Below are 121,103 nucleotides of genomic sequence, written 5' to 3'. Positions count from 1 at the left end.
ATATGTGTGTGTGTGTGTGTGTGTGTGTAGTCCAGCACTGTAGGCTCTCTGTGTTGCACTGACAGACACAAACCAGCTGCCTGCATTCCTCTCTCTCTCTCTCTCTCTCCCCCTCTCCTTACTTCTTAAGGTCGATCTCCCCTCCCCCCATTCAGATGAGTGTCCCACACACACTTCTGTATTGCTATATATACACCAACCCATAACACAGACACATACACACACACATGCACACACACACAGACACACACACATACACAAGGAAAGCATAATGTAGCAACTTATTGTTGAAGAATTATTGTTTTTATTTGTATGTTATACCTTTTACAGATGGCTTTAAAGCTGCAGAATTAAACAGATGCTACTCATCCTGATCTACTGTCATCTATCTTGTGTCTAACTGACATCCTTAAATCCTCCAGAGTCATTTAGAGGCCTTTCCCCACCATGTTTCACAACATTAGCTTCAAGCTGCCAGTATGCTTTATCAGAAGTACTTGTCGGATGGTTGAAGGGCTTGGGAAACTACCTCTCCCCACATCTGTCTGACGTTGGAATTGTGGGGGCTGCGTCCAAAAAATATTACATTTAGGGACTTTGGAGGCTCTGTACTTTTTTCATTTGTTACGTAACTATTTCTGGCGCTTGTACAAAGGAGCGCAACACTGTGAATGCCTGTGAGTGTAGCCACTCGGATTAACACTTCTACTTTCCAAAGTGGTTGGACAACACATCCACAACCCAGACCTCATTCATCTTTTTTTCCCTGCTTTTCTCCATTATTGTTAGCATGACTACCTTCTCTGATGGCGCTAATGTCACCTTGATAGTAAGCCCAGGTCGTAGCCAACTTCTCAAAACCCACTTATATTAGCTTGCTTTTTTAAACAGATGTTTTTTTTTAAATGATATTCCTGTTTTGTAAATTCTATCTTGTCATTTCTATGTTGCATATGTGATATTTAATGATTTTAATGTGAAGCACTCTGTAAATTTTGTTTTGATAAGTGCTATATAATTAAATGTCTACTTACTTACTTTTGGCTAGCAGCATAAAGTGGTCCAAAGTCTTCTGTAGTGTGTTCAAGAGCTGTCTTCTTCGAGCTGTCTTCTTCGAGCAGAAATGCTCAAAGGATTCAACATTGTGTTTATTGGAACATTGTGCAGCAGACTCAGTGGTTTCATATGGTGGGGACAAGGCCTCAAAATCCTCTTAAAAATGCCTTTGTAGTAAACTATCAGCACCACAATCACAGACTTTTCATGTCAATCCACACTTACAGTCTTGTTAACAGACAAGAAAAACCTACCTTTACTAGAAATAAAACTAGACATGGTGTTCATTGTGATGTTTTCTATCTCTAAGTTGTTTTTTAAGTACGTTATGGTCTGTTATTTGATAGTCGACAGTAAAAGGCTGACATGAGATGAGAGGTGATGAGGGATGACTCTGGACCCTGCAATTAAATTAAATTAAATTTAAGATTCATATAATTTATGCAATAATCGCATGATTTACATAATCTCACTTATACATGGATTAAAGCATAAATATACACCAGCAAGGTGCATTCAACTTTCTAGTGCACTCCTTCAAAACACTTAACATGCTGTTCAGACCAACCTGGTCAGCTAACATGTCCTGTAAGCCGTCCTCAAATTGGAAAACCTCCTCTGACCAAACTAAAAGGCTTGTGTTTTTCCACCTCAAGGCCATATCTAAATAGTTGCTCAGTATTGGTTTTCACACGGTAGCTCAAATGCTTCGCATGGTGGTCACGCGTCTGGCAAACCTTGAACTGAGCAAGCACAGTCTGAACCAGCAAAATCTGTTTTGTTTTGTTTATTTCACCTTGGTCTACTGTAAATCTAGTTGTTTGTGTAACACTTTTTTCTCTCCAGCAGATGTCCAGCTGCAGTGGACCGCAGTCCAAACAGTGACTGACTGTCTGGAAACCTGCTGGACGGCCTCCATCTGTTTGACCACCGCAGACACTATCCACATACATATGCAAACACAAACAAACAGCCACAGTTACATGAGCCAAAGTGCATCCATTTGACCCGGTGTGGCTACTAAATGCTGTGTTTTACACCACACAGAGAAACCAGGAGTGTGAGTGAGTGACTGAGTGAGTGAGAGGCAGGGAGAGAAATCAGAGTCATTTCAGTACTGAAATCTTTGCAACAACTACTTGTAAATTTGTACAAAGTGCATGTTTTTGCATTTGTGTGTCTATGTGTGTATGCTGGTGACAGTTTTAGAATATTCAAAGCAACTATGGTCAGTTTGGTTTAAGAGGTTTAACCATCAAACTCCAACAAAGTGCCTGTATGACAGATTCAAATTATCATCACTTGTCCTCCTTACCTTTACTGCAGTCTTCTTTATAAGAACTTGATACCCTGAAGAAGACTCGTTGAGTCGCAACGCACTGGTATATCCATATATTAATAAAGGATTTTTAACTCACTATCAAGAGTGCCTCAGATGCTTTTCTGACTGACCCTCTACACCATTGACTTCCATTATAAGTAAGCTGGAGAGTCATTGTTTTTTTATTATTATAAGAACTTGTATTTATTCCACCTTTAGGTGATTATGGAAGCAAAAGTATCATATTGTTTGTAGCGCTCTGATTTATAAGTGCAACACCAGTACTGTACTCAGATTAGCATGTACAAAAAACTGTAATAACTGTATGTGCTTTGCCCTGAATTGTGTCCCATTTATAAAATACAGAATACAGAAAGTGTTGCAAAGTAGGAAACTGATGAAATACGTTTCTCAAGCAATGATAGTAATTGATAATGACACTAGGTTCATTATTCTGTGATTGTTTAATGGTTTGTTGGGCAGTTAATTCATCAGAATCTGGCAGCTCCAAACCCCCTATCAATATATCCAACCATTCATCCATCTATCAACCCTTGCTTCAGTCCATCCACATGTCTGACATCACTGGTTCAGTGAGCTGTGACGCTCAGATGGTGATTTATCCAACAGCCGACTCTCCTGGGAAATCACGGTGTACTAACAACATTCTTAATCAATAGCTTTAATAGCTGGTGTCTTTAAATGTTACACAGCTGTTCATCAACACAACCAGTGAAATCAATCTTCTAATCAGAAGTTGACAGAATTTTAGTTAATTGATCCCTCAGACTGTCTGAGGCTCCCAGTAATAGCCTCAGTGTTTGTTTCTTTCAGCTGATGTTCTGTCACCAGCATTTGGTTTCTGTTGCTAGTAGCAACCACCACTGGACATCTTTTAAATTCCCTTGTTAGAGCATTATCTTTCATTACAGCTGTTTTGTGATTGTGGATTTGTGAGTTTGTAGACTTTTTCTGATTTTCTATGATCAGCTTACTGCTAACCAGGCTAGCCAGTTTAACGCTACCAGTTCTCTCGAGCTGTTGAATTACTGTTGGGCTAACAGTTGAGTTTTTTACTCTTTTTACTTTCACTCTTATGGACTATGTGTATGTTCACTAGAGCAATCACAGTGCTGTGCTTCCTATGAGGGCTTAATATTGATCTTTACAGATGATACTGTGTTTCTTCCCTGCATGAACAGTACAACTCATTTGACAGCTAGCTTATACTTTTGTGAATCCAGTTTTCTTTTTACTGCACTCATTAATATTTAAAATAACTTTGATCTGACTGTTTTTATGGCTTTTTCTGATTTGAATCACCATCATTAAATTTGTTGTCCAAAACTGTTTTCACAGTTTCACAATTGCTTCCAGTAAAAACCTCAAAGGCAACCCGCTGTCTTCAACCTTTATTGGAAGTGTGTTTGCTTTAATGCAGAGGTTACAGATGTGACCCTCATGGCGTCTGCATGTCTCTGAACAACTCCAAACCCAGATGAGGTCATTTCATTTATGCGCAAAAGAAGAAGCCTCCTGGAAAAGCTTACTGTCTGGAAAATGAACAAACTGTTAATAACCAGACGCCACATTAAATATATTTCAGCTGGACCAACTTCCTCCTCCTCTTTTGCTCATCAATGCAATCTGGTTTGCAGTAATAAATGTATTGATGGGTGAGATGTGATTGAGGTTAGAGCGCATTGATCATATTAGAAACACAGGTTGGATAGATAGATGGAAAAACAACACAGCTACCAATGAGGTCATCCTGCTGCACTTTGCCAACAAGGTTTTAGATGGATTTCATCTACAATATGACTCAGTAAAAAGAAAAGCCTGTATCAAATTCTTCGGTCTGTCTACATTTTTAAACTGTGAAAAAATAACTTGGCAACACTAAGCTGACTAACTGGAAGAATCGTCTTTACATATTTCGGCACTGGGCCTTCATCAGGCCTTCATTGATTTTATGATGTGTTTTTTGATGTTTTTTTAAACTGTGTGCTTGAATATAACAAGAGGTTGTTATATTCAGTCTTACTGAACACAGCTCCAGGTGACATACTTGTTAATTAATGTATTTTTTAAATTTGTACATTATTGTTTAGGCATTTTTCCTTTTTATTCGATTGTATACAGTAGAAACAGATGGAAAATATGATGATAGTAAATTATAAATGCAGCATGAGTAAAAGTATAGAAAGAGAACGTTTTTTTATTGTAAAAATCAGATAAATAAATAGAAGAGAATTGCATATAAGTGCAAGGTAGATAATGCTGAGCACTTCAGCCAAAAGCAGTGGAGAATAAAAGTCTTTAACCCTATTTTAAAGGTAAAGTTTGGGCAAAGCTAATATTTGCTGTAAGTTTGTACAAGCTACATGGAGCACTATACCTAAACCCTGCTTCTCCAGGGAACGGTTAGCAGACTGCTGCAAGATTACCTGAGAGGGTTCATATACTGTAATAAAACACAGTCAGAGATGTTTTTGTGTAAAATGATCCAGGGATTTAAAGATAAGCAGCGCCATTTTAAACTCTTTTGTGAAAGTATGTGCCAGTGCAGAGACCTAAGATTTGGTGAGGTGTGTTCGGTCGCCTTTGTTACGACCCTGACAGCAGCACTCTGAATGAGCTGACGCTGAGAATTGATACAACAGTCCAACCTGCTGGGGGAAAAAACATGGACACATTTATCAAAATCAATCCTGGACATGAACCATCTGATCATCGCTGTTTATAATAGTAATAGTCCATGACTAAAACATGAGAGATAAAAGTCTTTGTGTTTAACTAAAGGTCGTTTAAGCACATGCAGTCACTTATTTACAACTACAGAGACAAGTAGTAGCTGCTTGGTGACAAAGCTACACTTTCGTAATTTTGTGATTTATTATGTTTGGCCTAATGGAAGCTTGTAAATGTTGTATATAAAAGAGGCCCAGGGATAGAGCCTTGGGGAAATCTGTATGTCATGATGCATTATTGCTGAATGACACAAAGTAGTTCCTTTCTTGGAGAGAGGACTTGAACCAAGATTGTATCAGAAAGTCCTTCTAGTACTATTGTGGTCAGCTGTGTCAGCTCAGTGGCACAGATACCCAGGACATTTGTAAATCAATCTGTGGTGGGTCACAAATTGACCAGCTGGCTTATTTTAATCTAACTCTGCTTGTTATTCAGAGGCCAGCTGACAGCGTGTAACTCTACTGACTTTTCCTTTAGGTTCAACTTCCCTTCCTGCCCTTTCTCGCTCTCTTTCTCCCCCCTGCCCTCTTCGACCCTCTCTCTTCTTCCTGTCCCTTCCCCCACCCCCCTTTCATCCCACTGAGGGTAGAAACACACCAAATGCAGAAGGGCCACCAGGAACTGCCTACACCTCCCACAGTTGGTCGCCTGTGGGCAGATGATTCGTGCTGTAAATTCACTTTACTGCTGCTTTGACCGTCGCCGTTGCTGTTTGTTCTCCCAATGATACAGATCGGTTGAGGTGCTGCGTCTAATTGATTGCAGTGAACCTCTTTCGGCAGTAAACACCAACAGGTACTCGCTGTGGTCGAGTGGTTAAGATGTCTGAATCCATTGGGGTTTCATGTGCTTGTTTTCGTGGTGTGTTTGCTGTGCTGAAGTGTGTTTACATGCCCTACAGTGACTGGCTGTGTGTGTAGAGATTCTGTGAGGAAATGGATCCAACTCAACCTCACAGCTGCACACTGAGATAGTGTAGACGGTAGAAAGGTTACATATAAACCGACGTGAACGACACAGTGAAATGATCATTTTCTGTTGTGAGCATATATCAGAATGCCATTTATCCTACAGGAAGTTCTAATATTAAGTATGATTACTGATGTGCAAAATGTATCATGTTAAAATAAAGATATGTTAAAAGAGCATTCATATGGTAACAGTGCCACATTTATATTTTGGAGAGTTTGGTCTACAGGTAGTGCTCCAGTTTTAACTGTATATACATTATATATATACACATATAAGATACTGCTGATTGGAGATTGAGAAAACAAAGGGAAACGATTGCAAGAATGATCCCCTTTGAGCACTTCCAGTGTTTGTCTGCACCTCAACAAAAGGAAGTTATAATGCTGATCACTCCACAGTTGCTGGCAGTGTTCCACTTTATTCCATTTGAAATCACCATCCATTACAGCAAAGAGATTTTGCTTGTGCACATAAATGCAAAATTGTCTATTTAGACCGTGAATATCGGTAATCTAACTTCACTGTGTTTGTAGCCTGATAATGAGACTGATTTGCTAGTTAATTTTAATTAACATTAACTCTTTGAATCGCTGAAAAATCTGTAAGACAAAAGATCTGAAAAATCTGAAAAAAAACAGGAGTTCAGAGGTCTGAAACCAGGCTGCTGTGTTTATGCACTTTATATATAAGTTCCAATGTTTTCAGTTATAAGAAGCTCTGACATCTTCTATTTACTAACTTTCAGTGAATATGCTGATTTTTAATTTAAATATATTTTAACACTGTACTGTCAGCTGTATTAAAAAAAGTGCAGGCTGTATATACTGTACACAACCACCTACTGTATGTATGTAAAGTAACTTATCAGTTTTTTACCCATTCAATATTTATTCCAGCACTCTTTGCACTCTTCACACCTTTGCACTATTTGTATCCACTATTATACACTATTGTATGCACTATTATGTTGTTGTCCACTTTTCTGTATTTATGTATCTATGTTTTCAACAATTTGCTCATGAATAATAGTGATATTCTTATGTTTAATTGTCTTTGTTTGGCTTTGTTGTCCTTGTGTATCTTTCTGAAGATTGTTGTGTGTATGCACTAAAAATCACTGGGTTCAAATTTTACCCAGTTTGGGTTAATACAGCACCAATACAACACTGGATTAACTTTACCCAGTAGCAATCTGTTATTTCGACCCAGTGTCTCCACACAACAAGCTTTAGCTAAAAACAGTCACAAATTAATTATTTCTTATACAAAATGATGTGCATATGACAGTCAACAGATACACAAGTTGTTAACAATCATTAACAGACTGTGATATAAGTTTAAAAAGAGTAGAGTAAGTTATAACAAGCTTAAAGTAAAGTAAAAAATAACACTAAAACTGGGTCAAACAACCCCTTGTCTTGAGTGGCTTTCTGGGTAACATTAACCCAGCATTGTGTTGGTGCTATATTGACCCAAACTGTGTAAATTTTTAACCCAGTGACTTTTAGTGTGTAAAGCACCATGAGAGACACTAGAAACCAGTCAAATTCTTTGTATGTGTAAACATACTTGGCCAATAATGCTGGTTCTGATGTCTAATTAAAGTTCAAATTAAGTTGTTCAGTAGTATAAAACATTACGTAAACTATTGCGTAAACTTACCCAGAATAGTGAATAATGAGTATTCTTGTAAAATCTCTTGTGTAATGTAATTACTATAACATATTTTCCTTCGATGGTGAGTGAAAGGCCAATCAGGAACGAGTCCTGTAGGAAAACAAATGCTGGGATTGGCTGAGACGCAGCATCGGTTTCCAGGCGCCCTGCGTTGTGTCGGGGGGGGTCCATGAATGGAGGGGGCGCCTGGAAACCGGTGGCATCCGCACAGAGGGAGGAGAGAGAGGCGAGGGACTCCCGACCGCCTGCGAACCGACGCTCTGCGAGAAGTCAAGGCGAAAAACGATGGGAATATAACCTTTTTTTAAAAGTTTCATCTTTCGCGTTTTGCCTCAAAGTAATAACGCTAAATTGTTAAACGTGCTGGAAGAGTTTTTTTTCGCGTTACTGTTATTTTTTTCCTTTAGAAAAAGGGGGACTATTTTTCACTGGAGCAGAAGTGGAGAGTGGACTGCATGGAGTCACTTACAAAGACCATCAAGAAGTCATGACACGACGGACGTTTCATTTGGATTTATCTGCGTAAAACTGCGCGTAAAAAGTCGACTGCGGCAACCTCGACTCGATTTACTCGGACTACAAGCTAAATGTTGGGACATTTAATGTAGATTTGCTTCGCTTTTCAGCCGTTTTCAAGTCGCCCTACTTGGTTCAAAGTTTTTCCTTCCCTCCTCCCCCCCCCCCTCCTCTTTCTCAACTATGGCGGCGGCGGCCAGGTCCACCGCTGGCTCCGTGCTGCTGCGGATCATGTGGCTGGCGTGCGGGCTCTCCTTCTCACCCACTTCTGCTCAACACTACAGCAGTGACACTGGGATATCCGTCCCAGAGCACGGTTTTTGCCAGCCCATCTCCATCCCGCTGTGCACCGACATCGCCTACAACCAGACCATCATGCCGAACCTCCTGGGCCACACCAACCAGGAGGACGCCGGGCTTGAGGTGCACCAGTTTTACCCGCTGGTGAAGGTCCAGTGCTCTGCGGATCTAAAGTTCTTCCTCTGCTCCATGTATGCACCGGTCTGCACCGTGCTGGAGCAGGCTATCCCCCCGTGTCGGTCCCTGTGTGAGCGGGCACGGCAGGGATGCGAAGCCCTGATGAACAAGTTCGGCTTCCAGTGGCCGGAGCGGCTCCGCTGCGAAGCTTTCCCGGTCCACGGAGCCGGAGAGATATGCGTGGGTCAGAACACATCCGAGCCCAGCAGCCCGGCCTCCTCATCATCCCCCTTTTCACCCGACCTTGTGACCCTTCCCCCAAACATGGGCCGACCCAACCAGCGCACGCCCCAGCACAACCAGCACCAAGACTTCTCCTGTCCGCTGCAGCTGGAGGTGCCTTCCTACCTGGGCTACCGATTCATGGGGGTGAAGGACTGCGGGGCTCCGTGTGAGCCCAACAAGCCCACTGGCATCATGTATTTCCGGGAGGATGAGGTGAAATTCGGCCGGCTTTGGGTCGGCATCTGGTCCATCCTGTGCTGTGTGAGCACCTTGTTCACAGTGCTCACATATCTGGTGGACATGCGGCGGTTCAGATACCCGGAGCGACCCATCATCTTCTTATCCGGGTGTTATTTCATGGTGGCGTTGGCCTACGCTGCGGGGTTTTTCCTGGAGGACAAAGTTGTTTGTGTGGATAAATTCAAGGAAGACGGCTACCGGACTGTGGCTCAAGGCACCAAGAAGGAGGGCTGCACCATCCTGTTCATGGTGCTGTACTTCTTCGGGATGGCCAGCTCCATCTGGTGGGTGATTTTGTCCCTGACGTGGTTCCTCTCGGCTGGGATGAAATGGGGCCACGAAGCTATTGAAGCCAACTCCCAGTACTTCCATTTAGCGGCCTGGGCCGTGCCAGCCGTCAAAACCATCACCATCCTCGCCATGGGCCAGGTGGACGGCGACGTGCTGACCGGGGTGTGTTTCGTCGGGATCTTTAACGTGGACGCCCTGCGGGGCTTCGTCCTGGCGCCGCTGTTCGTCTACCTGTTCATCGGCACGTCCTTCCTCCTGGCCGGCTTCGTGTCCCTGTTCCGGATCCGAACCATCATGAAGCACGACGGTACCAAGACGGAGAAGCTGGAGAAGCTGATGGTACGGATCGGTGTGTTCAGCGTCCTCTACACGGTACCGGCCACCATCGTTATCGCCTGTTACTTCTACGAGCAGGCCTTCAGGGAGCACTGGCAGCGGACCTGGCACATGCACACCTGTAAGCGCTTCGCCGTGCCCTGCCCGGCTCACAACTTCGCCCCCATGACCCCTGACTTCACCGTGTTCATGATCAAATACCTGATGACCATGATAGTCGGGATCACCTCGGGTTTCTGGGTCTGGTCCGGGAAAACCCTTCAATCATGGCGGAGGTTCTACTACAACGGCCTTAACAACGGTAACCATGGAGAGACAACGGTGTAAAGTTTTTTTTTTTTTTTTTTTAGGATTGAAAAAGCCACAAAACCGCAAAGTTTTGGATATAATTACCATGAAAATGAGGTCAAATAGCTTTCAATGTTTTTAAATACTATTTTGGACATTTTTTTGTCTTTTTTTTTCTATTTGTCTTTGAACACACAACCAAACTTTTATCTTAAATGTATTTGATAGAAGGTGGAAGAATCTGCATATTCTTTTTTTGTTTGTTTTTTTTTTTTTTGGTCATCAGACAGCAGCTTTTTGCATCTTCGGATTACGAACTGGTGTAAATGGCCATACTGGTCCCTGGACTGTAAAGCCGGACTTGTGAAGTTACTTTTGATATGACTCCCTACCTATTACTGGTTACATCCTTTATATTACAGGTTGAATGTACTTTCTGTCTACTCTGAGTTTCTCAGTGGGAAAACTTCATGCCAGAAAAGACTGGTCAAGCAGTGTGTGGCCTTCTGTCCATACTGCAGCAAAAAAAAAAAAAAAAAAAGGTCAAAGGTTTGATCCCTACAGCAGCCGCACCCTCTGACTGTGAATGCATGAATTAGGCATGCCTGGATTATACATGTCGAATTTAATTTACTCTGCCTTTAGCTGAAGACTGAAATGCTTTAATTTGTGTGTTAGATGTTGCAGAGTACAATCTCACCTGTTTTTAATCTGAAGCATAATGCAACAACTCATGACTCAACCATTATGTGCTAAGTGGCTGCCCGGAAATCTTGCAGAAAACTTTTTATTATTTTTTAATTTTTTTTTTTTTTCTCTCCACACTGTTGGATAATTTGCTCTTGCGTTGAATGTTCACTCCGAAGGTGAATGAAGTTACTGTATGTATTGGTTTGCACAGCTATTTCTAAAAGGTTGAAAGTGTTAAAGAAATGACTGAAACACCACAGGACGACCTGGATCTAACAGTTACAGGGACCACACACACACACACACACACACACACACACACACACATACAGAGAGGCCTCTATTCTCTGTAATGGAGAGGCAACAGCTCTTTGTTTGTCTCTGTGTGTGGTCTCTGAACTGTTGGATCCTTCATCAAAAAAGACTAAAGCTTTTAAGACATCCAAAGCACCATTTCAAGGATCCTGATTTAATCTGTGGGCAGTAGAAATGGTTGTTTAGGATTTTTAATGTTATTTTATCCTGGATTAAGATGACGGTACAATCTGTAACGGAAGTCTGCCATACTCCCTTATAATTTCAGTTGAAGTGTTAAATGGTTTTTTTTCTAAACCTGTTGTTTGTTTTTTTGAAGATCCTACAAGGGTTTTCACACAAGCAGACTGAATTTTTTTTTTAGAGTTTTTAAAGAATTGTTGTTTTTAGTGTCTGGGCTACTTTAAACACAGAGAAACTGCATTTATTTTCTGTGCTTCTGGAAACAGGAGCTACTTGTGCTACAGAAACCGATGTTTCTGTTCTTGTGCCTGATGTTTTAAGTAATGGAAACACCAGTAAGAAGGTCAAAGGTCGCAACCTTTTTATTTGTGCAGTGGAGACAGATGGCGGTGCTCAGCGGAGGTGGAGTGTTTTGGTTGGGACTCAATCACTTGAGATAATATGGCAGGTTAATATAAGAAAATGAATGATGTTTGTTAGTGGAATTTAGCATTTACATGGCCTCAACAGGTTCAACAGTTCATAACAAATATGAAAACAATTAGCATCCTTTTTAAAGCAGTAGAAGGGAAACTGTCAACCAAATACTCTTCATCATTAAAACAAATTCAGGATGGAGAACGGTTAATTTATTTTATGAAACCTGAGTAGCTTTTGAAATTTAAGTGGACACTTTGAATTCAAGTGAGAAAACACTCATTTTAGAATAATTTCTTCACTTAACTGTGTTGAATATTATGGCATCAATAGCAAAAAAAAGTGACCAGCAGTGATATAATTGATAATCCACTGTTGAACTGGTCATGAATTCTCAGAGCAATTTAGGAAATGGTGGCACCATGTGGAGAAATCAGAGCAGAAAAACATGTTTTGATCCCAACTGAGTCATCTATAAGGCAGGATATGATTGTCAGAAGCTTTAGTTTCTTGTCATACAGCACATTTCTCTACATGTCTCAAGTGTAATCCATGAATGAAAAAAACACCCTGGAACAAGGAGAGAAAGCTTAAGATCTGGGGATTCTGTTTCACTAAAGCTGCGTCCCAAATCCAAACATACTAATACCAGAAAAAACACACAAATCTTCACAGAGTACCATTTAAGAATTTTATAGACCAGAAATGTCCTTTCTTTTTCCTCATGTGAATGTACTGCATACCTCAAAACGCTGGTTAAAGTTAGTATGTAGGAATGAGTCAGGAGACAGCTCAACACTCCACCACACCAGACTCATCTGTCATCCATCATGTTTTTACCTAACAAGGCAAAAGTATTCTGTGTAGTTGTCTTCAGGCAGCTGCAATCTGCCAGAGTAAATGAAACAAGACTCATCTGTTTGTTTTGTATCAATCTGTTTTCAGAAGGAATATGCGTGTGTGTGTGTGTATTTTTATTGGAACATATGCAAACCACCAAGTAAACACAGACTCTGTTTTTTTTAAAGTCATATTGTATTTATGGGGTTACTCATTTTTGTCTTTTTTTACTTGTTTTTTAAATGAGATAAGCCTGTTGTATCTGTACAGTTTAAATAAAAGCGATAAGGTTTGTAATGTGTGGTTTGTCGTACGCACGTTGACAATTCGCTCTTGACCTTGGAAAGAGGAGTTGGCAAAACAATCTTAATATCCGAGTAAGTGGACCTTGAGTTGAGATTGTTTTGTCAACATACACTATGTGTGGTAGTTTATTGTTAAATAACGCTGTAGTGCAAAAAAGCGTGAGCCAAGTCGGGCTCTTATTGTTTTCACTTGGCACCTAAACCTTGTGGCACGCCAGTGAAAATACTTGTCATGCATGGACGGGACACATGACTTTAGAGACATCAGCAGTGACACAAGGCAACATTGTCAAGCAGCTTAGCAGGAAATCTGGCCAGTAGGTGAACAAAAGTCCTACAACCTTAAGGCTGTGTCCGAAATCACTCCCTTCATTCACTCATTCACTACTCCCTATATAATAGACACTAAATAGTTTACTCAATAGTGGGCAGCAAATCAGGATTTCAGACACTAAGTAATCATCATTTTGTGTCATTACCATCAGCTCCAGAGTTGTGTGTTGGTAGTTTTCACATCTTTGAAATGTGCAAAGTAGTGTACATGCCATGGACGCCACTTTTTTCGTTCTATTGTGGCATTTTTTGAGGGCAATATATAGTGGATATATTTATACATTCAGCATTGGGACACTCAAATAAAATGGCGGAGGGTAAATGTAGTGCACTATATAGTAAATAGGGAGTGATTTCAGACGCAGCCTACATGTCATTGATACATAAAGGGCTGCAGTTTTTTCAGTGAGTGAAATACCCATCAAGACTTCACCAAGGTGGCGTCCTCAAATGTCTTGTTTTGTCTGACCAAAAGTCCAAAACATATTCAGTTTATGACAATCAGAAACTTGAGAATGTGTGGCATTTTTCACTGTTTTTGCTTGAAATGTAATGATTAATCAATTATGAGAATAGTTGCCAATCACCTCAGCTCTAGAGACATAATAATCTGATACCCTTCATTACCTGCTGTGTTTTATGTTGATACTGTGGAAAGTAGTTGGGGAAGAAGTATTCAGGTCTTTTACACTAGTAAAAGTGGCAATACCACAGTTGCAATTACCAGGTACAAATACTATGTTAAAAGTAAAAGTCCTGCATTATAAATGTGACTATGTACATAAGTATCAGAATCAAATTCTACTTTAAGTACCACGAGTAAAAGTAGTCATTATGTAGAATGGCCCATTTCAGAATAATAATTAATAATTTATCACTGGATTATAATTATTCATGTATTCATGTGTGAGCATCACTTATGTCACAGCTGGTGAAGGTATGGCTAGTTTGAACTTCTTTATATACTGTTGGGTAACTTTATCTATAAAACTATTATATTTTGTATTAATAAACTGAATCTGCAAAGTAACCAGTAACTAAAGCTGTCAAATGAATAGAGAGGTGTGAAAAGTACAATATTTGCCTCCAAAATGTAGCGGAGTAGTAGAGTAGTTGTACCAAGGAGAGTACCATAAAATCTTGAGCAAAGTACAAGGACAGTACTTGAGCAAAACTGTCTGACAACAGCTCTGAAATTTATCTGCAAGCAGATCCTAATAAGAGCTCACTGGGGATGCTGTACATTACTACATGTGTATAAATATCCTCCTACTGCTCAGAACATACTGTATTAGTTTGTGATACTGCAGTGTCCTCTACAGATAGACACACCGAAGTACACAAATGGTTAATTCTGAAGAGAAATTAGGCGAAATCTAGGCGAAAGGAGCAGGACTGAGAACCAAACTAAAATATTCCTCTTGGGTAGAAATGCTGCAGTTCTACTAACATTTTATTGAAGTAGAAGATCATTGACATACAAAACAACTGGAGTAGAAGCAGTTTTATTAAAACGCACTAATGGAGATAGAGTTATATTTTAAAATAGTATAAGTGGTTTTTAAATCAATCAGAAAAAAAATCTGAGCTGATTACACATCGCTAATACTTATAGTCTACTCCACAATCTGTCAATTTATTTGCAGTAGTAGTAACTAGTGATGTAGTAGTAAGATTTAGAAATCTATCTATTATAAATTGTCACTATGAGATCATGTGCAGGCTTTAAAGTTGTATTTCTCATAAACATCTCATATCAAGTTCAGTTTAACTCAGTTATGCATACCTAACCTCTTCAAATGATCAGGTTTTATTGAACTAAGATGCCTCAGGCTGTTAGTACTGTTGTAAAATAGAAGATCGTCTGTGTAATTAATACTACTCTTCTGTTTTGAATCGAATTGAGTCAATTCAAAACATTCATCTGCTGTAAATACACCCTGTCAGCATCACTGACCCGTAATTCTACTGTAACTAAACCACTGAAAGCTTCTAATTAAGAAAAGTGACATTCAATATCCACAAACAAATAAATAAAATACTTTCACATAGTCTCAGACACTTTTTTCTGATGTGAATATTCTTCTGGTTCCGCAGTGGGAGAAGGACTTAACTGTTCAGACTGAGTTCGACTTCATTTTGCTCTGAAACTCACTTCACACTGAAAAAGTTTGGAAACATTTATCGCTGGAAAGCCATCTGGGATCTTTGTGACCCTTGAAACAAAACTTTATGGATGAACAGAATTTACACACACACTCTCCGGTCTGATACTGACCTCTAGTGGTAACAGCTATAAATACATGCAGCAGTTTGTTACCTTGCTACAGATAAAAGTAGCCTGTTCTTCTGGCTTTATATTAGATGATGTAAACTTTATATCATCAGTCTGTTTATTACTCCTGTATATATAAAATCTGTAACGTTACTTTACATACAGTTTTTCTCCATTGCTACAAATGTATTCTTAGAAATGAAAAGTTTAGGACACAAATCCCTAAACTGTGTGTCAGTTTTCAAATGCAGATTTTTTTGTTTTCATTTGTGTGTGTGTGTGTGTTCTCAAATCAGCCAATCAAAATCACATCATGGTGTTTATGTAAGAAGAAAAAAAAAGATGTAGGCTAATGAAAAACTCCTCACTTAAGCAAGACAGTAAAGAAAACATATTTTTCAATGCAGTGCATCAGATCATAAGTTGACACTTGTAATCAGTTGGCGGTGATAAATAGAGCGAAAATAAATATATCATATCTTTTGCATCATTTACATCAGGACATATCATTTAATTCAGTTCACACCACTGGTTTTATTTTCCTTGACAAATCAAACTGTGGTGCAAACACCAGGTAAATATTTTACATGTGATTCAGAATTAGGAACAAGATGGAGAATACTGAGAGCAGAAGACTCTCAGGTGAAATCTGCACTCAGTGATGCTTGTGTAAATATTAAAAAAACCATAAGTCATTAAAGGTATCTGAAGTTATGATGAGGTAATCACAGCATTGGTGGTTTTTGAACACTATTGGCAGAGGTGCATCAAAACTGTGGAGAAAAACTGTAATAATGGAAACTCTCTGGCCTGATACTGACCTCTGGTGGTCTCTACATGCAATGCATGCAGTGGTCTATTTACCTGCCTGTTAACCACAGTAGCCTACTCTGACTTTATATTAGACCATACATTATACTAATCAGTCTGTTACATTCATGTTATCACTCCCTCTGTTAAAGTTGAGTTCTATGTTGTTGTGTGACGTGTCAAATTATTTTATCCTACAGTCATGAGAGTGTTTGTAGATAGACAGATATATCTGGGTGCATAATTAATCATAATAACTAATCATAACTGATTTTTCTAAAATTTGAGGTACCGTATCATGTCTCTAAATCAGCTTTTAGGTGTTTGGGGATCACTCCCCATTTTAAATGGATGGCCCAAAGTTCAGTGTGACGACCCCTGATGTTGTCTTTTGTTTGGCCTTGTGATTTACCTGTCTGCTCTGACGCCGCAGGTGATTGTTAGGCCAACTGGCGACACCTGAGGGCACACAGGGTTGCTGGGTTGTTAAAGCGTGGGTTGCAGCTGTGGCAGTCTCTCTCGTTCTCCTCTGACTGCTTGCGGCTGATGCTGCTGCTGTTGGCAACTCTCTGCTCTCCCCTCCAGATACCCAAGCTGGTTCGGTTTAGTTATGTAGCCATAGTTATTTCTCTTGCTTTTATGCACCTTTCAACACCTATACACACACACCCGCGCGCTCCACTCATGCATCACGCACCTCGCATTTATCTTTTATTTTTTAGTTAATTTGCTAATTTGATTTAATCATTTGTCTTTTGTTAAACATACATGATGGTGTGTCTCCCTTTTGTTGTGGCCACTTGAGCCAGGTCATATCAGTTAGAATTGTGTGTGGTAATATCCTATTGACAATGTTAGTGTTTTGTCACCATATTGCTTATTGGTTAATGCTTTATTTTACAGGTCCCTTAGTTTTATACAAATGTGCAAGTATTTAACAATTAATCTTTAACACACTTTACAGAGAGGGTGGCTCAATTTGGTATAAATTACATAAAAAACAGAAGGAAATGTAAAGTTGGTTTAGTTGATAAATACCCACTCATACAGTATATATACAGAACACTTGATGGAAAAAAGCACATTTTAGCAAAAGTTTTGTCCCCTCCGTTATAATGACTTTAAATTGTACTGCTCATTAATCACAAGACCAGCTATGTATTAGTCTTTTTGTCTGCTTTTATGTAATTAATGTTTTATGTATATGTGTTTTTGTATGCAACTATCTATGTTCTGGAGGCATGTACGACACATAACGAAGGAACGAACTAACCACAGGGCCTTGCAGTCCTGTTCAATGCTCTTTCTGTACCAGGCAGTGATGTTCTCTCTCAGGACACTCTCGATGGTGTAGGAGAAGAAATTTCTCAGTATGCCTTGCCTTTCTCACCACTGAGTCAGTATGCAGCACCCAGGTCAGGCCGTTGGTGATGTGGACACCAAAGCACTTGAAGCTGTCCACTCTCTCCATCAAGCACCCGTTGATATTAAGGGGGGTGTAGATATTGACCTAGCCCTCTACTTACATCATATGCTTTTTCATTGTTATTTTTGATCAGGCTCACCACAGCTGTGTTGTTGGTCAAAAGTGGCTATACAATCGTTTGTGTACAGGGAGTTCAGCAGGGGGCTCAAAATGCAGCCCTGGGGTGCTCCGGTATTAAGGATGAGGATAGAAAAGTGTGTCCACCTACCCTCAACCCCTGTGGTCTGCCCGTCAGGAAGTCAAGGATCCACATGCAGAGTGAGGTGTTTAATCCCAGGTCAAGCTTTGTGACGAGCCTGGAGGGAACTATAGTGTTAAAGGCTGAACTGTTGTCAGTGAACAGTAATCTCACAGTAAACTCCCTTTCTTGTCCAGGTGAAATAGGGTGATGTGGAGGATGTGTGCTATTTCGTCTTCTGTTGATTGGTCGTGACGGTAGGCAAACTGTAGGGGTGGAGGGCTTGTAATCTGTCATAGTTCTTAGACCTTGCCACATGCTTCTGGGATTGCCCTCCACCTTCTTCCCGTAGTACCAATTTACCTCCTTTACTGCTCATCTTACATTGTAGGCTGCTGTTTTATAATTGTCCATGTTTCCAGACTTGTATGCTGGAGTGTGATTATGGCATCCCAGATGGTTCTGGTGATCCATGGTTTCTGGTTGTGGAAGGATTTAAGTGTATTTTGGGGTACAGTTGCTTCTGTTGTTTCACAAATTAAATCCACCACAGACTCAGGAAATCCATTGATATCATCAGAGACGTCAATGGTGGTGTCCTGGAACATGCTCCAGACTGTGTCATGTAGTGCAGACTGTAGGGAGGCCTCTGATTGACATAAACCATTTCCTGAACACTCTCACATCACTGGGGGCATGTGTCATAGTTTGTTAACATACTTTGACCTCAGCAAGATGGCTGCATGGTTGCTCTTCCCAAATGCATGGAGTGATTGACCTTTTCCTTGATGTTTACTACAATGTTTACATTTGATAATCTCGACCAGTCAGGTAGCGGAGTTGGCAGGAGGAGAGTTTACAAAGTGGTGAGTTGACCATTTCGCTATCCTGAGGAATGACTCATAGTTATACGTTATCATTGTCCAATATTATTCAAAAAAGTACAACTAATATTGTAAAAATAAAAGTAAAGAGCATACATTTGCATAAATTTAGCTGAGTTAACATAATCCCCTCATAAAATAGTGTCTATCCTAGTATTCTGGTGTGCACTGAAATACTTTTTTGATTTTCTGTAATTTGCCCTGCATCAGCTGGCACTCAGGAGAGAGGCATTATGATATGGTATTCTTATTTAAATGGCTCTCTGAGTTTGATGAGGAAAAATGACACTAGCCTGCATGTAGCATCAGGGCTCAACCCCATCCAACACCTTGAGGATGAACTAGAACATCTTCATAATCTATACTACACCTGGACTGTATACCAAGTACAGTATATATTATGTGTACTGTAAAACCTAAAATGAAGAGTAATCTGTAGAGGTAATGTAAAAATGACCAGTCACATATTTTGTAACTGAGCAAAAGTTTGTTGCTAAACTTCCTTTTAGCGTTGACATCTTCTCAGATCTCTGAAATTGTACTTGGTTATTTGGTCAGTACATTTTTATTATTATCATCAATAAGTGAAATGGTGGTTAAAGCTATGAAAATAAGACCCATATTGAAATAAACTGGAATTATCCTTTAAAGGGGCACTCTGCTTACAAGTCAAACTTGAAGCAGCAGAGGCTGACTGTCAAGCTCCGAAACTCTGGATCTTACACTTCCCACAATGCAATGTGATAGTGTCTTTCGTTGCTATCACAATGCATCTAAATAACATTATATCCACAGTTTTTAACAGGATTCTTGTTATGAATGTCTTATCTTTAAACTCAAATCAAAGTAACCCTGATGATGTCATCAGGGTTATTATAAAAAAAAAGTATTATAAAGTATGAGGATGACTGTTTACCTTCCTTGTGTGGATTTAGTTTTGCACAAATTTCAGTGTGACAAACCTGACTTAGATTTTTTAATAACTAAATACTACAGAATAAATAATGGAAAAGATATCATAACAAGTCACATTGTATGGATCCCTCTTTATTCAGTGCTGTGTTTATGGGACACTTTGATGAAAGTTTAACTTGGTTTCTTTGAGACAACCTGATGATTCTTGTTATTGATAAAATGGATGATTAGCTGATGTAATGCCTGTCCATTGTGATGCCATTTCACAGAGGATAAGACATACTCAGAGTAAACATGATGATTAAACCTGAGGGTCATCACTCCACTATATCACTGTATCCCCTGGACATCAATTTATTGTCGATGCTATGCTCTGGGACCAGCGGTCTCATTACAGAACAAACATGCAACTGTGTGCAAGGTCCCTCTACACTAATATTAGATACTGGATGACAAAGGCCCAGAAAAACAGGCTGCCTATGCTCTCTGTGGGGTTGATGATTAACTGTAACATTTGATACATTTGGTGAAATCTTACTCTTCTCAGCAACTTTTTATTCACCTGTGAAGAAATATCAAAACATAGATGTCAGTAATTAAAAAACAACATTAAGCGTACAGTATTTGGACATAAATTAACACAAACATTTTACACTATGACCACAGATATCTCAGGGAAGTGAAAGTCTCTCGATGGCGGCTGCTGCCCTCCCCCAAATTAAACCAGACAGATGCCTTTTCTGAACTTTATATACAGTTGGGCTACTTGACAACCCCAAGGAAATACAAGACAAAAACAGTTTTAAAAAACGACATTAAGACTGTCTTCTTGACTTTTCAGTCTCTCTGACTTCTCCTTTGCATTATCCAGGCCATTGTTTCAGAACTTTTCAGGTTACCTTTGTTTAACAGTGCTTTTTGTTAGTATGCAGAGGTGAGTCTGAGCACAATAGAATTGGGGAGTTGGAGTTCAAAGATGCAGAAGAGTTTAAACTTTGCTTTTAAGTTTAAGGATGGGATTGATCAAGCTAAACACTCTCTCAAGCCATCTGAAGAGTTCAAAGACAGAGAAGTGTCAAAGTCCTTCTGAATGGAAATCTGAACCACAGAGAACAAAGTTGCTTCCCCTGCAGAACAGATCCATTGAGTTTTTCATTCCTTGTCAAGCCCAATGTGTAAAGTAAGGAAAATGTATTAGCCCCGAGCTACTTTGAAAATGCCACTGTGATTGTGGGGGATATGGCTTTATTCAAGGATTGTGAACATCACGTAATGGCAGCACAAAACCAGGCCCATCACATGTGTTTGTGTGTCATTGTATGTCTGCGACTCATGTCCAGTTAATTGGTAGAGCTTAGTTATAGGGCCAAAAAACAAACAAACAAACAAAAACATGTATATTTTTAAACAACAATTAAATACCCTAGATTTTTCTAAGCAATAATTTATATTATACATATTTTTATATTTAAACATATTCATATAAACATTATTTCACTGGACATAATTATGCATTTTTCAGTCTGTAAAGGCTGGAGCTGGTTGCAGCAGCTGTTTGTAAGTTCAAACTTAGCCTAGTTATAACGTAGTCCATGTATTTTCTAAGTAGAGATTCATGTATCACTAAATTAAAACCAGTTGCACCACACAAAGTATTTCTTACGTACAGATGAGATGATACTAAATATTTACACATACTACCCTACCTATCTGACCCATTTAGATTGAAGAGTAGAATAAATAATATGGTATATGGTCGACATACAGTATCTGACCTGAGACTTGACATTCCACAGTCAAAACACACTTAACCCCCAATTACAAAAATGGTATGGCATTAAATCATTAGACCAAATTACCACTATCTACTATACTGCTATCTGTTAGGTTAGCATAGTCAGATATTTCCCTCTTAGTGTAACTGCAGGAATTCTAAAACATACACATTTCTACATAAATACAATGTTGTCATATCTACATTTACAAAGGATTGGCAGTTCAGTTTATTTTATCTTTTGGCCCCTAAAACTTGACGTGACTTCCTGTTTATGTAGTTGTTTGCTTTTGATTAGATGATGCTACCAATATTTCCTAGCAACTGATTTACAAATTTCTAAACCACCTATTTGTTAATTATATCAGGTTTTAATGGTGCAACCTGATTTAGTAAATCACTAGTTTGAAACTAGTTACGAAGGAAGTAAGGAACTAAGAAGGACTTTAAACACAAACTTAGTGGCTTAATAGCTGGTGCAACCCGGTCTAGGCTAACCAGCTGCATTGCACTGCATCATAGTGCAAAATACTGTTATGACAAGCACAAAGTTGTTAATAATATTGGGGGGTTGGGGTAGGTCTTGGACAGTTACCCCATTTAGGATCCTAGTGGCCTGAGGGTAGAAGCTCTGGCCTGGTGTATCCGGTACCTTCTTCTCGGCCGCAGCAGGGAGAAAAGGCCGTTATCCGGGTCATTAGTGATTCTCCTAGCCTTATTCTTGCAGCCTGGTGTAAATATCCTTTAGGCAGGTAGAGCACCACCTATTGTATGTTCAGCTGAACTAACCACTCTTTGCAGGGCCTTGCAGTCCTGTTTGGTGCTGTTTCCATACCACGCATTGATGTTCCCTGTCAGGACGCTCTTGATGGTGCAGGAGTAGAAATTCCTCAGGGGATACCTGGAATTTCCTCAAGTGTCTGAGATGAAACAGTCTCTGCCTTGCCTTTCTCACCACTGAGTCAGTATGCAGCCCTCAGGTCAGGCCCTCAATGATGTGGACACCAAGGTACATAAAGCTGTCCACTAGTGATGCATCATCCGAATTCACATGTACGCATAAATCATCCACCCACCAACCACCCAAATGAATGAAAGAGTATTTTCTCCGATTTAGAGACCTGCAACCGGCCACACATAACCATTATTTCTAAGTGGGATATATGTAAGCATGATGATCTGATATTACACTGAAGTAGGCTGGTTTTAAATAAATAAACATTTATTTAATGCAAAAGTTCTTCTTTTAGTGTGTACAGGGAAAATGGAGCTTTGCAGAAATGTTGTCATATTGCTGACAAAACAGATAGTGGCAGTACTGCTGTGTTTCATTGGAGGAGAAAGAAGAAGAAACACAATAACAACAATGGCGGACGGCTTCATGCGAGTGTTGTTCTCTTTATTGTCTACTAATATTAATATTATTATTAATATTTTTCTCATTAATAATGTATTATTTCACTCACCTGCAACTCATCCACTATTAATCAGAATGTTAATTTTTATGACCCGGCCCACCCAATCCACGGATTTACTGTGGTGCAATCTGCGCATCACTGTTGTCCACCTTCACCACTGAGGCCCCGTTGATATCAAGAGTTCCTACCCTGTTTCTTCCCAGAGTCCACTATCAGCTCCTTAATCTTGCTGATGTTCAGGAGTAGGTAGTTGTCCTGACACCCCATCATGCCCCATTAATGCATGTTATTGACTTGGCATCTTCCTCTGGGTTTTGTGCTTTCTTGGCCCGCAGATGACCTTCAGATGTGGACTGCCTGCTGTCCCCTTGGTCCAGCTTGACGCCCACTGTTGCTGCTATTATTATTAGTCATATTTGCCCACTGCTACCACTATTATTGTTAGTCATATTTCTATTATCATTATTGTTGTTATTGCTGTGCTTTTCTGTTTCTCTCTCCCCTCTCCCCCTCTTTCTTTCTCTCTCAACCCAACCAGTCAAGGCAGATGACCACCTACCTAGAGTCCGGTTCTGCTCAGTGTCTATCCGTTAAAAGGGAGTTTTTCCTTGCTGCTGTCGCCAAGTGCTTGCTCATGGGGGAATGTTGGGTCTCAGTAAATTAAAGAATACGGTCTAGACCTGCTTTATGTGCAAAGTGCCCTGAGATAACTTCTGTTGTCATTTAGCTCTATTTAAATAAAATTGACTTGACACCAGTGGGTTAGGACCTCTACTTCCTTCGGGTAGGCCTTTTCATTTTTATCTGTGATCAGGCCCACCACAGCTGTGTTGTCAGCAAACTTGATGATGGTGTTGGTCGAAAGTGGCTAAACAGTTGTGTGTGTACAGGGAGTACACACACAACTGGATAGAAGAGGTATGTTTGCCTACCCTCACCTTCTTGGGGTCTGCCCATCAGGAGGTCAAGGATACACATGCACAGCGAGGTCCTCACTGAGCACGAAAACGTTTATATTTAAAACATTAAAACAGCTAGCAAAAGAAATATCAAAAGGAAGAGGAAGAGGTAGAAGTGAAGAGGAGAGGTAAAAAATGCAGAAAGACTAAACAAACACAAGCAAACAAGAAACTTGACGAAAATTAGTCATGGAAACAAAAAGGCATCAAAAAAACAGGAGGCAGACAAAATGACAAGCAACAAATATGAAGAAATAAACAGTATATCTGCATATCTATCAGCAAGGTCCAAAAAGAAATGGCTTTCTGAGTTTGTTGAAGAAGAATGACACTGGTCAGCACGTAGCATCAGGGCTCAACCCCATCCAACACCTTTAGGATGAACTGGAACAGGGACCATGTACCAGGTACAGTATCTATTGTGTACTGTAAACCCTAAAATAAAGACTAATCTGTTGAAGTAATGGGAAAAAAGACAAATCACATACTGTGTAACTAAGCAAAAGTTTGTCACCATGGTCAAACTTCCTTTTAGCGATGGAAATATGAAGCTATATGGAGCTATGAAAATAAGACCCAAGCTGAACTAAACTGGAATTATCCTTTGAAGGGGCACGCAATTTTGATTTGCACTTCCATCAAGCTCGTGGACTGGTGAGAGATGTCATCATAAATTGACCACCTATTATAAAGTAAATACTACAGTATAAATAATAAAAAATATATCATAACCAATGTATACACACTGTATAGATCTGTCTTTATTCAGTCCTGTATTTATGGGACACTTTGATGAAAGTTTAACTTGGTTAATAGATGATTAGCTGATGTAATGCCTGTCCATTGTGATGCCATTTCACAGAGGCACAGACATACTCAGTGTAAACATGATGATTAAACCTCAGGGTCATTAGTCCACTATATTGCTGTATCCCCAGGACATCAATTTACTGTTGATGCTATGCTCTGGGACCAGTGGTCTCCATGCAGAACAAACAAGCAACTGTGTGCAAGGTCCCTCTACACTAATGTTAGATACTGGATGACAAAGGCCCAGAAAAACAGGCTGCCTATGCTCTCTGTGGGGTTGATGATTTACTGTAACATTTGATACATTTATCATATTTAGAGTTTTTAAACACCTCATATTTTAACAAAATGACGGGCCCCAAACCTAAGACTTCTTTAATGTATGCATAATCTAACAATTATTAGTAAACAGTGACCTGCGCTCTGAAAATGAGAGGGTTAAAGTTGAATTCTTGCCTTAAAAAACATGTTTTCAGCGTGAACAGCAGGTTGTAGCTGTGCCTGGACAGTTTAGAAACCCAGCTGTGCCACAGCGCTAATAGACCTTTTTCACAGCAGACATTTTGACTTGTCATAGCAGGAAAAGGACAGGTGGAACTGATAACATTAATGATGGCTCAGTCCCATTCAAGTGTTCAAGGAAGCCATACTGGTGAACCATCATGCTCTATACAAGAATCATAAATTTAGAAAAACTAAATAAATTTAGAAAAACTGAATGAGATTCAGCCATAATTAATATTATGAACTAAATAATTCACAGTAATTTACTGCTTTGACATGTTAAAAAATGTCTCCTGTGAAAAAGGTTGGATCTAGTGGAGGTGAAATCGATGCAACTTTGGTGAACTGAGAAATAAATTAAAAGTTCTATATGTAAGAATCAAAAATTCCTTCTCATTAGTGACACCGGTGGCCGTTAATAGGGATGTGCAGAGAGCGCAGTATTTGTATTTGTATCTATATCTAGATACAAATCTATATCTAGATACAAATACCTATATATCTGTAAAAATACAGTTTTTGTTTTTATTACGCTTTTAATATTAGGATATTAAAGTGTTAAAATAAGTGCTTTTGAATAAACACCGGATCTTGAACTCAAGTCTTCCAGGTCATAGACGACTGCGCTGACTATTGAGCTAAAACCATATGCACTGCAAATGTGCAGACAGACCTCTACTTGTTTATACACCCATAATACAGACAGCATAGTGTGTAATGTGTAGAGAAGAACTTCAAAGGCAATTATTGCTTTGCACTTTTCATTTATTGCCTATTTTTTACAATCCTAACTTTGTAGAAAGGAGAAGGGGAACAACAGGTTATGGAGAGTCCCTTGGGAGCACTTCGCATGTGTCAGTAGCTCATGTATGTAACCGACCTGTGCGCTGGTATTAGACATGTTTTTTTTTTCTTCCCGAAAACAAATAAGTTTTAAAATATTTGTATGAAATAAATGTTTGTAAAAAACCCACTATTTGCGCTTTGCCGAATAACGTATTTGGATTCGGGCACGCCCCTAGCCCTTAAGTGGGCTGCAGTCAGCATCCTGTTGCTTGTGCTTGCTTTTTGTTTTGAGGAAAATCTGTTACTCCAACTGGACGTCCTTGATTGTATTTCATTGTCCCGCTTGTACCTCAAATAACATGCCCCACCAATGCAGCTCCCTGTGTTGGCATAAAGGAGGGCTGGTTCTGGTCTGAATCCTCACTTATGACCTCCTTTTATTACTGAAATGGTGTTCGAATCACTCTCAGACCAAAAACTGTCCTAAAGTTAGGACTGCTACAATTCAATGGCTACTATGGGGACTAACATCATCACACATGAATACAGTTGGGCTAATTAAATCCACAAGAGTCTCAGCTTTCCAATCATACCCAATTTATGCAATTCCAAGACTGTTCAGGGACCCCAGTATGCAGGAATATTCAAATACACAATTTTTAGAGTAGGCGAAAACAACATATTTATACTTTGCCCCAAACTGCATGGGATTAGCATAAAGTGGGCATGTCTGTAAAGGAGAGACTCGTGGGTACCCATAGAACCCATTTTCATTCTGATATCTTGAGGTGAGAGGTCAATGGACCCCTTTGAAAATGGCCATGCCAAGTTTTCCCTCGCCAAAATTTAGTCTATCTTTGGAGCGCTATTTAGCCCCCTTCCTGACAAGCTAGCATGACATGGTTGGTACCAATGGATGCCTTAGGTTGTCTAGTGTCATATGATCAGACTTAACTCCCAATCACTCGTGTTTTAAAATTGAGCCTGCTACAGCCTCTAAAAGATAGTAATGTTGGATGAGATCGCGGACGCCCCAGCGGGTCTGTGAGTAAATTAAATTAATGTTGTATATCATTCAAACTTTTGACAAATGTTTAGAAAACTATTACATAGAGAAATGTAGGCCTACTTACTGTACATTTATCAAAATAGCTATCATAACTATTTTTTGCCATTTAAAATGAAACTGCAAATCCATCAAAGTAAATTATGATAATTGCACTGTTGGTTAAAAAAAAAGTAGCACATCAGGAGTTAAGATTAAGAAGACTTACATGTCAATATTTGCCATCAATCAAGAAAATATTGTGTTTTTTTGTCTTTTTTTTTTTTTACATGCTATCTACCAGCCAATGGCACACCTGTAATAAAGAAGAGGGAGTCTACCCTAAGATCCAGCATTAAATTGCCAACTCACTAAAACAATTGCACTTACAATACACTGGCCAAAGCACAAGTTTATCATGTTGACAGTTTTGTGTTTGGATGATTAGATACAGAATGAGTAATACATCCAGTAGGGGAGAGTAACATGAGCCACTTTTTACATTTGATGATTTTACTGCAAAATGAAAGTGTATTTGTTTCAAATAATAGTTACTATATATGCCTCAGGTTGTTGTGTGCCCATGGAAATTAAACAAGTTATCTAATTATTATGGCTTTAGAACAATGAGCTATCAAAATAGCACAATTTGCCCTAAGATAGGGGTAAAATGAGCATGGAGATGGGATAAATAGTGCTACCATTAAATACTGATATAAAAATTGCACAAAAACAAATTAATTATAAAATTAAAAATAATTTTGAACTTTATTAATGCCATCAATTTAACAAAGGCAAAACTTTTAAGTAAAATCATATGTTTGTGTCTTGTTGTTCAACATGTTACCTAAATATTTTCAGTAAAGATGAAACTGTGATCTTTGTGTTTTAGCTACAGAAAGAATTTGTGTGTAATTGTGCTTTTGTGTATACTGACAGGTGACAAATTAAAGGAAAAACCGGTATGGATCTGAATGCTTGACCCCTACAGTGAGGGGATCTGGTGGCCCCCTTTAGGGAGCGTTTTGCTGGCATGGTTTGGGTCCACTTGTCCCCTTAGAGGGAATGGTCACTGCAAATCAATACAAAGTTGTTCTCAGGGTTCACCTTTATCCTATGATGAAACATTTCTATCTTGATGGGAGTGGTCTCTTCCAGGATGACAATGCTCCAATTCACAGGACACGAGAGGTCACTGAATGGTTTGATGAGTATGAAAATGATGTGAATCATATACTATGACCTTCACAGTCACCAGATCTCAACCCAACTGAACATCTATTTTGGAGGTGTAGAGGTGTTAGACAGCGCTCTCCACCACCGTCATCAAAACACCAAATGAGGACATATCTTTTTGAAGATTAGTGTTCATCCCTTCAGAAGAGTTCCAGAGACTTTTAGAATCAATGTCAAGATGCATTGAAGCTTTTCTGGCAGCACATGGTGGCCCAACACCTTACTAAGACACTTTATGTTGGTTTTTCCTTTAATTTGTCACCTGTCTGTATGTGCAGCATGTTGTGTGTGGCTTAAACTTAACATTAGTGAACAATTAGATATTTATTAATCAACACTGTAGCACTTGTAACAGGGATCAAACATTAACATGAACAATGTCTCTAGTGTCTAAAATACCAGAAAATAATTTCTGGGGGTAAATTGTGCCATTGACTGAACTTGCCCCAACATCACTGGCACGTTTTACCCCACAACCACCATTTTGACAAAACTGTTTCATACAGTGGCTCAGATCCACAGTTATGTTGAGTTTATGACCTTATTTTGTAGCTTACACTGACTTAAATTAACATGTAATAATGTCCAAAACTTATCTTTTTTAATTAAGATACAAGACTGATAACTTTAGTAACATGATGAATTCACTTGGCATGACAAAAATCTTTTTTTTTTGCTCTGGTTTGCTGACCTCTCTCTCCATGTGCTTGAGTCCAAGATGGATTGAGTAATGTGAACTATACTTTCTTAATTTGTGGTCACATGATTACTTTTGTTTATGGTTACCTGGATAAAGGGGGTGGCTCATTTTACCCACTGTCTCTGTTTACCCCGTTCTCCCCTATAGCTGTATTTTCACTGTCTGGCTTCAGTGCCACAGTCAACTATAGAGTCACACTTTTTTCTCTCACTTTACTATGTTATTGTATTATTTTGGTGGTAAATGTGTCCCTCATTTTAACCATAATTTTTGACCAAAATTTACATGAACCCATGTACATCTGTGTGTGTAATCTGTGCATCAATCGACTTTATGGGACTACAGGTTTTTATCCTAGATTTGTTTTTGATCTTCTTTTGATCTAAAGAACTTCATGGCCATACAATTTCTCATGATTCCACCTATTCTCAACCTTGTTATATATAAAATTATTAGTCAAGTTTATAAAGTCTGCCTAAGAAAGACAGGCACCTGGCTCCACTTCACACACACAGGTTACCCACAAGGGCACCTTCCTGAGGGGGAAGGCTTGGCTGGTAATATTACATTTTATCACATAAAAAAACAAAACAAAACTATATTCAATTAATTGATACCGCCATTTTGTCTTCTTCTCCTTAGTCAATACCACTAAGAAGAACCACTTCCACTCATATCGTCACATGACTTCCTGTATACAGTTGACCACTGTCATCCACTATGTTGCTGCAGCCAGGTTCTCTTGCCAAGAAGAGTCATAAGCTAGTAAGCATTTAAATGTAACATCTGTTTCAATAGTTTGAGGTTTCATTATTTTCTCTTAATAATTTCAACTACATATTTATGTTATTATGCATTAACAATTCTGATGAAATGTACTTTTACTTAAGAATAAGATCAGTTACATTTGTAGACTCTTTTGTCTCCATCCATATTCTTCAAACAAGAAAATATTGAACAATATAACATTGTATGCTGATTCCATTTTGTTGTTTTTGCGTGTCTGAGCTGCTAGCCAACGACACACCTACAGCAGAGGAGAGGGCGTCTCTTTTAGACATAAATGTGCAACACAAACACACCGGTCAGCCCACAGTGGCTGACATACATCAGACATATTCCTGGCTTACAATGAACATTTCAACCTTTTCACAGCATCTTCTAACTACTGTTTTATCACTGTAATAGTTTGGTTTTGGAGCATTAGATACAGAATGACTAACACATCCATTATAGTTGTATTTTCACTGTCTGGCTTCAGTGCCACAGTCAGCTACCAAGTCACACTTTTGTCTCTCACTTTACTATGTTATTGTCTCATTTTGGTGGTAAATGTGTCTCTCATTTTAACCATAATCTTGGACCAAAACCTACATGAGCCCATGTACATTTTTTTGTGTAATCTGTGCATCAATGGACTTTATGGGACTGCAGGATTTTACCCCAAATTTGTTTTTGATCTTATGTCTGATATTCATATCATATCATATGTGGGATGCTTTTTGCAGGTCTTTGTTATATACTCCTACGCAACAATTGATTTCTCTATTCTTGCTCTGATGGCCTATGACAGATGTGTGGCTATATGTCGACCACTGGAGTATCACTCTGTTATGTCTGTGCGAAGGATTGCCGTGTTAGTTAGTTTGTCTTGGCTTGTTCCTCTCTGCTGTGAGGTTATGGTTGTAACTTTAACATCTACATTGAAATTATGTGGCTCCCAGATACAGAAACTCTACTGTGAGAACTGGTCAATTGTTAAACTTGCCTGTAGCACAACGATAGCTAACAACATTGTTGGACTGATTGTTATTTCTTTCTATTGTGGGCATGTCCTCTTCATTGTGTATTCATACGTGCGGCTGGTGAAATCAGCTTTAAAGTCCAGAGAGGGCAGAAGAAAGTTTATGCAGACATGTGTGCCACATTTATTTTGTTTGCTTAATGTTACAGCTGCTTTGCTTTTTGACGTTATGTACTCGAGATATGGATCAGCATCTGTGCCACAGAGTGTAAAGAACTTCATGGCCATACAATTTCTCATAATGCCCCCTATTCTCAATCCTATTATTTATGGGCTGATTCTAACTAAAATTCGATACAGAATGACAACCTTGTGTATGATGGCTTGTCAGAGATTTAAGTTGACTTGTAACTTATAAAATCAGCTTACTGTGCTGCAAAAAAACAACATACTGGTATGTGGTTGGTGTATAGAGGAGAAAGCAGTTTCTACCCTCCATCCTTTATATTTTATTATTAAGAAAGTCAGTTTTAGACATGAAATGCATGATACTGTACATGAAGCTTACAGCATGTGAGCAGGGAACAGGGAAATCACAACTTGTCTGTTCTGTGAACTATAGATTGTACTGTTTATTAGTCTGTTATTACCAAGTATAGAATTGTCTACTCGTGTAGAGTTTAAGGGAGTTTAAATCCAAACCTTGGTAGACTAATGAACTGATATCCATTTGTAATAAACAAATTAAATGAAATAGGGTTGAAATGTATTACCTTTATTTCCTTTTAATGCTTTTGTTGTTTTTATATATGGTGTTACTGTAATCCAGATGAATCACATCCACATTGACACTTACTGTGCAGCACATTCTTTACAGCATGTGGCTTTGAGTTTTAACATTACTTTTGATACATAAATGACTTTATGAGCTTCATTAATGATAAAATTCTAACTATTAGAGACAAAATTAACCACCTCCTGCCCTCAACAGGCACCGTTCTCTCCCCAAACACAGGCACCTTAGAAACAGCTGTAAATCCTGACATATATTTGGACTGTTTTTCTCCAGTCGACTTTTCTGAACTAACTTCTATGATTTGTTCAGCTAAACTATCAACTTGTCTCTTAGACCCCATCCCAACTAGGTTGCTTAAGGAAGCCTTACCCTTAGTTAGCACTTCTTTACTAGATATGATCAATCTGTCTTTAGTAACAGGCTATGTACCACAGTCCTTTAAAGTAGCTGTAATTAAACCTCTTCTTAAGAAGCCTACTCTTGATTCAGGCATTTTAGCCAATTATAGACCTATATCTCACCCTCCATTTCTCTCTAAGATCCTTGAGAAAGCAGTCTCTAATCAGTTATGTGAATTTCTACATAACAATAGTTTATTTGAGGATTTTCAGTCAGGATTTAGAGCGCATCATAGCACAGAGACAGCACTAGTGAAAGTCACAAATGACTTCCTAACTGCATCAGACAAAGGATTCGTCTCTGTACTTGTCCTGTTAGATCTTCCCTTAATGGTCAGGCACCATCATATTTTGAACAGCTCATAGTACTGTATTATCCCATAAGAACATCCCAGAATGCAGGCTTACTGGTGGTTCCTACAGTCTTTAAAAGTAGAATGGGAGGCAGAGCATTCAGCTATCAGTCTCCTCTCCTGTGGAACCATCTTCCAGATTCGGTCCGGGGTGCAGACACCTTCTCTATGTTTAAGAGTAGGCTTAAAACTTTCCTTTTTGATAAAGCTTATAGTTAGGGCCAACCAGGCTCACCTTGGATCAGCCCTCAGTTATGCTGCTATAGGCCTAGACTGCTGGGGGACTTCCCATGATGCACTGAGAGAGCTCCTCTTTCCTCCTCCTCCTCCTCCTCTCCATCTGTATGCATTCATGTAACATCAATGCATGTCACTAACTTTGCTTCTTCCTCTGAGTTTTTTTTGTGCTTTCTCATCTCACAGGAAACCCTGGGTTCTGGGCCGGGCCTTCACGGTCCTTTGCAGTCCTGTTGGCACCCTTCCCTGGCTGCTGCTGTGTCATTGTCATTGTTGTTATGATTGTTGTTATTCTGTGCCCCCCCCCTTACCAAAAGAAGCATCACTCCACTGGCTGGTGGAGTGATGGAGAGGCTGGTGGAGTGATAACCAGGCTGGTGGAGTGATGGAGAGGTTGGTAGAGTGATAACCAGGCTGGTGGAGCGATGGAGAGGCTGATGGAGTGATAACCAGGCTGGTGGAGTGATGGAGAGGCTGGTGAAGCGATGGAGAGGCTGGTGGAGTGATGGAGAGGCTGCCCAAAGCAATAGCAATAACTCTCCACAACCCCTCACCTCTGTCTAACAGAGAACTTGCAGCTTTAAAATTTCTGTCTCAACCAAACTCCACTCTGTCTTGCTCCTTCAATAACTTTGCTCATGGTGAATTTGCACATCTTTATACTCCTACTCTACCATCTCTCATTGCATTTTTAAAACTTCAACAACTTTGCACACTTGTAATTAATGTATATGCTATGTTATCCAATGTTTATATTTCTATATTTTATTATATTTATGGTGCATCCTAGTATTCTTTATATTGTGTTTATATAGTATATTTTTGTGTTTATTTTTCTATGGATATATATTTCTCTCTAGTGTTGATATGTATATTTACTGTCCTGTGTAATGTCTGGATAACCTGCTGCTGTAACACAAGAATTTCCCATTTTGGGATCAATAAAATCCATCCATCCATCCATCTATGATGATGCCATCCCTAGAGCCGTCCCCCTAGCATGCCTAAAAGCAAATGCTTTATCAGGAACATTAACATGCATTGTGGGGAACTTTTCCAAATTCTCCAGGGGAGCAATAGTGTGGTGACATCTACGGGGAGGAAAAGATAAAAGACTTTGAACACCTACCAGAAGCCACAGTTTAGGTTTATCTATGTATAGATTACTAAATAGGATGAAAGGTATAACAATGATAGGAAGTTGTATTAGAATACAGACATAAATATTGACTTACAGACAGGTCCTTTAATTCAGAGAATGGAAAATACTACTTTTTCCTTTTACTTCAACCTCACCATGTTTGTGAACATTGGACACTACCGCTATCCAGCCTTTGTCTTTTGCCTCCTGCTCTACAGTTTTATTGTCTCTGCTAATCTCGTCATAATGCTGGTGATATCTCGAGAAAGAACTCTACATGAGCCCATGTATATGTTTATTGCTTGTTTATCTGTCAACGCTCTGTTCGGTTCTACTGGCTTCTTCCCCAGATTCCTCATGGATCTTCTGTCTGACTCTCATTTGATCTCACATCTGGCTTGTTACACTCAGATATATGTTATTTACACATATGCTTGCAATGAAATGACCATCCTGGGCATTATGGCATACGATAGGTATGTTGCTGTATGTCATCCTTTACACTACCACAGAAAAATGACCTCTAAATCTGTTTTCAAGTTGGCAGCAATGGCTTGGATTTATTCAGCTTTTGTCGTTACAATATGTAACTCCATGTCCATGAGGCTTCCTTTATGTGGCAACAAGATACAAAAAGTGTTTTGTGCCAATTGGAACATCGTAAAATTATCATGTGTTGCCACAGTTGTCAACAATATTGTAGGTATGCTTTTAACTATAACCACAGTTTTCTTTCCCCTTTTTTACATCCTGTACACCTATCTGCGAATAATAATTGTTTGCTGGAAAAGCTCAGCAGAATTCAAAGGGAAAGTATTACAGAGCTGTCTGCCACATGTTATTTCTTTTGTGATATGTTCCATCACAGGATTTTGTGATATCGCCCTGAGCCGGTATGATCCTGAGGAGATAAACACATTTATGGCTGTTTTTCTGTCACTAGAGTTTCTTGTCATTCCTCCAGTTATGAATCCTCTTGTGTATGGCCTGAAGTTACCAGAAATTAGGAGACACATTTTAAGAATGTTATAGAAGCACACCGTAACATAATGTTTGACTATGATTTTGTGTACACAGACTATCGAATCACATTAGTCTACAGATCCTATGAAGAATGTGTTAAAGCTAAAAAACAAATATTCTTATATCTTTATTGACTCACAATACAGATAAAGGTGAATAGAGGTCAAATTTAATTAGAATGGGCCATTACAACGTACGTTTCCCAAATAATCTGACAAAAATGTCCAGAAGCTTAATGTCTCAAAATATTTAATAAAATGAAAAACTAATTTTCAAATGCAGAAAATGTTTTGTGGACATAAATGAACCATCTTAACTGTCATTAACTTAATATAAATAAAATATATAAGTGTAAATATATAAGTTTTATTAATTTCACGTTAATTCAACTTAATATTTCTAGTTTTCATTTTCAGACGATTTCAGAACTTATAAACATGAGTTCATCTGATATTTTCTAACAAACTTACTTAAAGCAGACTCATATGTTGAATATTTACTGACTCTGGTACAAAGTGGCTCCAACAGTTTCTTTGTGGCAACTGAAGAAGCATCTTTTCAAACTGATAAAATAGAAATGAAAATCTGACTACAATGTTTGTCAGTGTGATGGAACAGTTGTTGATTCAACTTTATGTTTAAGTTTATTGAAATTGATATCTAGAATTAACTCAGTTGATGGTTTATTATCCAACTTAAATTTAGTTTACTCATTTTTGAGGCAGCAGTGAAGCTTATGTTTCTAAATTGAACCAGTTTAAAATGTATAAATGAGGATTTGAACAGGCAGGGTTGTTGTGTGTCTGCCCATCCCCTATCCTACCAACAACAAATGACTTTTGACTGAGTCCACTTCATATTAGTTAGTTTGTGATCTTGTAATAAAGCATTAAATTTGCTTTCAGGCTGCAAACAGTTGCTGCTGCTGCCTCCAATTTTCAATGTAAACGCAAAGGCAGCTGTGCCACCAAGGTCGCTGGTGGCTGCCGCTCTCATAAATGTGCACAGCTCTTTGCTGCTGTATTCAGAGTTTATGATGGTTCAACTTTTTCAACTGACCACCACAGCTCGCCATGTGACCATGGCAACCACAGAAACCACAGCGAGAGAAACGATACAGGAGCAGATTTTATTGGTTACTGAGTTTCTTGAATGAGACAGATCAATAAAGAGAAACTGTATTAGAACATCAACTTCAAAGTCTGATGATCCGGTCTGGGACAATAAACAACATTCATTATACTTGTTAGAAAAACTTTCTTTATTAATTGTGCAATATTGCTAACCATTTCCTGTATTTTAACCTTCAAACCCTACTATTTAGCTATGTGATGAGAGTATACTGGGGGGATGGCAGCAGCCTGATGTGCGGGCTGGTAGGACTGGATGTAGCCATGAACCGTGGTGGCGGGCGATGGCCAGGCCATCCTCATTGGTAGCTTGAGTGGGGACACTCACAGTGTTAGATTAGCTTCTCCCATGCCTGCTAGCTTTGTCAAGTTATCACCTGAATCTTCTTCTCTGGAACCCTTTTCTTGTCTCTTTCCTTTACCTGGTTTTGTCATTTTATTTAGTACGTTATGACCCACACCTGACATGTAGAAATAGAAATTGAATGGCTTTTGGGTGAGATAAAAGGTGAAGTAGAAGTGGCGCTCGACAAAAACACATCTACTCCATACCAAAACAAACCGGAAGCCACCAAAATAAAGTTTTATCATTATTATTATTACTATTATAATGTTTGAAATTTTAAGACACATTGTGGGCAAGTAACAAATTATCATACTATTAAGATCATTATGTTAGCATCATAATTCTCCAGAGTAGAAAAACTGTGATGACATGTACAGAGTCAGACAACATAAAAATCTCCTCCCATTACCTGCACTGGTGGTTTGTCTACAGATCTAACCAAGAGCAAAATGTAGCACAGACCTGAAGATTATTGACCACCATATAGTTTAGTAAGTATAGTGAAAGTGTGTAGAGTCTTCATGACCAATATTATATGACATATTGATCCAATATCCATACTAAAGTTGGTGAACAGTTTATGACACAACTGCTTAAATTTTCCTTTACACAGACCACTGATATCTCCGGACAGGAATGAGAGTTCGTATAACAACAAAGACATAAATACTGAATTCTTTGTCACTGTTTCAGTGTGAGTGGAATGGACAACAATACTGTTTCCTTTTACTTCAACTTCACCTTGTTCGTGAACATTGGACACTACCGCTATCCAGCCTTTGTCTTTTGCCTCCTGCTCTACAGTTTTATTGTCTCTGCTAATCTTGTCCTAATGCTGATGATATCTCGAGAAAGAACTCTACATGAGCCCATGTATATGTTTATTGCTTGTTTATCTGTCAACGATCTGTACGGTTCTACTGGCTTCTTCCCCAGATTCCTCATGGATCTTCTGTCTGACTCTCATTTGATCTCACGTCCTGCTTGTTTCATTCAGATATATGTTATTTACACATATGCTTGCAATGAAATGATCATCCTGGGCATTATGGCATACGATAGGTATGTTGCTGTATGTCATCCTTTACACTACCACAGAAAAATGACCTCTAAAACTGTTTTCAAGTTGGCAGCAATGGCTTGGATTTATTCGGCCTTTGCTGTTACAGTATGTAACTCCATGTCCATGAGGCTTCCTTTATGTGGCAACAAGATACAAAAAGTGTTTTGTGCCAACTGGAACATCGTAAAATTATCATGTGTTGCCACAGTTGTCAACAATATTGTAGGCATGCTTTTAACTATAGCCTCAGTTTTCTTTCCCCTTTTTTACATCCTGTACACCTATCTGCGAATAATAATCGTTTGCTGGAAAAGCTCAGCAGAATTCAAAGGGAAAGTATTAGAGAGATGTCTGCCACATGTTATTTCTTTTGTGATATGTTCCATCACAGGATTTTGTGATATCGCCCTGAGCCGGTATGATCCTGAGGAGATAAACACATTTATGGCTGTTTTTCTGTCACTAGAGTTTGTTGTAATTCCTCCAGTTATGAATCCTCTTGTGTATGGCCTGAAGTTACCAGAAATTAGGAGACACATTTTAAGAATGTTATAGAAGCACACCGTAACATAATGTTTGTCTATGATTTTATGTACACAGACTATCGAATCACATTAGTCTACAGATCCTATGAAGAATGTGTTAAAGCTGAAAACAAATATTCTTATATCTTTATTGACTCACAATACAGATAAAGGTGAATAGAGGTCAAATTTGATTAGAATATGCCATTACAATGTACGTTTCCCAAATAATCTGACAAAAATGTCCAGAAGCTTAATGTCTCAAAATATTTAATAAAATGAAAAACTAATTTTCAAATACAGAAAATGTTTTGTGGACATAAATGAACCATCTTAACTGTCATTAACTTAATATAAATAAAATATATAAGTGTAAATATATAAGTTTTATTAATTTCACGTTAATTCAACTTAATATTTCTAGTTTTCATTTTCAGACCATTTCAGAACTTATAAGCATGAGTTCATCTGATATTTTCTGATGTGAAATAACAAAGTTTCTGAAGAGAAATACACACAACAGTATATTAGCACTTCCCAGCATGCATTGTCTGTGAGTAAAAACTCTCTAGCAACCGTTTTTTGCTTTTTTGCAACCCTTTTGTAGTTTTGAAGAAAACATACATACATACACTTATATTCTAACAAACTTACTTAAAGCAGACTCACATGTTGAATATTTACTGACTCTGGTACAAAGTGGCTCCAACAGTTTCTTTGTGGCAACTGAAGAAGCATCTTTTCAAACTGATAAAATAGAAATGAAAATCTGACTACAATGTTTGTCAGTGTGATTGAACAGTTGTTGATTCAACTTTATGTTTACGTTTATTGAAATTGATATCTACAATTAACTCAGTTGATGGTTTATTATCCAACTTAAATTCAGTTAACTCATTTTTAAGGCAGCAGTAAAGCTTATGTTTCTAAATTGAACCAGTTTAAAATGTATAAATGAGGATTTGAACAGGCAGGGTTGTTGTGTTTCTGCCCATCCTCTACCCTACCAACAACAAATGACTTTTGGCTGAGTCCACTTCATATTAGTTAGTTTGTGATCTTGTAATAAAGCATTAAAGTTGCTTTCAGGCCGCAAACAGTTACTGCCGCCGCCTCCATTTTTCAATGTAAACGTGAAGGCAGCCGTGCCACCAAGGTCGTTGGCAGCTGCCGCTCTCATAAATGTGCACAGCTCTTTGCTGCTGTATTCAGAGTTTACGATGGTTCAGTTTTTTCAACTGACCACCACAGCTCACCATGTGACCATGACAACCACAGAAACCACAGTGAGAGAAACGATACAGGAGCAGATTTCATTGGTTACTGAGTTTCCTGAATGAGACAGATCAATGAAGAAAAACTGTATTAGAACATCAACTTCAAAGTCTGATGATCCGGTCTGGGACAATAAACAACATTCATTATACTTGTTAGAAAAACTTTCTTTATTAATTGTGCAATATTGCTAACCATTTCCTGTATTTTAATCTTCAAACCCTTTTATTTAGCTATGTGATGAGATTATACTGGGGGGATGGCAGCAGCCTGATGTACAGGCTAGTAGGACTGGATGTAGCCATGAACTGTGGTGGCGGGCGATGGCCAGGCCATCCTTATTGGTAGCTTGAGTGGGGACACTCACAGTGTTAGATTAGCTTCTCCCATGCCTGCTAGCTTTGTCAAGTTATCACCTGAATCTTCTTCTCTGGAACCCTTTTCTTGTCTCTTTCCTTTACCTGTTTCTGTCATTTTATTTAGAACGTTATGACCCACAACTGACATGTAGAAATGGAAATTGAATGGCTTTTGGGTGAGATAAAAGGTGAAGTAGAAGTGGCGCTCCACAAAAACACATCTACTCCATACCAAAACAAACCGGAAGCCACCAAAATAAAGTTTTATCATTCTTATTATTACTATTATAATATTTGAACTTTTAAGACACATTGTGGGCAAGTAATAAATTATCATATTATTAAGATCATTATGTTAGCATCATAATTCTCCAGAGTAGAAAAACTGTGATGACATGTACAGAGTCAGACAACATAAAAATCTCCTCCCATTACCTGCACTGGTGGTTTGTCTACAGATCTAACCAAGAGCAAAATGTAGCACAGACCTGAAGATTATTGACCACCATATAGTTTAGTAAGTATAGTGAAAGTGTGTAGAGTCTTCATGACCAATATTATATGACATATTAATCCAATATCCATACTAAAGTTGGTGAACAGTTTATGACACAACTGCTTAAATTTTCCTTTACACAGACCACTGATATCTGTGGACAGGAATGAGAGTTCGTATAACAACAAAGACATAAATACTGAATTCTTTGTCACTGTTTCAGTGTGAGTGAAATGGACAACAATACTGTTTCCTTTTACTTCAACCTCACCATGTTTGTGAACATTGGACACTACTGCTATCCAGCCTTTGTCTTTTGCCTCCTGCTCTACAGTTTTATTGTCTCTGCTAATCTCGTCATAATGCTGGTGATATCTCGAGAAAGAACTCTGCATGAGCCCATGTATATGTTTATTGCTTGTTTATCTGTCAACGCTCTGTACGGTTCTACTGGCTTCTTCCCCAGATTCCTCATGGATCTTCTGTCTGACTCTCATTTGATCTCACGTCCTGCTTGTTACATTCAGATATATGTTATTTACACATATGCTTGCAATGAACTGATCATCCTGGTCATTATGGCATACGATAGGTATGTTGCTGTATGTCATCCTTTACACTACCACAGAAAAATGACCTCTAAAACTGTTTTCAAGTTGGCAGCAATGGCTTGGATTTATTCGGCCTTTGGTGTTACAATATGTAACTCCATGTCCATGAGGCTTCCTTTATGTGGCAATGAGATACAAAAAGTGTTTTGTGCCAATTGGAACATTGTCAAATTATCATGTGTTGCCACAGTTGTCAACAACACTGTAGGTATGCTTTTAACTATAGCCTCAGTTGTCCTTCCCCCTTTTTACATCCTGTACACCTATCTGCGAATAATAATTGTTTGCTGGAAAAGCTCAGCAGAATTCAAAGGGAAAGTATTAGAGAGCTGTCTGCCACACGTTATTTCTTTTGTGATTTTTGCCATTGCAACATTTTGTGATATCGCCCTGAGCCGGTATGATCCTGAAGAGATAAACACATTTATGGCTGTTTTTCTGTCACTAGAGTTTGTTGTCATTCCTCCAGTTATGAATCCTCTTGTGTATGGCCTGAAGTTACCAGAAATTAGGAGACACATTTTAAGAATGTTATAGAAGAACACCGTAACATAATGTTTGACTATGATTTTGTGTACACAGACTATTGAATCACATTAGTCTACAGATCCTATGAAGAATGTGTTAAAGCTGAAAACAAATATTCTTATATCTTTATTGACTCACAATACAGATAAAGATGAATAGAGGTCAGATTTAATTAGAATAGGCCATTACAACGTACGTTTCCCAAATAATCTGACAAAAATGTCCAGAAGCTTAATGTCTCAAAATATTTAATAAAATGAAAAACTAATTCTCAAATACAGAAAATGTTTTGTGGACATAAATGAACCATCTTAACTGTCATTAACTTAATATAACTAAAATATATAAGTGTAAATATATAAGTTTTATTAATTTCACGTTAATTCAACTTAATATTTCTAGTTTTCATTTTCAAACCATTTCAGAACTTATAAACAAGAGTTCATCTGATATTTTCTGATGTGAAATAACAAAGTTTCTGAAGAGAAATACACACAACAGTATATTAGCACTTCCCAGCATGCATTGTCTGCAAGTTAAAACTCTCTAGCAACCTTTTTTTGCTTTTTTGCAACCCTTTTGTAGTTTTGAAGAAAACATACATGATAGAAACTTACTGTGTCTTTAATATATGTTAAGATAAGTCATGGTTGTTTCTTTTCATAATAATGAAAACAATAAAAACCCTGATGAAGCTCTGTATCATATTCAGTCTCGTGTTCACTTATATTCTAACAAACTTACTTGAAGCAGACACACATGTTGAATATTTACTGACTCTGGTACAAAGTGGCTCCAACAGTTTTTTTGTGGCAACTGAAGAAGCATCTTTTCAAACTGATAAAATAGAAATGAAAATCTGACTGCAATGTTTGTCAGTGTGATTGAACAGTTGTTGATTCAACTTTATGTTTACATTTATTGAAATTGATATCTAGAATTAACTCAGTTGATGGTTTATTATCCAACTTAAATTTAGTTAACTCATTTTTGAGGCAGCAGTGAAGCTTATGTTTCTAAATTGAACCAGTTTGAAATGTATAAATGAGGATTTGAACAGGCAGGGTTGTTGTGTGTCTGCCCATCCCCTATCCTACCAACAACAAATGACTTTTGACTGAGTCCACTTCATATTAGTTAGTTTGTGATCTTGTAATAAAGCATTAAAGTTGCTTTCAGGCTGCAAACAGTTGCTGCCGCCGCCTCCATTTTTCAATGTAAACGTGAAGGCAGCCGTGCCACCAAGGTCGCTGGCGGCTGCCGCTCTCATAAGTGTGCACAACTCTTTGCTGCTGTATTCAGAGTTTATGATGGTTCAACTTTTTCAACTGACCACCACAGCTCGCCATGTGAGTATGACAACCACAGAAACCACAGCGAGAAAAACGATACAGGAGCAGATTTTATTGGTTACTGAGTTTCCTGAATGAGACAGATCAATAAAGAGAAACTGTATTAGAACATCAACTTCAAAGTCTGATGATCCGGTCTGGGACAATAAACAACATTCATTATACTTGTTAGAAAAACTTTCTTTATTAATTGTGCAATATTGCTAACCATTTCCTGTATTTTAACCTTCAAACCCTTTTATTTAGCTATGTGATGAGAGTATACTGGGGGGATGGCAGCAGCCTAATGTATGGGCTAGTAGGACTGGATGTAGCCATGAACTGTGGTGGCGGGCGATGGCCAGGCCATCCTCGTTGGTAGCTTGAGTGAGGACACTCACAGTGTTAGATTAGCTTCTCCCATGCCTGCTAGCTTTGTCAAGTTATCACCTGAATCCTCTTCTCTGGAACCCTTTTCTTGTCTCTTTCGTTTACCTGGTTTTGTCATTTTATTTAGAACGTTATAACCCACACCTGACGTGTAGAAATAGAAATTGAATGGCTTTTGGGCGAGATAAAAGGTGAAGTAGAAGTGGCGCTCGACAAAAACACATCTACTCCATACCAAAACAAACCGGAAGCCACCAAAATAAAGTTTTATTATTATTATTACTATTATAATATTTGAACTTTTAAGACACATTGTGGGCAAGTAACAAATTATCATACTATTAAGATCATTATGTTAGCATCATAATTCTCCAGAGTAGAAAAACTGTGATGACATGTACAGAGTCAGACAACATAAAAATCTCCTCCCATTACCTGCACTGGTGGTTTGTCTACAGATCTAACCGAGAGCAAAATGTAGCACAGACCTGAAGATTATTGACCACCATATAGTTTAGTAAGTATAGTGAAAGTGTGTAGAGTCTTCATGACCAATATTATATGACATATTGATCCAATATACATACTAAAGTTGGTGAACAGTTTATGACACAACTGCTTAAATTCTCCTTTACACAGACCACTGATATCTGTGGACAGGAATGAGAGTTCATATAACAACAAAGACATAAATACTGAATTCTTTGTCACTGTTTCAGTGTGAGTGAAATGGACAACAATACTGTTTCCTTTTACTTCAATCTCACCATGTTTGTGAAAATTGGACACTACCGCTATCCAGCCTTTGTCTTTTGCCTCCTGCTCTACAGTTTTATTGTCTCTGCTAATCTCGTCATAATGCTGGTGATATCTCGAGAAAGAACTCTACATGAGCCCATGTATATGTTTATTGCTTGTTTATCTGTCAACGCTCTGTACGGTTCTACTGGCTTCTTCCCCAGATTCCTCATGGATCTTCTGTCTGACTCTCATTTGATCTCACGCCCTGCTTGTTACCTTCAGATACATGTTATTTACACATATGCTTCCAATGAAATTATCATCCTGGGCATTATGGCATACGATAGGTATGTCGCTGTATGTCATCCTTTACACTACCACAGAAAAATGACCTCTAAAACTGTTTTCAAGTTGGCAGCAATGGCTTGGATTTATTCGGCCTTTGTTCTTACATTATGTAACTCCATGTGCATGAGGCTTCCTTTATGTGGCAACAAGATACAAAAAGTGTTTTGTGCCAACTGGAACATTGTCAAATTATCATGTGTTGCCACAGTTGTTAACAATATTTTAGGTATGCTTATTGCTATAGCCACAATTTTCCTTCCCCTTTTTTACATCCTGTACACCTATCTGCGAATAATAATCGTTTGCTGGAAAAGCTCAGCAGAATTCAAAGGGAAAGTATTAGAGAGTTGTCTGCCACACGTTATTTCTTTGGTGATATATTCCATCGCAGGATTTTGTGATATCGCCCTGAGCCGGTATGATCCTGAGGAGATAAACACATTTATGGCTGTTTTTCTGTCACTAGAGTTTGTTGTCATTCCTCCAGTTATGAATCCTCTTGTGTATGGCCTGAAGTTACCAGAAATTAGGAGACACATTTTAAGAATGTTATAGAAGCACACCGTAACATAATGTTTGACTATGATTTTGTGTACACAGACTATTGAATCACATTAGTCTACAGATCCTATGAAGAATGTGTTAAAGCTGAAAACAAATATTCTTATATCTTTATTGACTCACAATACAGATAAAGGTGAATAGAGGTCAAATTTAATCAGAATATGCCATTACAACGTACGTTTCCCAAATAATCTGACAAAAATGTCCAGAAGCTTAATGTCTCAAAATATTTAATAAAATGAAAAACTAATTCTCAAATACAGAAAATGTTTTGTGGACATAAATTAACCAATTTAACTGTCATTAACTTAATATAAATAAAATATATAAGTGTAAATATATAAGTTTTATTAATTTCATGTTAATTCAACTTAATATTTCTAGTTTTCATTTTCATACCATTTCAGAACTTATAAACATGAGTTCATCTGATATTTTCTGATGTGAAATAACAAAGTTTCTGAAGAGAAATACACACAACAGTATATTAGCACTTCCCAGCATGCATTGTCTGCAAGTTAAAACTCTCTAGCAACCCTTTTTTGCAACCCTTTTGTAGTTTTGATGAAAACATACATGATAGAAACTTACTGTGTCTTTAATATATGTTAAGATAAGTCATGGTTGTTTCTTTTCATAATAATGAAAACAATAAAAACCCTGATGAAGCTCTGTATCATATTCAGTCTCGTGTTCACTTTTATTCTAACAAACTTACTTAAAGCAGACACACATGTTGAATATTTACTGACTCTGGTACAAAGTGGCTCCAACAGTTTCTTTGTGGCAACTGAAGAAGCATCTTTTCAAACTGATAAAATAGAAATGAAAATCTGACTGCAATGTTTGTCAGTGTGATTGAACAGTTGTTGATCCAACTTTATGTTTAAGTTTATTGAAATTGATATCTAGAGTTAACTCAGTTGATGGTTTATTATCCAACTTAAATTTAGTTAACTCATTTTTGAGGCAGCAGTGAAGCTTATGTTTCTAAATTGAACCAGTTTGAAATGTATAAATGAGGATTTGAACAGGCAGGGTTGTTGTGTGTCTGCCCATCCTCTACCCTACCAACAACAAATGACTTTTCACTGAGTCCACTTCATATTAGTTAGTTTGTGATCTTGTAATAAAGCATTAAAGTTGCTTTCAGGCCGCAAACGGTTGCTGCAGCCGCCTCCATTGTTTTCAATGTAAACGTGAAGGCAGCCGTGCCACCAAGGTCGCTGGTGGCTGCCGCTCTCATAAATGTGCACAGCTCTTTGCTGCTGTATTCAGAGTTTATGATGGTTCAACTTTTTCAGCTGACCACCACAGCTCGCCATGTGAGCATGACAACCACAGAAACCACAGCGAGAGAAACAATACAGGAGCAGATATTATTGGTTACTGAGTTTCCTGAATGAGACAGATCAATAAAGAGAAACTGTATTAGAAAACCATTAACTTCAAAATGTGATGATCCGGTCTGGGACAATAAACAGCATTTATTATACTTGTTAGAAAAACTTTCTTTATTAATTGTGCAATATTGCTAACCATTTCCTGTATTTTAACCTTCAAACCCTACTATTTAGCTATGTGATGAGATTATACTGGGGGGATAGCAGCAGCCTAATGTATGGGCTAGTAGGACTGGATGTAGCCTTGAACCGTGGTGGCGGGTGATGGCCAGGCCATCCTCATTGGTAGCTTGAGTGGGGACACTCACAGTGTTAGATTAGCTTCTCCCATGCCTGCTAGCTTTGTCAAGTTATCACCTGAATCTTCTTCTCTGGAACTCTTTTCTTGTCTCTTTCCTTTACCTGGTTTTGTCATTTCATTTAAAACGTTATAACCCATAACTGACATGTAGAAATAGAAATTGAATGGCTTTTGGGTGAGATAAAAGGTGAAGTAGAAGTGGCGCTCCACAAAAACACATCTACTCCATACCAAAACAAAGCGGAAGCCACCAAAATAAAGTTTTATTATTATTATTACTATTATAATATTTGAACTTTTAAGACACATTGTGGGCAAGTAATAAATTATCATACTATTAAGATCATTATGTTAGCATCATAATTCTCCAGAGTAGAAAAACTGTGATGACATGTACAGAGTCAGACAACATAAAAATCTCCTCCCATTACCTGCACTGGTGGTTTGTCTACAGATCTAACCAAGAGCAAAATGTAGCACAGACCTGAAGATTATTGACCACCATATAGTTTAGTAAGTATAGTGAAAGTGTGTAGAGTCTTCATGACCAATATTATATGACATATTGATCCAATATCCATACTAAAGTTGGTGAACAGTTTATGACACAACTGCTTAACCCTCTTGTTATGTTCCGGGTCAAAATGACCCGTTTTAAAGTTTGAAGATCTAGGAAAAATTGTTAAAAGTATTTTTTCAGTATGAAATTTCTTCTGCTTGCCTTAATTAGTGTACTCAACATATAATATGAAAATGGTTCATCTCACATATTTGCAACCACCCCCTGCATGTTTATATCACATAGATACTGTTCGGGTCAATTTGACCCAGCAGTCAAACTGGAGGTAAAAGGGTGTCAGAAATGTCAGACTATTTTTTTCTTTGCAACTGTGAGACATATTTCATCCCAATCACTCTCTCTCTCTCTCTCTCTCTCTCTCTCTCTCTCTCACACACACACACACACACACACAAACACACACACACACACACACACACACACACACACACACACACACACACACAGAGCACACACACACACACAGTGCACACACAGAGCACAGGCACACACACACACACAGGTGCAGGTGTTATGATATTTGACGAGAACCATTTATGTTCTCGCGGGAAAACTCCACCCACATTCAGTGGACACTCAACAGGGGAAGGGCAAAACATGTTGTTTCTTTTCATAATAATGAAAACAATAAAAACCCTGATGAAGCTCTGTATCATATTCAGTCTGGTGTTCACTTATATTCTAACAAATTTACTTAACCCTCCTGTTATGTTCTGGGTCAAATTGACCCGTTTTAAAGTTTGAAGATCTAGGAAAAATAGTTAAAAGTATTTTTTCAGTATGAAACTTCTTCTGCTTGCCTTAATTAGTGTACTCAACATATAATATGAAAATGGTTCATCTCACATATTTGCAACCACCCCCTGCATGTTTATATCACATAGATACTGTTCGGGTCAATTTGACCCAGCAGTCAAACTGGAGGTAAAAGGGTGTCAGAAATGTCAGACTATTTTTTTCTTTGCAACTGTGAGACATATTTCATCCCAATCACTCACACACACACACACACACACACACACACACACACACAGTTTCAGGTGTTATGATATTTGACGAGAACCATTTATGTTCTTGCGGGAAAACTCCACCCACATTCAGTGGACACTCAACAGGGGAGGGGCAAAACATATAAAAGATTCTCTGCATGGGAGTCCTACCAACATTACACTCTGTCAGGCAAACCTTTACAAAATGAGCAGCAGAAGCAAAAGGATGACAGTCCAGGAGGCTCTGGAAGTCATCATTGATCATGACAGTGAAATGGAGGAGGATGTGTCTGAAGATGAAGACCATCTTAAGCTAAATTCTGATTCTAATGATTCTGATTTTGACCCAGATGGGGGAATTGCTATTCCTATTCCTCCAAGCAAGACATTCATGTCAAAAAATGGTGAATTACAGTGGTCTTCATCCCCAAATATGCGTCAGGCAAAACTGTCTGCAGAAAACATAATCAAGACAGTGCCAGGGCCCACTAGTTATGTCATGATATGTCATTATCAATGTTATGTAAAACTATTGTGTTTCATATGTTGGTCTTTCAAAAGCAATAAAGTGGTGAAACATTTAAAAAAAAGTTTGAACATGCATTTTTTAAATGAAAAACGAGTGAATTATCCTAATTGAACCATTACCTGTTAGAGGTAAGGAACACCATTGCACTAAATATTGATAGAATAGTTAGTAATGGAGTTAGTAATGAAATATTCACACTGCTTGTTAGGATTTTTTTGGTTTCAGACATCTTTTGGATAATTAAACATGCACTGGGTCAAATTGACCCGGGAACACCATTGCTGTTCCTGACAAATGAACATAACAGGAGGGTTAAAGCAGACTCACATGTTGAATATTTACTGACTCTGGTACAAAGTGGCTCCAACAGTTTTTTTGTGGCAACTGAAGAAGCATCTTTTCAAACTGATAAAATAGAAATGAAAATCTGACTGCAATGTTTGTCAGTGTAATTGAACAGTTGTTGATTCAACTTTATGTTTAAGTTTATTGAAATTGATATCTAGAATTAACTCAGTTGATGGTTTATTATCCAACATAAATTCAGTTAACTCATTTTTAAGGCAGCAGTGAAGCTTATGTTTCTAAATTGAACCAGTTAAAAATGTATAAATGAGGATTTGAACAGGCAGGGTTGTTGTGTGTCTGCCCATCCCCTATCCTACCAGCAACAAATGACTTTTCACTGGGTCCACTTCATATTAGTTAGTTTATGATCTTGTAATAAAGCATTAAAGTTGCTTTCAGGCCGCAAACAGTTGCTGCCGCCGCCGCCGCCATTTTTCAATGTAAACGCGAAGGCAGCCGTGCCACCAAGGTCGCTGGCAGCTGCCGCTCTCATAAATGTGCACAGCTCTTTGCTGCTGTATTCAGAGTTTATGATGGTTCAACTTTTTCAACTGACCACCACAACTCGCCATGTGAGCATGACAACCACAGAAACCACAGCGAGAGAAACGATACAGGAGCAGATTTCATTGGTTACTGAGTTTCCTGAATGAGACAGATCAATGACGAGAAACTGTATTAGAAAATCATCAACTTCAAAATCTGATAATCTGGTCTGGGACAATAAACAACATTTATTATACTTGTTAGAAAAACTTTCTTTATTAATTGTGCAATATTGCTAACCATTTCCTGTATTTTAACCTTCAAACCCTTCTATTTAGCTAAGTGATGAGATTATACTGGGGGGATAGCAGCAGCCTGATGTGCGGGCTGGTAGGACTGGATGTAGCCATGAACCGTGGTGGCGGGTGATGGCCAGGCCATCCTCATTGGTAGCTTGAGTGGGGACACTCACAGTGTTAGATTAGCTTCTCCCATGTCTGCTAGCTTTGTCAAGTTATCTCCTGAATCTTCTTCTCTGGAACTCTTTTCTTGTCTCTTTCCTTTACCTGGTTTTGTCATTTTATTTAGAACGTTATAACCCACAACTGACATGTAGAAATGGAAATTGAATGGCTTTTGGGTGAGATAAAAGGTGAAGTAGAAGTGGCGCTCCACGAAAACACATCCACTCCATACCAAAACAAACCGGAAGCCACCAAAATAAAGTTTTATTATTATTATTACTATTATAATATTTGAACTTTTAAGACACATTGTGGGCAAGTAACACATTATCATACTATTAAGATCATTATGTTAGCATCATAATTCTCCAGAGTAGAAAAACTGTGATGACATGTACAGAGTCAGACAACATAAAAATCTCCTCCCATTACCTGCACTGGTGGTTTGTCTACAGATCTACATGAGAGCAAAATGTAGCACAGACCTGAAGATTATTGACCACCATATAGTAAGTATAGTGAAAGTGTGTAGAGTCCTTTACACAGACCACCGATATCTGTGGACAGGAATGAGAGTTCGTATTACAACAAAGACATAAATACTGAATTCTTTGTCACTGTTTCAGTGTGAGTGAAATGGACAACAGTACTGTTTCCTTTTACTTCAACCTCACCATGTTTGTGAACATCGGACACTACTGCTATCCAGCCTTTGTCTTTTGCCTCCTGCTCTACAGTTTTATTGTCTCTGCTAATCTCGTCATAATGCTGGTGATATCTCGAGAAAGAACTCTGCATGAGCCCATGTATATGTTTATTGCTTGTTTATCTGTCAACGCTCTGTACGGTTCTACTGGCTTCTTCCCCAGATTCCTCATGGATCTTCTGTCTGACTCTCATTTGATCTCACGTCCTGCTTGTTTCATTCAGATATATGTTATTTACACATATGCTTCCAATGAAATTATCATCCTGGGCATTATGGCATATGATAGGTATGTCGCTGTATGTCATCCTTTACACTACCACAGAAAAATGACCTCTAAAACTGTTTTCAAGTTGGCAGCGATGGCTTGGATTTATTCGGCCTTTGTTGTTATAGTATTTAATTCTATGTCCGTCAGGCTTCCTTTATGTGGCAACAAGATACAAAAAGTGTTTTGTGCCAACTGGAACATCGTAAAATTATCATGTGTTGCCACAGTTGTCAACAATATTGTAGGTATGCTTTTAACTATAGCCACAGTTTTCCTTCCCCTTTTTTACATCCTGTACACCTATCTGCGAATAATAATCGTTTGCTGGAAAAGCTCAGCAGAATTCAAAGGGAAAGTATTAGAGAGCTGTCTGCCACACGTTATTTCTTTTGTGATATATTCCATCACAGGATTTTGTGATATTGCCCTGAGCCGGTATGATCCTGAAGAGATAAACACATTTATGGCTGTTTTTCTGTCACTAGAGTTTGTTGTCATTCCTCCAGTTTCGAATCCTCTTGTGTATGGCCTGAAGTTACCAGAAATTAGGAGACACATTTTAAGAATGTTATAGAAGCACACCGTGACATAATGTTTGACTATGATTTTGTGTACACAGACTATTGAATCACATTAGTCTACAGATCCTATGAAGAATGTGTTAAAGCTGAAAACAACTATTCTTATATCTTTAAATATAATATAATATAAATATATAATTTTTATTAATTTCATGTTAATTCAACTTAATATTTCTAGTTTTCATTTTCAGACCATTTCAGAACTTATAAACAAGAGTTCATCTAATGTTTTCTGATGTGAAATAACAAAGTTTCTGAAGAGAAATACACACAACAGTATATTAGCACTTCCCAGCATGCATTGTCTGCAAGTTAAAACTCTCTAGCAACCCTTTTTTGCTTTTTTGCAACCCTTTTGTAGTTTTGAAGAAAACATACATGATAGAAACTTATTGTGTCTTTAATATATGTTAAGATAAGTCATGGTTGTTTCTTTTCATAATAATGAAAACAATAAAAACCCTGATGAAGCTCTGTATCATATTCAGTCTCGTGTTCACTTATATTCTAACAAACTTACTTAAAGCAGACTCACATGTTGAATATTTACTGACTCTGGTACAAAGTGGCTCCAACAGTTTCTTTGTGGCAACTGAAGAAGCATCTTTTCAAACTGATAAAATAGAAATGAAAATCTGACTACAATGTTTGTCAGTGTGATGGAACAGTTGTTGATCCAACTTTATGTTTAAGTTTATTGAAATTGATATCTAGAATTAACTCAGTTGATGGTTTATTATCCAACTTAAATTTAGTTAACTCATTTTTGAGGCAGCAGTGAAGTTTATGTTTCTAAATCGAACCAGTTTAAAATGTATAAATGAGGATTTGAACAGGCAGGGTTGTTGTGTGTCTGCCCATCCTCTATCCTACCAACAACAGATGACTTTTCACTGGGTCCACTTCATATTAGTTAGTTTGTGATCTTGTAATAAAGCATTAAAGTTGCTTTCAGGCTGCAAACAGTTGCTGCTACCGCCTCCATTTTTCAATGTAAACGTGAAGGCAGCTGTGCCACCAAGGTCGCTGGCGGCTGCCGCTCTCATAAATGTGCACAACTCTTTGCTGCTGTATTCAGAGTTTATGATGGTTCAACTTTTTCAACTGACCACCACAACTCGCCATGTGACCATGGCAACCACAGAAACCACAGCGAGAGAAACGATACAGGAGCAGATTTTATTAGTTACTGAGTTTCCTGAATGAGACAGATCAATGACGAGAAACTGTATTAGAACAACATCAACTTCAAAATCTGATGATCCGGTCTGGGACAATAAACAACATTTATTATACTTGTTAGAAAAACTTTCTTTAGTAATTGTGCAATATTGCTAACCATTTCCTGTATTTTAACCTTCAAACCCTTCTATTTAGCTATGTGATGAGATTATACTGGGGGGATGGCAGCAGCTTGATGTGCAGGCTGGTAGGACTGGATGTAGCCATGAACCGTGGTGGCGGGTGATGGCCAGGCCATCCTCATTGGTAGCTTGAGTGGGGACACTCACAGTGTTAGATTAGCTTCTCCCATGCCTGCTAGCTTTGTCAAGTTATCACCTGAATCCTCTTCTCTGGAACTCTTTTCTTGTCTCTTTCTTTTACCTGGTTTTGTCATTTTATTTAGAACGTTATGACCCACACCTGACATTTAGAAATAGAAATCGAATGGCTTTTGGGTGAGATAAAAGGTGAAGTAGAAGTGGCGCTCCACGAAAACACATCTACTCCATACCAAAACAAACCGGAAGCCACCAAAATAAAGTTTTATAATTATTATTATTACTATTATAATGTTTGAAATTTTAAGACACATTGTGGGCAAGTAACAAATTATCATACTATTAAGATCATTATGTTAGCATCATAATTCTCCAGAGTAGAAAAACTGTGATGACATGTACAGAGTCAGACAACATAAAAATCTCCCATTACCTGCACTGGTGGTTTGTCTACAGATCTAACCGAGAGCAGAATGTAGCACAGATCTGAAGATTATTGACCACCATATAGTAAGTATAGTGAAAGTGTGTAGAGTCCTTTACACAGACCACTGATATCTCCGGACAGGAATGAGAGTTCATATAACAACAAAGACATAAATACTGAATTCTTTGTCACTGTTTCAGTGTGAGTGGAATGGACAACAATACTGTTTCCTTTTACTTCAATCTCACATTGTTTGTGAACATTGGACACTACCGCTATCCAGCCTTTGTCTTTTGCCTCCTGCTCTACAGTTTTATTGTCTCTGCTAATCTCGTCATAATGCTGGTGATATCTCGAGAAAGAACTCTGCATGAGCCCATGTATATGTTCATTGCTTGTTTATCTGTCAACGCTCTGTACGGTTCTACTGGCTTCTTCCCCAGATTCCTCATGGATCTTCTGTCTGACTCTCATTTGATCTCACCTCCTGCTTGTTACACTCAGATATTTGTTATTTACACATATGCTTCCAATGAAATTACCATCCTGGCCATTATGGCATACGATAGGTATGTTGCTGTATGTCATCCTTTACACTACCACAGAAAAATGACCTGTAGATCTGTTTTCAAGTTGGCAGCAATGGCTTGGATTTATTCGGCCTTTGTTGTTACAGTATGTAACTCCATGTCCATGAGGCTTCCTTTATGTGGCAACGAGATACAAAAAGTGTTTTGTGCCAACTGGAAAATTGTAAAATTATCATGTGTTGCCACAGTTGTCAACAATATTGTAGGTATGCTTTTAACTATAGCCACAGTTTTCCTTCCCCTTTTTTACATCCTGTACACCTATCTGCGAATAATAATCGTTTGCTGGAAAAGCTCAGCAGAATTCAAAGGGAAAGTATTAGAGAGCTGTCTGCCACACGTTATTTCTTTTGTGATATATTCCATCACAGGATTTTGTGATATCGCCCTGAGCCGGTATGATCCTGAAGAGATAAACACATTTATGGCTGTTTTTCTGTCACTAGAGTTTGTTGTCATTCCTCCAGTTTCGAATCCTCTTGTGTATGGCCTGAAGTTACCAGAAATTAGGAGACACATTTTAAGAATGTTATAGAAGAACACCGTGACATAATGTCTGACTATGATTTTGTGTACACAGACTATCGAATCACATTAGTCTACAGATCCTATGAAGAATGTGTTAAAGCTGAAAACAACTATTCTTATATCTTTAAATATAATATAATATAAATATATAATTTTTATTAATTTCATGTTAATTCAACTTAATATTTCTAGTTTTCATTTTCAGACCATTTCAGAACTTATAAACAAGAGTTCATCTGATGTTTTCTGATGTGAAATAACAAAGTTTCTGAAGAGAAATACACACAACAGTATATTAGCACTTCCCAGCATGCATTGTCTGCGAGTTAAAACTCTCTAGCAACCCTTTTTTGCAACCCTTTTGTAGTTTTGAAGAAAACATACATGATAGAAACTTACTGTGTCTTTAATATATGTTAAGATAAGTCATGGTTGTTTCTTTTCATAATAATGAAAACAATAAAAACCCTGATGAAGCTCTGTATCATATTCAGTCTCGTGTTCACTTATATTTTAACAAACTTACTTAAAGCAGACTCACATGTTGAATATTTACTGACTCTGGTACAAAGTGGCTCCAACAGTTTCTTTGTGGCAACTGAAGAAGCATCTTTTCAAACTGATAAAATAGAAATGAAAATCTGACTACAATGTTTGTCAGTGTGATGGAACAGTTGTTGATCCAACTTTATGTTTAAGTTTATTGAAATTGATATCTAGAATTAACTCAGTTGATGGTTTATTATCCAACTTAAATTTAGTTAACTCATTTTTAAGGCAGCAGTGAAGTTTATGTTTCTAAATTGAACCAGTTTAAAATGTATAAATGAGGATTTGAACAGGCAGGGTTGTTGTGTGTCTGCCCATCCCCTATCCTACCAACAACAAATGACTTTTGACTGAGTCCACTTCATATTAGTTAGTTTGTGATCTTGTAATAAAGCATTAAAGTTGCTTTCAGGCCGCAAACAGTTGCTGCCGCCGCCTCCATTTTTCAATGTAAACGTGAAGGCAGCCGTGCCACCAAGGTCGCTGGCGGCTGCCGCTCTAATAAATGTGCATAACTCTTTGCTGCTGTATTCAGAGTTTATGATGGTTCAATTTTTTCAACTGACCACCACAGCTCGCCATGTGAGCATGACAACCACAGAAACCACAGCGAGAGAAACAATACAGGAGCAGATTTCATTGGTTACTGAGTTTCCTGAATGAGACAGATCAATGACGAGAAACTGTATTAGAAAATCATCAACTTCAAAATCTGATGATCTGGTCTGGGACAATAAACAACATTCATTATACTTGTTAGAAAAACTTTCTTTATTAATTGTGCAATATTGCTAACCATTTCCTGTATTTTAACCTTCAAACCCTTCTATTTAGCTATGTGATGAGAGTATACTGGGGGGATAGCAGCAGCCTGATGTGCGGGCTGGTAGGACTGGATGTAGCCATGAACCGTGGTGGCGGGTGATGGCCAGGCCATCCTAATTGGTAGCTTGAGTGGGGACACTCACAGTGTTAGATTAGCTTCTTCCATGCCTGCTAGCTTTGTCAAGTTATCACCTGAATCTTCTTCTCTTGAACCCTTTTCTTGTCTCTTTCCTTTACCTGGTTTTGTCATTTTATTTAGAACGTTATGACCCACAACTGACATGTAGAAATGGAAATTGAATGGCTTTTGGGTGAGATAAAAGGTGAAGTAGAAGTGGCGCTCCACAAAAACACATCTACTCCATACCAAAACAAAGCGGAAGCCACCAAAATAAAGTTTTATTATTATTATTACTATTATAATATTTGAACTTTTAAGACACATTGTGGGCAAGTAATAAATTATCATACTATTAAGATCATTATGTTAGCATCATAATTCTCCAGAGTAGAAAAACTGTGATGACATGTACAGAGTCAGACAACATAAAAATCTCCTCCCATTACCTGCACTGGTGGTTTGTCTACAGATCTAACCGAGAGCAAAATGTAGCACAGACCTGAAGATTATTGACCACCATATAGTAAGTATAGTGAAAGTGTGTAGAGTCCTTTACACAGACCACTGATATCTGTGGACAGGAATGAGAGTTCGTATTACAACAAAGACATAAATACTGATTTCTTTGTCACTGTTTCAGTGTGAGTGAAATGGACAACAATACTGTTTCCTTTTACTTCAATCTCACATTGTTTGTGAACATTGGACACTACCGCTATCCAGCCTTTGTCTTTTGCCTGCTGCTCTACAGTTTTATTGTCTCTGCTAATCTCGTCATAATGCTGGTGATATCTCGAGAAAGAACTCTGCATGAGCCCATGTATATGTTTATTGCTTGTTTATCTGTCAACGCTCTGTACGGTTCTACTGGCTTCTTCCCCAGATTCCTCATGGATCTTCTGTCTGACTCTCATTTGATCTCACGTCCTGCTTGTTACACTCAGATATATGTTATTTACACATATGCTTCCAATGAAATTACCATCCTGGCCATTATGGCATACGATAGGTATGTTGCTGTATGTCATCCTTAACACTACCACAGAAAAATGACCTGTAGATCTGTTTTTAAGTTGGCAGCAATGGCTTGGATTTATTCGGCCTTTGTTGTTACAGTATGTAACTCCATGTCCATGAGGCTTCCTTTATGTGGCAACGAGATACAAAAAGTGTTTTGTGCCAACTGGAAAATTGTAAAATTATCATGTGTTGCCACAGCTGTCAACAATATTGTAGGTATGCTTATTACTGTAGCCACAGTTTTCCTTCCCCTTTTTTACATCCTGTACACCTATCTGCGAATAATAATCGTTTGCTGGAAAAGCTCAGCAGAATTCAAAAGGAAAGTATTAGAGAGCTGTCTGCCACACGTTATTTCTTTTGTGATTTATTCCATCGCAATATTTTGTGATATCGCCCTGAGCCGGTATGATCCTGAGGAGATAAACACATTTATGGCTGTTTTTCTGTCACTAGAGTTTGTTGTAATTCCTCCAGTTTCGAATCCTCTTGTGTATGGCCTGAAGTTACCAGAAATTAGGAGACACATTTTAAGAATGTTATAGAAGCACATTGTAACATAATGTTTGACTATGATTTTGTGTACATAGACTATTGAATCACATTAGTCTACAGATCCTATGAAGAATGTGTTAAAGCTGAAAACAAATATTCTTATATCTTTATTGACTCACAATACAGATAAAGGTGAATAGAGGTCAAATTTAATTAGAATAGGCCATTACAACGTACGTTTCCCAAATAATCTGACAAAAATGTCCAGAAGCTTAATGTCTCAAAATATTTAATAAAATGAAAAACTAATTCTCAAATACAGAAAATGTTTTGTGGACATAAATGAACCATCTTAACTGTCATTAACTTAATATAAATAAAATATATAAGTGTAAATATATAAGTTTTATTAATTTCACGTTAATTCAAGTTAATATTTCTAGTTTTCATTTTCAGACCATTTCAGAACTTATAAACATGAGTTCATCTGATATTTTCTGATGTGAAATAACAAAGTTTCTGAAGAGGAATACACACCAGTATATTAGCACTTCCTAGCATGCATTGTCTGCAAGTTAAAACTCTCTAGCAACCCTTTTTTGCTTTTTTGCAACCCTTTTGTAGTTTTGAAGAAAACATACATGATAGAAACTTACTGTGTCTTTAATATATGTTAAGATAAGTCATGGTTGTTTCTTTTCATAATAATGAAAACAATAAAAACCCTGATGTAGCTCTGTATCATATTCAGTCTCATGTTCACTTATATTCTAACAAACTTACTTGAAGCAGACACACATGTTGAATATTTACTGACTCTGGTACAAAGTGGCTCCAACAGTTTCTTTGTGGCAACTGAAGAAGCATCTTTTCAAACTGATAAAATAGAAATGAAAATCTGACTGCAATGTTTGTCAGTGTGATTGAACAGTTGTTGATCCAACTTTATGTTTAAGTTTATTGAAATTGATATCTAGAATTAACTCAGTTAATGGTTTATTATCCAACTTAAATTTAGTTAACTCATTTTTAAGGCAGCAGTGAAGTTTATGTTTCTAAATCGAACCAGTTTAAAATGTATAAATGAGGATTTGAACAGGCAGGGTTGTTGTGTGTCTGCCCATCCCCTATCCTACCAACAACAAATGACTTTTGACTGAGTCCACTTCATATTAGTTAGTTTGTGATCTTGTAATAAAGCATTAAAGGTGCTTCCAGGCCACAAACGGTTGCTGCAGCCCCCTCCAATTTTCAATGTAAACGTGAAGGTAGCCGTGCCACCAAGGTCGCTGGCAGCTGCCGCTCTAATAAATGTGCACAACTCTTTGCTGCTGTATTCAGAGTTTATGATGGTTCAGCTTTTTCAACTGACCACCACAGCTCGCCATGTGACCATGGCAACCACAGAAACCACAGCGAGAGAAACGATACAGGAGCAGATTTCATTGGTTACTGAGTTTCCTGTATTTTAACCTTCAAACCCTACTATTTAGCTAAGTGATGAGATTATACTGGGGGGATGGCAGCAGCCTAGTGTACGGGCTGGTAGGACTGGATGTAGCCATGAACCGTGGTGGCGGTGTTGCGCCCTGCTACACAGAACTCTGACGTCGCGGGCAGCAGCAATGGCTCACTGTCTGAGAGTAAACTTTTGCCCGGCAAATGTAGCGCCACCTCGGTGTTATTCCACTGGGCCTTTTTCTGTCTCAGTGGCAATGAAGTCAGCCAGTTTCCTTTTTTGCCAATGCCACCATAAAATATAAAAACCTTAAACTTCTCTTATGAACTCACAGTGAGGGACTCTCCAGCAAAATGCGTGGAAGACTCTCTTAAGGGTGGCAGGTACAAAATATCTGTAAATAATTCTATTATCAGTGATTTATGGAAGCAATGACATGATCCGTTGTTCAACCTGAGTGAGTGAAATGGAAAATGACACTTTTATGTCTCACTTTGACCTCACCCTGTATGTGAACATAGGCTATTACCGCTATCCAGCCTTTGTACTGTGCTTCCTACTGTTTGCCTTTATTGTTACTGCTAATCTTGTTATAATACTGATAATATCACGGGAGAGAACTCTGCATGAGCCCATGTATATATTTATTGCTTGTTTGTCTTTCAACTCTCTGTATGGTTCAACTGGTTTCTTCCCCAGATTCCTCATGGATCTTCTGTCTGACTCTCATTTGATCTCACGTCCTGCTTGTTTCACTCAGATCTATGTTATTTACACATATGCTTCCAATGAAATGACCATCCTGGCCATTATGGCATACGATAGGTATGTTGCTGTATGTCATCCTTTACACTATCACAACAAGGTGACCCCTAGAGCAGCCTATGTCTTGGCAGCCTTAGCTTGGATCTGCCCAGCCTTTACTGTTGGAACATGTCTGTATTTGGCCATCAGGCTTCCTTTGTGCGGCAACGAGATCCTGAAAGTGTACTGTGCCATATGGAATATTGCTAAGCTGTCATGTGTTACCACTTCCATCAACAACATTACTGGATTGTTTGTCGCCACAATTACAGTCTTTCTGCCGCTGACCTATGTGTTGTATACTTACTTTCGAATTTTGCTTGTGTGCAGGAAAAGCTCATCCGAATGCAAGAGCAAAGTGCTCCAAACCTGCTTGCCACACACTATTTCATTTGTTAGTTATTCTATCACTGCATTTTGTGATATCGCCCTAAGTCGTATTAATGTTGAAAAGCTAAACCCTTTTTTTGCTGCGATTTTATCATTGGAGTTTGTCATGATTCCTCCAGTTCTGAACCCTCTTGTTTATGGCCTGAAGTTACCAGAAATTAGGAGACACATTTTCAGGATGCTGTCGTGGTTAAAAACCACCTCTTGAAGCACTTAAAATGTCACAAAATACTGTACTTAAAGGATAGGTTCACAGTATTTTAAGTGTGTCCTAAAACAACAGTCAGGCCCCCAAATGCACATTGACGTGTTTTTCTTGCTTTAATCATTCATCCTGTTCATACTAGACATTAAGAGATTTGTTCATAATGCACCTTCAATGTACATGATGGGGGACAAAATCCACAGCTCTGTGCAAAAATGTATTCAAAAGTTTATTTTAAACTAATTTGAAGCTTGAGCCATCCAAATTAGTCTAATCAATTCAATATCTTTCATAGTTACTATCTTTTTAGTGCCAAATTCACTCTTTTTGTTATGATCCTTCCACTGCAGCTGAACAGAAAAACACATCTGTTGAGACACAAAGAGGGAAATGTTTACTAAAACTGTAACTGTGAAAGATATCCACTTGATTTGACTAAATAAGATGGCTGAATCCTCATATTATCTTTAACTTTTAAATAAATCTTTGCTCAAAATGAGAACTGTGGATTTTTTCCCCCATCACTTATATTGTAAGTATGAACAGGAGGAATGATTACAGCAAGAAAAACCTGTTTCAGTGTTCATTTGAGTACCTGACTGTTGTTTTAAGACTTCAAAAATTGTGAACCAGTCCTTTAACATATTTATATTATGTTGTCTGTGAACTATTTTCTTTGTAATGCCTGACTAAGGTTTCACAAAATAAAAATCAGCTTAGAACTGAACTGCATCGCCTGGCTGCAGAGAATCAAATCAACAGTGAATCAAAGCGAGTAAAACATGTACAACCTATATCATAGTCTAAACCGAAATACTTGGGAGACCAGGTAATGTTTTAAATAAGTAAACTTTCATATACAACATCTGATATTTTCACTGTTTTACAGGTAATGTTATTTTATAACAGAATTTTAAGGCTGAATGACTTTTACTAAAGTCTTATTGAAACGACACCAGAATTGACAACTGCTATTTAAAGAACAGACCAATTAATGATTTTTAAAGGTGAAAATATGGTGATGCAGGTTTTAACCCTGCTGACCCGCTCGTTGTACATTATCCCGCTTATTACATGTTATTTAAATAAATCAATAATTTGGCACAAAATATTGATTCAAAAATGATTTAAAAATGATTTTAATGCTTCTGCCAAAAAAAATAGTCGGTTAGATTCTACGGTAAGAACTGCGTCCATAGCAATGTTAATTCTGTAGCTTTCTTAAGATTAGCCTACTTGGTGTTATAATTCACATTAAACTGAACATTTCCATTGATGGTGAAGTGAGACAAGGTGAAAGGGACTCATTGGGTTGACAGCACAGACTGTAAAAAATATGGACGTAGCTCAAAGTGGGCGGCTCCAGCCGTCCCCAACTTGGCAGTGCCTGACTCTAATCCAAAATGGACAGAGAGGTGGAGGTGAGGCAAGCCGAATGAAGCCTGGTTGCTGAAACAAGCCACCTAGCAGCTAGCGGCCTGTCACTCAATGCGACCACATTAATTATGCATAACTTTACAGTTTAATAAAATTTAAACGGGTGAGTTATAAAAAAATTCACCCCTCTGTGCAGTTGTTATGAAAGGGGCAATTAGCTATAGAGACCAAAACCGTTTTTGTACCAGGCTGTCAACATGTTTGTTTCTGCTGTAAAGTTGGGCATTTTAACATGGGGGTCTATGGGGGAATTGACTTGTTATTGGAGCCTCAAGTGGCCATTTGAGGAACTGCAGTTTTTTGCACTTGCGCAAGTGAGTATTCAACAAAGCCGTGCAATAATTACAGTTTAATTCCCCTGCCTACTCTGGAAGCACATGAATTCACCAAAAAAACAAACAAACTGAGGTTCTAAATGCTGTTATCATTATGACTTCCATATCCCATAATTATGACTCATAATTACAAGAAAACTCAGAATATCATAATTAAGAGAAAAGTATCTTGTAATTATGAGATAGTTTTCTCATAATTATGAGATCCAGATCTTATAAGATAACCAGGTGGTTATCAAAATTGCTACTGTAGAATATACAGGTATGATGTCACTACACCTGATTTAATTTGTTTTTATTTCCTCCTTGGTTTGAGGCACTGGGTGATATTAATGTCACTGAGTAATGTGGATGGTTTTATTATTTGTTTGTCAACATTGTGCGGGCAATTATTCCAAATGGTTACTCTTATGACTTGTAGTCTCACCATGTAAACTGTCTAAATTAGCTTTTTGTTTTTTGTTGCTCTTTCATAATTAGCTGAATTGATTGGATTATATTGGATTTTACTTCAGTGTTAATGATGGCGGCTTTGCTGCCATTTTCCTAGTGTTATGTTGACGCTTAGTGACTTATGTAGTTGTTTTTACAAAGTGGGAGATACTGTAGCTGTCAGGAAGTGTCCCTGACTCAAGTTTTTCCCCCCACTTGGCAGGTCATAAGTACAGTCTGAGAGATATGACTTAAACATGTTTCAAGAGACATATAACGTTAACTGATTGTTTGGTAAAGCCCTCCCCCAAACAGTGATTGTCAAACTAGAGCTTACAGAGGTGTTTACATGTACAACAAAATCTTAAACACAGAATCTTCAAACTAAACTGAAATTATACTGAATCAACATTGTCACTGAATGAATCAGTAGCTTTATGTTTCTTTAATTGTCTTATGGGGCATTTTATTCCTTAATTAGACAACACCAGTAGAGAGATGACAGGAAATGAGGGAGAGAGGTGCCACAAAGGTCACCAATCGTACCAGGGATGTTCAACCCCTAAATCAAATAAAAAATGTGAATAAAAGAGATAGGATGGGTGGTTGTCAGTGTTGTATGTTCTTGTATTTATTATCATTTCATTTCACTTTTCGCTGTATGTACTTTTATGTAAGCACATTGAGATTACTTGTAATGAAATATGGTATATAAATAAAATGGTCTTGCCTCGTTTTTGTTCTTTCTGTCTCTCTCACTAGGTACTGGATTTTTCCATCCAAATATTTTTATCCACATTTTTTATTTGTGTATTTAAAAAAAAACCTGAGTGCAAATGCCACAATATAGCATATTGGTATAGCATATAGCTATATAGGATCTGTGTGCAGCAATGAGGAAACTGTAACACTGTAGACATTACATCGTCTTGTGGCTCCCTCTCCTTCTGCAATGGTTTAATGGCTCCCGACTGGAAAGTTAACGGCACCAGCTGTTTACCACAGGCCCCCAGGAACAGTGCCAGGCTGTAAAGCCAATTTGACATAGTGACCAAACCATGTAATTACAACTTCCAGGTCCATAACGTGATGCACACTGGCCCAAACAGCATGTCTCCAACACACAATTGTTGGAAAAGGAGCAGCTGTAAAATGATGAATACATTTTTCTGAGCGTCACAACCCCCACGAAATGACTGGTTTTATTATCAGAATTTGATCCATTCGGTCCAATAACATTTGAAAAGTCTAAAAGAGTTACATGATTAAATTACTTTGTCCCCATTCAGAAGGCCACAGAAACATTGCAGACTTTTTTGGCTTCATGCACCACTGACCAACTTTCATAGGAATGAATGGGCACGATCTTTGAACATGATATCCAGTTCTCCTTAAGACATCCACGGTTTATGTCAATGACCGAACTCTTAATATTTGCATAATGACAGTGGATAGAAACATACATTAATTCAAACTTTCTTTTGTTAATTTTCTGTAAATTTGGTCAAAATTTGTGCTACGTTTGTATAGAAACCTAGCTACAAACTAACTACAAACACACTCTCTCTCTCTCTCTCTCTCTCTGAATATATATGATAGAATATCATGCTTTACAGACATGAGCTGCCCTGGAAAAAACAGACTCGGCCTGAGCAGAGAAAAGCTGTGTGAGCTGTGGTGAAAATTACCACATGGATGGAAAACTAGTGTCAAGTCCGTGGGCGAGTCAAAGGGCCGCAGCTAGTTCAGTTCATGTCTATAATAACAGCAGGACAGAGAGGACCGAATGGTGTGGATGTTTTTAGACAACAGAGATTACAGATAAAAAGTTGGAATAATGATATTAGAAGAGAGCGTTGGTGAATTATGAAACCAACTTACTATAGAACATATAAAACATACAATTCCTTATGATGGATAGTAATATAACTGATAGAACTGATGGCCAAAGCTATGAAATAAGCTATAAATTTACCTTTGTTATTTGCTTAAGCCAACAGCTCTTCAGTGACAGCTGCCACATCACTGATTGGATAGTACGATGTCTATTGAGTATTACTGCCATGAGAGGATATAAACAAATGATGACACGGCAGGTAAGGGAGAGGCAGACACAAAACAGGATGCCCCTCTTCTCCTCCCTCAAGTTAGGTTGTGCAGACTCAGTTTCTTATTTGTGCAGTATTACAACGATATCTTATAAACTGATGAACTATAAGATTTTATGATGGATAATGTGTCAGTAATTACTGTGTTTACTCTGTCAGGGTTAAGTGGCACAACAAACTACAGAGTCACTCTCTTTGCTCTCACTTTGCTGTGTTACTGTGTGATTTGGCTGGTAAATGTGACCGTTATCGTGACAATCATTATGGATAAAAGCCTTCATGAACCCATGTACATCTTCCTCTGTAATCTATTCATCAACGGACTTTATGGGACAGCAGGCTTTTATCCAAAATTCCTTGTGGATCTTCTGTCTACCACTCATGTCATCTCTTATGCTGGATGTCTTCTGCAGGGTTTTGTTTTACACTCATCTGCTTGTACTGATTTGTCTTTTCTAGTTCTAATGGCTTATGACAGATATGTGGCTATATGTCGACCTCTGGTCTACCACTCTCGGATGACTAAACAAAGAATTTGTGTGTTTGTGTTTTTTGCTTGGCTTATACCCCATTATTTGGTGTTTATGAGCACAATAACAACATCAACATCAAGGTTATGCGGCTCACACATACCAAAGATTTACTGTGTTAATTGGTTAATTGGTAAAGTAGCTTGTTCTGCCTCTATAGCAAGTATTATTATCCCAGCTTTTAATTATACTTTTTATTTTGGCCATTTTATTGTCATCATTTGGTCATATATGTATCTGATCAGAACATGTCTAACATCCAAAGAGAACAGGAGCAAGTTTATGCAGACATGCCTGCCACATTTATTCTGTTTAATTATTTTCATTGTGTGTTTGCTTTTTGATTTGTTGTACATGCGATTTGGCTCTGAGCAGTTACCACAAAGTGCCCAGAATTTTATGGCAATTGAATTTCTCCTTATTCCTCCAATCCTCAATCCCCTTATATATGGCTTCAAATTGACACAAATAAGAAACAGAATTATACAGTTTATGTGTGGTAAACATCTCTAGATGTAAGTTGTTGTTGTCATAAGTTGTTCTGTGTGAAGAAAAAAAATGTAATCAGTAGAAAGTAGTTGATGTTTGTACATCATTATCTACTGTGTGTGTTTTTCATAGTGATGTCCATTTATGCAATCACATCATGTATAACATAATCTTTAATACATATATGTAATGTATGTCAGTGTCACTAAATCATTGCCTTATCTCACCTAATTGTGCTTTAAGTTATTTTTGTAGCTTTATATTATTGAAAACAAATTTCTGATAAAGGTTTCCGTGTCTTGATGCATAAAAATAGGTTCAGATGTAATATCAATGACCTGCAACAACAGTAATATCTCATCCTAATATGCATTTCTTCAACATTTGAGTTGCAGGTATGATCTGCATGAGACTTGCACTTATGACCATGTTTTATGATCCAATATTTGTTTTAAATCTATTTTTCCTTTATTATACAACTTACAGTGCACACCTTTGGCCTTCATTAACATAATATATGTTACAAGCTTCAACAGCAGCATGAATGAAATACTGGAGTTTTTAACCAACTGCAGCGGTTAACTGGTTCCGTTCACCTGCAAAATATCACTTAAACACTGAAATATAATTACTATGACTGACACTACTGATGGCTGTTTTGTGGCTCTGCTGCTCACATCACTGTGCCTGCAATGTTTTAACAAAGCATAGTAGGGCACTTCTGACAGCTGTCATTCCAGGAGCAAACATCTAGATGTATAACAGACACCTATTATTCAAATTGCTTGGATTGATCCTCAAGACATCCTTACTTTACTTTAGTTTCAGGGTGCAGAGCATTGCCCAGGCTTTTATTACAACTACTGAGCACTGCAGGACTCGAGTTGAGGACGCACCTGCGCATAACAGCATAATATCCCAATCCTGGTTATGAGTTTTATCTAAGTGTGGATCACATTATCATGGTTACGCCATGTACGTTACCCATGCTTCTCAAACTAAACTTTGTAAAGAATTGTTATATTTCTTATGCTTGACATCTTTTATTTTTTATACTCATTTAATGCATTTTAAATTTTTATGTCTTATGTCTGCTTTATGATTATGTGCCATGTATTTTATTCCTGTATCTTTATTTTTATTGTTTAATTTGTATAAAGCACATTGTAACGTTGGTTTTGATAAGTGCTATACAAATAAACTGTATTATTATTGTTGTTGGTGTTATTATCATTATAATTATTGTTAAGGTCATCCCCCAACAGTGTCCCTCTGCAGTCAAAGGCAATATGTGAGGTACATGACCAATAGAGAGGTGGTAACATTGCATCAAGACAGAAATACAAACAATTATATGTTACAGCTTAAAGACTTAATTGTTCAATCAGTCTATTGAGAAAAAATAAATTAAACGACAACCATTGCATATTCACACACATACTATTTTTTAAAAATTATTTTTTTATTGGCTCACCATGTTTCAAGTCTTTATTCCATCGACCTCCATCTGTTCCTTTTAACCAAGAACAATATACATAGCACAACATGCTTTTACATCTATCCTAATCCCATTGTTTGCAGTTCATGACAAACCATCAAATATTTCAACATATTGCAAAATAAACAGCTGGACTTTTATGGCTTGGTAGCTGTGATTAGTTTGGAAATGTGAAGTTACATTAGATATATATTTTATTGTTATATAGATAAATATTTTTAAAACTATTTGTTTTCGGGAAGAAAAAAAAACATGTTAAATACCAGGTCGTAGGTCAATTACATTGCTATCTCAGTCTCTGTCCTCTGCTTCACTGTTACGTCTATCAGCAGTTCTCAACGAGGGGCGTCACATCCACCTACTACATGATGCACATTTCCTAATTTGGACATCACTCCTGGAGTTGGGGGTGTTCCCCAGAGATAAAGCTACTGACACACGCAAAGTGCTCCCAAGGGACTCTCCATAACCTGTTGCTCCCCTTCTCCCTTCCACAAGTTAGGTTGAAAAAAATAGGCAATAAATGAAAAGTGCAAATAATCGCCTTTGAAGTTCTTCTCTACACATTACATTCTGTGCTGTCTCTGTGTTATGAGTGTATAAATAGGTAGAGGTCTGTCTGCAATGAGGCGATGAGTAAAGTTTTAGCTCAGTAGTCAGCGCAGTCATTTATGATCTGGAAGACTCCAGTTCAAGACCAGTTCAAGTGTGGGTACCTCTTTCATAAGTTAGTTTATTCATGAACACTTATTGTAACACTTACATTTTCTAAAATTAAAAGCATAATAATAATAATAACAAGATTTTTAAGCCTCTTTTGACTTCTATTCGAATACAGATACAAATAATTTTGCTGCCTCAACAAATACAGATACAAATACAAATACTGGGCTCTCTGCACATCCCTACAGTATATGCTGTATACTGTAAATTCTAATCTAGTCTAAATGACAAAATACATTGTCATGTGTTTTCTAATCTGATTCCTAGGTGTTGTTGATACTGTTATGTTAAAAGATTATTTATATGATGGCCATTTGTTGATCTGCCACTACAATGTTTAAGGTTGGGTTAAAACGACAATACAACAACAACAATATTGTTAAAAGAACAATAAATACTTGGTAAGGGTTAGAGAAAGATGGTTGTTTGGGTGATGTCACATTGTATATTAATCTGGATAACTTGGTAATCCACCTACAAAGAACGGGGCCCTGAGTTTCAATTCCCAGCTGTGTTGTTGTTATCTTGCTGTTATTAATAGACGGTGTGGAGAGACAACAGACTGTTTAGCAATGTAGTTACAGCGCAGGGTGACCTCTTACTCTGTGACCACTTATGCTGTGACACTGGGAAGGTATGAAGATTTGTTCTCTCATCATGGATAATGTTTCTGTTGTAATCATTTTTTCTCTGTCTGGGATAAACGAGACAGTTAATTACAGAGTCACTCTCTTCACATTCACTTTATTGTATTACTGTGTTATTTTGTTTGTCAATATCTCTCTCATCATGATCATTATTTTAGATGAAAATCTGCATGAGCCTATGTACATCTTCTTGTGCAGTTTTTGCATCAATGGACTTTATGGGACGACAGGTTTCTACCCAAAATTCCTCTTAGATCTCCTGTCATCTTCTCAAGAAATCTCATACAGTGGATGTCTTTTTCAGGCTTTTATAATGTACTCATTTGCTTGCAGTGATTTGTCCATCCTAGCAGTTATGGCCTACGACAGATATCTGGCTATATGTCGACCGCTGCACTACCACTCTTTGATGACAAAGAGGAGGCTCTCTCAGCTGGTCTGTTTCTCCTGGCTTACACCTTTTTGTATTTTCTCCATCAATGTTCTGCTTACTTCAAAACTCAAGTTATGTGGTTCAAAGATTGAGAAACTCTTTTGTGTGAACTGGATAATCGTTAAACTTGCCTGTCCTGACACTGACACCGTTTCAAACAGTGTGATTGCATATGCAACAATTTTCATTTATGTGTCACATGGGTTCTTCATCATTTGGACTTATATGCACCTTATTAAAAAATGTGTGAGGTCCACAGAAGACAGGGCAAAGTTTATGCAGACCTGTGTTCCCCATTTAGTCTCTTTAAACACATTCCTTATTGTAATAATTTTTGATCTGATGTATATGCGATTTGGCTCCAGAGATTTACCTCAAAGTTTCCAAAACTTCATCGCTATTGAATTTCTCCTTATTCCTCCAGTTATGAATCCACTGATATATGGATTTAAACTGACCAAAATACGAAATAGGATTCTGGGTTTAGTTTACATTAAAAGAAAATTAACTAGGAAGAAGTAAAGCAACAGATATAATATATATAATGTGTATAGCTGAAGCCAATTTGCAGTTCAGTGTATTTGCTTTAAGATATATTATGATGTCTGTTTTCCTGAAGATGTCTGCAAAATGTGTCTCAGTCTGTTCCACATGTATGAGGAGGGAAGGCCTTGATATATGCTTACTAATAAAGTTTGTAACTTTTTAAATTTTGTTAATTTGATGAATAGTATGCTCTTCGTCGCATGTATTCATATATGGATATGCTTTTGTTCTGTTCTTGGATCATTAGCACCGCCCAAACATGTCATTTAAATGAATCTGAAACATAAACATTACATTAGCGCAAAATCAGATGGCTTGCCATCCTTCAGTAAAAATGTTCAATGCCATGCCACAGAGGAGTCAGGGCAGAGCCAATGTTCAAAGGTAGGCAGGTGTTATGGCTAGGCTAGCGAACCCAAGAGCAGGACACCGAGGCAGGAGGCAGCGAGCAGTGTTGGAAGATAATTTTATTTGCAAAGTTGTAGCTGGGAGGCTCGGGCCAGGATCTGGGCTGGTAGCCGGGAACCTGGAGCTGGGGCTGGGTGTGAGGCTGGGCAGAGGGAATGAAGAGGGGAGTCAGGCAGGGGGATGTGCTGAGCAGGCAAGGCAGGAAGGCAGAAGACAGGGGCTGGAGTCAGGCGAAGGCAAAAACTGTAGGAACAGAGAAACAGGGATTAGCGATGCTGTAGAAACTGAACCGTAGTAAAGTAAGTAGGCTAGTGAGTAGGAGGTTGAACCTGATATTTAAGCAGAACTCCTGATGGATGGCAGCTGGTCGCCTGAGTCCCGCACACCTGTCTCCAATCCTGTAATTTAGGCATAGACAAGGGGGAAAAAGAGAGAGACACACCCACACACACTAGGAGGAGGCAGAAGTGGAGGGCATGACAGCAGGCCACCTCGCGAACAAGGTCTTTTTGCTTCACTTCTTTTCTTTTTAATACACAACCATTCCTTATGTACACAATGTTCAAGAGCTTTGACTGACATGGTGTGTCAAAGAAGCCACAACACAAACAACTGTACTGTCTCCTCTTCTCTCCTGAACAAAGGCAAACCTATCGTCTTCCATCAAGAAGCAACTGTGCCTCTGTTTTGTGGAAAGATAAATTTTTGGCCTTGCCTCATGCTGTGCATTGGCATTCATCTGGGCATGTTCAATTTCAACCATGCATTTGGACACCTGTACTAATGGGTTTTGGCCAGTCTTGACAAATCTTTTTATCAAGAGGTTGCAAGTGGTTCTCATACAGAAAGCAACATATATCATTAAAAAAAAAACACCTGAAACCAGAGAATCTTCATGGATGTGTAACAGGGCATGCACACTGTACACACTGAATGTTTTGTCATACAGTGCAGGGCAGCTAGACATAAATTGCCTGATCATTTCAAAGGAGTAGTCCAGATAGGCAGCTCTTGTTCTGTCATCTGAGTCCGGCATGATAGACAGTACCACAGTCAATGCCAGAAAATGAGCGTACAGCTGTAGGGACACAGTATTTTTCAGTACTATGGGTCCCATGTACAGTAGAAATTGACGGAACTTGGTGGCTTTCCACCTGTCTAACTCCTGAAGGCCACGGGACTGTTGCACAAACTCTCTGGGCATCTGGCCTCTCAGCATTTTAAGTTTTTGTGAGATTTCGCATTTCTTTCTCACAGACAGTCTACACAATTTTGGGCCTCTGGTCAGATACGTCAACATGCGCCTCACAACACCCAAGCAAATCATATGCATATAGCCCATCACAAAGGCACTCACACAGGAAATGTCAGCAGCAATTAAAGGTCTAGCCACAGTTTGATGGGAAGAATACTCTACACGACTAGACGTGTCATTTGTGTGCAAAGTGGATGTCAGTTGATTGAACACAACTCTTCTTTCGACATATTGGTGCATCACATACAAAGCTGTGGATGTTTACTGCATACTTTTTATCATGATACACCAGGCCATTCTGTTATAGATTCATGAACTCCTCCAAAAAGTCTCTGAGGTAATCATTAAGGGGCTCTGATTTACTTTCTACACAATATTGTGCCACAATGAAGGGAAATTGTTGATTTTCATCAGTACTGGCCAAAACTGGAGCTTACTACTTTTAAATATGGGTAGTCCATCAATGTTAACATCAAGGCTGAAAGTAATATGTTGTCTGAAAACAGCATTTTGGCACAGTACACGGGAAATGCCCCTCTCCAAGCCATAATACACATATCGTCCATTGCATTTGGACTGACTGTCAATGGCTTGAGGAGTGGCTAGTAATGTGCGTGCATCCTTGGGGTGTACATGTCCATGATCCCTAAGAATATGCAACAGCTCATTTGAGAACCTATGAGTGGTGCAGTGTCTGGTACTTCACTCTCTCAAGTCATCTCCCAGGTTTTTAACTTCTAGATCTGGTTCAGGATTCAAAATTTCCACATGTAAGCCAATGTTGGTGTCGAAGTATGAACCATCAGTCGACACACTGGTGTTGTGGTCATCAACAGTGCACCCACCATCATCGTCGTTGGTCATCATGGATTATGATTTTATGAATGTATTTATACTTTTAGGTATTTCCTCAATCCAAAGTTGCGGGGGGTGTTTCCAGAGAGTGAAAGACAACACCCCGCACTCCTTATCAGGAAAGTCCTGGCTCCAAACGGAAAATATGGCACTGACCTTAAGCAGCAACTCTGAGCGTCAAACTAGCTCCAGTGCAAACCAATAAGTGATGTCACACCTCGCTATGGTCTCAAAAAACAGTTGTGCTATGACCTTAATTCCTGAGGCAGTTTATTCTGAGCTGCAACATCCACTAGCCAAATAGCTCCAAACTATTTTAAGTGCTACATAGTTCAGTGCCAAGTGTAATGAACTGTAACGAATGACATTGCCTCCCTGCAGTAAGTGAGGTCCTTGCAACACCTTTGAGATGAATAGGAGCGCCGACAGCAAGCCAGGCCTTCTCACTTAACATCAGTGCCCAATCTCAATAATGCTCTTGAGGCTAAATGGAAGCAAATCCCTGCAGCCAGGTCCCAAAATCTTGTGGATTGAAAAGTTTGAAGGCTATCATGGCAACATATTAACGCCCACCTTTTTGGAATGAGATGTCTGAAGTAAGACAAATGCATATGAGTGAAATGTACAGTCGGCTACGTACTTTTGGAGATATAATTCATGATTGTTGTTTTTTTATTTATTTAATGGATAGATTCACAATTTTTCAAGTCTTAAAACAACAATCAGGTGCCCATATGAACACTGAAAGAGATTTCCCTTGCTGTAATCATTACTCCTGTTCATTATGGGTATTACAGTGATTGATCCCCTTCAAATGCACTTTCAATGTAGTGATGGGGGCCAAAATCCACAGTGTGTCCACACAGTAGTTTTGTGAAAAAAGATGATTTGAAGCTTATATAAGGCTTCAGTAGTCTGAGTTAGTCATATAAATTGGATAGCTGCCACATTTACAGTCTTTTTAGCATCAAATTCCTTCTTTGTGTGTCCTCAGACAGTGTTTCCCTGCTAAGCTGCAGTGGAGGTATAGTAACTTATGGCCAGTATGAACGCGAGGAGTGATTACAGCAAGAAAAACCTATTTCAGTGTTCCTTTGGGCACCTGACTATTGTTCAGAAGACAGACTTTAAATATTGTGAACTTATCTTTTAACGCTTTAAGCCTATAGAATCCGTTAAAGGACTAAGCCTGTGTGAGAAACACCCAGATCCTAACATTAACTGACAGTGGTACTGTCTGACAAAAGCTCCCCATTACATTTAAACTTAGAATATTAAATTAGTTACTTAGGTTTACTGCCTTTCAGTGACCTTAACTGGTGTGATTTGGGTAGTATTCCAGCTCTCTGATTGGATTGTTTGTTCACCAACTCTTTCTCTGGTGGGTATAAACTGGTGTCACAATGACAGCTCAGGCCGTTAAGGTTGGATAGACACCTGGATGAATGAAATGAAATGAAATTTCTTGTGTATAGGCCATTCAAACTGTTTTTTCAGATGAATAATAATGATAGAGGTAACTGCATTACTGTCAATATGATGGATAATATGTCAGTAATTACTGTGTTTACTCTGTCAGGGTTAAGTGGCACAACAAACTACAGAGTCACTCTCTTTGCTCTCACTTTGCTGTGTTACTGTGTGATTTGGCTGGTAAATGTGACCATTACTGTGACGATCATTACGGATAAAAGCCTTCATGAACCCATGTACATCTTCCTCTGTAATCTATTCATCAATGGACTTTATGGGACAGCAGGCTTTTATCCAAAATTCCTTGTGGATCTTCTGTCTACCACTCATGTCATCTCTTACGCTGGATGTCTTCTGCAGGGTTTTGTTTTACACTCATCTGCTTGTGCTGATTTGTCTTTTCTAGTTCTAATGGCTTATGACAGATATGTGGCTATATGTCGACCTCTGGTCTACCACTCTGTGATGACTAAACGAAGAATTTGTGTGTTTGTGTTTTTTGCTTGGCTTATACCCCTTTATTTGGTGTTCATGGGTACAATAACAACATCAACATCAAGGTTATGCGGCTCACACATACCAAAGATTTATTGTGTTAATTGGTTAATTGGTGAAGTAGCTTGTTCTGCCTCTATAGCAAGTATTATTATCCCAGCTTTTAATTATACTTTTTATTTTGGCCATTTTGTTTTTGTTGTTTGGTCATATACATATCTGATCAGAACATGTCTAACATCCAAAGAGAACAGGAGCAAGTTTATGCAGACATGCCTGCCACATTTGTTCTGTTTAATTATTTTCATTGTCTGTTTGCTTTTTGATTTGTTGTACATGCGATTTGGCTCTGAGCAGTTACCACAAAGTGCCCAGAATTTTATGGCAATTGAATTTCTCCTTATTCCTCCAATCCTCAATCCCCTTATATATGGCTTCAAATTGACACAAATAAGAAACAGAATTATACAGTTTATGTGTGGTAAACATCTCTAGATATAAGTTGTTATTGTCATAAGTTGTTCTGTGAGAAGAAAAACAAGACATTTAATCAGTAGAAAGAAGTTAATATTTGCACATGTATATCATTATCTACTGTGTGTGTTTTTCATAGTGATGTCCATTTATGCAATCACATCATGTATAACATAATCTTTAATACATATATGTAATGTATGTCAATATCAGTAAATCATTGACATATCTCACATAATTGTGTGACAAGTTATTTTTATTTTATTGAAAACACATTGCTGATAAAGGTCTCCATGTCTTAAATGAGTGGAAGCATAAAAAATAGGTTCAGATGTAATATCAATGACCTGCAACAACAGTAATATCTCATCCTAGTATGCATTTCTTCAATTATCTATTTCTACATTTATAATAAGGTTGATATAAACTTACTTTTTTGTAAGTTTTATCTACGTACCTATTGGACATTCATCACAGTCATTTATTCCTGTCTGTTAAATGTGTAGTCCAAAATCTCGGAGAACTAGCTATAACACTTACGCTCAGTAATCTCACATCTTAAGCTAATATTTTAATGATGAACGAGTAAATTATTTGTCACTGTCATGTACCAGAACTAGAGTCTGTTGTCTTTGAAAACAAGGGTCTGAATATTAATGTCATGGTTTGAAAATGACGTTGTTGTTGTACAATACAGTACAGTCTGTTTAAACATGCATAGCAGCATTTCCGCCGTCTCCTCCTCTACCGTCCAGTGTGATTGAGTCTCTGGCTGACAGCGCTGTCAGCAGCCGGCAGGAGAGATGCTCCGCAGTGTGTTTGGATTTTGTAACTGAACTGATGATGATGACTGATGATGTTTTCACACCACAAATGATGAACAACAGTCTTGCAGGTAAAACATGACTCAAAAGCTGTTATATCAGTTTAGTGTGGGGCTGCTGCTCTGCAGGTGCTGTCAAAACTTTCACTTGCAATTTCTACCGCAGCCTCCAAGATCATCGACCAGAAAAGAGGCAGAAAAAAGGCGCATAGAGGCATGAGAGAGCGCACACAGTTAAAGCACCCCAAATAACCATCACTCTGACAAAACACTCAATACGGAGTGAAAAACGAGAGATATCTGCAGAGTGAAACAGATGAAAGAGCAGGGGGAGTTAACAGATAGGTAATTATAGAATTAAAATAAGTTCTCTTTCAAACAAAACATCCCAAGAAATGAGTGGAAAGTTCTTGCAACCGCATTTATAACCTTTTTTTGACTCAAACATAGCTTAATCATGTCATGTGGTGCTACTTCACTACACTTTAACAACAAATATTACTGGGACCACTACAGAAAATTGCAGATGAACATTTAATATCCAGGAATTCACATTATAGACACTACCACTGACTATCCCCGGCCACAATTTCACACATTGACCAAACACGGTCCAGCCATATACTAGGTTTTGACCTGGTCTTGTTCAGTTTGTCTATGTTTGTTTTTTTTCTTCTTCTAACTTTTCATAAGTCAGTTTTTCTGGGACACCCATATGATGGTGTGACACTTTACACTGTCCTGCCAAAGGGTTTCACTGTATTCCACTGATTGACAGGTGGCAGTAATGTGCTAAGAAATGCAGCAATGCAACAGAAAAGGCAAGAAAAATAAAACTGCTAATTAGTAAATATGGATGTAAACAATGCAGGTCTCAAAATGTTCAGAAAATTTGCTTTGAAAATAAATGTGTTATGAAGAAGGAAAAACATTTAACATTTTGTTATATGTATGTTTTGGGCACATTACCTATAGAACTGATGGCAAAAACTATGAAAATGAGGTCTAAGTTGCAATAAAGTGTTATTTACATCTAACTGTTCAATAAATTTCATAAAAATGATTCAAGAGAAACAATTGTCTGATGTCAAACTTGCTTTAAATGTTGACAAACTTGACAATTTGAGTTCAAATCCACCAATTATTAATGCAAACAAAGAGTTGTCAAGTTCTCTGCATCGTCTACATCCATCGCTTGAATTCCCAGCTTGAGTGTTGAGTCATCAGAGAGATAATTTAAACAGAGACATAAACATCAGAGCGGTCAGACACCCGGCAGCAGAGGTTGTTCACTGCTCCACCAGCAACTCAACAACATGTATGTCAAAGATGTTTTCCTGGGGTGACACTTTATGATCTGCACTTGTTTAAGATACAAATATTTGATATTAAGCTAAATTTAAATGAATCAAACTGTGCCAGCTGTGCCATACGGTTTAATGGATAATGTTTCTGTACTAACATTTTTTATTCTTTCAGGATTAAATTACACAGCGCAGCACAGAACTATTCTCTTTGTGCTCACTTTACTGTATTACTCACTGATATGGATAGTAAATGTTGTTCTTATTGTAACCATTATTGTGGACAGAAAGCTTCATGAACCAATGTATATCTTCCTGTGTAATCTGTGTGTCAATGCACTTTATGGGACCACAGGCTTTTACCCAAAATTCCTCATGGATCTTCTGTCTACCACTCATGTCATCTCTTATACCGAATGCTTTCTGCAGAGTTTTGTGATATACTCATCAGCTGGAGGTGACTTATCAATTCTAGCTGTTATGGCTTATGATAGATATGTGGCATTATGTAAACCACTAATGTACCACTCTGTCATGACTAGACAAAGAATATTTATGTTAGTGGCTTTATCTTGGCTCTTACCACTTTACTGCATGTTCATTAACACAATAACCATTTTTCAGTCAAAGTTATGTGGCTCACACATACCTAAACTTTACTGTGCAAACTCTCTAATTAGTAGACTAGCCTGCTCTACCTCTATAGTTAATAATAGTATTGTATATTTCAACATTGCTTTTTACTGTGGCCATTTTATCCTTATCATTTGGTCTTATATGTATCTGATCAGGACATGTCTGAAATCCAAAGAGGGCAGGAGTAAGTTTATGCAGACATGTGTGCCACATTTAATCTCTTTATTAAACTTTGGTTTTGCTGTGCTTTTTGATTTAATGTACTCACGATTTGGTTCGAGTACATTATCTCAAAGCCTCCAGAACTTCATGGCGATCGAGTTCCTGCTCATTCCTCCGGTTATGAATCCTCTGATATATGGGTTAAATTTGACCAAAATTCGGAAAAGAATTCTTGGTTTTTCAAGAGCCAAAAGAAAGCTTTTAGACAAGGTCGATCGGTCAAGGTGAGAACGCTCATCTCATCGATGCTTGAACAAGTGTTCAAATATTTTTTCTAAAACATGTTAAAAAAAAATGTATAGTGAATACACTGTTATACTCCAAGTAGTCTCCTGCAAATTCATGTTCATGTCAGATTTTTACTATGAGCAGAGCCGTTTCTGGACATTTTGGTGCCCCTTTTTTATAATGTGCTATAACAGTTATTATTTTAAATTTAACTTTATTCAACTTCACTCAACTTCTGGTCTGTGTCTTGTCATCACATCATCTTTTTTTTTAGTCGACTTGTCCCTCTTAATCACTGTCTCACTCTGGTTTTAATCATATTCGGGGTAAATATGGAACATTAGAAACCTGGTTATTCATATTGCTGTGTGACTCTTAACATTACTGATCATCAGTGCAGGAGTGTCTTTGACTCTGTATTGAGCTGTAGGAATAATCTGTATGAGACTTGCTCTTATGACCATGTTTCATGATCCAATATTTATTTTAACTCTATTTTTCCTTCATTATACAACTTACAGTGCGCACATTTGGCTTTCATTAAAATTAACAACAGTTTTACAGCTGAATAGCTCTGTATCAAGATAATATTGTTTTCTATAATATTTTGTAAAGTGTCCTGTAGTATTTTCTATAATATCCATAGTGAGTAGCTGTCATTGTTTTTTTTGCAAGTTTTTAACCAACTGCAGCAGTTAACTGTTTCAGTTCACCTGCTAAATATCACTGAAACACTGATGTATAATTACTCTGACTGAAACTACTGACGGCTGTTTTTATATCTTTTGTGGCTCTGCTGCTCACATCGCTGTGCCTACAATGTTTTAACAGAGCACATTGGGGTGATTCTGACAGCTGTCATTCCAGGAGCAAACATCTGGATGTTTATCCAACACCTTTTATTCAAATTGCTTGGATTGATCCTCAAGACATCCTTACTTTACTTTAGTTTCAGGATCGCAGAGCATTGCCCAGGCTTTTGTTACCACTGCAGGACTCGAGCTGAGGACGCACCTGCACACAACAGCCTAATATCCATATCCTGGTTATGAGTTATATATATGTGTGGATCACATTATCACATTATCATCATAACATACATGATTCATACATGATTCTTATACAATGTTTATAGATCGATAAGTTATTGAACTTGCTGGTTGTTTTGATCACTTTGATACTGGCTTTGCAGGACCGTTAAACATGGCCCTGTTCTTCAGATGTCATCATCCTGTCGATTCTCATCCAGCTAATTTAGTTTTTTGATCCTGGATGAAATTATTTTGAATAACAAAGACAAAATGAGTAGAGAGTTGACACCATGATCAGCATTCATATGATTGGCTGGGTGCTGATCATGTAATTGCTGTTAAATGAGGAAAGTGTGTTGGAAACCTTCCCAGCATGCACTGGGTCCAATAGATTGATGGACATAGGTCTGATTTTATGTGTTTACTGCTGTTATTCTGTTCTACATTGTGCTCCACAATTTTTTTGCTCTTTCCACACTTTGATCACACACAATGAAACCTTTTAAAAACTTAAGAAAGTGTGTTTAATTGCATAAAAATCTTTCAGCAAAGTGAATTCTGCAGTTAATAATTTTTAAAAAATAAAATAAAATTGTAAATGAAATGAAATGAAATTGTTAATTGTAAAAAGTTTTAATGTTCAAACAACAAATTAAATCTGTCCTGGCTCCATTGGTCCTTTAACAGTCAGAATCTTTTAGGTGAGTTTATGTCTTTTACTATTCAGAGTATCCCCATATAATTTTAAATTCCTTTTTAGTGCACAAACTTTGATTTAGTTGCATATTTTCTCACCTACGATTATAGGTAACTCTTCATTACAAAATTAAACTGATAATTACACCAATAAATTGTAATGATTTGTCAATAACCTGCATGTTTTCATCTAAAGTCATAATTATATCAACATTATTTCATTATAAATCTGAGAAAGCTAGACATTTGTATCTGAAAATGAGTTTATGTCTTTCACCCTAAAATGTTATAAAAGCCTGCACTTCAGCAGGTTTGGGTTTAAGGACTTGTTGCTATGACAACATATTCAGATTAAAACAATTTTGAAGAGCTAAAATATCCAGACTCATGTCAAATCATCAACATTTTAATCTGGATAACTCAGTTATCCATGTGCAAAGAAGGCTTTGAGTTTCAATTCCCAGCTGTGTTGTTGTTGTCTTGCTGTTATTAATAGACGGTGTGAAGAGACAACAGTGCATTTAACAATGTGGCTACAGCACAGGGTGACCTCTTACTCTGTGACCACTTATGCTGTGACACTGGGAAGGTCTGATGAGATTTGTTCTATCATCATGGATAATGTTTCTGTTGTAATAATTTTTACTCTGTCTGGGATAAATGAGACGGTTAATTACAGAGTCACTCTCTTCTCACTCACTTTACTGTATTACTGTATTATTTTGTTTGTCAATATCTCTCTCATCATGATCATTATCTTAAATGAAAATCTGCATGAGCCTATGTACATCTTCTTGTGTAATTTTTGCATCAGTGGCCTTTATGGGACGACAGGTTTCTACCCAAAATTCCTCTTAGATCTCCTGTCGTCTTCTCAAGAAATCTCATACAGTGGATGTCTTTTTCAGGCTTTTATAATGTACTCATTTGCTTGCAGTGAATTGTCCATTCTAGCAGTTATGGCCTACGACAGATATCTGGCTATATGTCGACCACTGCACTACCACTCTTTCATGACAAAGAAGAGGCTCTCTCAGCTGGTCTGTTTCTCCTGGCTTACACCTTTTTGCATTTTCTCCATCAATGTTCTGCTTACTTCAAAACTCAAGTTTTGTGGTTCAAACATTGAGAAACACTTTTGTGTGAACTGGGTAATTGTTAAACTAGCCTGTCCTGAGACTGACACCGTTTCAAACAGTGTGATTGCATATGCAACAATTTTCATTTATGTGTCACATGGGTTCTTCATCATTTGGACTTATATGCACCTTATTACGACTTGTGTGCGGTCTACAGAAGACAAGGTAAAGTTTATGCAGACCTGTATGCCCCATTTAATCTCTTTAATCACTTGCACAGTTGCAGTTGTTTTTGATCTGATGAATATGCGATTTGGCTCCAAAGATTTACCTCAAAGCCTCCAAAACTTCATCGCTACAGAATTTCTCATTATTCCTCCAGTTATGAATCCTCTGATATATGGATTTAAACTGACCAAAATCCGAAATAGGATTCTGGGTTTAGTTTACATAAAAGGAAAATTACCTCTTCCATAAAGTTTGATTTCTAGATCAATTTGCTTTAAGATATATCATGATCCTGAAAATGTCTGCAGAATGTCCCAACCTGTTCTACATGACTAATGAATACACGCCTCAATACATGCTTACTGACAAAGTGTTTAACTTTTGTTTTGTTTTGTTGAAAATGTGTTATTTCTGGCATGCAACATGTGACATGTATGAATACCAGTATGTGGACATGGTCATCCTTTTGTATTTTCCTTTTTTGTTCCAGTATGTATTGTAAACATGGCTGCAATAACCTCCTATGAGGGCAAACATTTGTTGTTGTGCCCCTATTGACCCCCATTATACATGGTAGTACTCTAGAGCTGAAATCATTAGATGATTTATTGATTAATCGATTGACAGAAAATTAATTGTTGACAATTTAGATGACTGATTAATCATTTAAGTCATTTTTAACATAAAAAATAGCCAAAAATGCATTGGTACCAGCTTCTCAAATGTAAATATATGCTAGTTTTCATAGTTTTCCATGATAGTAGTTTTGGTCAAATTTTAGTCATTAGATTTTTGTTAGTTTTATCAACAAAAAATAAAGACATTTTAGTTTTCATCAGTGAGACTTTATTATTACGTTTTTGTCATGTATTGTTAATTTTTATTTCTTCTAAGCACTTTGAAGCTGCAGCTGTCGCTGTCCTTTATGTCAACAGTTACCATGGTTACAGGAAGAGATGTTCCAATACCATTTTTTCCTTCCCGACACCAATTTCGATACCTGAACTTGCGTATCAGCCGATACCAAGTACCAATCCAATACCATTGCGTTAAAAAAAAAAAAAAATTAACAGCTGTATACTACGAACCATGTATGGATGTGTATGGATCTTTCATGTAATGCATCTTTAAATGCTTTATAAGACTGCTGTAAATTCTCCTTTGCCACTTTAAAACAGTAATTGCCAGTGGCTGCACAGCACAGCTTGCTGTGTAGGCTACTGTTTTGGAGCAGCAAAGAAGAATTGATTTCCAGGAAAACTGCAGTATTACCCGGGTGTGAAACTACGTTAAGTTTATTAATATATTACCTGATCCAGCATTTTAGGCAGATACTGGTATCTGTATCAGAACAACTCTAGTTACAGGTGTTATTCTTGTCTATCACAAAGTTAGTGGAAAAGGCACTGTCTACTGGTTAATACAGAGTAGGTGCTTCTCATTTGTCTTTTTCTATTTTCATAGACAGTGTCATGTACTGTCCAAATGTAAATAAGGGTGCACAGTTACCACTGCCAACACAGCAACATGACAAAAGAGATATCAAATATTAGCCTCTGCATTTTTTTCAACATCTGCACATATAGTGAACAGATCCGTCAAACCAGTTTATGAAGTCACTGTTCAGACACATGGAATAATACAAGAGACATTTCTACTGGTAGCAAGGGTTTTTTTTTTGTTTTTTTGTAAATTAAGTATTTGTGTTTTCATTTGATAAGAGTGTCTCATAATTTGTTGGAATAATTCAGGGTAGTAGTTGATATGTTTTAGGGAAAGTAGAAATGTGTAAATATATCTGATGTCAAAACACACTTTCTACCAGACGAACAGGGATATTCTCCCTGACTATAATAATATTATCTATACAGGTTAAAATGAAAAGAAAAATCTGGAGGAAGGAAGGAGGGAAGGATCACTGACTGAAAGTAACGTTAATGTTACATCCACAACACTTGATAATGTTAAGTTAGCTAGATTAGCTTACCTTTTTATAAATGTCATTATGTTTCATAGTTTCCCACCTGTTGTGCTGCAGCTTGAATTTAGTCCATAAATCTGTTTTTTTTTCAAGAACCAGTAACATCAGATAACATTACTGACAGAGACAGAACGCTACTGATTGCAAGATGCTTCTTATTAACGGTAGTGCAAGAGGTCAAGCGGCTAAATCAACCACTGCACAAGAGATATTTTTGAGGTAAGTAATAAGTAAAATCCTCCGCGATTTTACTTATCGGGAGCTAGGCTAGGCATGTAACATTTACTTTAAAAAAGTCAGATACATTTCTAGTATGCTAAGTATGATTTCTATATTTAAAATTGTAATTAAAATGAGAAAAGCATTTTGTAATGGACCCTTTTCACGGCAGACATTTTGACCTTTCAATGCAGGAAAAGCACAGCTGTGAAAAATAACACTAACAATGTCTCCACTTGAGTCATTGTCCCAGTAAGCCATGTCAGCGAGTGAGCAGCACAATACCAGTACCTGGAACTGGCTGACCTGAATGGGATGCAGCCATCATTACTGTACACCACCATACACAATCATGGTCCCCCCACACAGGTGTTTCCATTTATTCTGCCTGATGAGGCTCCTTCTCAGAACCTTGTGGGTGTGTAAATACTGTCACTGATTGACCCTCCTTGCAGTTTTGGTGCACCTGTTTTGGTGGGAAAACTTGAAAGCATAGCTGAAGTACAGGTTCTCCAAACCTAAAGACATACTACCTCATATTAAAATGACCCATATGACCCATATGCTGACCCCAGTTGGCAAGACAGCATTGTTTGGGAGTGCCTGTTACAAACTACTATAACAAAAAAGTGGAAAAATTTCTGTAACTGTTCTATAATAGTATTACTTGACCTCAGTTCTGCAACTGACACAGTAGACAATCATATCGTGATAAAGAGGTTACATGATTGGGTGGGTATATCAGGCATAGCATTGGACTGGATTTCATCTTATCTCACTGATGGAAGTTTTACTGTCTCTATTGACTCTGTGTCTGACTTCTCTCCACTCTCTTGCGGTGTCGCACAAGGTTCGCTTCTGGAGCCCCTATTATTCTCTCTATTTTTGCTGCCCTTGGGACGGATCATCAGCAGTTTTGATGTTTCTTATTATTTATATGCAGACGATATCCAACTCCACTTCTCATTCAAACCTAGTGCGTCTTTTAGGTTATCCAGGCTCTGTCTTAATGCTATTAAACAATGGATGGCAGAAAACTACCTACAGTTCAATGCTGATAAGACGGAGGTTCTGGTTTTCACCCCAGAAAAGGTTGCCCCTGTGATTATAAAAAGCATTGAGCCTCTTTCCTCCGCTGCTCACTCCAACCTGCGCAATTTAGGGGTAATATTTGATCAGTCCTCATCGTTTTACACCCATGTAAAGCAGCTTACCAGGTCTTGCTTTTTACACTTGAGAAATATCAGTAAAATGAGATCTGTAGTTTCAAGAGTTGAACTAGGAATTCTTATACATGCCTTTATTTCTTCTCACATTGACTACTGCAACGCACTATTTACCTCTCTTAGTATCTCTGCTGTCGATCGTCTGCAGACAATCCAAAATGCTGCCGCAAGACTACTCACCAGGTCAAATAGATGGTCTCACATTACACCTATACTTAAAACTCTTCGTTGGCTTCCTGTTGCTTTTAGGATTCAGTTCAAAATTCTCACTCTTACTTACAAAGCTCTGCACAGTCAGGCTCCTGCCTGTGTTGCTGACCTACTACACCCATACACATCAGCTCGCTCTCTTAGGTCAAACATGCAAAATTTGGTCTCTTTTGAGGCCGTGGCACCTAAGCATTGGAATGCTCTGCCTACACCCTTAAGGTCTGCTGATTCTGCTTATTCATTTAAAAAGCAGCTGAAAACACACCTTTTTAGACAGGCGTTTGAGTAATCCTGTAAGAAATTGACATTTTATATTTCCATGTTTTATTGTGGTTTTTTCTGTTTCTGTATTTCTTTGTGGCATCATGCTCATATAAAGCACTTTGTGACAATTGTCTGTGAAAAGCGCTGTATAAATAAATTTTACTTATTTACTTACAAAAATGATTCATATGACTGTTGTGTTTCTTCCTGACAGACAAGAGTCATAATTAACGCAGCTGCCGGAGGTCCTTCTCAGATAAATATAAACATGGTCTTTATGCTGTTGTTTCTCTTGTGAGGTCAGTCTTTATCAAGATGTTTTATCTCATAGTTACTAGATACACTTCTCTCTGGTATCCTTTAACACATATTTTTAATTTACCTCTTATATCCGGAGATATTCCTAAACAGTGGAAAGCAGTACATGTACAGCCTCTGCATAAAGGCGGTGACACCAGCATCATGTTTAGCCAAAATCTTATGCATAATTTCTAATTTCTAAATCAAATGCATAATTTCTTATCTGAGCACTGTATTTTAAACCCCCATAAGTCTGGTCTCAGACCTCGTCATTGCACTTTGACAGCCATATGTAAGGTAGTAAGTGATATAATTTGTTTGGATAAGAAGGAGTGTTGTATTACCCTGTTCATGGATTTATCAAATGCATTTGTCACAGTAGATCATACTCTTCTTTTGGACTGTTGAAGTGGATTGATTAAAGAAGAAATCACCATGAGCTCTAAGAAATTTCTGACATTTTATAGACAAAAAAAAGGATTAATCAAGAAAATAATTGAAAGATTAATTGATAAAGAGAATAATCATTCATTGCAGCCCTTTTTGACATCACTGTCCAGCTGCACTGTGCTAAAATTAGAGGACTATACATTAAAGGGGCTAAATTGTATACACTAATTACCAAAAGGTAGCATTTCATAGTGATTGTGCCATTTGAAATGCAGAGTGCTGGAGCCAAACAGCCCATTCTGAATTCCCAGCTGCTGTGTTCTTGTTGTTGTGAAAGCGATTATGAATAGATGGTGTGGAGGGAAATCAGAGTCAGAACGGACGGCACAGTGTAAGCCCTTACTCTGTAACCACCTGCTGCATGTTGGAGAGGTAGATTTTGAACATCTGAAAACTGAAGATTTGTTCTCTCATCATGGATAACATTTCTGTTGTAAGAATTTTTATTTTATCAGGGATAAATGAGACAATGAATTACAGACTCGCCATCTTCTCACTCACTTTACTGTATTACTGTGTTATTTTGTTTATCAATATCTCTCTCATCGTGATCATTATTTTAGATGAAAATCTGCATGAGCCTATGTACATCTTATTGTGCAATTTTTGCATCAATGGACTTTATGGGACGACAGGTTTCTACCCAAAATTCCTCTTAGATCTCCTGTCGTCTTCTCAAGAAATCTCATACAGTGGATGTCTTTTTCAGGCTTTTATAGTGTACTCCTTTGCTTGCAGTGAATTGTCCATTCTAGCAGTTATGGCCTACGACAGATATCTGGCTATATGTCGACCGCTGCACTACCACTCTTTGATGACGAAGAGGAGGCTCTCTCAGCTTTCCTGTTTCTCCTGGCTTACACCTTTTTGCATTATTTCCACCAGTATTCTACTAACGTCTAGATTGAGGTTATGTGGTTCAAACATTCAGAAACTCTTTTGTGTGAACTGGGTAATTGTTAAACTTGCCTGTTCTGACACTGACACTGTATCAAACAGTGTGATTGCATATGCAACAATTTTCATTTATGTGTCTCATGGGTTCTTCATCATTTGGACTTACATGCACCTTATTAAAAAATGTGTGAGGTCCACAGAAGACAGGGCAAAGTTTATGCAGACCTGTGTTCCCCATTTAGTCTCTTTAATCACATTCCTTATTGTAATAATTTTTGATCTAATGTATATGCGATTTGGCTCCAGAGATTTACCTCAAAGCCTCCAAAACTTCATCGCTATAGAATTTCTCCTTATTCCTCCATTTATGAATCCTCTGATATATGGATTTAAACTGACCAAAATACGAAATAGGATTCTGGGTTTAGTTTATGTTAAAAGAAAATCATCTATGAAGAAGTAATGCAACAGATGTAATGTATATAGGGTGTATAACTGAAGCCAATTTGCAGATTAATGTATGTGCTTTAAGATAAATTACGATGTCTGTTTTCCTCAAGATATCTGCAAAATGTGTCCCAGTCTGTTCCACATGTATGAGGAAGGATGGCCTTGTTATATGCTTACTAATAAGTGTGTAACCCTTTAAATTTGTTAATTTGATGTCTAGTATGCTCTTTGTAACTTGTATGAATATATGGATATGTTTTTGTTCTGCTCTTGTATGAAATGCAATTAGTGTCTTTTAATACAGGAAATTTGTCACACTACATCATATGAAATAGTATGCCCTAAAACACACACACACCTGTCTTACACACCCGTTTTTAGTAATTTTGTAAGCAAAAACACTTAATATTTGCTGGTTGCAGTTTCTCAAATTTGAGGATTTGAAGCCTTTCTGTGTCATACAAGATAGTAAACTGAATATCTTTAGATCTCTGACTGTTGAACTGGACTGATGAAAGAAGTCACCATGAACTCTAAGAAATTACAACAGGCATTTTTTTTTTTACTATTTTTTGACATTTTATAGACAAAACAAAAAAGATTAATTGATTAATCAAGAAAACAATTGGAAGATAAATCGATAAGGAGAATAATCATAAGTTGCACTTCTATTTGACATCATTGTCCAGCTGCACTGCCCTAAAATTAGAGGACTATGTATTAAAGGGGCTAAAAATGTATGCATGGATTACTAAAAGGTAGCATTTCGTAATGACTGAGCCATTTGAAATGCAGAGTGCTGGAGCCAAACAGACCAGTCTGAATTCCCAGCTGTTATGTTGTTGTTGTGAAAGCAATCAATAGATGGTGTAGAGGGAGATCAGTGTCAGAACAGACAGCACGGTGTAAGCCTTTACTCTGCAACCACCTGTTGCATGTTGGAGAGGTAGAATTTGAACATCTGAAAACTGAAGATTTGTTCTCTAATCATGGATAATGTTTCTGTTGTGAGAATTTTTATCTTATCAGGGATAATGAGACAATGAATTACAGACTCACCATCTTCTCACTCACTTTACTGTATTACTTTGTCATTTTGTTTGTCAATGTCTCTCTTATCATGATCCTTATCTTAAATGAAATTCTGCATGAGCCTGTGTACATCTTATGCAGTTTTTGGATCAATCTCATACAGTGGATGTCTTTTTCAGGCTTTTATAATGTACTCATTTGCTTGCAGTGATTTGTCCATTCTAGCAGTTATGGCCTACGACAGATATCTGGCTATATGTCCACTGCTGCACTACCACTCTTTGATGACGAAGAGGAGGCTCTCTCAGCTTTCCTGTTTCTCCTGGCTTACACCTTTTTGCATTTTTTCCATCAGTATTCTACTAACGTCTAGATTGAGGTTATGTGGTTCAAACATTGAGAAACACTTTTGTGTGAACTGGGAAATTGTTAAACTTGCCTGTTCTGACACTGACACCGTTTCAAACAGTGTGATTGCATATGCAACAATTTTCATTTATGTGTCTCATGGGTTCTTCATCATTTGGACTTATATGCACCTTATTAAAAATGTGTGAGACAGAAGACAGGGCAAAGTTTATGCAGACCTGTGTGCCCCCATTTAATTTCTTCAATCACATTCCTTGTTGTAATAATTTTTGATTTGATATATAAGAGATTTGGCTCCAGAGATTTACCTCAAAGCCTCCAAAACTTCATCGCTAAAGAATTCCTCCTTATTCCTCCAGTTTTGAATCCTCTGATATATGGATTTAAACTGACCAAAATCCCAATTAGGATTCTGGGTTTAGTTTATGTTAAAAGAAAATTATCTATGAAGAAGTAAAGCAACAGATGTAATGTATATAGGGTGTATAACTGAAGCCAATTTGCAGATCAATGTATGTGCTTTAAGATATATTATGATGTCTGTTTTCTGAAGATGTCTGCAAAATGTGTCCCAGTCTGTTCCACATGTATGAGGCAGGCCTCGATATATGCTTACTAATAAAGTGTGTAACCCTTCAAATTTTGTTAATTTGATGTCTAATATGCTCTTTGTAACTTGTATGAATATATGGATATGTTTTTGTCCTGCTTTTGGATGAAATACAGTTAGTGTCTTTTAACACAGGAAATTTGTCACACTACATTATACAAAATAGTATATCCTAAAACGCACACACCTGTATTATACACTGGCATGTGCACACATACAGTATACACACATTACATACAATATTTTTTTTTAATTATTTTAAACATTTAACTCTTGTCTTGTTTTTCTTCTTGTTTTTACATCATAGTATATCACAGCCCGTAAATTCTTATTCTTATAAAACACACAATACAACAAAGGCATCAAGAGACACAGATAAGGAACATATGATAAAGATGGCGATAAAAAGTTAAAACAGTAAAAAGCCAAAGCCAGTAAAATAATGAAAACTTAAGAGCAAATAAAAACAGCTAAAATTTAAAACAAACCAAGTAACTAAAACAAGAACAGCTGGTAGTGAAAAAGGATTAAATTTAAAATTTAAAGTGTCCTAACAATAAAAATGAAGTAAGTTTTAGATTGTTCTTCATATTATTCAAGGTTGTAGGTGTGCAGTAAGAAAAACTGGATTTTCCAAGCTCAGTAAAAACAGCCATCACCTTCAGTGTAATCTAATCATTTGAGCATGTTTGATAAGGGCCTGCATTACAAGACAGCAGCAAGGGGATGTGATGGGGTAAAAAAAAAAAATCAGTAAGGGTTTTATTTATTTATAGAGCCCTTACTAGAAACAATGTCTATCACAGAGCCTTACAGAGAGGGAGGGCCACCCAACCTTAGTATACAGCTCAAAATGGTGAGTATCATCATTATCACTGGTAATAAATAGTGCAGCGTAATAAACAGTATCAAAAGGCTTAAGAGTCACAGCTGAAGCATGCATGTATAAAATGTCACCATAACCCAGGACTGATAAAGCTGCCTCAACAAACGTCCTTCTACAATGCAGAGGAAATTATGTTTTATTCCTGTAGAAGAAACCAATTTTTTGTCTTGAATTGCTCACCAGTATAGTCACATTATATTTTAATACCTTTTCATCAATCCAAATTTCAAGATACTTGTACTCCATGACCCTTTCGATATTTGTACCATTTTCAGTAGAGATGATGAGGTTATTATAATCGATATTTATGGCTCTGATGAAAAACACAAATTTAGTTATCTTTCTTAGAACTAAATTATGGATATTGAGTGCAATTTCTAAATCAGCAAAGCAGTGTTGGACAGATTTTACAGCAGAATTTACAGCATAAGCAATGCCATACAAGATAGTGTCATCAGCATAAAGATGTATATTACATTCAGTTACAGCTGAAACAATATCATTTATGTAAAGAGTGAACATAACAGGCCCAAAAACTGAGCCTTGTGGGACACCTTTTGCAATTTGAACAACACTGACGTCTGCCCATGAGGTAAATCTGAAAACATTTATAAGCAATTTCATCAAATCTGATACTATGAAGCCTTTTTAAAAGCAAATGCATGATCAAGTGTAAGGAATGCCTTTGAAAGATCAATAAAAGGAGCTGCACAGTGTTTCTTTCTATTTAAAACAAGAGTGGCGGCAGTAACAGTGCTGTGCTTTTCTCTAAAACCAGATTGGTGTATGCTTAGAACAGAAAGTGCTGAGAGGAATGATTTAATCTGATCATTTACTAGAGATTTTAGTATTTTTGCTATGTATGACAATTTAGAGATACGCCTATCATTGTAAAGCTCGGCAGTTCCACCACCTTTATGTAATGGAGTTACATACAAGCAGCCTTCCAGACCTTAGGAACTGTACCGTTTATTAAATTGATATAGTTATAATATACTGTTTAGTGGATTAATATTGCCACAGAGTTCTTTTAAATAATCAGAGACAGAACTCAACCATTTTAAGTTAAAATCACTCAATAAAATCATCTATGAATTTTTATATGGAGCTAAAAGTTCAGCTATTGCATCAACAGCTGAGGAGGAATCAGTAGAAGGTCTGTACACAGCAACCACAATAACAGAATTATTATGTGCAATACACATATTCAGAGCCAACATTTTTCTACTGTGATACAGTATACAGTATAAGTAAAATGAGCTCGTGTAAATGGCCACACCTCCTCCTCTTGAGTTTCTATCCATTCTAAAGAGGTTATAATCATCCAAGGCAAACTCTGCTAAGATGAAATAACTCTGATTATTTTTTAGGGTTATTTATTCAGACTTGACAAAGCTTCTCTAGAGCTACAGAAAACATTATACAATTGTATTCACAGGCTGACCAGTACTCCCCATGAGTTTTAAACTGAATTCATTAATGCACATACTATAAAAAAGGTTACACCTCAAAATCACAGAATCCTTACAGTCTACAGCCCTTACGCCCACAGTAAACCAGCACAGATGTTATCATCTATTTTGGCTCATCAGAACTCTTGTCTATGATGTGTTTTTGATTGAACTTTAACCTGCAACATTGCAAGGCTCTCCGATGTCCAGCCAGTTTGAGGGAAGGGAGGGATCGACCTCTGTTTCAGGAAATACTGATCGATTATTCAGACTCTTGTTCATGTTACTGCTCAGAAAAATCATTAAAAAAGTAGAAAGGGCGGGGGTGCTTGCTTGCAGTGAGTGCATGGACAATAATGAAGGTTTATGGCAATAAAGTGACAAAGAAGCTGTGTATTTTAAAACTTGTGAAAGGCTGTTGTGAGTCCAATCATTACCGAACAGTGATAAGTTTACAAATCTCTAAAAAATCTGAATGAAAGCAAAAATCTAGATAGATATATGTATAGATGGACACCTTAGCCGTGCATACTCTTGCCCAAACGTTTTGAAGAATTTTACATTCAATATGTCTCAGAAGCCTCATGGTAGAGACTCACTTGCTGCCGCTGTCTGACCCCATTTTCTTCTCCTGGGGCCAGGCTCCCTGGACCAGTAAGCTCCCCAGCAGAGCCCCTACTGCAGCCCCGATAGCTGACCGGGCCCTCAACTCTGTAGTGACTTTGTAGTAGCCAGCAATCGCCCCAACTGCAGCCCCCAGCGCAGCACCTCCAGCTCTCAGCGATGACAGAGTCGAGTACGTCTCAGGTTGCCACATTTGGTTTATGGTCTCTCTCTGTGGAAAACAGATTCATAACTGCTTTATTAATATATGACTATAATATATGAGTTATTAATGAATGACTGCACAGTATCTTACAAATTGGTCATAATATGTACTTTGGTTGTAGTACTAATAATATTGAAATTGATCAGTGGGGACATGGTTGTTATTAAAAAGAAAGTTGACTGTATTGGGTTAACTGTTCACATGAAGGATGTGTCTCCAACACTTTGGACCCAATTTAAGCATGGGCTTCCTCAAAAAACAAAAAAAAAGATTATTTAAGATAGTTAGACCTGCCTAAATAGAGCCAAAGATAATTAGACTGATTCAAAATGCTGTTGACCCATGCAGATCCAAATACAGAGAGAACACCAACACTGGCAGCCTCATGATGCTCCACCAGTTAATGGGTGTATTTCTTTGCACTTCACAGCTGATACTCTCCTCGCCTTTAAAGACATCAGACATATTGACCCAAGAAACGTGGCAATAGACCAAGACCCTATGTGGACCAGAATAGAATAAATATAACTTGGACTCAAAAATTGTTGTTGACTTCAGTCCTTACATTTTTATGTGCACAGGTTTGTATGCTTGACTTTTCATCAAAAAAAAGTATTTTCCATAATCCAGTTTTTGCCATGCAAGTGGTGTAGCTCAAGGCATGGTGACATTGTTTGATGTTTTGGTCCAGAGTGAAAGGTCTTCACAGATGTTGGATGGATTGCATTCAGGAACAGGCATTCATGATCCCAAGAGGACAAACCTTCATGACTTACCACTGAATGCATATCATAATTTCTCTAGTTCAATACAAATGCTTCAAAAACGAATGAAGGATACCATTTAGATGTGCTGTGGATATTCATGATACTGACATCTTTTGATGGAAACAAACTCCACAGAGCACTGAGTCTTATTGATATGGTTTAGTTATTGTGTACTCAAGGTCAGACTGGTTCAGCAAAACTAACCCTAACTTCTCCAGCTAAAATGAACAAACTCAGGCTTTGTGACATAATTATAAACACATTACAAATAGGTCACTTGTCTTACACTCCTTGCATAATGCATTAATTATTTTCCAAAATTGTTGGAAATGTCCATTTTCACCAACCTTCTCATGTGGCCGCATGGTGTCAGTGTCCTGCCTTTTCTGTTCTGTCTCTGTAACTGAAAAGAGGTTAGTGGCATCAGTCAATCAAGAGGAGACCCATCATTTGCTTAACAACACCAGACTCTGGATAATTTCTGTCAGGCTCAGTACTCACTTGGTTTAGTGGTGTCTCCACTGTGATTCGCAGGCACTGTGAATGGCCATTTCTGTTGTCTGCTGAGCTCCGCAAGTGTCTTGAGGTTCATCATTGTTTTCGTGTGGTGGTGCACAGTGTCAGTTTCTTTTTTCTGTATTTGCATCTGTGTCCCTTCAATATTGGCTTTCAACGCCTTCTTTGCATCTTCATTGCTTCTCTTCAGCTCTCCAATTGTCTCTTTGAGCTCTTTCACTTCTCTTTTGTGATCCACCATCATTTGGTCCAGTGCTTCGTCTTTGTTTTTACATAGTTTCATTAAGGCTGCGATCTCTTGCTCGTGTTTCTTTGGCGCTGTCTCTTTTACCTCGCTGCTTTCCTTCATTGCTTTTATCACATCATCTTTCTCAGCACATCTTTCACCCAGGCTTGTTATCATTTTTTGTTTCTCCATATTGACTTGTTTGAGCTGGTTGTTTTCCCTCTCAGCCTCCTTTAATTTTATACCAATCTCTTCTTCATGGTCTTTCTTTCGTCTCTCTTCTGCCTCCCTCTCCATCTCTGTTGTCACCTTCAGAGTTTCAATCTGCTTATCTTTCTCCATAGCTGTCTTAATCATGTCCTCTATCATTCTCTCCTTCTCCTCAACTGTTTGCTTTAGGAGATCATTTTCTTCCTTCACCTTCATGAGCTGTTGTGCAATCATTTTGGAGCTCTGATTCAGCTTTCTGTTGCTTTCTTGGACTTTCATGAAACTACTCAGCAAGTATCTACTATCATTTTCCACCTCAGTTTCCTCAATCTTCGCCAGCAGATCTCCCACCTGAATGTCTCCAACTTTGTTTGAGTTATTAAAAACATGGTATCTATTCCCACATTTGTCAACCAACCACTGTAGGGCAGGCCATCTCTCAATGTGCTCCTCAATGGGAGTGAAGCCCAGTTTTTCTCCCCACATGAACAGCACAATGGTTCGAGTCCATACCCAAGCTCCGAGCACGCTCAAGTGTTCCTCCACTTTTAGCCGGTCGGTTTCAGTGTAGGTCTCGTCGCTACGTACAACCACGAGGACAGCATGAGGATTATATATAGATGCACTGTCGGTAATTTGCTGTTGAACTTCCTGTGGAGTGTCCTCAGAGCAGTATCTCCCATTCCAGCCAGGAGTATCAACCACAGTGACTCGCTTTTTGTGAACGTCACCCTGTCTCTCAGTACATTGGGATGTTGGATGTCTGGCTTGAAAGACTTCATCGCCAACAATGATGTTTCCAGCTGAGCTCTTTCCAACCTGCTTTGGTCCCACAATCAGAATTCGAAGCATAGAAATCGGAGGGTACTCTCCTGAGTCAAAAAATAATAATAATCAGGATTTAGACAACAAGAATACATTTTTGTCTGAGAAAAATCTCATGTTTGGATGCACAAAAAGAAAATTACATAAGGATCTGTGAGGACAGGTAAGGCGTTCCCAAACTCTCAAAAGGGGAAAGCTTTAAGAAACTTAAGTTGTTTGACATTACTTGCTAGAACCATAAAATTGATGTAATTTGAGTTTATTTTTATTTAACAACCTTTTTGTACCATGTCCATTTAAACCTGCAATAACTGGTTGGCCACTTGGGGGCAGCGGAAACAAGCTGTGAACACAACACTGACATATTATCTTTTAATTTGATGTGGTGAACTTAGCAAATCTTTGAATATTTACACGTCCAGCAGTTACGGAGTGTTTTTTGTCCATCTGGCAAGTTTAAGCCCAATATTCACTCTCTTTTAACTTTATTTTTGGTCTGCACCAACTCCTGAGTGAAATATCTGTCTGTCTGCTGTTTGGTGCTGGCCAGGTTGCGTACAGTGGGTTTATCTGACCTTTTTTTTCTGCTGAAAACAGCTGCCTGTGAGCTGTGAGACTGAACCAAAAGAGTAAAGTTGTAGGCCAAAACAAAACAAACAAACAAACAAAAAAAAAGCACTAAAAATGGCTAAAATGCTCTGTAGAGGTGAGTAGAGACAGTCATTTGATCCATTCTTATAAAAGTATTGATAATAGCTGTTTTGAGTGATGCTTACCCATTAGAGATCTGAGTGTATTTCTGGCGTTTTGCACATTCATTCGCCTCAGAGTCACCCTCTCTTCTACCGCTTTCCTTTCCCTCTCAGTTATTCTCGTGACTTCCTCATTTGTAGTCACATAACCAGCTCCTCCTGCCTTTGCATTTCCTGCCACCATTGCATCGATCTTCTCCAAAAGCTCTGCAACCTGACTGTCGTCATCTTTTCCCCAAGTGCTTGTGTCTAGAATGTGGTACCTATGTCCACACTTGTCCAAACCCTCCTTGAGAAACCGATGTCTTGCAATGAAATCCTCCACAGACGCTCCCCTCAGTCTCTCACATCTGGTGAATATTACTATTGTGTTTCTCCACAGTGTGCCATTAAGCAGCTCCAGAGGTCCCTCAACTGTCCACTCCTTGCCTCGGTGAGAGCCCACAGGTATGACTATGAGGACAGCGTGAGGTCCTGGTGGACACATGGACATGCAAGTTGCCATGTTCACATTCACCAGGCCGGGGTCACAGACAGAATAGTGGATCCACCTTTCAGGGGTGTTGACCACAATGATTCGGCGCCCATCGCCAAGAACACCCTGTCTCCGGACGCACATCTTCACATCTCTGCTGATGTCAAACATCTTTCGGCCGAGGATGGTATTACCTGTTGAACTCTTCTCCAGCCAGTCGTGCCCCAGGAGGACAATCCTCAGCTCCTGAAGACAGTGTTTGCCTCCTGGTGGGAGACAAGGCTTCAGCAACAGTGAAGATACTGTATGTCATTGTATTTTAGTCCTACCTTAACACAGGTGTTGCAAATGGTGATTATGCTGAAAACTAGGGCTTCAACAAACAGTTATTTTCATTATCAGTTAATCTGCCATTTATTTTTCTTGATTAATCGTTTAATTGTTTAGTATACAGTCAAAAAAATAGTGAAAATGCCTGTTATAATTTCCCAGAGTCAAGGGTGACGTCTTAGATGTCTTGTTTTGTTCAGCCAACAAATCCAAAGATTTTCAATTTACTACCATGTATGACAAAAAAAAGCATTAATTCATCACTGAGAAAGTGAAACTTGTGGATTTTTGGCATTTTTGCTTAAAAAAAAGACACAATTATTCGATCATCACAACAGTCACAGATTCATTTTCTGTCAGTCATCTAATCGATTAATCGACTAATTGTTGCAGCTCTGAGTAAATGATTATTTTTTGAAAAATACAATTTTTTTGCAATGAACTTCAAAGCGCCTGTTCTTGAGATTGAAAGGTCATTCTCGACTGTGAAACAATAAATGGACATTGTGATTGTTCTGTTAACAGTTGTGTTCAAGGTCAAGAATCAACTTTCTATTTCAACTTTTAAACTAACATTGACAATAAGTCCTTAAATCACTCAGAAAAGTTGAAATTTGAATTTTTACAATTCAATGACAACTGGAGCTGCTGCTGAAGATGATGATGATCATCATCCCGAATAGCTACTAAACGGACCTTGTTATAAGATTGTATTAGCAATCAGTAATAGCAATCAATTCTTACAGGAAGAAACAACGATAAATCAATTAATAGTTTGAAAACTGCTTTGTAAGCATCATCTGTTACTACAGCTTTCTGTTTGTGGTTTTAATTACAAGGTCATCAGTGAAGGTATTTACAGCTCCAACCCTGAAAGTTGAGATAGTGTTTAGAGTATCTTTTATGATAACTTAGTCATCCGCACCCAGGAAGCCATAAAAGTTTAAATCTTCTGCTGTAGCTTTTCCATAGGTTGTTGGTACATTTGGTTGTAGCCTGAATGCATGGCCTGTCATCCAAAAGTGCTATTGGAAAAGAACAGAGGAGCGTCTTTGCTAAATTGGTTTAGGTCATTCAAAGCGTCTATCGCAAAAGAACAGCTAAGTACATCTCTACAATTTTGATCATAAGCTTCAGAACAGCTACTAAAAGGACTTTTTTATGAGATTGTATTAGCAAGTCTGTGTTCTTAGTCTCCCTTCATTGACAAACATAAACTTAAACATAAAACTACCATAAAACTAAACAACTTTAATTCTGTCATATAAGTGTTACAAAGACTATATAAATAAATGCTGCAGTTTATACTCAAAGTGTTTATATCTTGACTTTAACTGTGAGAGCAAATGTAATTCAACAACATACCTTTCCGTGTTTGTGCTCTGTGGGTCACTGAAACCTTCTCCTCCATCTTTTATCCTGTTGAAATATTCACTCCAAGTGGAATCAAAACTCTCGGTCCTCAGTGTCGACCTATGCTTTAACATTTGAATCAGCTTTCTTCTCGTGCAGTCAAAGTCCAGCCAACCAAAGTAGTCATAAAACTCTTAACTCTGAGGTTACATATCAGATGTAATTATATAACACAGTAAACAATGTAATTAAATAATAATAATAATGATATTTAATTAAAGTTACTGTTTTCAATCAGCTTCTTACTATGATTGACACAACGTCAATGTAATGTCGTCTGAAGTGATGGAAACACCACTATGTCTGCATATGTGAGTGGCTCCATTGAAAGAAAGCAATGTCACATATCAGCATCAACAATCAGGATTTAGTGACATTTGAATCAAAATATGACAGTTCTGGGGTTGCTTGGTGACTGTCGCTCAAATATAATCAAACCACACCCACACAGTGCTGATGTAGCAGGTTAGCTGAGATTTTAAATATTAAAGTCCCCTTCCACTCAAAAATGACTTTTTCTTCTTGTTCCTTCCCTTTGATGTTGGTGCTTCACTGTAAAGATGTTTTCACAGTTATCTGCCGAATGTGGGATGTTTCTCTGTGCTCACCTTTAATCTGAGTTTAAGACGTGTGCCTACAAGCATGATTTGTGACATCACAGCTAGTTTGGAGCCAATTGTGGTCCAGTATCCAGTTTACACAAGTGTGATGTGGAAACCTGGAGCCTCCAGTGCACAAACACTGAGACTGCACTTTACAGTGAAGAAGGAGACATCTTGTGTCCAGCAGGAAAACTTTTGAAATGAAAAATATTTGCATATTCATAGATTCTGGATCTTTGATGAGAGAAAAGGAGCAGGTTATTTTTTTGAATTTCTAACAAGGTTACTGAACTTTTTTTTGTGGAAAAAAAACAATTATTCAAAGCAGAATATTTTTATTTGTCTTAAACATGTCTGGAAGGGATCTTTAAAGCTATAAGCTACTTTGGAGCATATTATAACAAAATAAATAAAACTTACTTGCATACTGTAGCTTTAAGTAGGAGACATCTTGCATCCAGCAGTTTAATTTGTAGAATATTTGCAGATTTTGGATTTTTCAATGTGGAAGGAGGAGATATAATTTTAAGAATTTTGAACAAGTTAACTGAACTTTTTTGTGGAAAACCCGTATCAGGCACAAATTATTCAAAACAGAGAATCTTTATATGTCTTAAAACATGTCTGGAGGGAATCTTTAATAAATAATGCAAGGTTATGTTTTGTTTTTGTTTTTTTTTATCCCACACTTTGATTGTTGCTTATTTAGTCAAATATTTAATATATTGAATAACTTAAAGATTTGAAACCATGTTTTCAGGGGCTTTAAAGAATACAAGTCAAGATATTTGAACATTAAGTGTAGCGTTAACAAAAGCAAGAATCACACTCTTTAAGCTTCCTCAGAAAGCCTTTTTATTCAGATTCAAATTCAGAGTTAATGCCACAGCTGTCGCATTGCCTGTAAAAGAGTCCCTGAGTCAGAATTAACTCGATTCAGTGACTGTGCAATAATGCACATCATGCAAAAAGTAATCGGCTACAGTAAGAAACCATGATTAATTACAAAGTTTGAAAAATGCTTTGTAAGCATCATCTGTGACTACAGCCTTCTGTTAGTGGCTTTAATTACAAGGTAGGCATCACCGAAAGTATTTACAGCTCCAACCCTGAAAGGTGAGATAGTGTTGAGAGTAACTTTTATGATAACTTAGTCATCTGCACCCAGGAGGCCATAAAAGTTTAAATCTTCCGCTGTAGCTTTTCCATCAGTTGTTGGTGTCAGTGATATATTTGGTTGTAGCCTGATTGCATGGCCTGTCATTCAAAAGAGCTATTGCAAAAGAACAGAGGAGCGTCTTTGCCATTTCTAAAAGTGACTTTCATACTCAGAATTTACATTATGTACATGTTTATACAGTCTCAACATCTTAGCCACACTTACTGCGTGACTACGTATCCAAAATGTCCTGAGGACATCTGATGGGAAATTGGTTTAGGTCATTCAAAGGGTCTATTGCAAAAGAACAGCTAAGTACATCTCTACAATTTCTAAAAGTAAATGACATTCTTTTCATTTATTTTATGTACATATTTTCATTTAACACAGTCTCTACATACTGTCACACGTATGTGACTTTATACTCTATCTCAATGGAAGATTGGTGGATGTGTCATGATTAATGAGGGAAGATGGGTGTCAGTGTGCCTCTGTGAAAATGGCTGAGCTGATGGAAGGAGAAAAGATGGAGGAAAAACACTTTTTTTTGTGTGTGGGTTCAGCTATCTCTGCCCCTGGTTTTATCTGAACCGCTGTCTGCACAGAGAAAGTCACACAAATCCAAATAAGTCAAAAGAGTAAGAGTTGATTTGTGATTAAATTCTTTAATATTCTTAAGTGTTGTAATTGAAGAAAACATAAAAATAGCCCTAGAAAACAAAAGCTGGCGCAAGAGGTGCAACTAACTGATTTATCTTCGAGATTTAAAAAAAGTCATGTAGTCGTGTCGATTTTGTTATTTGTTTCCATTCAAGATCTCAAGAAAAAAAAAACAACCACAAGTTATATTTCTTTACTGAATAAAAACATCCAGTGTAAAAAGGTTTTTCCAATGTCTCAGCATCCTTTCTGCTTTCAAATATTTTTTCTTTTTACTGAATGACAGGATGAGCTGGACTGCATTATCTGATGCAGTATGTTGGGATTAAAAGGAAAAAACAGAGCAAGCTAAAGCTTTTCACAAATATTTGAGGTAACGCAACTCAAAGGATCTTCTTGTAAAAAACTGGTTACAAACAGAGCTCTTTCAACTCTAAACACAAGAGCAGAATTTATTCATTTTCATCTTTCTTTAATTCTTCGTGTTAAAATTGTAGAACAAGCTGCCCGAACGACTAATCCCAGGAGCTTGCTTTCCATACTGGAGGACATTTTTTCAATTTTCACTTCTTCACTACCACAGGGGCTCAGTTAGCTTCTACATTTTCACACAAAAATTAAGCAGCACTGTCTATTAAGGCTTGCATGAGATTTGTCTGGGTAGAAATAACGCTACAGAAGGAGGAAGTACACAATATATCACTGTTGAGGAGTGATGATCCCAAAAATTGAACCAACAAAACAAAAATTGATGATTAATACTACATGTGGCACGGGAATGGGGGAAGGAGGGGGAGGGGGGGCAGGACACAAAATATCCCCTCCATGTCTTGCTACCATTGTTTGCAATTTAGACCAGGAAATGTAGCTCGTCATGTTGGAAGAAACCCACTCATGTACTGCAGCAGCCAACGTTTTAATTTGAGTTAAAAAAAAAAAAACAAAAAAAAAACAACCAACTCTGGGACGACCCGATTCTAAAACAGTGAAATGTATGAAACTGCGAGTGCACCGACAGTGGCTAGTTTCTGCTGCTGCTGTGCCGACATACAGCAGTAACAGCAAACACAGCTGCTCAGCACGTGGTGTGAAAGCAGCTGCTTTTAACTAATGACAATGTTCACAGTTAACGAACCAACCGCTTCCTAGTTTACCACTTTAAAGGTTAAAAATAGTTTTCATGATTCACTTTGGTGATCAAACCAAATGAACATGCACTGCTGAAACTTGAAGAAGAGGATGAATATTCAAACATAACAGAGGTAAAGAGGCGGGTGCCGTTTTAAAGGGGTGGCGGATAAGCAATCCCTTGCCTGAGCAAGCTTGATTTAAGGCAAAGGTTAAAACATCACTACTACAGTCTATATCTGTACAGCAAAATCATATGCTAACAGCTGTGAGGCTACATGAAGACAGTTGGTGACCTTTTTTGGGTATCTGGGTCTGCTGCCGTTTAATGGCAGCAGCAGAACAGTCACATCAATCATAACAGGCTGCGCTGCACTTCAACTGTCACGACTGGCGTCCGAGGGTGTGGTGGGTTGAACTGCTTTAATATTTGGACTGGGATTGCTGGTTGCTTTTGGGGAGTGGGGGGGGTGGGGGGGTGAGAGATGGTCCGTTTATGTCTTAAAAATGAATCATACTACACATGCAAATTCCTATTTGTGTGAAAGCGAGTGGAAATAGGAATACACACAGGAAAAAATCAACTGAAATGTGTCAGAATGAATCCGTAGGTGTCGGTGCTGCAGGCTACAAATGAGACCTGTAACAGATGGCAGGTGTCCTTTAATAAGGACAGTTTTCACATTCAGCGCCCTTATTGTAGTTTAACAGACACCAGCCTCTCCAAACCGGGATGTTAAAAGGTCAGTTCACTAAAATAACATGTTTTTCTAACTTTGTGTGATCTAGCCATGGAGACAGTGTGAGATTTACTTTTACATATCCGCCTCTTACCTCACTACTATGAAGGTGAGTGAAATTTCATTGGTGGTGCTCAAATTAGTTAAAAAAATAAGTTTTAAAAACTCAACTTAATTGTATCTTTCCAGAAATAATCTGGGGACTACTTGGACAATCCATTAGTGTTCACACAGACACCTTTCACAATTTTTTGATAAAACTATTGATGTTCCACTGATTGTTTCTGGAAAAACAAGCTTCTGTTGAGTTTTTAAAATGTTATTTTACACTGATTTGAGCACCATGAACAAAATTATATTCAGATCCATTGTAATGGGGTTGAGGTTCAGACACTAGACAAAAAAAACTAACTATCTGCATGGCTAACAACCTAGACGTTAAGTGGTCGTTTTTTTTGTGATTTAAATGAACTGATCCTTTAAGATGAAGGAAACCAGGCTGGGCCTCAAGGCACCGGTTCCCATTACAAGTCCCACTTAGTGAAAAAAAAAAAAAGGGGGAAGGAGATGTCAGCTGCAGAAACACACTGCCCCTGGATGGAGGTTAAGATTAAAAAAAAAGATCAGATACAGATCAGCTTGTGTTCTGTAATCAAAAACAGTGAGCGGGTCACCACTCCCTGGTTGGCTGATGACTGTGACAGGAAGTGGAGGTCGGTAGTGCAAAGCAGGAAATGGGCTAGTTTGCTGTAAAGGACAAGTTGACTGGCTGTCCATGTGACCTCAGATGGGTTAGGAGCTTAACCTTGGGTGTTACCAAGATTTAACGGGGACAGCGGGTCGCTAGCTGGATTAAGAAAGATGCGGGGGAATACAGTACAGTACTGCATCTCCCCCTCCTTGTGTTCTGTGTTACACCAGAGAGCTTGAACCCCAGACCTTCCATGCTTTCTCTCTCTCTCTCTCTCTCTCTCACTCTAGTGCCATTAGTATTTCTAACTCTGGTCTCTATTATGTTTTCACAGCTGGGTCTCCTCCCCGCCTACCAACTGACTCAACAGGAGGAGAATGGAGTTGGGTAGGGGTGAGACGCCGCAGGCGACCGAACAGAGACGGCCGTACACGGAGGGGTGACACACTTTAGTTTTGTTTCTTGGCCTCCTGGTTGCCGTAACTGGAGCCTGTTTTCTTTACCTCGGTGACCCCTATGAGGCGACGGATAGCTATGGAGGCTGCAGAGAGAACAAAAGAGAAAAGAAAGAGTGGAGTGAATGAGGGCGGCAATTTGAATGTTAAATAAGTAACACTGCATGAGCTTTGATTTCATTTCTCATTTTTCCGACTGTCTTCTGGCCGATTCTCAACAGAAGGAAGATTTCATTTTTGAGAGCTGGCAGGTGGGCCGAGGTTTACCTACCTATGATGAGGAAGATGGTAAAGCCAATGATGAGGAGGGGGGAGCCACTGACAGCCACTCCACAAGCAAATTTGATAAGGGGAGAAAGCAGCAGGGTGGCCCAAAACATGAAGTTGAGCAGCGTCCACGGCCGACGAGGTGGGATTATTGTGGGCCCGGGGAATTTGCCGTCCTTGTTGTAGATTTCCTGTAAGGCATCCTGAGCAGGACATGAAGAAAAGTTGTTTTGCACTTTATTGATGTTGATATCAACTGACACCAATACTCAGAGATGCATTTGGGCTCATTAAGAACATTTGCACTTACATACTATAAAGGATCCAATTTGGTCAAAAACATATGTGGATACTTTCTACACAAAATTTTGTAATTTGTGTCTTTATAAAATAATTGTTTTGGTCTTTCGTAAAAACATCTTGCATACAAGCTGTTTGTGTAGAGTGACAATCTCATGTTTTTATGAATTTCTGTGGTGGATCCTGTTTACATTTCCATCACTTGTGCCCAGTTTTACCTTGTCCTGGTAGAGCTTGTGCAGCCAGGCCGCACACTCTTGCTCATCATCTGGTATTTCCTCCACAGGGAACCGCCTGGGTGGGAAAAAAAAAAAAAAGAGTAAAAATAAAATTATAAGGAGGAAGGAATTGATTTGTTATTGTTTTTAAACACAGAAAGGTGCACAGTCACACAGACATAAACTAGGCACAGGATTTAAGATTATTGAAAGATAGTCTTGAAAGCCAGACATTTGCAAATATTGAACAACCTCTAAGTAAATACACCAGGACAACCCGCTGGATAACAGGCTGTCGGTAACAACATCTGGAATTCAGTGAGACCACAAATTCAGGAACAAAGGCTGCTCCATAAAAAACAGCCATCAAAAACAATTTGCACTAGAAAAAAACTGAATATAGATACAGAAAAAAGATAGAGAAGAACCTAAATGTACATGTATGTGGATAGAAGTGAGTAACAAGGACTGTAATCTCTACAGAGCGCTCAAGGCAAGTGAACTACATATGAGTCAGGTGACCTTCAGGTGAGCAGTGGCTCTGCACTCAAACCTGAGGAACTGCATTATAAAATAACTCACCGCACACCACAATATTTTACAATTTGCTTGTCATTTTTTTCTCTCTCTCTTGTCAATCATCCAAACACTGTATGATTTTATCTGCCATTTGTCAAAACTAACTGACCCAGACTGGAACCCACTCAGTCATAAATACTTGTCTGATCAGTCGTGATGCCCAAATCAAAACTGCAATTGGCCCATCAATCATACTGTGTGTCACTGCCTTTGAAGGACGTAGCATATTCAGCACAGCAAGCTGAATATATGACAAATAAACCCAAAACAACTACTGATAAATAAATAAAAACACACACTATTGATACACACTACAACCTGAGGCACTTCATCATCATCTCTAAAGCTCTGTGTCTTATTTGAGTGAACACAAATTGATCTTTGCGTTGTCGGCAGGTTAAAGGCGAGTGTGCAACAGCAGATGTTTCATGTTAATATTTTCTATCACATGTGGCCTCCTGTAGCAGCTTCTGTCCACCAGAGGGGACCGCATCACCTAAAATTCCACTCTGCTCTATAAATCATCTATTTTCGTGCTGTGGTTTTAGCCTACTGGTGGATTACACTGACTCCAGTACACTGAATCATGTTACTATAAAACTGCTAAATATTGCGCATTATTTTTAACCATGTTTTATTTGAGTAAAATACTGTTTTTGTTTTGTTCAACTGTGCCATCACAGACAAAAGACATCTTTTTCCCCAGCCATTTTGAGCGGGAGTCATCCCAGCCTGTCTCCTGGCCAGCTCTTCACCCAATAGGAGCGCCCTGGCCACCAGCGTTATTGTTCTGAAACCATGAACATGCTGGGAAACTAGCCAGCATTTAGAGCGCTCTCACTATCTCTTTCATTGTCATGGGACAAAAATGCAATTAGCACGAGGCCCACAGATTTGAAATACATTCGTCGGTTTCCACTTAATGAAACTCGATACACCTGGCAGTGTAATGCATCGCGTTATAATAACTGACAATAGCTGGTGTCAGTGGCACTCACCTTACGCTCAGGTCAGCTTTGTATTGCTTGCCGTTGACGATGCCCAGGAGAGTGGGGGTTTGGTTGTCTTTGAAGTTGAGAGTCACATCGTAAACTGCAGACACTGTAAAGAGGAATGACGATTTAGAGCAAAAGTTATGTTTGTTTTGAGCATGTTAAACTTCGTGTGTGTGTGTATGTATGTATGTATGTATGTATACAGCACCTGTGCCCTTTAGACACTGCAGTGTGGTGGTGAATCCTTTGGTTCGGGGGAGTAGGTGATACTTGAGCTTGGGCAGGCCTTTGCTCTCTGCAACCTGCATACTGATCTGGTGCTTCGTCTCTGTAAAGCGGGTGCCCTCGCAGTACAGCAGGAACTGTGAAGGGAGAAGAGCTGTATTAATACACATATGCACACAACCAATAATAAAAAAAAAGAATCCCATATACTTGAGGTGACCTCCTTTCTCTTGTCCTATCCACTACCCTACTTCTGCTTGGTTGAATTACAGATCAAGTTCACCTCAATGTAACAAAATGAAATAACTTTTATCTCAGTGGTTTTTAAAGTAGGCGAGTGGATGACATCTCTACCGAGGAGTGTTTAGTTTGTTCATCTTAACCCATAAAAACCTTGGTCATTAGCAGTGGCCTGACCCTAAGTTAAGGGGTAATTAGATAAACTTCTGATCAGCCTAATCTCAGCAGGCAAACCCGGTTGAGTCACTGTGGAGATTTGCAACACTAAGTGCTTTACACCTTCAGTAAAGGTCTACGATAAACAGTTGGACCTGCTGCCATGATTTGTTGGGAGAAATACACAAAAGGTGTCTATTACAGTGAGACCTGCTGTCACCAGGTAAGACTGGATGCTATGAATGTAAACCACGTATTTATTTAAAACAGAAGAAGAAGGTGTTTTGCATCTCAAAGCACAGTGAAAACCTCCTCAGACTGTTTATACACCGTGGAGAGATTTAAGTTCAGTTCACGAGTTTCCACAGAACAAAATAAACACATACCCTCCTGTTGTGAGATTTTAAATACAGCTGGTGCTCTCTGAGAACTTGATTTGTATTTCACTGCCAAGATAAATCGACATAAAAGAAACTGGGTCAAAGGGCGGTATCTTGGATTTCCTCATTGTGGAAGGTAAGAGTATTTTTCCTTTTAAAAAAGGACATCATCTTTTAAGTGTTTCCATTAAATGTTTAAAAGGTAATTCTGGTTTATTACAACTTGGATCTTATTTTTGTAGTTTTGGCCATTGTTTCTAATAATAACAACGCTGTATTCACCAAGTTAACTGCAGAGATCTTGGAACACGACATAAGAAAAAACAAAGGCCAACAGTAAAATCATTACCCTTATTGTAAACATCCATCACAGCTTACAGACAGATGTTCTGGTTGACTTTTGACCTACAGTGCTTGCTAGGGTTGTGCTTACACACAGTTTTCCTGTGCAATGAGTAATTTATATAGGCATAACAGGTACATTCACTTTTGGTTTTACCTCCAAATAAAGTGGTCTGATTGTCCGACTCCTTGTTTGTTGTCTGGTACGTGTTTCGAGATCTCAGCAATTTACGTAAGGCTCTTTTATACAGAGATCCCACATTATAACCGTAAAGAAGATCCGTGGTTAAGCCGCCTTTGCTTATTTACACTGAACCAAACAAAGCCGGCATAATGCCGCCTCCATGTGTGCTTTTATATAGCATGGCAGCGTTCAGGATTCAGACGTATGACGTGTAACACAACAGCGTCAGCTCCCTGTCCCGCGGTGCCAGCTGCCCCTTTTACACAGACATCGATCGGGCTCTGTGACTACCTCCGTAGCCGGCTTATTGGTGGAGCAACTCTGCCCCCCCACTCCATGTTCGTACCTTTTATACAGAACAGCGTGGCGGAATAAAGGCGTAGCATTCCCACCTTGAACAGGCTGTGTAAAAGGGACTAGGGGTAAAACTAATAAAAGTGATGGCTGAAACTATAAAAACAGGAATAGTCCTTTAAATGAGCCATCCACATTGTGCCTTTAGAATCCCAAATGTAAAACAGTCATAGCTACACTACTCAGGTCACTACATGTCTGTTTCCAGATATTTCACAATCTCGATTGCACAACTTGCCTAAGGTTAACTAAAAATATTTTAGACAGCATTTACAAAGCTGGTTAGGTAGGAGTATGAAAATCTAGTCAAACAGCTAAGCCTTTACACTGACACACACACACATGCCAGAGGACAGACAAGCACAGTATTTCTGGCGTGTACCTACCCACATATATTCAGGATAGTCTTTGAGCCTGTTCAATCCTTTGAAGACAGTATTTCGGTCCTCCTCCCACTTTCTTTTGCAGAAGACTATCTCTAAGAAGTACCAGGTCCAGCCAATCAGAGGAACCTTCAGTAGCTCATGTTTGGCTAGCACCTTTGAACTCTAGAGGGGGACAAGAGGTGTACGGTGTTAACGATGAAGCTCATAAGACCGAGATCTGATGTCGACGAGCATTAATTCAAAGACATACAGAGGTGGGTTTCAGCATATTGAATCATATTTTGATAATTAACTGACCCCTAAGACGCCATATCTTTCACACATGGTCCAGCCACAGAGGAAGTCAATCTCGAAATTGTGGTTGAGGATGACGATGACATGCTCTTTGCCAAACTTGTCCACCGTAGCTTGGTCGGTGTATAGGGTGCAGTCTGTGCTTGACCACCACTCCAGCAGCATCACCAGCTCTGCCCGGAGACAAAAGTGCATCACGTGCATTAGGAAGGAACTGACAACACTTCATCACTTACAATATCTTAAAGTAAGAACTGCATTTTCATCTATATACGTGTCAGGTGTGTTTCTTAGTTTTGCTAATTAATCTAACAGTAATTCATGGTATAATCACTCTACCAAAGCTTTTATATTTGCTGATGTAACAACTGGTGACAAGCCTACAGTGATGCCCAGTGTTTGGTAGCTGGCCAAGAAAACATTAGACAGAAACAGTCACATCAATGCGTCAGATGTGTAAGAGTTTTTGGGTCCGGGGGGGACATGTTTTAAAGATTAAATTATTAGATTTAGGATGATGGAAAGGCTGGCCAAAAAGCTGCATGAATCAATTTCCTTAGCACACAGCTCACATATCCACTTAGCCATTAGATGTAGCTGAAAGTGTGTTTTTGTCAAATTATTTTTATATAAGCAATTTATCAAATGATAACGTGTAACATGGTATGCATCACTTAACCCACAGAGTGTGATCAGCAAACTGCAGCTAACTTGAAGCTTTGACGTCATGCTAATCTTGCTCTGTATCTGCTGAATGTGTTAGTTGCCCAGGCCAAGTGTGATGACACACGCCTTTTCTTGTTCACTTATTTTGAAATATTCTACTTGGTATGTGCAATAAAGAAAAAAATATCTTCTACTCACGACTCCAGAGGGAATAGGAGAGCCGGCAGTTGATTCTGCGGTAGAGCTGCTTGTTGATCGGCCAGAGGATGCATGTGAGGAGCTGGATGAAGTTTATGATGAGGCCGCTCACCACGAACACAAAGCCCATCAGCAATTGCAGGATGAACAGGCTCTTCAGGTAGCCCAGCAGAGCCATGGCCGAGGAGCCTGGAGAGCTGAGTAGGCTCCTCTCTATACACTACGACCAACCTGAAAGAGAGAGCAGGAACAGATGAAGCGGTGCGAATGCAAAATGTGGAAAGGGATCAAACGAGCATGAGTTGGGAGACAAAAATAACAAGAGGGCCGGGTGACATACATGAGACTGATGGAACAGTGTAGACACGTAAATGTGTGTCTGTTACAGTCTGCAAATATGATTTCAGAAATTCAAAAAGACGACACGGTTTCTTACCACGGTGGGATCCTTTTACAAGCCGCGTTTACACGGTCCTTCAGCCAGTACTACAGACCTGAAAAAGACAAGAGAAGAGTTTAAAAAGAGGAAGCAGTGGCAGAGGTGACATAAAACATAAAAGGCTACAGCGCAGTGTCATTACAGTAGACTTTTATAAATGCACTGTGCATGTTTCATCAAACAGGTTGAATTGTGTTTGCTTTTTTTTTTTTTTTATGCCTGTCCTGATTTTGACCTCACAGGCACAGCGGCTCTGTGTTTAGCACCCCTGTGGGCTTGTTGCAATGGCTATAATTAATGACTCTCCACTCAAAGTTTTATATTTTACACAGAACCACAAATTTCACTGGAAAAGATTCTTTCAGTCAGATATATTTAATATTTTAAAATGCAGAGTACAAAAAAGTGAAGCATAGTTTAGTTTCAGGGTGTACACTCCACGGTGCTGACAAGAATAAAACGCAAGGCTCAGAAAAATTAATTTCACTTATATTTTTTTTACTGAATCGTTCACATGGATGTCGTAGTCCACATGGTCGATATCAGGACCCATCTGTGCATGTTTGAAGTGATCAGAATCAGCTATGATCCAGATCATTCGTTTATTGTTAAGTGACCAAACATTTGCTTGTTCCAGCTTCTCAACTGTGAATATTTGCTCCTTCTCTCTGTTTGATATTATTGTAAACTGAGTAACTTTAGATCTTGTACTGTTTAAATCAATTTAAAAAGGCGTCATCTTGGATTCTTGATAATTATGATGGACATTTTTCACTATTTACTAAATTAACCAGAGAAAATACTCGAATGATTAAATTATCATTAAAAAAAAAAAAAAGTTGCGGCTGTAGCCCTCTTGCATTTCATGCCACTGGTGACGCCGCCCACTACGACACCCCTGTTGCCAGTGTGGCCTTTAATGGTCCTTTAAATGCCCCTTGGTGAGGATATGACTGTTAATCCGACTACTGGGACTGACACTCGTCCAGGGTGTTTCCATATTTGTGCAAAACATGCTGGGATAGGCTCCACCGCTCCTTAATGCTGTTCAAATACCTGACAGTTAACTACACTTGACTTTTACTATCAGCCGGTGCCCATCAGAAGGACCACGGGCCGCTCTGCCTCTAATGGACTGTTCCCACATCTGCACCAAAGCCCATTAAAGTGTAGGTCAAGCCAGTTTAAAGATGTTCTGGGTCACTTCTAATCTGACCCGCAAGGACTTGCTCTTTCGCGGATCTGTGTGGCGATCTGTAGACACACAGTCGACTGCTTTCCTTTTGATTATAAACTTAATCTCTTTTTTTTTTCTTTGTGTTCCTGCAGGAAGTGACAACATCAACTGTCATCAGAGTATAGACAGTATCTGAACGTCATGATTACTCATCTGTTTTTTTGGGAACAAGGCAGTTTTACATGATCATTTGTAATATGTCAAAATGTATTTAATTTCTATGTCTTCCTCAAAGTTTCAATAGAATTTGCTCTTAACGTACATGAGATTAAACCAAGTCTTTGTTCATGAAACTGGTGTCTTCTTAAACAAAATAAATATTAAATAAATTAAGAAAATAAGGAACCAGTCAGCGATTGCTAACTGTGAATTTTTATTCACCACAACAAACACTTTAAAAGCGATGCATCAGCACTGCTCTCGAGTTCAAATAATTGTGGAAACCAAAACTGTGTTTGCTTCGATTATTAAATAATGAACTGTGCAGCCCTAGCGGCATCAACATACATACACCTACATATCTCTTCTGCATTCACTGCTACAACTGTGCCGGCCAAGTGGCCAAAGAGACCATCTGCTACTTGCATTTTGAGAAACAATGTATGGGACAGGGCCGGCATGCTAGAAAACAAGACAGAGACAGAAACATTGTGTGCCTGCGTGTCAAAATGACATAACAGTCTTCAGCAGCAGACAATGTCTTGTTCACATACCGTACGTTTCTTGTTTCTTCAAATAGGACTGTGTCACATAATTCATTTTGACAAGTACAACTGCTGAGTAGAACAAAACAAAACAACAAAAACCCCTAAATGTGCAGACTAAGAGCAGATACCCAGTTGACGCCCTCCTGGTGGTTGTCGAATAACCCACGTGGATGAAAGTGAGTGTAATCTGATCACGGTCAAAAACACAGTAACCTGAGGTGCTTCATCTATCCTGACAAATGATAAAGCAGTTCTTTTCAAGCAATCAGAATATATTTACAGCCATTTTCCCAATTCAAATCTGTATCATATTCCTAGAAGTACAATCTCTGGTACTGGCAAACCAATCCTAACAACCTTTAATTACATAAAAACAAATAGTTGACACAAAGCTGCTCCGTTGTAGGTAAACCACACCACTAAAGTCTTATCCTGCGTAATCAGCCCCTCTCAAACACTGCAACCACAATACACAGAATAACAAAGTGGCCTCGGTGTGAAGGAAATGAAATCTTACATGCACATCCACAGTACTTCAGCTCAGTCTCTTGGCCCAAATGAACAGAAATGTTTCTAGATCTCTGGAGTTAGGACACACAGGAGTGTTGAAATACTGTCACGTGAGCATGTGTCATGTCTCGCCTGATGGTTCTGATTATAAGTCCAACCATTGAGAGCGGCCTCTGCATTCAATGCAGATATGACCTTTGATCTGAATGAGGGAGAGCGACTGCGAGAGCTTAAGTTACACTATTTCAAATTTCACTTGTGGCTACTGTAACAGGTTTTGGAAGGGTGGCAATGTCGACAGGGAGTGCATGTAAAATACTGAGTACATGTGGTAAAAGTAGGTAAATGTGTTAAAGGTTGTCGAAAAGAAGGATTTGTAGTGAGGACATTTCTCAGCAGCTCCTAAAAGTTACTCAACCTGATATTATTTGTAATCTGAATTTGTCAATAATAACACTGCTTATCAGTAAATTGACTCCAGTAAAGTAGTACAGTAAAGTGTTACACATTTACCTCTGGACCATTGGTTAATCAAGACAAATTAAAACTCATCTGAGTCTGGCGTACAGTCGCTGAAACCATTCACAACTTCTAATAGGCTCATTCATGTTTTTTTGTTTCCTACTGGTAAATGTTAGTCATTAAAGGCCATAAAACATGCATGCTATGTTAAAGTTTAAAAAGTTACTCATCAATATTTTAGTGCCTACTGTGTATTATAGTGGAAGGATTATCCAGCAATGCACATATCAGAAATTTACATAAATGTTACATGTGTGATTTTATACTGTAGGCTACGGTTTCACTCTCGTGTTTGATTGGTTTTGATTCATAGTGTGTGACAGCACAAGCTAGCTGTTATACTGTTTAATTTTGTTGTTTGGTATTTTTGTTTGCATTTGTTCAATATGTGAAATTCATTTGGTAGTTGGTGCTTTGATGAGTGTTTTTGTGCTAAACTTTGTGACTTATTTTTGTTTTTCCTTTCCAATCAGCCCCTGGTTTCAATTCAGGACAGCAGACTTGACACTTGCTACAGCAAAAACTTTCTTCAGTCTATAGAACCAATCACAATGTTTGTTTACAATTCCTTCCAGGTAGAAAACCCCTGCAACACGTACGGCGGGGAGCAAACAGGGGCGACATGAAATGGAACAACTGAGATATACTCTCAACTAAAGAGAAAATGGTTAAGTCTTGTTGTGTTCGGGGAGGTCGCCAGGTAACGAGAAAGAGTGGAGACGTGTTCGGGTTTTTCAGTGTGTGTGTGTGTGTGAGTGTAACTCCTCCCATGGTCTCAGAGTTCAAACCACTCAGTAAAGAGTCCATTTTGTTTTCCCCACAACCCCAAATCAGTTAAGTCCAGTTTCACAAAGAAAGACAACGCAAAAATCCTCTCCAGAGTACATAAATAAGCACAGCAGAAACGTCAGATAGGTCGGACCACCGTGTTTAACTATATATCTTTAAATGTTACAGTTACAGCTGAAAATGACAACAGAAATAAACAAGTTTGCCGATGTCACATATCTCCACAATTCAAATCAACCACCAGTTGTCTACCTGGAGGTGACTGCGGTTGTTGGGGCGACGTCGCGATAATTCGGTTTATGTTGTTTGGCCACAAGCAGACAATGGAGAAGTTTCATGCCAACGTGTCTTGTGGCAACAAGCTGTGATTGTGTGTCACAGGCTCAGGCAGATGGATTTCCAAACTTGTCATGACCTTTGTTCTTATCTTCCTCCTGACACTCCCTCTTTTCTACTCCTGTCTTTGTACACTCATGAAGTCATACAAACTCTAAAAAGACCCAACAAATTTTCACTGAAATTGAAACGGAGGCCTTGATTAACAATGTGAAATACAACTATGTAGGAGCACTCAACACATCTGCTTACAGAATTGGTGTTAAGTGGCCAGCCAAGGTCGTTGGAAAATATGTTAGTCCAACCAAGTTCATACATTTGTTTCCTCATCTTCACAGGTTCATTATAATATTTATCTTTTATTATTTATTTTTACTTTAATGGAGATAAAGATCTGTTTGTATAACAATGGGATTTTTTACATTAATTTAAGTCTATTGTTCGCATTTTGCACCAACATACAGTTTATAAGAAAAACTAGACAAATCTAAGCAACTGGTGAAACTGAAAAGGTTCTGCAAGTGCTAAAGAAAGTATTGTGAATGAATCCTGAGCTAACTGTGTTAGGGGTAAGAGGTAAGAATGTTAAAGTTGAACTTCCCTTTACACGGCAGCTGAACCCCACATGCATCTTAACCATACTAAGATCCGAGAGCCTGACAATACTGTATTTTTGGACTGATGATACATAAATATACATAAAATAAACATATTATAAGGATCGCTTAAATCTGGTTATCAAATGGTTACTGGTGTATGTACTGAAAAATTAAACCTGTCAGCACTCTCTGGTGGAATATTTATGGGCGACACTGTTTCTAATTATCTCAAAATCTTTAATATTTCTGTACCACAGTAGGATAGGGCGATGACTTCTATTTTCATATCACCCAACTGAGGTTACTGAAGATTGCCGATCAGCAATCTAATTGCCAGGGGCAGTAGAAGTAAGAGGGGGTGGGAGGAGTTACGTCACAGCACGAGCCTGTGTGTCTGTGCTTGGTGCGACAATATCACAGCATCATGTTCCATATTATTATCTGATCTTTAATATCACAATCCAAATCATATCCGGCACATTAACTTATTCTTATGGAGCACAGAGCAAAGTTTTGGTAAGCAGGCACATGGAGAACGGAGATGCGGTGTGGCAGATGGAAAAGAGTCGGCAGACTCATGCTGGTGCTGATTAACCGGGCTCAGCGGGCGGACACGCCGCTCCACCAGAAACATCTCTAAATGCATAGTAGGACGCAGATTACAAAGCTTATTTTTTATAAAATTTTAGCTAGGAAAAGGCAATCGTCTATCATCCCGTAAACTGTCAAAATACAATCCGATCACCAATTGGCACAAGCCTGTACCACAGTTTTCTTTTTACTTATCAGTTGCTGTAGGTGGCGATACTGACTTATCTCCGATAACGAATATCAGCTGATAACATCAGCTGTACATCTGTACTATGGTTGTGTTAGATGTGAGTGCTATAAGAAAAAAAGGTATTTATTCAACTTTCACCTTTTTCTACACAATAAAAGTTGCCCACTGTAACGACATATACCAACATCCAAATGACCATGCCAAAGTAAATCTTTCTCTATATCCGAGGACAATAATAGATAAATAGAACTAAATCTGTGTTGCTCAGCCCAGCGTTAATTGATTGGATAAGTGTTCCATTTCAGCGATTTGGGTTATTAGTTCAGTATTAAGAGTTGGCATTAAAACCCATTTTGGTCAAGATGTTCACACTTGACCCCCTCTCAAGACCCGATCAGAATCTCAGCAATATTGAACCGACTTCAATCACATCATCACCCGCCGACAAATCAACCTTTTCCTGCGGTGTGGTGGTTTTACCAAATTTCAGGTGTTCTCTTGTAAAGACCATCAACACATTTTCTTGTGTTGAGGTTACAACAGGCTCATATTAAAAAGGTACAAGGGAAAAATACACTTTGTTTGTCACAAAACAAGTCTAGAGAAACAAATATGGGGTTTGACTGAACAGACCCAGGGAGCATGGGCCCACCTGTGACCCCTCTCAACCTGGAAGACAGATTAGAGCCACTGACTGGGTTAAAGCTGCTTAAGGCCGGACAGCTGCTTCTGCTCTGCATCACCTGAATACAGCTTCTCTGCCAACAAATAACCATTACTTGCTGAGAGGCTCCAATATGAGAAAAGACTGTTGACTTGTTAAAAATGAAAAGCCACAAGCTTAATACTTGAAAACTTAAACCACATCTTGACAGGTAAAGCACTTTTGCCTTAATTTGGTTTGCAAAAGTCTACACTTCACTGGGTGCTATGCTAATTTCTGTTTCTTGCGACCCATCCTCGCCTGTTGTGGACACAAGTATTCAACCCCTTTTAATAGTATGAACCTAAAATCATCACTATCGCAGCCAAGTGATTTTAGAAGTCACATAATTAGTGGAATGGGGATCACCTGTGTGTTGCCAAGGGGTTTCATTTTATCATATAATAAATAGGGCCCGACCGATTACTGAATTTTTGGGGGCGATGCCGACATTAGGGAGTAAAAGAATTCTGCCAATAATCTTATATATACACATAAACACACGTTTTTTTGCAATGATCGCTCTAGTGTGACACTTGTGACAACGTTATGTAATGGAGGCATGATATTTTACAGTTTAACAATAAACCTTATTATATAGTGCACTGAAACACTAAACTTCACTGGGAATTTAATAATTATGAATAATTACAAACATATGTGCATATATATTACATTTTAATTTAGAAAAAGGATCAAATATACTTCAAATGCTGCCTATATTACTTAAAAAATAAAAATATATATATCGGCGCATATCAGACAACTTATACAGCGATACAGATATATCTACGAAAGGCCAACATCTGCTGCTAATATCAGCTGATCGGGCTCCAATAATAAATACATCTGTATCTCGAAGGTGCAACTTTTGGTGGGCAAGTTTCTGTGCAAAACAGACACCTTATTTGGCTTACAGGTCTACATTCCACTTACCACTGTGAATGGTTGAGAAGTGCTATGCTGACTTATATCTCTTTAACAAGTTCTGATAAATCTGGTAGGATCCATTCAACCCTGCTATGGCCAGAGGCCAAACCACCTATCCCAGCTTTAACTTACCAGTAGACGTAGTAGGCCATTGCCATGACCACCAACGCCCCACAAATCCCAGTGAAGATCATCACAGCGCTCTGGTTCAGCATTTTGGCTCTCGGTTTTTCACCAATTCAAAGCCAGAATAAAAACATAAAGAGAGGGCCTGCAGAGAGCAGTGGATAGTCACAGGTATGCCTGCTTCATAGACATGATAATCCCGCAGAAGGTAAGAGAGAGATTATGATGATGACATCAAGAACAACTCCTATAGGAGGAACTGCCTAATCAGCGCAAGTGCAGCGCAAGTCCTGTCACCAGAAAAATTACCAAAACGGATGGATCTCCAAAGAGAGAAAGCACAAAAACAAACACCAAAAACGTCTAATGGCCACTGTGGACTCTCAGTAGAGTTTAGTAATGAATACTAAGAAGACGGGAAGATGTCTCACTTCTGAAAGGAGGGAGGCACACATGTACCATAAGCAGCGTCTTACATGCATTCCCATCCACTAATCCATTGGATCAGATTAGTCCTGATTAGCAGGCTATGGGCACCCTGGATATGTCACATTTCATTACCATTAACAAAGAAGAAGGCTGGGCTCTCCTCGAACCAGGGTGGAGTTAGCAGAACGGCATCTGTTACACTAAAAGAACCAATCGTTATGTAGAAATTCTTGCCTCACCTTGCCATTGGCCAACTGTTACTATCACCCTGCATTAAACAACCTCTTCATGTGTGTTGCCAAGTTGTGCTTTGTTTCTATCTGGTCAAGTGTAAATAACCCAAAGCCTTGAAATCAGATATGTCCATCCTCCCTTCACCCTAGCTCTCTCTGTGCTCTTAACAGAGCCTCGGGTCTTAGCAGCACCCCGGGTACTGAAAATTATTTACAACAGACTGTGCTGGCTCAGCCACACAAAGATGGCAACAGGGCTGGTGGGCAAGCCAACAAAAGCCTTTCGCGTCTTCCACAGAGCTAAAGTCAAATGTGGTTCAGACAGGGAAGCAGGAAGAGGCAGAAATAAACTGTCAAGTGTTTACTGAAGCAAATAGGTCAAAGGTTAAAGTACAGTCCTGAGGCCTTGCCATTGGGTCTTAAAGCCAAATATAAATGGAGATTAAAATACATTGTGATGGCAGGACAATGAAGGTCATTCATGTTTCAAAGCATGAAGAGCTCTCGATCCTGCACGTAGGACCACAGTACATGTTTTATTGTGCAATGCCAAACACTCAGTCACACCGTGCTTTCTTAGGCCATACAAGATATTTAAAACACCACTTACTACCACTACAGCCAAAAGTTACTCTGACTGGTTACTTTAACAATCATTTTCAATGAATGAAATAACAAAAACTAAATTAAAAAACATTCATATATGGATTGAAGTTTTTTTTTTGCCATTTTGATACCACTACAATACATTTTCAGTTGGCATATTTGAAACATGCATGTTCAAGGCAGGTAAATCAACACTGCATTCAATTATTTTGATTGTAGGCACACATATACAGTAGGCCAGGGAGACAAAACTGTCAGAGAGGATGAAGACAGGAGACATTGAACATGCACCTGCCCAGGTATAATTAAAGCTTTGGCAATATTTCAGATTTTACAGTTTATAAGATAAACCAAAACTTGATAACTACATCGTCTTTTTGAACAATTTCTTGGCAAAATTATGAAATCCCCTGGCAAAAAAAAAATCAGCAAACAACTGATCCTACTAACATGTACTGTCACTGTAGCCATCTACTGTTAACCAAAAGTATTAAAAACATACAAAAAGATCTTTGCCTTTTGGGTGATGCATTACTTGAGTGTAAGTGTAGTTTATTCCGCTCATACATGTAAACATGATATCGAGTCTATAAGCACGCCTGTTGATAGCCTATTTGTCTGACACAAAGCTACTCTTCAGAGATCAAAACTGCAGTTGCAAAGTTGTTTCAAATTTAAATTTTAACAACATGATTTGATAATGAGGAAATCTTGAAAAGAATACTCATTGCACACACTTAAGGGCTGGCTAACGTAAAATGGCCTTGCATCACTCAGAGACAGTTACACACCCTTTCAAAACTGGGTGTAGCCATAACAAGAAGTGATGACTGATAGGACTCAAGGATACATAAGGTCCACTTTACCACAGTCAGCAAAATAATGTGAATAATGGCAGGAGAAGGAGGAGGAGGAGTTGTTAATGGATTAAAATTGCTTGTTTGCTTGAGTAAGAACACTCTGAGTAACTTTGCGGTTCACCAGAGTGTCATAAAAATAAGCAAGAGGTTAATAAAACCCTATATTGCGACAAAAGCATGGGATTACAGTCCAAGATGACACTGCTCAGATAAAGGCTTATCTACATATGCATGTCTCAAAGTCCTATAGGGCAATACTTTGACTTGAATAGCTGATAAAGGAGTTCAATAGGTTACAGTGTGCAAACAGACCTAGATTTGAGAGTCCAAAAGTGTCCCTCGGACCTTTTACTACTGTGGACTGCAAAGGCATTATAAAAATTAGATTGACTTTGCTTATCCTTAAAAGAAACTATGTCAGTGAATTGGGTAGATATAAAGTAAATAAAAGAGTTGATAACCTCTTGTTGGCCAGACAGATTTCTTACCAGACTGTGTTTTCAGTGGTTTTTTCTATTTACTGTACTTCATAGACATAATTAGAGCTTGCTACACGTTTTATCTAATTAACAGAGAATGGGCCATTAGGACTCCCTGTGGTCCGCCGGATGAAAATAGGATTACCACCAGGGCTGGAAAAAAACGAGACAATTCTCTCAACACATTATGGAAAAAAATGCAATTTTGATAACTGGCTATTTGTCATTTGTAAGCTCACAGACAATGATACACACAAACCTTACATATTAACTAAAAATGTATAACTATAATCATTAATTACAGGTATTGCCCAGTACTAAAGCAGTACACTTCTTCCCCTCAATGTCTGTTGCATGTAGCAGACACACCAAACAAAGAGAAGATACCAATGAGCACATATACATATTTCCATTTAACACTCATTATTACTCTGTCCTTAAAGCTAAATGCTGTATCAGTGGTATAGTCATGCAAGGCTGTATAAGTCTAACTACGTGGGCAGTGTTACGAGAGCACAGCACAAAGCATGAAGTCACAGCATTGTTATAATCGCTAGTAAATGTCAAAAACACCGCTTATCACAAAACAATGCTTGCAAAAGCTGCCAGGAATCATCACGGTAACTCTACTTGCCTGTCACGTAGTGGCAGTCTCCGTGGATGAAATTATGGTCTCAAGCTTAAAGTTAGCACTGGGTTACAGAGCTGCAGACCTCAATGAACTCCAGTAACCTTATCGCTGTCTGTGTGGCACGACATCGTTATACGCAGGTCAAGTCGGAGCCAACTGCAGCGCGTTTTAATTGAACCCGGTGATACTTGGCTATCTACGCTGTCATGCCACACTGTATGCCACTTCAGTGTCCACCCGGCTGAGTCCTGCAGCTCCATGGCCTCTAAATAAAACTGCACAAGTGGACTATTTGCATCAGTGCGGCAAGGCTAGCGTAAAACATCTATAACCAACTGTCTTTTGACGCACATGTGGCCGGGGATGTTAGCTAGCTGCCCGGTGAACTCAAAAGTTGCAAGCATACATTATTCTACATCTACACTTGAGAAAAGAAAATGAACCGAGGCGCCCTACTGTTGATATAAGATAAGACAAATGAGTTGAAGCTAGCTGACACAAGCGTGAACCTGACGTTTAACTCAACCAAGCCAGCACAAGGAGGACAGGATTGGGGCTGCTAACGGCACACGTTAGCATGCTAAGTTAGCAAAATTCAGAGTAGTTAGGTTAATAATAACATTTAAGGATGAGTGGGAGGTGGGCTATTTGGTTTGCTCACCTGCCAATTAGTGCTACTTCTCACATACACACATTATCTGCAAATAATCACCTTGGTAACGTTGTGCTATGCTAGTTAGCTTGGCTAACGTTAGCGGACAGTGTCAGTAGCACTTACCTGCAAATGATTCTCTCTGCTGCTTTCTGGCCTGATGAGGTTGGGGGAAAAAACAACCCTGTCACGGAGCCCCTCTTAGTTCGTCAGTGTCCTGAAACGCAAAGAAAATAACATGACCTTGAGGTAATGCGATTTGCAGGAGCAGCTATTGTTTGGTCGGTTAAAGCCCCACATTTCCTCGGAGCTCATCTGAAGGTGGCAGGTCCTACATCCGGCGGTCCGGCCCCTCATTCATTCTGACAGACAGAGATGAACTACAGTCTGTCCAAACCACAGCAGCTCCACAGACACCCACACAAGTACTGTCACTACACAGTACAAGTATATTTACTGAAAACTGCATAATTCCCAATTTTACTTATTCCCCGTTACAATAGACTATATTCAGCTCAAACTGCAGGCTGTTAACTGACTTATTGTGAGTTTCTCCGATATTCATATTTTCTAATGGAAAGAACTTGGATCTGTAGTGTTCAAAATATATACAGAACAAATTGCATGTTATCCACATACACATGCATTACATTTCACTTACTGCTGTATATCTGAACAGGCTGTATATACTGTACATAACCACCTACTATATGTATATCAGTAACATGTCACTTTTTTTTAACCATTTAATATTTTTTCCAGCACTCCTCACTTCTTTGTACTGTTTGTATCCTGTTTACAGTTCACAGAAACAGTTTTACACGTATATAGTGGGTAGTGTGCCCGAACACAAATACATTATTCGGCAAAGCACAAATAGTAGGGTTTTTTTTAATGAATATTTGTTTCAAACAAATATTTTAAAAATTATTTGTTTTCAGGAAGAAAAATAAAACCCAAGTCAAATAACAGCGTGCAGGTCGGTTACATCGCTATCTCAGTCTCTGTCCACTGCTCTGCTGTTACGTCTATCAGCAGGTCTCAATGAGGGGAGTCACATCCATCTGCTACATGACGCACATTTCCTAGTTCACATTCACATCACTCCCAGGGTTGGGGGTGTTCCCCAGAGATAAAGCTGAGCTACTGACACACACGAAGTACTCACAAGGGACTCTCCATACCCTGTTGTTCTCCTTCTCCTTTCCACAAAGTTACATGCTGCAATGAGGCGATGAGTAAAGTTTCAACTCAGTAG

General features: G+C 38.3%; 18 protein-coding genes and 1 pseudogene across 21 annotated transcripts; 17 read left to right on the top strand and 2 right to left on the bottom strand.

Annotated features, from left to right (window-relative positions):
• The first annotated feature begins 8,003 nt into the window (after positions 1 to 8,003).
• On the top strand, positions 8,004 to 12,887 carry LOC137192488 (frizzled-7-A-like). The gene has a single exon (XM_067603225.1). It carries the CDS (start codon positions 8,477 to 8,479, stop codon positions 10,187 to 10,189), a length of 1,713 nt encoding a protein of 570 aa, XP_067459326.1. The 5' UTR covers positions 8,004 to 8,476; the 3' UTR covers positions 10,190 to 12,887.
• Positions 12,888 to 28,683: 15,796 nt separating this feature from the next.
• Positions 28,684 to 32,927, top strand: LOC137193056 (olfactory receptor 2A7-like). Its single transcript, XM_067604234.1, has 4 exons — positions 28,684 to 28,699; positions 30,250 to 31,131; positions 32,444 to 32,482; positions 32,728 to 32,927. Exons 1-4 carry the CDS (start codon positions 28,684 to 28,686, stop codon positions 32,925 to 32,927), a joined length of 1,137 nt encoding a protein of 378 aa, XP_067460335.1.
• An 872-nt stretch (positions 32,928 to 33,799) lies between these two features.
• LOC137192111 (olfactory receptor 10J4-like) lies at positions 33,800 to 34,714 on the top strand. The gene has a single exon (XM_067602632.1). The coding sequence runs from the start codon at positions 33,800 to 33,802 to the stop codon at positions 34,712 to 34,714; it is 915 nt and encodes a 304-aa protein (XP_067458733.1).
• Positions 34,715 to 36,884: 2,170 nt separating this feature from the next.
• Positions 36,885 to 37,799, top strand: LOC137192110 (olfactory receptor 10J4-like). Its single transcript, XM_067602631.1, has one exon. The coding sequence runs from the start codon at positions 36,885 to 36,887 to the stop codon at positions 37,797 to 37,799; it is 915 nt and encodes a 304-aa protein (XP_067458732.1).
• Positions 37,800 to 40,131: 2,332 nt separating this feature from the next.
• On the top strand, positions 40,132 to 41,046 carry LOC137192109 (olfactory receptor 10J4-like). Its single transcript, XM_067602630.1, has one exon. It carries the CDS (start codon positions 40,132 to 40,134, stop codon positions 41,044 to 41,046), a length of 915 nt encoding a protein of 304 aa, XP_067458731.1.
• A 2,441-nt stretch (positions 41,047 to 43,487) lies between these two features.
• On the top strand, positions 43,488 to 44,402 carry LOC137192108 (olfactory receptor 10J4-like). The gene has a single exon (XM_067602629.1). The coding sequence runs from the start codon at positions 43,488 to 43,490 to the stop codon at positions 44,400 to 44,402; it is 915 nt and encodes a 304-aa protein (XP_067458730.1).
• Positions 44,403 to 50,147: 5,745 nt separating this feature from the next.
• Positions 50,148 to 51,062, top strand: LOC137192107 (olfactory receptor 10J4-like). Its single transcript, XM_067602627.1, has one exon. It carries the CDS (start codon positions 50,148 to 50,150, stop codon positions 51,060 to 51,062), a length of 915 nt encoding a protein of 304 aa, XP_067458728.1.
• A 2,146-nt stretch (positions 51,063 to 53,208) lies between these two features.
• On the top strand, positions 53,209 to 54,123 carry LOC137192106 (olfactory receptor 10J4-like). The gene has a single exon (XM_067602626.1). The coding sequence runs from the start codon at positions 53,209 to 53,211 to the stop codon at positions 54,121 to 54,123; it is 915 nt and encodes a 304-aa protein (XP_067458727.1).
• A 2,138-nt stretch (positions 54,124 to 56,261) lies between these two features.
• LOC137192105 (olfactory receptor 10J4-like) lies at positions 56,262 to 57,176 on the top strand. Its single transcript, XM_067602625.1, is given in 1 exon segment — positions 56,262 to 57,176. A coding segment is annotated over 1 exon segment (915 nt).
• Positions 57,177 to 59,051: 1,875 nt separating this feature from the next.
• Positions 59,052 to 59,987, top strand: LOC137193023 (olfactory receptor 1M1-like). The gene has a single exon (XM_067604183.1). The coding sequence runs from the start codon at positions 59,052 to 59,054 to the stop codon at positions 59,985 to 59,987; it is 936 nt and encodes a 311-aa protein (XP_067460284.1).
• Positions 59,988 to 64,412: 4,425 nt separating this feature from the next.
• On the top strand, positions 64,413 to 65,580 carry LOC137192103 (olfactory receptor 4P4-like). Its single transcript, XM_067602624.1, has one exon. It carries the CDS (start codon positions 64,413 to 64,415, stop codon positions 65,337 to 65,339), a length of 927 nt encoding a protein of 308 aa, XP_067458725.1. The 3' UTR covers positions 65,340 to 65,580.
• A 2,613-nt stretch (positions 65,581 to 68,193) lies between these two features.
• LOC137192102 (olfactory receptor 6C1-like) lies at positions 68,194 to 69,317 on the top strand. The gene has a single exon (XM_067602623.1). It carries the CDS (start codon positions 68,194 to 68,196, stop codon positions 69,136 to 69,138), a length of 945 nt encoding a protein of 314 aa, XP_067458724.1. The 3' UTR covers positions 69,139 to 69,317.
• A 3,899-nt stretch (positions 69,318 to 73,216) lies between these two features.
• Positions 73,217 to 74,143, top strand: LOC137192101 (olfactory receptor 52E8-like). The gene has a single exon (XM_067602622.1). It carries the CDS (start codon positions 73,217 to 73,219, stop codon positions 74,141 to 74,143), a length of 927 nt encoding a protein of 308 aa, XP_067458723.1.
• A 2,241-nt stretch (positions 74,144 to 76,384) lies between these two features.
• On the top strand, positions 76,385 to 77,335 carry LOC137192996 (olfactory receptor 5F1-like). Its single transcript, XM_067604137.1, has one exon. The coding sequence runs from the start codon at positions 76,385 to 76,387 to the stop codon at positions 77,333 to 77,335; it is 951 nt and encodes a 316-aa protein (XP_067460238.1).
• A 2,341-nt stretch (positions 77,336 to 79,676) lies between these two features.
• On the top strand, positions 79,677 to 80,618 carry LOC137192986 (olfactory receptor 6C1-like). The gene has a single exon (XM_067604113.1). It carries the CDS (start codon positions 79,677 to 79,679, stop codon positions 80,616 to 80,618), a length of 942 nt encoding a protein of 313 aa, XP_067460214.1.
• Positions 80,619 to 85,339: 4,721 nt separating this feature from the next.
• LOC137192486 (olfactory receptor 6C1-like) lies at positions 85,340 to 87,409 on the top strand. The gene has a single exon (XM_067603223.1). The coding sequence runs from the start codon at positions 85,435 to 85,437 to the stop codon at positions 86,377 to 86,379; it is 945 nt and encodes a 314-aa protein (XP_067459324.1). The 5' UTR covers positions 85,340 to 85,434; the 3' UTR covers positions 86,380 to 87,409.
• Positions 87,409 to 88,751, top strand: LOC137192487 (olfactory receptor 52D1-like; annotated as a pseudogene).
• A 102-nt stretch (positions 88,752 to 88,853) lies between these two features.
• LOC137192485 (GTPase IMAP family member 8-like) lies at positions 88,854 to 97,402 on the bottom strand. Its single transcript, XM_067603222.1, has 5 exons — positions 97,010 to 97,402; positions 94,864 to 95,580; positions 92,812 to 94,134; positions 92,658 to 92,713; positions 88,854 to 91,549 (listed from the first exon to the last, which is right to left on the bottom strand). The coding sequence occupies exons 1-5, from the start codon at positions 97,053 to 97,055 to the stop codon at positions 91,310 to 91,312; spliced, it is 2,382 nt and encodes a 793-aa protein (XP_067459323.1). The 5' UTR covers positions 97,056 to 97,402; the 3' UTR covers positions 88,854 to 91,309.
• A 1,088-nt stretch (positions 97,403 to 98,490) lies between these two features.
• Positions 98,491 to 120,245, bottom strand: agpat3 (1-acylglycerol-3-phosphate O-acyltransferase 3). 4 transcript variants are annotated; one of them, XM_067603219.1, is made up of 11 exons: positions 120,144 to 120,245; positions 119,972 to 120,062; positions 108,713 to 108,770; positions 108,277 to 108,507; positions 107,416 to 107,585; positions 107,119 to 107,280; positions 105,060 to 105,213; positions 104,855 to 104,957; positions 103,278 to 103,353; positions 102,764 to 102,962; positions 98,491 to 102,578 (listed from the first exon to the last, which is right to left on the bottom strand). In XM_067603219.1, exons 4-11 carry the CDS (start codon positions 108,452 to 108,454, stop codon positions 102,487 to 102,489), a joined length of 1,134 nt encoding a protein of 377 aa, XP_067459320.1. In that variant the 5' UTR covers positions 108,455 to 108,507; positions 108,713 to 108,770; positions 119,972 to 120,062; positions 120,144 to 120,245; the 3' UTR covers positions 98,491 to 102,486. The 4 variants fall into 4 exon arrangements, with proteins under 4 accessions (XP_067459320.1, XP_067459319.1, XP_067459321.1 ...); XM_067603218.1 differs by having other exon boundaries at positions 119,972 to 120,192; XM_067603220.1 differs by lacking the exons at positions 119,972 to 120,062; positions 120,144 to 120,245 and adding an exon at positions 119,197 to 119,413.
• Positions 120,246 to 121,103: the final 858 nt, after the last annotated feature.

Source organism: Thunnus thynnus, chromosome 11 (genome assembly GCF_963924715.1).
Source record: "Thunnus thynnus chromosome 11, fThuThy2.1, whole genome shotgun sequence".
In the NCBI taxonomy this organism is placed as follows: domain Eukaryota; kingdom Metazoa; phylum Chordata; class Actinopteri; order Scombriformes; family Scombridae; genus Thunnus; species Thunnus thynnus.
The sequence above is the reverse complement of the archived record's forward strand: the minus strand, read 5'-3'. Positions and strand labels throughout refer to the sequence as shown.

What these genes read in the sequence shown, in the direction of transcription:
- LOC137192107 (XM_067602627.1), top strand. Translation starts at nt 50,148, where the DNA reads ATGGACAACAGTACTGTTTCCTTTTACTTCAACCTCACCATGTTTGTG.
- LOC137192486 (XM_067603223.1), top strand. Translation starts at nt 85,435, where the DNA reads ATGGATAACATTTCTGTTGTAAGAATTTTTATTTTATCAGGGATAAAT.
- LOC137193023 (XM_067604183.1), top strand. Translation starts at nt 59,052, where the DNA reads ATGGAAAATGACACTTTTATGTCTCACTTTGACCTCACCCTGTATGTG.
- LOC137192488 (XM_067603225.1), top strand. Translation starts at nt 8,477, where the DNA reads ATGGCGGCGGCGGCCAGGTCCACCGCTGGCTCCGTGCTGCTGCGGATC.
- LOC137192986 (XM_067604113.1), top strand. Translation starts at nt 79,677, where the DNA reads ATGGATAATGTTTCTGTTGTAATAATTTTTACTCTGTCTGGGATAAAT.
- LOC137192111 (XM_067602632.1), top strand. Translation starts at nt 33,800, where the DNA reads ATGGAAAATACTACTTTTTCCTTTTACTTCAACCTCACCATGTTTGTG.
- LOC137192103 (XM_067602624.1), top strand. Translation starts at nt 64,413, where the DNA reads ATGATGGATAATGTGTCAGTAATTACTGTGTTTACTCTGTCAGGGTTA.
- LOC137192485 (XM_067603222.1), bottom strand. Translation starts at nt 97,055, where the DNA reads ATGGAGGAGAAGGTTTCAGTGACCCACAGAGCACAAACACGGAAAG. An exon ending in TGGAGACACCACTAAACCAA is followed by an intron (nt 92,714 to 92,811) that starts GTGAGTACTGAG and finishes ACCTCTTTTCAG; the next exon opens with TTACAGAGACAGAACAGAAA. An exon ending in CCATGCGGCCACATGAGAAG is followed by an intron (nt 91,550 to 92,657) that starts GTTGGTGAAAAT and finishes TGTTTTCCACAG; the next exon opens with AGAGAGACCATAAACCAAAT.
- LOC137192996 (XM_067604137.1), top strand. Translation starts at nt 76,385, where the DNA reads ATGGATAATGTTTCTGTACTAACATTTTTTATTCTTTCAGGATTAAAT.
- LOC137192108 (XM_067602629.1), top strand. Translation starts at nt 43,488, where the DNA reads ATGGACAACAATACTGTTTCCTTTTACTTCAATCTCACCATGTTTGTG.
- LOC137192106 (XM_067602626.1), top strand. Translation starts at nt 53,209, where the DNA reads ATGGACAACAATACTGTTTCCTTTTACTTCAATCTCACATTGTTTGTG.
- agpat3 (XM_067603219.1), bottom strand. Translation starts at nt 108,454, where the DNA reads ATGGCTCTGCTGGGCTACCTGAAGAGCCTGTTCATCCTGCAATTGCTG. An exon ending in CTCCTATTCCCTCTGGAGTC is followed by an intron (nt 107,586 to 108,276) that starts GTGAGTAGAAGA and finishes GTCTCCGGGCAG; the next exon opens with AGCTGGTGATGCTGCTGGAG. An exon ending in ACAAGCTCTACCAGGACAAG is followed by an intron (nt 102,963 to 103,277) that starts GTAAAACTGGGC and finishes TGTCCTGCTCAG; the next exon opens with GATGCCTTACAGGAAATCTA.
- LOC137192109 (XM_067602630.1), top strand. Translation starts at nt 40,132, where the DNA reads ATGGACAACAATACTGTTTCCTTTTACTTCAACCTCACCATGTTTGTG.
- LOC137192102 (XM_067602623.1), top strand. Translation starts at nt 68,194, where the DNA reads ATGGATAATGTTTCTGTTGTAATCATTTTTTCTCTGTCTGGGATAAAC.
- LOC137192101 (XM_067602622.1), top strand. Translation starts at nt 73,217, where the DNA reads ATGATGGATAATATGTCAGTAATTACTGTGTTTACTCTGTCAGGGTTA.
- LOC137192110 (XM_067602631.1), top strand. Translation starts at nt 36,885, where the DNA reads ATGGACAACAATACTGTTTCCTTTTACTTCAACTTCACCTTGTTCGTG.
- LOC137193056 (XM_067604234.1), top strand. An exon ending in ATACAGAATGACAACCTTGT is followed by an intron (nt 31,132 to 32,443) that starts GTATGATGGCTT and finishes ACCATCTTCCAG; the next exon opens with ATTCGGTCCGGGGTGCAGAC. An exon ending in CACCTTCTCTATGTTTAAGA is followed by an intron (nt 32,483 to 32,727) that starts GTAGGCTTAAAA and finishes CTCATCTCACAG; the next exon opens with GAAACCCTGGGTTCTGGGCC.